Consider the following 144179-nt stretch of genomic DNA (forward strand, 5'->3'; position numbering starts at 1 on the left):
TGCTCTTTGTTAATGTGTAAGCCGGAACACATCATTATATCTCATTTTGTATTTCTTTTTTTTTTTTAATTGTTTGCCCAGCCTAACAGTATTGTTGTTATTGTTTTTATCCTGTAAAGTGCTTTGAGGAGCCACCTTTAAAGGTGCCATATACAATAAAGTTCATTATTATTACTATTGTTAATTTGCTGGACAGAGAGGTGATCTTATTACGCAGAAGACAAAGATAGCGATTTACGTTGCATTGTGCACTGTGCTGCTGTAATACCGTTTTAAATAATTAAAAGTCTAAACAGTATCACGTTTATTTATGGGTTTTAAATAAAGGCGATTTAAACGCGATTTAAATCAATATAAATGTTTATATTGTAACGCATAGGTGACTATTCATTGTTATTAAAATGACTTAAATTCGATCATGTTGTGATATTTAGAAATATACATTTGTTTGGTGCGAGTGAAGTTTTATATAATCTCTGACCCAGGGAAATGTTTTTTTTAAAAAAAAAGTCATGTTTCCAGCTGGATTCAAACACCCAACGTGTGATGTGGGAGTCAGGAACCTAACCCACAACTCCACCGGCAAGGTCGCATGAGGAGTGTTGAAAAAGCCCTACAGAAACATTATCAACAGACATCGTACAGCGTGTACTATTCTTGTGTTGCGGTACATGAATATAATTATATCGTAATTAATTTCTTTAGATTCCTCGATTCCATATTATATTCCCTTTTAATCAAATTCTAAAAGTATGCTTGTTGACTCCGGTATCACGTTAGTTAAAGACTTCGATGCTTAAAATGTTTAGGGAGAAATGGAATACTGGTGTGTATTTTTTCTTTAAAGTACAGAGACCAGCCATATACTGTATGTTTATGTTCCAAAATTAATATTGTTTATGGCCTTCACACGCATTACAGTATGCTCCTATTCTTTTTATGCTCAGGTACTAAGATTTCCCTTCAGTGGTAAAATTCCATATAAATATTCAATACTTAAATGGGCACAGTAAAGACATTAAATATACATATACAATACAGTTTGCATACAGTAATATGTTTATGTTCCTAAATCAATCTCTTTTATGAGCATGTGAAAGGCATGGTGAATCGGAGATTCTCAAAAATTACTGTATTTTGCATGATTGGAAACAAATGCGTGATTGCGAAATGCTGTGGTGTTACTTTTACAAAGACGGTCAATGAAAAAAAGAATGTGGACCAGGGCAGAACTTTGAGATTACAGCTTGTCCAAGGTCATTCATTATTAATACTATTAGTAATATCTTCGTTAAAGACTTTAATGGCGACAGCTCAAACATGAGAGGTTGAGCTTTATTAGCTCCACCTTGCGGAAATTCCAGATACTATTATTTTACTTGCGGTACCACGTGGTATTATGAGGTACTATACAAGAATTTACGGTAACTCGCTTAGGCTGCGTCAAGCGCACCGCAAAATAATGCGGTATCGCCTGCTTGTTTTGAATGGCTGCATCTGTATAACAACAGCTGATGATTCACTGCCTGACCAACTAAACAACATCTATGCGAGGTTTGACACTCACAACACAGACCCTTCACACAAAATGCCCAGTGAGCCTGTGGGAATCTGTGCTGCAGCTGTCTGAACAGGAGGTACGGAGAGCTTTCAGAAAGGTGAAGCCACGCAAGGCTGTTGGCCCTGTGTTTTATAGGCTTCATTGTAATATGTAACATGTCACTATCCCTATCTATTGTCCCACTGTGCTTCAAAAGGACTACTATCTTTTCACTGCCTAAAAAACCAAGGTGTCATGTCTGAGTGCCGGCGGCACTCACATTAGAAGTCATGAAGTGCATGGAGAAACTGATGGTGGGACACGTTGTTATTCCAATAACATGTTGTTTATTGACTTCAGCTCAGCCTTCAGCACAATTGTGCCAGGCAGACTGGTAGCTAAACTCAGGGATCTGGGCCTTAGCAACTCCATCTGCAACTGAGTCCTGGATTTCCTGACAGGCAGACCCCAAGTGGTGAGGACTGGAAACAAAACCTCATGCCCTCTGATCTTCAAAACAGAGGCCCCCCAGGGCTGCTGCCTGACCCCACGGCTGTATTCTCTATTTACACATGACTAGATTTAGATTTATCCCATGGCTGTATTCTCTATTTACACATTACTAGATGTGTGGCTAGATTTAACAGCAACCGCATCATTTCGATGTGGTATGGTGGAGCCACAGTATAGGACAGAAAAGCCATACAGAGGGTTGTGAGGTCTGTACAGAAAATCACTGGGACCGAGCTACCCTCCATCAACCGGATATATCTCGACGGCTGACATAACTGGGCTTGAGCTATACATTGGGACCCAGTTCACCCTGGCCACAATCTCTTTTCAACTCTGGGTTCTGGTAGGAGGTATCGCAGTGTCAGAACACTGACAAATAGATTCAAAAACAGTTTATACTCCCAGGCAGTCCACATCTTAAACAGCTCAAATTAGCACCTGCACACATTAGCATCTCCACTTTAATGTACTGCACTGTTTGCACTATGTCCTGTCTTGGCTGTATTATAATGTCTATTTTTAGTCTATTTTTTAGTATAATTGTCTAAATTTATTGTCCATGTCTGTTTGTCATTTGTGCCTATTTTCTTCTCTAATGTTACTGGGTACAGCTGAACGAGTAAGCATTCCAATGCACTTGTTGTATATGGCTAGAAATCATGAATCTTGAATCTAGAGAAACCTTCAGTTTGGGAATTCAGGTTTTAAACAAAATATTACATTTGACAAAATATTAAGCTAAGTTAAGAACTATAGCTATAAGTGCACAATTTTAAATCAAGGAAATTAATATTAAAATTGTTAAAAAATGTTTAAAAAGTCAATCCAATGGCATTCTTAAGAATCCAGTTAAATGTGAAATAAAATTTAATTAAAGAAAATAGAGATTCTGATCTGTCCTATGCACAGAAAACTCTTACTTTAAAGTTAAATTTCTGTTTTTAAATTTAAGCAAATACAATTTAATTAAATGTGTAGCAAATAGTGAAATATCGATCATAATCAGCTGTTTACTGCATCACAAAATGTGCACATTTATTTAACTAAACCATGGGTGAAAGAAAGAAATTAATTACATCTAGTCTGAAATAAGAGTTGAATTTATTTATGCATTATGCAATAGAGTAGTGTTCAATTGCCATCTCGTGGTTTAATTGGGAATATCTGGATTATTAGGTTACAGTAGTGGTACTCAACCCTAGTCTTATGGGACCACTGTGTCTACAGGTTTTTATTGCAGATCAGCTCAAAATCTCCAGTAGTAACTGACTACAATAATTTATCTGCTTGCTTGTATTTATCAGATGTGGTCTGAAATGAGAGTTGAATTCATGCTTTATGTAATAGAATAGTGTTCAATTGCCACCTTGTGGATTTATTTGGATTATCTAGATGTATTACCTGTAGGTTACAGTTGTGGTACCCAACCCTAATCTTGTGGAACCTCTGTGTCTGCAGCTGAGCTCTAAATCTTCACTACTAACTGATAACAATTGCTTTCTTGTTTAAATTTAAACAAATACCTCACTTAAAAAGGTACTATCTTTAACAGTTTAAAAATACCAATCTCTAAGAAGTATGTCTTAAAACTTACTTTATTTTTCTAAGCAGCTTTTTTCTAAATATATGATAAACAGAAAGTGGGAATGATAATATATCAAACACTCAATAAATATTTGTTTTCCTTCTGCTGACATCCTGCTGCTTACATTTCAGGTGATATCCCTGAATACGTAGAGTGCTGAAGCTCAGGAATTGGTATGGGGTTGATACCTATTCCTTCTCATTTTTTAAAGTAACTTTTATTGCACTGCCATCACGTACAGTATCCAACAATTTTCTAACCACTTCTTCCAATTCAGGGTTGGGGAAGAGTCAGAGCCTATCCCAGTGTGCACAGGGCGCAAGGCAGAGTACACCCCAGATAGGATGCCAGCCCACTGCAGAGCACACATAGACACAAAAAAACATACTCACACCAGGGCCAGTTTTTTTCCCAGTAACCAATTGAAGAAAGATATAAGATGTGAAGAAAGGGTTAACTGAGTCTTTCTGCATGAGGACTGGACTTCTAAGTTACAGGCAAAAGTTATGGCAGGAAAAGGGGATAACTGATAAGGATTCCAGATGCCAGCGAGAAACCCCCCTTTCCAAGGAAGGAAACCTAACACTGACCATTTGGCCAAAGTTTGTGAATTGTCCGAACACCGTGACCTCCCCTCATTACCATGGTAATGAGCTACATCAGAAGTGGCAGAAAAGGGCTATATAAAGTGGAAGTTTTGTACTGGTACTTAGAACAATACTTTTGTTTTATTGTTCCTTACATGCAATAAAACTCATCTGTTTAATTTAATCTCGGGATCCAGAACGTATTTGTCTGTTACAACACAATTAAACTATCAGTATGCACCCAGGTCTGGAATTTAATCCAGGGCTCCAGAGTACAGTTAGGTCATCAGCACAGACCGATGAACATACAAAACATTGATTGTAATTTGGGGTCAATTATTCTCTAAATAGTAAGTGCTTTCATCTACCACATGCTTTGGATTTATAAAAGACAATAAATGTGGAAGATTAAAGCTGTGTATTTTTTGTAAAATCCGCTTTTTATGCATGTAAACATACATTTAAATTGAACATTTATTGTAAATTCTGTACTGTAAATCAATGAATGTTTCTATTTTGGGAAATCCCATATTCACCTCATGTGACTAGCATGAATAAAGTCCTTAATTTGGACAAAAGACACAAATGAACATTGGAACAAATAAGGGTTCAGATGGTGAATTTCAGGAGTTGACTGAGCAGTTTCGTCAAAAAGTACAACATATATCCCCCAACTTGTAACTGATTTCTCCAGAATACACCCGAGTGGTTGGTATAATTAGAAGCATGTGAATTCTTTTTTTCCTCTGGCACAGCTTTGGTGAATTGAGTAATTATCCAGGCACACTTGATTAAACAAACATTTATTAACAATGAAAAGATAAACAGTATAATACACAAAACAAAACATACAGCACTCAAGTTACTATATTTACTGTATGTACTGACAAGGCATTTCAGAGGCCTAATCACACAGAAAACCTTAGACTGCTACTAAGTACTGAACTCTCAAATAATGCCTACAGAGGCCGCAATAAGAGATAAATTGCCTTATTGATAAATTCAATACAACCTCCTGTTAAATCTCTCTCTCTCTGTAAAGCTGGATGTCAGGTCTCTGCATTGCTGCAGCTTCACTACACCCCAGCTTTTCCCCTCTGGACTGCTTCAGCCTGCTAGCTTTTCTGCCTGCCTCTGGGACTCCGGACCCCAGTGGCCCAATGTTTACTGGCCCAGACCGGTACCTGGCACGTTACCTGGTGGACTGCCTCAATGACAGGCACCATGTCCTACCTGGCTCTGGTTGCAGACTGACCTGCCCTGCCCTGTCCCTGGTTTTCTTCCTTGCACTTGTCCATTCTGGAATGTGCCGGCTACCCTGGACTGTGACTCTCTTGCTCTTGAGTCTGGAACATGTCCTGACCCGCCACCACCATCCAGGTGGGCGGTGCCGCACAACAAACTCTTTACAAAGAATACAAGGGGGAAAGCAGGATGATTCTTCCCCCCAAACTACCAATTTAGTCGATATGACAAGAAAGGTTTTCTGTTTCTGACAGTGGTCTTAGGTGCAAACTAAAGCCTGTGATTCTTCACACCCATTCAACCAGAGAGAAATGAAACAGATTGTAGGATGCCAAATGGCATCTTCCTGTCCTATTTCTTTGAGTTCTAACACTGCCCCTTTCCCTGTATGTTCCTTTGATATGTTAAAGTCTTGCCTACTTTTAATGTCCCAAAACACGCTGCATGCTTAACACAGGAGTTCATGGGACAGAAAAAGTGGAGCATTTTAAACTGGCAAAGTCAATCAACAGATCTGAATCCAACTGAGCATGCATTTCATTTGATCAGAAGGAGACTGAAGGCAGGAAGCCCCACCAACAAGTAGCAACTTAAAGAGGCTGCAGTTAAAGCCTGGCAAAACATCTGGCAAAGTGCAGCAAAAAGGAGTCTGTTGATGTTAATGGGAGGAAGGCTTGATTCACTTATTGCAAGAAAGGGATTTGCAATAAAATACTGACCTTTTTACTTCTTTAATTTGCTTTGTCCCAACTTTTGGTCACTTATATTTTGGGGGACAGAACATTTGGTTGAAAAATGATTAAGTGTGTTTGCAAAATAAATCCTAATAATAAAAGGTGACCTTCGACTCTGAATAATTTGTTTTATGATAATTTCAATTTCTAATGTATACAAAAGGGAAATGCCAATTTTAGGTTTTTGTCCCACTACTTTGAAGGGCACTGTACATTGATATTGAATTATTGACATTGAATTAGTCTTATAGGATGGCAAACACCCTTTTTTATTAGTACACACGCTGGGTAACTTAGCAATGAGGTGTTTTTCTGCTTTAAGCCTTTTGCTCCTGATAGATATATACCGATGAAAAAAAGAAATGCAACACCTCCTCCTTCACACTCTGGCCCTCCTGTCTGCATGGAACAGGCTGAACAGTGTCTCGTTTATGAAGGGGACCTGATGCCACTGCTGACTAGTCCATCGCAGCCTCTGTCTGGCCCAAGATCTGAAAAGATCTCTTAGATGGACCAGTCTGATGTGTCGGTCCTGCTTTGAATTAAGGCCTTTTTAAAGGTGACCTTGTTCCACCTGGACCTTGTTGGGTAAAAGTGCACTTAACGAGCTTTCGTGTGATTGGCAAGTTGCAATGCATCACTGCACAAGCTGTGTTCCTGGTCAGGGGGCTTAAAACATATTGACAACTTTTAGTCAAAGTACATAAGCTATAACTGTAGTATTCTCATTCCAGAAAATGTTGTGTTTCTTTTTTCCAACACTATATAAATCCACTGTTCAGATGTCACAAGTTAAAATAATTTTAAAAGGCCATTTTCTTGTAAATGCCTTTTTACTAGCATCTAGAAGAATGCCTAGTGCAGATCTGTCTTTTGGTTTATTGTGATCAATAGGAAAATATTCCAAATATATAATTCAGAATTCAATATGTATAACTTGAGTTTATTATTGTAGTAAGGTCTCAGTGTATGAATTGCCAATTGTGCTGTATCTGTGGGCAGGAATAGATTAAGTGTGCGAGAGTCTCTACCTGCTCTCATAACATAACCATTTGAAGGAATTCTTTTTTATTTTACTTGTATTTTGGGTCTAAAAAACTAAATTTATAATTTTTATTCCAACAGAAATGTCTCCATGTACAATATTTGAATTTGTGAAACTTTGTTGAAATTTGTACATATTGTGGTGTCTCCGGGGGAATAGATAAATGTAATAAGTACGAAAGTACTCACACCACACACTATTCTTTTATTTTCATGAGGTTTCCTCCTTTTCTTTCATTCGTCCGTCTTCCAAACCAGTCCGCAATCTGTTTTCTCTGTCCTTGTTCAGTCCGTGTTCCAAAAGTTCATAAAAACCAACAAATCCGCGCTGAGTCCAAATCACAAGCCGTATACCGTTATCCTTTACTTATTCTGTAAATCCGTTGTTCTTAAATCTTTATCCACTCCAACCAAACTCCACTATCTTCTCCAAAACGCGTTCACCTACTGGCTTCCGCACCGGTTCACTGTTTCCGGGACATATATATTTTGTTTCCTGATGATGCGTCTCGTTGTCTTTCAGACTGAGCCCTTTCCATCTGCGGGTCAGCTGGTTTCTCTTAGCGGCCATCTTGGTCAGGTCTAAGTCAAGTATAGTGAGCAGATCGTTCCTAAAATACCTGTCCTGGATGACCCTTCCTCTGGTCCTCTTACAATATCCATCCAATTATCGCATTTTCATTTTCTTTTTTTTATTTCATATTGCATTTCAATTATTTTAATTTGATATTATTTTCACCTGATAACTTTGTTGTTAAGGTAAGTCCTACCTGTGTCCCTGACTCATATGTGTCTCTATCCATGGCATCCAATTTGGCCCCGGGTTAATTCCTTTCATTCTGCCTTGGATACCAAGAGGCTACATGTCTACAGGTTTATGTGCCTCAGCATTACACACTTGCTCCATTTGCCCAGGAGACTCTTATCAAACTCAATGGTTATAGAAGGCCAAGATGTTGCCGTTTACTTCTATCCCTCATTCTATTCACAGTACAAGTCTCTAATTTCCATTGCTGTTTTTCGGAGTACAATTAAAAACTCGGGCCCTTATCCATTCAGATAACACCGCCATTTTTAGCCAATTTAATAATACCAGTGACCTCTTTTCCCGTTTACAAAGTTCTCGCAAATCCGGAGCTATTGCGAATGTTTCTTCCAACTCAAGACTGCCTCCTTGCTGCTCATGCCTATTTATTTTAATAAGCATATCGCCTAGGTCTTTGGAAGCCTTCCTTCTTTACATACAGTAACCCTAAACAAACACTCCTCCAGTTGCTATCCAACTTCTGCGATGACTCACACTTCACAACACAAATTCTTCTCACCTCCTCCATGCTTCATAGTTCTGCATTGGTGGTGTGGAGTCCCGCTTGATTCTTTTGGTGGTCCTGGTCTCCTTGTCCTATGGCCGGGAGATCAGTCCTCAGCCAAGCGGGTTAAGCGTGGGTGTTGTCATTCCTAGTGAACTGTAGTTGTTCGTGGTAGTAAATGCATATTTACGTGTCTTTGAGAGCTGAGATATCATTAACATATGAGACTTATATAACCTACCAGGTAGACAATAACACAATAAAGTTTATATATTTTGACTTTGATGACATTTGTATCTTTCCTGAATCAATTACCAATCATTTGCATTACTCAAATTACAAATAGATCAACAAATATATTACTCTTGTTTGTTTGCTATGCATTTTTTTATTTTATTTTTGTTTTGGGGCAATTATTTTTTATTTACCTACTTTGATCATATTTTCTAGTATTTTTATTATTATCCTTATTATTATGTATTTAATTATTTATTGTATGAATTGTTATTGTATTATTATTGTTATTGTATAATATTATTTTTGTATGAATTTAATTTGTTTAGTACTGTATATGGTCATGTTTATTGGGTTTGTAGACTGTTTTACATTTTTTCAATTATTTTGTCTTTTTTTTTACATTTTAATATTTTGTTTGGACAGACAATATGTTGTGTTTGTACTTGCAAGAATAGCGATTACAAACATTAAAATTATACTTGCTTTATTTTGTCCAACTGAGCAATTTTGCTTTTATAAAATATACCAACTTTTTCATGTTTAATGTGTACGATGCTGTAATACAGTTTAAAATAATAAAAAGTCTAAACAGTATCAACTTGAATTCTTATCTCTATTAATATAACTATCAAGTGGTATTAAATAAATACTGTGTTTTAGTATAGACTACACTTCAAAAAATAAAAATCTAATCTTTCCACATTTGATCCCAAGAGGAAGTACAATACGCTCCTGCTTTGTTTAGCGATGGTATGAAAAATAAATCTAAATGGTGAGAAAGCAATGCTGGAAGTTTATTAAGATACTTAGAAGACAACAATATACATTGCATTGTCAGATTTTTAATCAATAAAGACATTTAATTAAACATGTGTTTGCGATTTAAATCAAAATGGGGGTAATGGGGACTTATTATTTCTCTCTTCTCTCTCTTATTATCAAAACTAGTTCAATTGCGTTTTTTTTTGGTTTCATGGAGGGCTTCTCATATAGTTGGGCATTCAGGTAGATTGCCAGGCGAAAGGATTAGTAATAATATATTGCTAAAGCAAGTCAGTTTTTTGCGACACATAAAAGACATATTGTGGCATTATTAAATAGGACGGACACAGTGACTCAGACACTCGTTGAATGAAAAACACAGCACAACACAGCACATGTATATTTTATTCATTGGGAAATTGCTGACTGAATCGATAATAATACAACACACCAACAACACTTGTGTATGACTTGCAACATTAGATGATAAACAGTAGAATCACAGTTATATTCACCACTGTATTAATAGTTAAAATAGATACAAATTTCAAATTTGAAAGATTTAAAAAAATAGTTTATTATTATTTTACATCTGCATGTGAGATCACAGGGTGCCCAGCGGGTGCTTTGTTTCTGTGGGACAGTGATTAGCTGCCGCCCCCCTTCAGCCAGTCAGTTGTGACAGAAATACTTTGTTCACATTTGCAGACCCAAGTGGAAAGGGAAAAAAAAATAAAAATGGCAAACACTGAATCGATGTTCTTCGAAACAATATTAACCGACAAAAGCAAAACTCAGGTCAAGTTGCCAAACTTAAATTTAGCAAAATTGAAAAGTTTTATTTTAAGTGCATCCATTTCTGTGAACATCAACTCAACAGAGTTGGAATGTGCCTTTTTATTGGTAGTTTTATTTTTAATCAAGGTATGCTGCAGTTCCTTTCCTTTCTCTGCCATCTGGTTCTCTGTCTTCACCCGTAAAACACCCTTTTTAACATTTTACTTAAATAAAGTTTATAGTAACTTTATTCTTCCTTGTTATCCATTTAATTGAAGTTGAGCTTTGTTACTACACTTTACAGTCTGCACACAATTCCCAGTACAATAGGAGTAATTAGACAAAACAGCAGTGATTGTCAACACCTGAAAGCTGGAGGTGGGATCGCTAAACCCTCTTTTATCATAAAAACAGGAAAGACAAGTCTGGAAACTGGTTCATTTCAATCTAGTATGATATATTTCAAACTTTTTACATGTTTTTATGAGTGTCTTCCTTGTTAATATACTGTATATACAACTCAGCTCTTTACTTTACTTTGATGGATTACAAACTAGTGAAATTAGATGAGATGCAACATCTTACATCATTAAATTATTGTTATCCACTGTATAATTCATCCTGTTCTAAGGAAGTCCGATCTCCAGCTGTGTATGTGGTGATGTATATTTCTGCAGTGGCAGTGGTGATGCTGACAGTGTGTGGAAACCTGATGGTGCTTCTTTCTATCTCTCACTTCAAGCAGCTCCACACACCAACCAACCTTCTCCTGCTCTCCCTGACTGTGGCAGACTTTCTGGTTGGAGTCATGGTGATGCCTTTCTCTTTAATTGAACTAATAGAAACATGTTGGTATTTTGGGGAAACTTTCTGTATACTTTATAACATTTTTGTGTGTGTCCTAACTTCAGTATCGATTAGTAATTTAGTATTTATAGCAATAGATCGATATTTTGCAGTATGTGATCCATTGCTTTATTCCACCAAAATAACTATTAAAATAACATGCTTATTCATACTGTTGAGCTGGTTAATGTCACTCCTGTACAATATAGCACTTATTTATTTTAATGGAAATATGGGCAAATCTGCAGAACTGAGTGCTTGCCTTGGAGACTGCTTACTTTCAATTAGTGAACATTGGGGCACAGCTGACTTACTGATTACTTTTGTTTCGCCTTGTTCTATTATGCTAACACTTTACTTAAAAATCTTTATAGTTGCTAGAAAACATGCACAAGCCATTAGCTGTGCTGCAGATCAAATATATTCAACCACTGGGGTCCAAAGAACAATCCCCAAGAAATCTGAAAGAAAAGCTGCAAAAACATTAGGGATTGTAGTTGGATTTTTTCTGCTCTGCTGGGTCCCATGTTACATCTGTACACTTGCAGAAGCAAACATGAATTTGTCATCTTCTTCTGTGCTAATGAATTTCCTCTCTTGGCTAGTGTATTTTAATTCTTTTGTTAACCCTGTTATTTACAGTTTACTTTACCCCTGGTTTCAAAAGTCTATGAAACTCATTGTAACTTTTGAGATATGTAGTCCGGCATCTTCTTTGATGAACCTTTTCCCTGAAAATCATTAAAACATTTGGTCATTTTTCTCTAGTCACAATCTATACTATTAAATTAAAATACTATTTTTTTCCTTTTCCGTTTTTTGTGACTCTCATATTTCAGAAAACAATACTGTAAAGACAGTTGTTGTAAATCTGTAATTTAGAAAGTAGAATGCAAGTAGGATGAAAGAATGTATTACAAGATATGAAACTATACAGTATATCAAATCTCTATGACTGTTGACTACAAAACTTTAAAATCTACTATACAACAAGGAAATGTGAAATATGAAGTACTTTACAAAATCTGAAGTTTGACATTGACATCTAATTTAATTGCTGGATGTGAAAGGTTTTGATTAGAAGGTTACATCTAAGTTAAGGTTTGTGTAAAAAGTGGCCCAGCCATGTTAATGAAGCTGTTATCATGGCTTATTTCAAGAAACTGTTTCAAGAGTTCCTTGAATGAATCATAATACCACATTCATGTGAGTATTATTCCATATAGAATACATTGGTGATATAATTCTTATGTAAGACCATTTATAGTAATACAGTATATACTGTATCATTATTTAAACTTAGGTTCTTCAGGAAACCAAAAGGTACTGTATGCTGTGTTTCTATATACTGTACAGTATATACAGTAGTTATGTATATTGTATGTCAAAGGGAAAACTGTTAAATAACAGGAAATAGCTTTTAAAAAAATGGGATATTACTACAACCAAATTTTATAATGTTTCCCCATTGTTTTTTCAAAGTAAATTGTAGGACAGCAGTGATTCACAGCACAGTACAGTGAAGTTTTTTAAAGCAGGTTTATTCTTATGAAAAGTGACTGCGCGGGAAAGGTTTTCTGTTCCCACCTAGGACCACTGTATTAAGTGCAAACTGAAGCCTGTGATTTCTCACACCCATTCAACCAGAGAGAAATGAAACAGATTGTAGGATGCCAAATGGCATCTTCCTGTCCTGTTTTTTTTACTTCTGACACTGCCCCTTTCCCTGTATGTCCCTTTGATATGTTAAAGTCTTGCCTACTTTTAATGTATAAAAAGGAAAGTGTAACTTCAGTCCAGTGAGTGTGTCTTGAGTGCTAGGGGAAACCCTTTCTCTGTGATATGCTCCCCTTCAGCTGATTGAATTAAAGATCTCTGTTGACAATCTCCCAACCTGAGTGAAGACTGAGTTTTCTTTGACAGTACAAAATAACTATTGCACGTGACATCTAAGGCTTACCAGGAATAAGGAATAGCCACTCTGCCACAAGTGAAAGTATTTTCTATGATTCCAATACAATGGTAATGGTCACACATAAACCTCCGTTCATGGTGACCTTAACTGAACTGTGCTGTCACTTCTTGCACTCTTAGTCTGTAATTCACAACTTCAAGGAGGAATCTCCAAGAGATCGGTCCTTATTAGACAGGACAGGAAAATTACACTGAGATACTGGGATTCTCTCCTTGCACTGGTGTCCAGTATCCAATCCTTAAAAACTGCCTGTAGATTTAAGGTATGTCAAAACAGTATCTTGAGAGCTTAATTAATTAAACTGGCCTGTTAAAAGCTGAGCTGGAATGGAACCCTGTACACACACACACATTTCTTGACCTGCTGAAATGTGATTTATAGATACATATTTATCACGATCAACAAAAATACTTTTCCCTTTTCTCTTTCTCCTATTAAATGTACTGTAACTTTCTCTAATCTTTGTTATTTATTTCTAAAGCTGTCTTACCCAGATGCCCTTGTGTTTAAATTATCTTGAACACTGACAACTACAGTATATTAAGATTTTAGGGTGTTCCTTTTCATGTCTCTTTCTTTTAAATCTGTAATAAACTTTGTAACAAAGTAAAATTCTGAGTTATACTTGGTGCCAAAAGAACAAATAAAGTTAAAACGTGTTAAATATACATACCACATACATTTCTTAAAGGAAAAGGAAATAAAAATGACAATCAAATAGGATCCAGAGTAGTTCATCTACAATCCATGCCCCACTGCATGTGTCTTGTTGTCTTTCTGATTCTCCAGATGGTGATGGTCACATGACCAAATAACAAAAGGACAGAGTGGGCTTGTAATAAGTGTGCAGGTAAATCCTTTCATAACAACTATCAATGTGTTTCTTTTTATTTGTAAAATATATGAATACAATAGAAAATTGATACATTTTGGACAAATGTGTGCAGATAGCAAAAGGTCATGTCACAAGGGTGATAGGATAGAAAAGGGAATATAAAATGAAAGCTGGAAAAACATGGAAAAACATCAACATGGCTGAGGTGGCTGGCATCCCTTGTGTAACTAAAGAAGGGAAAACATGTAATTAGTCTTTGAAGTCTCGGTTCAGATTTTTTTAGCTGAAGCAGTTCTATAACCTCTGCTCTAAATCCCATAACAATAGGACCCATTTAAATCAATTAACATTCATGAGCAGCTCCTAACAACAGGAGGAGCCACTAACAGACCTTAAAATAAGATAAAAAACAAACACTTTATTCAGCAATGTGAGGAAGACAACATACAGTAGCAATGTTATAGTCTTTCTGTCATCTATGGTAGATGGATTTGTTCTGGGGAGCACATACCTTTGTTTACGGGTTAGGTGATTAGAAAACATTTCTTTCATCTCAGTTAGTCTGAATTTCTTCCTACAAATTTGTGTGAATTTAGCTTTAAACATAATATTGTACAATGGAAGTCACTCGTTCAGAAGAAACACAATTGGTGCATTTTTGTTTTCCATCTAACAATGCATCTTGTCATAAAGAAATTCGATCTACAGCAGCGTATGTTTCTCTGTACACAGTGATGGCTGTGGCTGTTGGACTAACAGTGTGTGGGAATCTGTTGGTGATCATCTCCATCTCTCACTTCAAGCAGCTCCACACACCAACAAACCTGCTACTCCTTTCGCTGGCTGTGGCTGACTTTCTAGTAGGAGCGACTGTGATGCCATTAAGTATTACAACCTTAATAGAAACCTGCTGGTACTTTGGGGACATTCTTTGCTCTTTTTACAAATCACTTGACTGTGTTCTGATTTCAGTTTCTCTTTGTAATCTGGTGTTAATCGCCATAGATCGTTACTTTGCTGTGTGTGACCCATTCTTTTATTCTACAAAAATAACAGTGAATGTGATGTACTTATTAATATTACTCAGCTGGTTCATATCTCCATTGTATGTGATAATTTTGCTTTATGTAAATGGCAATTTTAGTGATTCTAAAGCACTAAATCTCTGTCTTGGAGAGTGTGTGTTTATAATGAATGAAACATGGGCAACAATTGATATGGTTACTTCTTTTATATTGCCTTGCTCTGTTATGACAACTCTATATATAAAGATTTTTATAGTTGCAAAAAGGCATGCAAAAGTAATTAATTCTTTAAAAAATAATAATTCTAAGAAAGAAAAGATATTATCAAAAACCAACAAAAGAAAAGCTGAAAAGACATTAGGAATTGTAGTGTTTGCCTTTCTTCTTTGTTGGGTGCCATATTACATTTGGTCACTAATTATAGAAAAGATTACAATATCCAGATTTATTTCACTTTATTTCCCTTGTGTGTTAGTTTATCTTAACTCTTCTATTAATCCAATTATTTATGCTCTGTTTTATCCTTGGTTTCAGAAGTCGGCAAAACTAATATTAACTTTTAAAATATGTTATATAGCATCTTCTTTCAATAGCCTGTTTCCAGACAACAAATAAAATATGTTTTTAGTGTGTAACAAGTTAGTAATGTATAGTTTATAAATTGTTAGTGTATCACTATTTGTCATAGTTTTTCTAACAGCAGTAATCTGAAAGAAAAAATCTTCATTTATCAAAACAGAGAATGCTTAGTCCATTGCAATTGGTCTTGGTACTGGTTACATTGATATCCAGACTGAATATCTTACAAAGGGCATTGTTGTGTGAAACACCTTGAACAATATAACCAATGTTAACCATGTTCCGCAACATGTTCAGTGCAAAACAATGTTTGTATTCAATGCAAGGGATCTGCATGTGAATAAGATATTTTAGGTGGTTATGAAGTCAGTTAATATGCTTTTAATAGCTGGGTAAATCTGTATGAAGACAATCATTTTAAGTTGTCTAACAAAATGCTTTCATTCAAAAGGAAGCACTTGATGCCTGAGAACGTGACTGCAAAAGGTTTTGCAAACAGCTGGGGCAGCACAGTGGTGCAGTGCTTTGCATTGCTGCCTTGCAGTGCTGGGATCCTGAGTTCAATATTCTCCCCATGTTCATGTGGGTTTCATCTCACTTCCTTCCAGTTAACATACCAGCATGTTTTTGGACTATGAAAGGAAACCGGAGCACCTGGAGGAAACCCACACCGACATGGGGAAAACATACAAAAGTTTTGTTTGCAGGTTTCTCTCTCTCCACTGCTGTTTGCCTTTTCTTTACTGCCCCTTGCACAAACAATCAACTGAGCTCACACTGTAGAATCTATCAGGAACACGAACACACAGAGCAATAGGTCTCGGTACTGGTTATATTGATATGCACAGTATTGTAAAGTAATACAAAAAGTAATACAAATTGTATTGTTATGTGAAACACCTTGAACAACATAACCAAGGCTTGAGCTTTCAGGCTGCACAATATGTTCAGAAAAATAATGTTTGTATTAAATGTCAGAATTCCACATGAGACTTGTGTTTTTGAAGTCAGTTAATATTGCATTAATATCTGTGTTTCCCACATACTGTATGTTGTGAAAATATGTTGTGAGACATCTGTAAATTATTGTTTTCATACAATAGTTTTTACACAGCTTTTATGTTGCATATATCCCTATGAAACATTTAACAGACAGAAAAGGCTAAAATAATAATTCATATTACTGATGATATTTTCATCTATTTATTTGCTTTTAACAGTAAATAGTCAGTTTACACCATACCCATCATTCCAAATAAAATGATATCACCACACATTGATACAAAAGAAAAAAAAACTACATAATGATGTGTTATGACATATAGAGACAGAACTGCACAGCTTTCCAATACCAGAATAATACTAGAAAGAAAGAGGAAAAAATAATTAAGAAAGGAGATCCCAAATGGGTGACCAGATCTTCAAAAGTGCTCAGATACTACAAGTGGAGATCGTATGTCAGTTTTTTCAAAGGTAGAAATACAGCTTCTTGAGAGAGCCACATTTCAACAGTCAGTACCTTGGAGACAGACCATAGCAGCAAAATACTGTACATTTCTTAGCAAAATGAACAAGCACAGAAAATTGGCACTCTGAATCTGTCATGTTTGACTGTATAATCACTGTATAGAAGATACAACTATGCAGACGTAGTAAAATGTAAACCTATTTTTTTTTCAATGACAGAATATACAGTACATTACTTAAGCATTGATTAATTTTACTGCATTTTTACTGCCAATTTTACTGCATAATAAATGAAACAAAGTATCTTCTGTAGCTGAATATGGCACATAAAATACTGATTTGATCTGCCTGGGTGTATCGTTTGTAGACTGGCTGGGGTTAGACAGAATTTATTAAGAAATTTTAAATTAATTAATAATAATAATAATTATTATAATTGCTTACACTTATATAGCGCTTTTCTGGACACTCCACTCAAAGCACTTTACAGGTAATGGGGATCACCTCCACCACCACCAATGTGCAGGCCCACCTGGATGATGCGACCTGGAAATTAAGCTCTTGTATGGTAACAGAAGTGCTTTTTTGGACATAGCTTTTCACAAATTGCTAACCAGTCCTCCTCTATAAATGAGTGCCCCAAGTCTGGCTCCAGTCTGGCTTTTTTTCTACCAGGAGGAAATATTTTTAAGTCTTAGTGAACACAAATCTCAAACTGTTTTGTTTCCTAACGGATAAAAGACAGACAAGTGGGTATATTCAAGTATGATCTATCAGCCCTGTAGGCCATTAGAGTACTGAGTATTACAAAGTTATCTGACAAGTTATCTGCCAGATTAAGATTGTACATAAAGGGTAGAGATTGTATGGGTCACGCATGATATACTCCTAATTGTATATTAACCCAAAGAGAATCACGCCTGTTAATACACTACCTAACCATATGCTTTATTTGGACAGACCAGTAACATAAATAAGTCTGGAACCTCTCTTCACTCTTTGGTTTTAATAATTGTATAAATTTAGCCATAGGTTTTTAATTATTTCAAATAAATGTAGATATATTTCTATTTAATTCTTTGAAGAAGGAAGTAGGTAGGTGGGAATGAAGAGAATGAAAAAGATAAATCAAACAGGGGAAAATTTCATTCTAACTGCATTTATTCTCTCAGAAATGAGAATGGGTTACGACACCATGTGGTTTTACTCCTTACCAGAAGTTCTGGATGCTGGCATTTGTCCGGGGTTTAAGTACAGTTGCAACACCCTCAAGTTAAGCTTGGATGTGATAAACAACATACAGATGCAGCCATTCAAAACGGCGATACCGCATTATTTTGCAGTGCACTTTATGCAGTCTACCGCGAGTTACCGTAAATTCTCCTATAGTACCGCAAGTAAAATAATAGTATCCAGAATTTCCGCAAGGTGGAGCTAATAAAGCTCAACCTCTCATGTTTGAGCTGTCGCCATCAAAGTCTTTAACGCAGATATTACTTATAGTATTAATAATGAATGACCTTGGACAAGCTGTAAACTCAAAGTATTGCCCTGGTCCACATCCTTTTTTTTTTTTATTGACCGTCTTTGTAAAAGTAACACCACAGCATTTCACAATCACGCATTTGTTTCCAATCATGCAAAGTACAGTAATTTTGGGGAATTGATTCACCATGCCTTTCATATGCTCATAAAAGAGATTGATTTAGGAACATAAACATATTACCGTATGCAAACTGTATTGTTTACAGTATGTATATGTATATTTAATGTCTTAACTGTGCCTGTTTAAGTATTGAATATTCATATCTAATTTTACCACTGAAGGGAAATCTTAGTAGCTGAGCATAAAAAGAATAGGAGCATACTGTAACGCGTGTGAAGGCCATAAACGATATTAATTTTGGAACTAAGGAAATAGCAGTATAGCCTTGTTCATGCACAAACAGTGGCATGTTACATTATTAATTTGGGTGTCTCCTCTTGCCAGAAAGCTCCAAATTGCATTTTGAGTGCGTTTTTTTACTTTTTTTAAATTGCAACCCGTAAATAAAGCTGATACTAAGTCAGCTAATAACTGACTTATATTAGAATTCAGACTTATATTAGGATTATATACTTTGTGAAAAGTGATAGTCTTTTAATCTTTTCTGTGAATTCGCTTGTTATCTAACAAATGCATACTTTTAGAATTTGATTAACAGGGAATATAATATGGAATTGTGTATCTAAACAAATTAATAACGATATAATGACATTCATGTACTGTCTGGCAGAATAAACTGAAGAGGTTAGTTAATGCGACACGGAATTATTAAGAATTATCACCTCTTTTTACAATTTAGAACAAGTGAGAACATTCCACTCAGTGGGCGGTGCATTGTTATCTCAATCACCTGCTAATTCGTTTTACACCACTGGACGACAGGAGAATGTGACTGTCCTGTATCTGTACAGAATGTGTGTTTCAATCAATACAGTAATTGATTAAAATCGCAATCGCATGTTTAATTAAATGCCTTTTTGATTCACAATCTGAAAATGAAAACCGCGGTAAAGTCACCTTGAATTAAAAAAAATGATTTTGGCATGCCTGTAACATTTTCACGAAACCTCCTAGAGTTGTGAGAACACTTGCTTTGTGTATAAAGTACATTGTGAATGTTTTCACAGACTTCACTTTGTCATTTTTATGGCATTTTTCTTACCAAGCACGAATATTCCTATGTCCGTATCTTCGCAAGGGAATCAGTGCGAATTTTAATACTAATTAAATGACCGCGGGCACTTTCCACCCCCTCTACATTCTCAGAGTAGAACAGACTAACCTTCTAATGAAAGACGGTCCACCCTCCATGGACAGGAAAAGTGCCCACAGGCACTTAAACTTAATATGGTCAGAACAGTAAACAGTAACATGGTCAGAAGGAGCACGTACAAATGTTTCCGAAATAACCACATGTAAGACTCTGATGCATAAAATGTTTAGGGAGAAAGTGGAATACTGGTGTGTATTTTTTCTTTAAACTACCAATACCAGCCATATACAGTCTGTAACGTAGGGATTTCTATATGTCTTTATTTAGTGGTTATATTAGTGACAAAGGCTAAACTTTAAGCTTCAGTAACGTGTATACATCTCCCCTTTTTATCAAACAACATGGTTGAAAACTGTTCCAGAGCCACTGTTGTTTCATCAGTGAAAAGTACATCATGAAATGCCTCTCCCTGTTCAATCCACTGGAAAAAAGAAAAGGAGCATAAAGCTCATGATGGTCATAAACGATATTCATTTAGGAACAGCATCAGAGATATGTTTTTAACTGCACTGCATCAGAGAGAATACCATAGTGTGTGTTTTTTTTTTTTTACTCCCTGGCGGAAACTGGCTTCCATAAGAATCAGTATGGCTCAGAGATTAAATAAAACTTCACTCGCACCAAACAAATGTATATTTCTAAATATCACAACATGATCGAATTTAAGTCATTTCAATAACAATGAATAGTCACCTAGGCGTTACAATATAAACATTTATATTGATTTAAATCACATTTAAATCGCCTTTATTTAAAACCCATAAATAAAGCTGATACTGTTTAGACTTTTAATTATTTAAAACTGTATTACAGCAGCACAATACACAATGCAACGTAAATCGCTATCTTTGTCTTCTGTGTAATAATGTTCACCTCTCTGTCCAGCAAATTAACAATAGTAATAATAATTAACTTTATTGTATATGGTGCCTTTAAAGGTGGCTCCTCAAAGCGCTTTACAGGTTAAAAACAATAACAACAATACTGTTAGGCTGGGCAAACTATTTTTTTTAAGAAATACAAAATGAGATATAATGATGTGTTCCAGCTTAGACATTAATGAAGAGCATAACACGTGTACTGTATACACTGCAAGTACAACCCCCCTCTCTGCGGGAGTGCTGGCTGTGACGAATTGAACCGGTTTCACAGGTATTTTCAAAGTAGAAGGGGGCGAGATTTCCAGTGAAAGACACCTCCCCCCCTCAAAAACCCAGCAAGTACAGTACTTACTAGTTAAGAACACTAGGCTCCTCAATGAAATCGCTTTAACATGCTAATGCATTGGTGTAACAGTCTGGGCGTGGCAAGCTTCTAATGTCAACTCGACTACGGCGAAAGGAACCCTTCTTTCATTGGAAGACAATGAACATATTCTAGCCCTAAATGAATTAAAAGCAAACATGGTTTACATAAAATACATTTTTCCAAGAAGGTTTAGCCTAAATAAAAAGAAAAAGCATTTTTAAGAGAGCAATTACGCTGTGTTTATGTAGAATAAGTCATTAGGTTTATGAGCAATCTAATTACTTATTCGTTTAAAACGCTATATAAAATAAAGTTTATTATTAATTTGCTGGACAGAGTGGTGAACATTATAATGCATAAGAGAAAGATAACGATCCTGATCAGTTTAGAAATCTGTGTACGCTGCAAGGTTTTTACTTCTTAAACTTTTAAAATACACGTTTCGAATAGAAAGAAATCCTCTTCCTGGTACAGTATGTATAGCAAACCAGCACGTCTTTTTTCTCCAATCAGAGGCGTGTCAGGTGGTGTCAGCCAATCACCATTCTGAAGCCCTACCATAATCTCTGGTATGGGGAGACCCCAGAATTCTGTCCCATAGTTTGGACAGATGATAGATACTTTTATTGATCCCGTGAGGGAAATAAAGTAAATCATTTTCATTTTAGGAAATTATTAAACGCTCGGTTAAAAGCAAAGGAAATTGTCTGTTACAGTGGACATAAAAACAAGAGTTCACTGGCATTATATCCTTGAAGACGCAGACCGGCACCAGACCGGGAGAATGCCTGCAGCGTGAAAGAAAATGCCTGATGAACTAGGGATTGGACAGTTTCCAAGTGCTTGTACAATCGATGGAAATGTTCAAATAAATGTGCAAAAGAAATAAACAAAATTTATTTCTTTATCATATTGGCTAGCTAATGTCCTCTCTTTGCTAGTTAGTGGCTGTGTTTCTGCGTTGGGTAGCAACGGGTGACTGTTCTCGGAAGATGTAAACAGCTTAATTTTCGTGTTAAATAATTTTTTTAAATTAAAATTAATTCTATACAGCAATCGCATATTTGGGTACCGTTTCATAAAACTTTCATGCTTAAAATGTTTAGTGAGAAATGGAAGACTGGAGTGTATTTTTTCTTTAAACTACCAAGACCAGCCATACACAGTACAGTTTACGTACATACAGTAATGTTTATGTTCCTAAATTAATATTGTTTATGACCTTCAGATGCGTTATGCTCCTCTTCTTTTTATGCTCAGCTACTCAAATTTCCCTTTAGTAGTAAAATTCCATATAAATATTAAAAACTAAGCGGATTAAAACGTGCACAGTAAAGACATTCAATGATTCAATCTTTTCACTACCAACCAATGCACCACGAGTGCCCCTGTCGGTCATTTTGGCCAGCCAATCACTTACCGCGGTGCCCTGCGGTGGCTTGTGGGTAGTTTACCGTACCGCGGGTTTGTACCATGCATTTTGAATGGCTGCATCTGTATGTTCATATGCTTCATGAAGTATTGTACATGCGAGTGATCTCTAATATCCTCTAAATACAAACATTAAAACAAACATTAAATCTGTTTTCACAGCAATTAAACTATTGTTTCAAAAAAACTAACAAATTAATAAAAATAATACAATAATAGGACTGACTGTAATAATGCAAAATTTGCAAAAGACCACAGTTGAAATTTCAGTTTTCAAGAACTTTATGCAGCAAAATCATAACACACCACAACAACCTACTTTTTTTCAGAAACTAGACAACCTCTCTTTTAAAACAGTGTACAGTGGTTCCAAAAACCAATTCAACAACACATTTATGTTATCTAAGACCATTTTCATGATGACGTACATGTAGAATAGAAAAGTGCTGTATACTGATAATTTGATGTTTTTACAGAAACAAAAATAATTTCAAAGGCTGAAATATAAGAAAGCCATCATACTTTGATGATAAGAGAGAAACAGAGTTTCTCATACCGACTTTAGACTATGTGCATTTAGATTTTATCTTCTCTGATTGATAAAACTAGCTTCTACCCAAATGTCTGGTCGCTTTTGATTATGTGCTGGCCAGTAGCTTGGACAGGATCTTGATGTCCACACAGAGTATTGTTATCTGCCTCCAGTTCTTCAGGTCGGTGGCACCCCCCCTCCTTGAAGAAAAGGGAGATGACACCTTACCTCATTGTGTGCCCTTGTTTTCCTTGGCGAAGGTTTGTTATGCCACCTCTACCAAGTCTGCCACCAGTGTGCCCCAGAAATAAGTGTAGAATTCTATGGGGAGTCTGTCCGGTTCTGGCACTTTGCCATTCTCCAAGGGCAGGCCACAAGTACTTACTCCCAGCCTAGAGGCCAAGGAGGCAGAGAGAGGGAAAGGAGGGTGAAGGAAGAGGAAAGCGCTATTTCCCACCCAGCTCAGCTGCTGCTTGGCCTTAACCCAATGGGCTCAAACCAAAATGATACCAGCTCAAGCATTCTTCTTTATCCCGGAGGCTAGAGAAAGAAAAGAGGAGGGACAAGAAGAGGAGGGATAGAAGCAATGATGTGGGTTCTCACCCAGCTCAGCTGCTGCTTGGTCTTAATGAATGTTATGTCTGTGAGAAAAACCACACTCCCTCCCGATGATCAGGTGCTTTGCCTGTCTGCAGCTGATGTAATGAGGACACTAGCCAAAGTTAATAAACGTAAGGCTGCTGGACCTGATAATATACCTGGTCACATGCTCAAGGAATGTGCAGAACAGTTAGCTGATGTCCTCACAGATATTTTTAATATCTCCTTGTGCCAGGCGGTCATCCCCATATACTTCAAATCCACCACTTTTATACCAATGCCGAAGAACTCAGCCGTGTCCTGCCTCAATGACTATCACCCTGTGGCACTCACACCAATTATCACGAAGTGCTTCGAGAGACACGAGCCACATCAAGTCCAGTCATGAGCCACATCAAGTCCAGACTCCCTACCCCTCTGGACCCCCTCCAGTTTGCATAGTGCCCCAACCGGTCTACTGATGATGCCATATCTCTTGCCCTTCACCTTGCCCTGTCCCACCTTGACAAAAAAGACTCTTATGTAAGAATGCTTTTCATTGACCAGTTCAGCATTTAATACAATCGTCCCCCAGAAGCTGATAGAAAAATTGAGCTTGCTGAACCTTAACACCTCCCTCTGCAACTGGATTCTGGACTTTCTGACCGAGAGACTTTAGACAGTCCTGATCGGTAATAATATCTCCAGCACCATCACAATGAGCACTGGAACCCCCCAGGGCTGTGTGCTTAGTCCACTGCTGTTCACACTGATGACTTCTACTGCTAAGCATAGTTCAAACTGTGTCATCAAGTTTGCTGTTGACACGACAGTGGTGGGCTTCATTAGCAACAACGATGAGTCACCATTTAGAGAGGAAGTGGAGCAGCTGATGGACTGGTGCACAAACAACAATCTATCTCTTAATGTAAATAAAACAAAAGAGATAATCTTTGACTTCAGGAGGGCCGGCGCTGATCACTCCTGACTGTACATCATCAGCTTCCCTGTGGAGACAGTTAGATCATCAAGTTTCTTGGTGTACACATTACAGATGACCTCACTTGGTCCCTCAATACCACCTCCCTAGCCAAGAAAGCACAGCAACGTCTCTATTTCCTGTGGTGACTGAGGAAGGCAAACCTTCCTCCGCCCATTCTTACCACTTTCTACAGAGGCACCATTGAGAGCCCCTTGACCAGCTGGATCACTTTTTGGTTTGGGAATTGAAACGCTTCAGACCACAAGACCCTGCAACGAATTGTGGAAACAGCTGAAAACATCATTCGAGCCTCCCTCCCTTCCATTTCTGTCACCTATCACAAACACTTCATAAACAGGGCCTTCAGTATAGTAAAATAACTCTTCCACCCCTCCCATAAACTCTGCCCTCCTACAATCTAGAAAAAGATATCGCAGTGTACGAGCTTGTTCCACCAGACTCTGTAACAGCTTTTTCCCGCAGGCTGTCAGGCTCCTCAACACCCTGGAATCTACTTGTACCCACTGCAATTCCAGAAACAATTCCGTGAACTTGAACTTAACCCAATCGGCTCAACTCAAACAATACCGGCTCAAGCACTCTTAAGCTTCGATCACTGAAAATCAATGCTGTGGACAACAACACACACTTCATCTTAGCCAAAAGGTCGAGAAGCGAATGAAGTATTTTTACCCCGGTTGCTCCAGTTCACCCAGTGAACTAAGTGTACAATTAGAGATCAGCAGTGTTGGGATCAAGCCCTGATAACCTGTCCAGGAGGATATCACATGAGACCTTGTAACATGTGATAACATCCTGGTTACCACAGTGTCAAGCAGGCTGATCTCTGGGCACCATGTGTAAAAGTATGATCTTTACAGGCTATCAGATTCAATATACTCAGAATGCATTGTTTTGTTTTATTCAGTAATGCATGCTGATGTCCATTCATCCACCCATATTGTAACCTTTTTATTGAATACAGAGTCGACGGGAAGCCAGAGCATATCCCGGCATGCAAAAGGTGTAAGATGGGACACATCCTGGATGGGACACCATTCCATCACAGGGCATAAACAGACGCAAGCACACTCACATCACAGCCAGTTTTATACCACCAGAGCATGGAAAGGAAGACCACGTGTACACGGGGAGAACATACAAACTCTGCATAGACAGTACCCCAGGAACTGTATGTAGGGCCCCAGTGTTGCAAGGCAGCAGCACTGACCATTGAGCCGCAATGCAGCCCAAATCTTCTTCTGTTAATTATTTAATTCTAATTAAATACAGAAGCTTCTATTGTAACACATAAAGTGTCAAACATAAGGAGCAGAACAAAGACACTGGTCTTTCAATTTTATACTCACCTACAGAGGTAATTTACACCACTCGTGATCAGTGCCGTCTGGAAGAGGGATATATAACTTTGGTATGTGATGAAATTTCTTTAGATATTAGCTCCCAGAATAATTTAAATTTGGCCTCTTAAAAGTTTGATCATCCCTTGAACGCTTCTAAATTTTAGCTATGTAGCTTATTTGAAAGGGTCCTTAACTTTGAAAGTTAAAGGGTCCTTAAATTAATCTAATATTCTGGGGTGCAAATATAGATATGTTGTATATATAAGACACTAAATTAATTATTACATTACAAATTATGCTTAAGTGCACAAATAAAATGTAGCTTTAAAAACAAAAGAAAAGCATAATCAGTTTGCAGCCCTCATTTGGCACATTTATTAATTCTATTGGTTTCTTATGAGTAACAAAAAACAAGCGACAAAAACTCAATGCACAAAGGCTGTTTAAATGTTTGCTTCAAAAGGAAATTACATCTTTAAAATGACTACTTTGAATGACAGAGTAATAACACTTCAGTTCACAGAGTGCCAAGAGACATATTGTGTGTCTGAACATCCCTAGCAACACTGTATTGTTCTCTTACACTATAATGTAAAGCTGTGAGCTGCATTCATGCAGCTGGTGTTGTAAGAACATTTATGGTGATGATTAGGGGGTTAAGTTCTCAATGCAGTTCTCCCAATACAATTAACTCATTAAAATGGATAAGGCTTAATCAACACCTTCTATGAGCAGGTGTGCCCAACAGGTGCACAAAGTATATAAATCACACAGGAGCTTCAGCATTGTTACACTGTACATACTGAGAAATAAACCAAGTTGTTTTAGTGATTCAAAGACATACTGTATGACTTACATGCGTTTCACAAGACAACTTATTTATAAGCATGTGTGAGTATAAAATCATTTTGTGAATTTTGTAAAAATATTTTAATGCAGTCAATGTAGACTGACTGTAGAGTGTTTTGTAAACACATTTTTTAATTGGAATTACCTTGATGGAATTAACTGAACTTGAACCTCAAACAGTGCAATATTGTTTTCCATCTAAAAATGGATCTTGTACCAAAGAACTTCGGTCCACGGCTGTTTCTGTCATTCTTTATGTGTCTATGTTTGCTGTGGTAATTCTGACACTGTGTGGAAACCTGATTGTGATCATTTCCATCTCACACTTAAAGCAGCTACACACACCAACTAACCTGCTGGTGTTGTCCTTGGCTGTGGCTGATCTTCTAGTAGGGGTGTTTGTGATGCCTTTTGATATGGTGAAATTAATAGAATCATGTTGGGTTTTTGGTAATTTATTTTGCTCTTTTCGTAATGTATTTGGATTTCTTCTAACTTCAGTCTCAATCAGTAGCTTAATATTTATAGCCATTGATCGCTATTTTGCTGTATTTTACCCATTTCTTTATTCTTCTAAAATAACACTTAATATAGCATTGTTCTGCATAGTACTTAGCTGGCTTTCATCCCTGTGTTATAATTTGTCACTCTTTTATTTTAATGGAAATAGTAATGATGAAAACCTGAATACCTGTCTTGGAGACTGTTTCATGTTAATCAATTCAACCTGGGGAATAATTGATCTGCTTGTTACGTTTATTTTGCCTTGTTCTGTTATGATAATATTGTATGCAAAGATCTTTGTAGCTGCTAAAAAGCAAGCACATGCAATCAATTCTATAACAAATCAAATTACATTTTCAAATGAAACCAACAGAAAAACATCCCAAAAGTCTGAGTGGAAAGCCGCAAAAACTTTAGGAATTGTAGTATCTGTCTTCCTGTTTTGTTGGATACCTTACTATATTTTCATTGTCATTGATGGCTACACAACCTTCTCTGTTCCTCTTATAGTTTCCAATTCTTTGACTTGGCTGGTTTATTGTAACTCTTGCATAAATCCCATAATTTATGCTTTTTTTTATCCCTGGTTTCAGAAGTCCACTAAGCTCATTTTAACTTTCCGGATATGTAATTCAGGTTCATCATTCAATAGGTTGTTTCCAGACTGTCTCTGAAATATTTTATTTTTCAGTTTTTGCTGGTTTTGATACATCTGAAATGCACATTTAATTGAGATTGAAAGTTTCACTTAAATTAAGTAAGAATATGGGTAATATGAATATCATATGATATTCATATTACCCATTGAAGAAAGATATAAGATGTGAAGAAAGGGTTACCTGATTCCTTTCTGCACAAGGACTGGACCTCTTGTGACACAAGACATTCCAGGCTTTAAGTTATGGCAGGAAAGGGGGGTAACTGATAAGGATTCCAGATGCCAGCTAGAAACCCCCCAACAAAGGAAACCTTAAACCGACCATTACGAATGGTCAGAACACCGTGACCTCTCCCCAGTACCATCGAAACAAACTACATCAGAAGCCTGTATTTTGAACAATACTTTGGTCTTATTGTTCCTTGCATGTGATAAAACTAATCTGTTTAAACATCATCTTGGGATCCAGAACGTATTTGTCTGTTACAACACCATATACTGTATATGAATATTCCTTGCTCCTATTTTCCTTACAAAAAGAACTCAAACCTAATTTATAAATTAGGTTTTATAATATACAACCTAATTTATATTAAAAACATGTTTAAAATAAATAATACTGAACTACTTTAAGCAACTTTTAACGAAATATCTTGGGCTGTTTTACATAAATTTAATAACTAAATATTAAATTCACTGTTCTCTGTTACTTAAAACAGCATGGTGTTTTTTTAATATTGATCATGTTTTAAAAATATTTGAATAAAATACACATAATTGCACAGTTTTTTTTATATTTCTGAAAATTCTGAGGAATATCTCCTTGTAAAAGTATGCTTACAAGTTTGATTCACTTTAATTTTACATTTATAATCAAAATCGTTTTTTGATTAAAGTACTGGTGAAAAAATGTTTAAGAGTTTCATGTTTAAGAATGTCTAAACTTCACTGTAATATTCTTTTTATGCATAAAACATTTTGATAATGCCTCATAAGACTTTTCTGTACATGTTATTAATAGTGGATATGTATTCAAGTTTATTGTCATTATACTCATATACATGGTATAACGAAATGCTATTTAGCTAGCTCTCGAACATAAGTAGTACAAAGAAAAAAACAACAACAACAATACAATTGTGTAACAAAAGAAAGACAGAGACAACAGGCAGTGTGCAAAAAAACAACAACAGACGATGTGCAAAAAAAACCAACAACAGGCAATGTGCAAAAAACAACAACAGGCAATGTGCAAAACAACAAAAGGTAACAGGTTATGTGCAAAAACATGCATCAACAGAATGAAATAAAGGGACAGAAATTATGGGAAGTGAGCCTTTGACATGTATGGTGAGGTAGATTTACAATGTGTGTTTGGGTTTTTGGTAAGAAAGAAAGAAGGCACTGTGAGGTTCAGATCATAGGTGAGAGGTGAGGTGAGAGTGAGAGAGGCTGGGAGTTTAACAGTTTGATAGTGCGGGGGTCTGTGAGTCTGGTAGTCCGGGCCCGAATGCTCCGGTAATGTTTTCCAGATGGTAGCAGATCATAAAGTCTGTAGCTGGGGTGTGTGGGGTCTTTGATGATGCTTAGAGCTTTCCTCAAGCACCATCTGTCATAAAAGTCCTGGATAGATGGGAGGGTAACCCCAGTGATGGACTGGGCAGTTTTCACCACCCGCTGTAGGGCTTTGCAGTCAGCAGCACTGCAGTTGCCACACCACACTGTGATGCAGCCTGTCAGTGTGCTTTCTGTAGTGCATCTGTAAAAGTTAGTGAGGAAGAATTAGAATTAGTACATTCATTAGAAGAATTTACTTTGATTAAATTATAGTTCTGTGTTTACTTTTATTTTTATGTTTGCAATACTAATTCTATAGGACGTCCTGATACTTATTTGAATTATTTCTTCTATTAATCCATTGACAGTGCAGTTTTCTGATTTGGGATTTATTCTGATTTATTAAAAGATAAATTATGGAATGTTTAAGAAAATCAACACAGATATGTATTTGGATAATGTGTTCCAAGAGACTGGTGGGTTTGAACAAGATGCTGAATTGTGACTGAACTACATTCTCTAGAAAGAAATGAGGATCAACCTATTGTTAAGATAGGGTGAATCATGAACTCTAGCGCGTACCAGGACATTCTGGCTGAACAAGTTATCAAAAGCATATATTAAAAACGACATAGAAATTGTTAACTAAGATATTCTCAGCTGACCCATCTTAGTCTCAAAACCTCAGAACAATCAAAGATTTATGGTTTGAACTTGGGGTGACAGCACACACATACAGTACAGTACCTGAGAGTCTGAGGACCTACCACATCTCTGCCTGGATGAACAGTTCATTTTTTTATACGATGGTACAGGAACTCATACCACAGTAAGGTACAGTAGTTTGTCAAAGTAATCCATTTCAGAGGACTAATTATAAAAAAAAAACTTAAGAAGAAAAGTAACACTTGAGTTTTGGGAACACTAATTATTTATGACATACAGTATATGACTTTGTGCAGTACAATTAAGATTACACTTTTATTAATTATTTTGCACAACACTTTATCCAAGTCATAAATCTTTTTATTACAGTGCTTTGCAAAATATTCACCTCCTTCCAAGGATTGCCTATCTTGTTGAATTACAAATCATTTAAACACATTTTTTTTAAGTGACTTTTTTTCAATCAAAACCACCATCCTGTCACTGTTGGAGCCACAGGCTTGTTGAGAGGGTCTCTATGAACTTAACACTTTTCCTGCTGAAGCTGCAAGGTTTTATAAGGTGGACATTTAGAACTGGATTGAACTGGATTGAACTGGATTGCAAGAATGCTGGACACAAGGGCTACTATGTCATTGTTATATACTGTTATATAGGAGTGTGTGCTATGAACTTTAACAAATAGGGAATTAGGAAGATGTGTGTGATTTTGGAACACTGCCAATATGAGTAGCAGAGGGAAGCATGATAGATAACAGAAAAATATTTAAGAACTGTTCTAGTTTAATTACTTTGAGAAAGATGCACCAAGCATCTCTGTGTGTTTCGCTCTCATGTACATGAAATAAAAACTTTTTTTAACTTCTGACTGTCTTTTAATTGTTCCAATTGTTTAAAGAAATTCATGTTTCTTGCAATGAAATTAAGCAAAACAAAGCAATTTAAAGTAGCTTTGGGTGGCATAATGTATGACTGCTCTCAGACCAATTGGTAAAACTGTGACCACACTGTAAAGCTTTGTATTTGCTCCTGCACATTTCATTGCAATAGCTGTGTGTTTATAGCATGCGGGAGATGTCACTCACACTTGATAAAGCTGCATCACTGGTGCTGTAAATTGAGCACTCTTAAGTTAAGATCTGTGTATTTGCATAATCTTGTGGGCATGCAGCAAGCATACCACCACTATATTTGTGTCTGAAAACATTAAACTCATTAAACTCACCCATCAATTTAAGAGGTAGAAAGAAAATATGGTGTAAGCCAGAAATGTTTATGACAAAGAAGCAGAAGTATGAAAAGCTGTAGATGGATTTCAAGTTCTCTTACACTTGTCCTACCCGGTTCAACAGGGCAATGCTACCTCCTCTATGCCATAGCAGGATGGGTCACAGTTGCAGTGGCTGTCAGTCAGGCCTCAATACTGTCCTGATTACCACAGAGACAGCTGATGCAGAGCACTTGGCTTAGTGGTAGCAGAAGCTCTGAAGGTATTTTAACCCTACTCAGTTTCTCCTTGGAGATCCGGCATTGACTCTCCATCATTTCACAGCGGATCCACCTTCCACAGTCCCAGTGGGCCCCTTCCTCTTCCCTGTTTCCAGTTCCCTTGGGCTCGACCTGGGAAGTTTGCTTGTGGCTGTGATGCTCAGGCCTCCACCAGAGTCCACCAGCAGGCTGATTGTGGACAAGAGGTTGAGATCCGGCTTCAAATTTGTACCTCAGCAGACGACTTCCTTGGCCTAGTCTACGGCACATCACCTTATTCTGCCCTGACGGCGCACACCAGCCTGGTCTCCAGAGAGGACACCCGCGATGAGCACGCACCCTGTTCAGCCTGGAGACAGATACGCCTAATGGATGATTACCCAGTCTGGGAGTATCCTGCATAACTTCAGTCCCAGAACCCTTAGCTCTGGATTGAGCTTTGGAAGCGCAGCTCTGGAATTTGGAGGCTCTCCCCCATCCTGCACCAGCCTTCCCTCTACCAGCCTGCCCTACACTTCCCTTTTCTGTGTTTCCGTCCACCTGCCTGCATCCCGGGTGACCCCCGCAGGCATTTCATCATGTGGCCCTTGTGGCCCTTTCTCCAGGACCCCAGCCGCAGGAGTCCAGAATAACCCCGATGGGTCCAGCTCTTGATTTTGAACCCTAGTCGCAGACTTGAGTGGACAATATCACCTCAGCCTGGTATTGCACCAGCCTGGCTTGTGTCTGAGGTGCAGTGAGCCCTAGCTCTTGGGTCCATAATACCAAGAGCATCCAACTCCATTCCCTAGGAAGCAATGCTGGTTGTAACACCATCATATCACGTGGTATGATATGCTTCCTTCAGGAATTCTCTGAGGCAATGTGAGAGTCGTACACCTCTTTGTTTCAATTGTGGGATTCCAAAACTCCTTATTGGCAAAAGTATGCATAATCTCACTGGATGGGAAGTGCTTGTAGTCCTCAATCATATTCAAGGATGCAGACCCTTCTTTTTTTCACTGCGTAGTGTATCTTTTTTTCAAAGTTGTTACTGGCACTCTTATAGATGTTTTGATCCTGTACAGAGGACGATACACAGTGCCACCTAGTGGCACACCAGAGTTAGTCCCCCCACCCTACAGTACTGTCATATTGTCCATAAAAAAGTGAACTTTTGATTTTTTCAGACTGTTAACATCTGTGAATCCACTTTGAGTCATATTTGATTTTTTTATGTATGCTCTTACTCTTTGTCAGGTGATTTTAATAAGGGGAGTACGTTTTCATGTGGAAGGAGATGATGTCCAGCTTTAAAACCTTATCCAACCTAGGCTATCTGGATCCATATGTTCTGTCATAATGCTTTTGTGATATTCAAACGTGTATGTGTTGCAACTTTTTTGCATTTAAAATAATTGCAAGACCAAATGCATCAGGGCCATTTGTGGGCTCTGAGAAAATCTTCTGTCTTTCCACCCTATAATATTAGAATGTGTAACTGTTTTAAGAATACACATATATGCTCATGACACATCACTTATCAGTAGGGAGGAGAACTAATGTTCTCTAAGTCAGTTAGTTCACAGATGGGGATTGTTATGAGTCCACGATTGGTAAAGGTCTGTGGGAATTTGTTCAGGACACCAGGGTAAGACCCCCACTCTTTATCAGAAATGCCCTGGGATTTTTAAATGACCATGGATAATCAGGACCTTGGTTTTACATCTCATCTGAAGGATGGTACCATTTTTGCAGTATAGTGTCCCCATCATTTTTATTTCTGCACTGTGTTTTAGTGCCCATAAAGTACTCACTCAGACTGTGCATCTTACTTTTTCATATTAGAAATATTGTTTTCTTACTTTCTTAACTAGATAAACCTTCTACAGAAACTTCAATAATGTTTGCTTCACCTCTAGTTGGGACTATTTTAGCTGAACACACCAAATCCACAATTTCCAGGTTTCTGTTATTCTCAGGAGCACTGTGTTTTTTCTATCAAATAACTATAATATTAACTATAGTAAATATTAATCATAGTAAAGGAAAGAAAGAATAACTTGTTTTGATTAAATAAAGATAAATCTGCTCTGCATTTTTAAAGTCAATTTGTTCATAATTGCTCATTCATAAAAAAAAGCTTTTGAACAGTACAGTACTATTATCCTAATAGCATGGCTCTAGTCTAATGATTGTGTAAAAATATCTTTGGAAATCATAAGCTATCTGTAAGGAGCTTAGGTTGTCAGGGAGTATTCTCATTGAGCAGCTGCTCTTTGTGTCATGGATAGATCTTCACAGAGAGCAGATAAGTAATAGCAGCTTTCTGTAATTTAAGACTCAGACTGTTTTTTAAGATATTGGATGGATTTCACATTAATGGACCTCCAGGAACATGAGACACTACAGTACTGTCTTCCTTCTGGTAATGGATCTTGTCCAAAAGAAGTACGACAAAAAACAACCTATGTAACGCTATACTTCTTGTTGGTGACTGTGGTGCTAATTACAGTTTGTGGGAACTTAGCAGTGATCATTTCCATTTCACATTTCAAGAAGCTTCACACACCAACTAACCTCCTCGTGCTTTCACTTGCTTTTACAGATCTTAGTGTTGGTGTTTTTACAATGCCTTTAACCTTAATTAAAATAATTGAATCTTGCTGGTATTTTGGGGATATCATCTGCTTTGCTTATGTATTAGTCAGTTATTTGTTAATAACATTGTCTGTTACTCATTTAATTTTCATTGCTATTGATCGTTATTTTGCCATATGTGATCCATTACTTTATTCGGTTAAAATTACAGTTCCTGTCACATTCTTTTTCATTGTCATAGTGTGGATACTTTCAATACTGTATATTTTCATACTAGTCTCCTGCAATGGATATATCAGTGGTGTAAAAATGTCTGTATCTTGCACAGAGGACTGCAATTACACACTGGGTGTAACCTGGTGGGCTATAGATGCTGCAGTTATATTTTTCCTTCCATGTTCAGTAATGGTAGGTCTTTATGGAAAAATATTTGTAGTTGCTAGAAGACATGCACTAGTAATACGCTCAGTGATCAACACATGCACTACCGAAGAAAGCAAAAAAACCATACCTAAAAAATCTGAAAGAAAAGCTGCAAAAACGTTAGGCATTGTAATCACTTTTTTCACGCTGTGCTACTTACCAACCTATTTAAGCAGTATACTTCAGGCAAGCAATTCTTTTTTGACACCTTCCAGTGTAATGCAGGTTATTACATGGATAACAGTTTTTAACTCTGGCATTAATCCGATTATTTATGCTCTGTTTTTCCCTTGGTTTAAAAAGTCATTAAAACTTATTATTACATTAAAGATATGTGATAGGTCATCTTCTCTGATTAACATATATTCTTAGCACAAAAATATTTAAGAACAACTAATTAAGTTATATTTCTTCACTTTAACAACTTTAATATTAATGTTGTATATAAGTAAGTTTATTGTTTTATAAAGACAGCATTTCGATAGCATCTGTATCACTTCCAATATTCCTCTAAAAATAGAAACAGATGAGTAAATTATTTTAAAATGTGTTTTTACAGTATTTGTGAGGTATATTGTGCTATTCTTTGCTAGACAGGCAAAAACTCTAATGTTTAGCAAATATTATCTTATTAGATTAAATAAAACATATCGCTGATTAATGTTAAACAGCAATATTCCAAAACTTTTGAAATGTTAATTATACTGTATCTAATGTAAAAATAGTTTTAACTGGCAAAACTAATAACATGGCTAAAAAACTGTTTTAGAATGTATGATAGAATCCTTAAAAACGAACTCTGCTTTCACCAGAATACAGATATTGTGACATTGTTTTGTAAAACTGCTCTTCTAAAAATGGGCTGAATGCTTATTCATTTTTGCAAATAGTTTTTTTTTAATACTGTTAAGTAAATCGAGTATTTAAGTATACCTGTTTTTGCTGGTATGTTGTCTGCTTTCAGTGTTAGATAATAAAAAACCTTGGATATTTTTATGAATAAATTCACACTATGGAATATCCATCATATCACTGGAATTCATTTCTTGTATCAGAGTTTTACTTTGTATTGGAAAAATTAGGATATTTGTCATGAACAATTCCAACAGGTAGCATCTGTGCAACTGTAAAACTGGACTTTTTGTCAACTTTTGCTCCTTGTTTGTTATTGTTATTTTGTAATGAATGAAAGGATGAAAAGGGACTGTATATTTATTAAACACTTTCAAGTTCAAGTTCACATTTATTTGTCATTTCAGTCATATAGAAGTATGCAGTGAAACCAAATATCATTCCTCCTAGTCCACGGTGCAAATACAGGCAGGACAGACAGGACACTGACATAGACATTGTAGACAGGATACACATAGTGCAAAGAGCAGTTAGTGCAAATTACAAGGTAAATACATAATACAATATACACAATACACTGGGGGGATTTAAGCCCTGTTTCTGGAATTGGGGTGGGTGCAATAGATTCCAGGGTGTTGAGGAGCCTGACAGCCTGCAGGAAGAAGCTATTACAGTGTCTGGTGGAGCTAGCCAGTACACTGCGATATCTTTTCCCAGATGGTAGGAGGGCCAAGAGTTTATGGGAGGGGTGGGAGGTGTCATCTACAATACTGGAGGCCCTGCGTATGCAGTGTTAGTGATAATGACAGAAATGGAAGGGAGGAAGGCTCCAATGATCTTTTCAGCTGTTTCCACAATTCGTTGCAGGGTCTTGCGGTCTGAAGCGTTGCAATTCCCAAACCAAACAGTGATGCAGCTGGTCAAGGTGCTCTCAATGGTGCTTCTGTAGAAAGTGGTAAGAATGGGCGGGGGAAGGTTTGCCCTCCTCAGTTACCGCAGGAAATAGAGCAATAGAGAAATTTTGATATTTATAGGGAGAAAAAATAACAATGTTCTGTAAATTTCCGCAACCGGCAATCAATTGATCACCCAAGCAGTGCAAATTCTTTGCATATTTGCAAATTGTGCTCTGTCCTCCTTATCTTGTTTCTCTTCCTCTGACCCTCTAGAGGACAAAATACAGTTACTTGACAGTGCTCTTTTATCTACCCTTGACACCTTTGCTCCTTTAAAAACTTGAACCATCTCCTTCTCTCGCCCTGCCCCCTGGTACAATGACCATCTGCAATCCAAGCAGGCAGCCTCTCGCAAACTTGAGCGTAGGTGGCGTCTTTCTGGCCTAAAAGTACATTATCAGTCTTGGAGAGATTACTTATCTGAATATAAGGTTACTATAGAGTCTGCTAGATCCACCTACTTCTCTCACATCATTGAAAATCACCAAAACAACCCCAGACATCTTTTCTCCACCATCAACAGACTGCTCAAACTAAACTTTACCTCCACCACATTACCTGCCTCATCACAACTTTGCAACACATTCTTAGATTTCTTTAGTTTTAAGATTGACAACATCCAGCATCACATTCTTTCCACTACACATATCCTTTCCACACCCCCTCCCTCCCTCCTATTGGCACCCCCCATCAACTTTGTAAAGCCAGTCCTGTAACCCTATCTGTAGATGGTTCTGTACTTGAGCTTCAATCAAAATTGAAAAACCTTGGGGTTATATTCGTTTCTGGCTTAACATTCGACCCCCATGTGCAGCATACTGTCAAAACATATTTTTTTCACCTTAGAAATATAGCTAGACTACACCCTAAGCTATCTTTAACTGTCATTGAAAAGCTGATCAACACATTTGGATTCTCTCAAATTGACTACTGTAATGCTCTACTCGCTGGGATATCTAAATCTACTCTGAACTAACTGCAGTATGTCCAAAATTCAGCAGCCAGACTCCTGACCAGGTCTAGTGCAAGTGATCACATCACTCCTATCCTGGAGTCCTTGCACTGGCTATTGGTCAAATTCCATGTAGACTTTAAAATCCTCATGCTCACCTATAAGGCTCTGCATGGCTTAGCACCTCAGTACCTGTCTGAACTATTATCGGCTTACTCCCCACCTCGCAATCTTTGCTCTTCTAATTCTGCTCTCCTTACTGTACCCCAAGCCCGTCTACACTCTGTGGGTGACAGGGCCTACTCCTGTTATGCCCCCAAGCTCTGGAACTCTCTTCCCAAGGATATCAGAGAGTCAACTTCTCTAAACTCCTTCAATCCAGACTCAAAACCCTCTTCTTCAGAAAAGCCTTTACTTAACTGGTTCCATTCTTCACCCCTCTGCTCTTCCTAGTACCACTATCCACGGTCTCCTATATATATATTAATTGTGTTTTATCTTGTGTATTCTTCTTATTTATTGTTGTTGTCATCCTGTAGAGCGCTTTGAGAAGCCACCTTTAAAGACGCCATATAAAATAAAGTTTATTTTTATTTTAACTTTATAAATCTGTTGCATTTTATATAGGCAGTAAAACTAATCAATGTCTTCCTTTGTTTTCTGTAGGAATCGTAATGAATAATTTATCCTAACCCATATATTTTGACTTCTCTGTGACTCAGTATGATACAGTATGTGGTGTCTACATGACTCAGACTCAATGGGCATAGCACACTTCATACTGTTCATCTGAGCCCAGCATTAGTGAAAAGTTCTTTTATACACATGCATAACATGGCTTACTATTATCCTGGAAGGTTCTCTATTATAAGTGTTAACACCTTACTGTCACGCCCTCTGCAGCCAGAGGGCGCTCCTTCTCTGTCCTGTCCCTAGTTTCCGGTCTGCTGTCCTTCCTGTCCCTCTCTTTCCCTTGGGCTATATATTTCCGGGTCTTGCACTCTGTCCTCGCTCAGCATTGACGTTCAGATGTTCTGAGACCCGCCTAGCACCAGGGCGCCCCACGTCCGCTCCCTGAGGGCATAGGTTTCTATACGGCATTCCTGAACTCTTTGCACTAATGAGCCCGGGCCTTTTTCCCGTCTCGCCGCTACGCATATGGGTCTTTTTCCGCTCTTCGGCTCCCCACGGTTAGTCCCTTTGGACGTCCGTGACACTTACACAATACAAAGGTAGGAAATGTTTTTTTTTAATTTACTCTAACATTCAGAAATTGCGACTTGAAATTGCAAGAGTACTTGACTTTTAGTAACCAATCAAACATAACTATTTACGGTCTCACACATGGATTCTAACTATACAATACACAATCTATTGATATAACCAAAAAATGCTTTAAGATCATCCGATGTTGGGTCATTGACAATAGGTATTTTTCAGATAAATCCTTAAGATCTTCGACATTAACACCTGGGTAAGATGGCAGCTAGGGGATGTCAGGTGACCCGAGACAGGAAATGCCCTATCCCCGATCTCCTAATAGGAAACAGGTGAATCATGTCAGAAACCAGATAAGTATTCCCAGGAAGGAGTCATCGGGGTGGAAGCCGACAAGGCGGAAGCATGGTGTATGGAAGAACAACAAGTGATGTAGAAACAAAAATTTAGAAATAAAGAATCGGATCTAGAATTAGAAAGACGGAAGATCTTATAGTCTACGCATATGGGATACGGTTTGGTGGATTATAGATTTTGGCTGGGGAAACCGATTAATTTAACAAACATATAGGAATAACACAGAGAACTAAAAATAACACTGAAGCTTGTATACACTACAGTGAGAGAGCAAGAATGCCGGGAAACGGAACCACAGAATTAGAAAAGAGGCTTCACTGTGTGAGTATTTTTGGACACTTTTATACTACTAGACTTTTGTGAAGCTACGATGCATAACAAATAGCAAGTATAATAGAACATACTGTACAGTATCTGTGAAATGATCTGCTGTGACACAAATGGCTTGCCCAGGGATTACAAAAATTGGAATTAATAATCTCACATTTAAAATACACTCAGACTATAATGTGTTATAATCTAGTTTGTAGATACTATCTGTCTTAATTAAATTACATTTATATTCTCAGACACAAGTAATTATAAACATTTTCTATCATAAACTAAACATCAAACATGCCATTGGAACTCTTGAGAACTATAATGTCAGAAATAAAGTTTTATATTCGAAAGATCCGTTGGCCAAACGTCCTTGATAAGTTAAAACTTTGAGCTGTTAAGGCGGCGTCACACCCTCTACAGCTAAAGGACGCTCCTACTCTGTCCTGTCCCTAATTTCCTGTGCTTTGCTTGTCCTTCCGGTGTGTCTCTGTCTGGGGCTTTTTATTTCCAGGTCACGCTTTCCTCCTCGATCAGCATGGAGGGATCGGATGTCTTGAGACCCGCCTACAAATACCTGGCTTTCCTCAGGTTTTCACTCCTGGCATCCATGATTGAAAGTTGAGCTGGCTCTCCTATCCTCATTGCTGGATATCACTCCGGACATCCGTGCCTGTGAGCGGGCCTTGTGAGCAGATCTCCTCGGGTTGTCTACTCCGATATCACTGATAGTTTTTTTTTAACTTGAACTTGAACTTTATTGCCATATGTAACCGGTACTGGTACAATGGAATTCTTACTTACAGAAAGTCTCTCGATTGTAAAACAAGTGTAAAAAACAAAACAAAGTGCAAACAGTGCATCAAGACAATATACAAACAAACAGTAGACAATGTGCAAGTAAACATGTAGACAGTTTGAATGTAAACAATACAGACGTGTAAACAATGACTGGAGATGTGCAATAGATAAGAAATCATAAAGAGGTAGATGGTGATGGTGTAGGTGTGGTCCGAGGGGGATGGCTAAATGTGTTCGCCAGTCTCACTGCTTGTGGATAGAAGCTATTGAAGAATCTAGTGGTAAGTGTCCGTATGCTCTTATATCTCTTGCCTGAGGGCAGTGGGGTGAAGAGCTCATACCCGGGGTGGTGACTGTCCTCTGTGATGGCCAGAATTCTACCACGGCAGTGGTCCTCATAGAGCTGTTTAATCTCAGTGAGACCGCAGCCGATGGTCTTCTGGGCCATATTGACCATTCTCTGCAGTGCCTTTCTTTCTCGCGAAGAGGTGTTGCCATACCACACGATGATCCACACGATTGCTTGATATTACTCCTGACATCCGTGCCTGTGAGAGGGTCTAGTGCCTGGTTTTCCTTTGGTTGTCTACTCAGGTATCAGTGATAGAATGGTCTATGAATATTTTTCAGACTCAATGTTTCCACATTTATATCTATAGTTTATTACTTTGCTACTACTAATGTTCAGTTCATACACTGGTTGCCACATCTGCCCTGCATGACAGACAGAAGCTTACCAAGACAGAAGATACAAATCCCAGGGTAGATTGACATTTGCTTTCTACTGATTCAGAGCTGTTTATCTGTTGTGCCTTGCATCTCAACCCAATTCACAGACATCTTGGTCCAGAAGTTTGTACTTTCGTCTATAGTTGCCGCATCTGATAATGTATTTCCTTCAGACTTTCATGCCAACATAACCAAAGCCACTGCTCCTTGTGAAATAGCAGCTAGTTGAGCCATCTTCATCCATGAATTTCTTCTTCTAGATATAAGAGCCAAAATAATGGACAAACCTAATCATAATGGAATCTTAATTGTTTAATTAACTCAGGAACCACATCTGTATGGAAGCACCTGTTTTCGATATACTTTTTACCCATTTTTTACCCATCATTTACTTAAGTTTTTTTCCTTTATTTTAGCAGTTACCTCTAGCTACCAAATACAAAATAAGCTAGATGGGCTTAACAATCTCCTCTCATTTGTAATCTTTCTTAGATTCTTAAATCAGCAGGGCAATGCTTTGAGTGTTTGTGCAGGGCTGACTCTTAATTTACAGGTTTGAGAAAAATACCAGCTAATAGTTATAAACTTAATGTTGCCTGATCCTGCATTTATTTCAGATTTATTGAGGAGTTACAGTAATCCTACAGTCCAAACAAGTAGCTCATATTGTTACAGGTTTAAGGTGACTAAGAAGTGTCTCTTGGATTTTAGATATAGTTTATGACACTAGGCAGAGTAAACACTTCTAGCACCAAAGCAGAGAAAATATTTGCTAAGATCTGGGGGTTCCCTTCAGCAAAAAAAACAATTGTAAAGTTTACCTTAGTATACCTAGGTATGTTGTGAGTTAATGATTACCAATGAGCAGTACAGAAACAAAACACACAATATAAGATCACATAAAGAGCACAGAGAGAGGGGGGAAGAGAGGAAGAAACAGGAAACAGGCAGCAGTAATTATACTTATGCTTGGCTATATTATAGAGAAATCACTCACAAGTTGGGGGTTATGAAAAATTTTTTTACATATTATTTTACATATTGACTAAACCGTTCAGTCAGTTCTTTATTTTCACCATTTTTGTAACCTCCCATTTATAACAATATGTTTAAAAATGTCTCACATATGAAGGGCTGCAATGAGATTATAAAACATTGCCAATCTTAAAAAAATCATCTACAGATATTCTTTCTTTTGAAAGGCTTTTGGGGGTATACAATTCACAAATGAACAATTCAAAATTGTTTATTGTTTTCTGAGATCATAGTTGAAAATACTTCTTTCTCTGAGTCATTAGTTTCCCTGTTTTTGTTCACTTTTTTTTTCTATGTCGATATGGAATTTCAATATTGGAGGGTATTCCCTGGGCACTTCACACAGCCAGCAGAACAACATGAGTCATTATCAGCTAACAGGGAGGGACAACTAATACTTCCAGGCTTATAAACAGAGAGGAGCACATTTAAAGTCAGTGGACCAAAAAGCATGACCATCGACAGTGATTTTATTATAAATACAGCTACTGACATCTCTTCAACAACTTGAAATGTGGAGCATTTTCTGAATAACCACTTTTAATGATTTTTCAATTCAATGAAATGGACTTCAATGAACATCAAGAAAATCGGACAATACAGTACTGTTTCCATTCTGGCAATACATCATGCTTAAAAAAGGTCCGACCTACAGCAGTTAATGTCATCCTGTACTTTTTTCTGCTCGCAGTTGTATTTCTGACAGTGTGTGGAAATTTGTTGGTGATCATTTCTATCTCTCACTTCAAACAGCTCCACACACCAACCAACCTCCTTGTGCTCTCCTTGGCTGTTGCAGACTTTCTAATAGGAGTGACTGTGATGCCTTTTACAATGATTCAATCAGTAGAATCTTGCTGGTATTTTGGAGATACGTTCTGTACTCTGTATTCCGTATTAATTCTCTTGCTTACCTCTGTTTCTGTTAGTAGCTTAGTATTCATTGCTATTGACCGTTTCTTTGCTGTGTGTGACCCTCTGCTTTACTCTACTAAAATAACTGTAAATGTTATATATTTAGTCATATCACTTAGCTGGTTCTTATCACTATTGTATGCACTCTCAATTATTTATTCCAAAGGAAATATTGATGGTGATGAAGCCTTAGATACCTGCCAGGGAGATTGCCTGTTTACATTTAATGCAACCTGGGGACTAATTGATCTTGTGATGACATTTCTTTTGCCTAGTACTTTCATGATAACTCTTTATGCTAAAATTTTCATTGTTGCAAAAAGGCACGCAAGAGTAATCAGTTCTGCTTCAGCGCAAGTTACTTCTGGAGATAGAAGCAAAAGTAAAACATCAAATATATCAGAAAGAAAAGCTGCAAAAACCTTAGGACTTGTACTATTAGTTTTTCTTCTTTGCTGGATACCATACCATTTATGCACGATCATTGACTCATACATTAATTTTTCTGTGCCTTCAGATGTTATTAATACTCTTGCGTGGCTTGTATACATTAACTCTTCCATAAATCCTCTCATTTATGCTTTGTTTTATCCCTGGTTTCAGAAGTCAGTGAAACTAATAATAACATTTAGAATATGTTATACTGCATCTTCATTGATTAATTTGTATCCAGAAAATGTTTAAAATTAATTTGACATCTTAATAAACATTAAGATGCTTTAAAATATAACAAATATGAATGGGAAACAAAAGTTTGTTTCTGCTTTAATGACTATGTATACTGATTAAATAAACGGAACAGTTAACTTTTAGATGCAAGTTTCTGTTTTCCATGTTGTTTCATGGGTTAGATTTGTATAGGATTTGTGGGTAATCTTATCAATCTGGGCTACTAAATTAAAAGTTTTAAAGTTATATTTTTAATATGATTTGTAATTTGTTCATGTGTAAAACTTAATTTGACTGACAGTAAATGGAATGACAGAAATTCCTTTCAGTTGGGTTCCAAACAATCAAATTATAATTAATTGTGATCGTATTTAAAAAAGTAAATGCATCTGGATAAAGTGAACACCTCTCAGTGAGTCACTATTAACTATCATACTCCACTTTTGGAAATTGTACATCCTTAGAGACATACTTACATTACAATGTATTTTGTTTTATCTCAATTTCACATTTTTTGGGCAAAAGATTGATGGTCAAGGAGTCAAGATAAACAAAGGCTGAGTAATTGAGAATCATTAGCCATTAATGGAAAAAATACTTTTGTTTGTGTTCTTGTAAGTTTTTAATATTTTATGATAACTTAAAAAGACTTTTTAAATACTAAGGCTAAATAAAATCACCCATAATCCCAAACCTCTTTTGATAAGTCAATATATTTTATATATATATATATTGAAAGCTGTAAGTAATTAAAGTGAGGCAATGTTAGACATTTTTCATCATAAATTTGATTTAGTTCTGTGACTTTTTAAAATCCAGGTAATTAAATGTACTTGTTATTTCATTTGGTCACTCTAATAAACGTTCCCTTTAATATTTTTATATTAAAAAACACATTTACATGAATAACAACTGCCTTCAATTTTATTTGCTTTTATTTACACTGACTTTAACATTTGTGAAGGTTTAACCATGCATTGGTACATTTGTATAAAAGCATATTGAAAACAAAAAAGGTGCAGAAAATTTAAAGTATGTCATTTTGTTTCTGGTGGGGGTGGTGCTGGTACGAATTATTAGTTATTAGTGTTTGGTTCAAAAGTGAAAATATAGTTTGCGTCATGAACCACTCGGTTACTTACTGTGGTTTTTTTGGGAAAGTTTTGACATGCTGGTTCTGATTATATTAAGTTTATATACTTATATACTTATAATGTTTTATAAACATTTATAAAAAGTTTTAATGTTTTAACCTTTTCTGTGAATACTTGCACTCGTTATCACTGTAAAAGCCGTGTATTTTTTATAATCCTGTTAATAGGGAATATAATATGGAACCGCCTATCTAAAGAAAATAATTACAATGTTAATTTAAGGATCTAAATATTTTTATATGGCTTAGAGTACTTCCATTGTAGACTTTCTTTGTAAGCATCTGCATCACTTTTACTCATTCACTCATGATTACTTGGACACATTTTGCCTGCCCTTTTCAGCTATAGCTTAAGTTAACGTAAGTTGATGAGCGGCATGTTGCCATAATGGCTTTGGTATGTGACTTGCATGCTGGAAAAGAGTTTTCCTTTATTACAACATATTACAATATGTTCAAAGTTAGATGATTTGTCTTCCTTGCATAACAATCCTGACATTCTCATCCAAAGGTTTGTTTTTTATTTCAAAACCTTGGCTGGTATGCCTCACAGACTCATTCATAGAGTAATCCAAACAAAAGATCTTCAGGGCGCACTGTGATCTTGACATGCAGGTGTGAAGCAGAGTTAACGGCTTCAGTTTTAAAAGGTTATTAATAATATCTTCCATATTGCATTAACATTGGAACATTCTTACAAGTGTAAAAAGAGGTGATACACAATGTGTCCCCTCTATAACTCTTCAGTTTATGGCCAGCAGCCATATCACCCTGCAACTCACAACTGGCAACCCACTGAAGCTAAGCAGGTGTGAGCCTGGTCAGTACCTGGATGGGAGACCACCTGGGAAAAACTTTGAGATTGCTGCTGGAAGAGGTGAAAGTGGGGCCAGCAGGGGGCACTCACCCTACGGTCCATGTGGGTCATAATGCCCCAGTATAGTGATGGGGACACTATACTGTAAACAGGCGCTGTCTCATCTTCGGATGAGACGTAAAACATTGGAACATTCTTACAAGTGTCACAGAGGATCCTGACCCTCTGTGGTCATTAAAAATCCCAGGGCATTTCTCGAAAAGAGTAACCCCGGTGTAACCCCGGTGTCCTGGCCAAATTTCCCATTGGCCCTTACCAATCATGGCCTCCTAATAATCCCCATCTATGAATTGGCTTCATTACTCTGCTCACACTACACTTTGTGTGGTTAGCGTTCTGACACACTATGGCTGCTGTTGCATCATCCACGTGGATGCTGCACATTGGTGGTGGTGGAGGGGAGTCCCCATTACCTGTAAGGCGCTTTGAGTGGAGTGTCCACAAAAGCGCTATATAAGTGTAAGTAATTATTAATTATTATTATTAGTTTACAGAAAAATTCCCCCAGAGCCACACAACATTGTCCAACATTGCCCTTCTGTCTGATTTCCAGGGAGTACCCCTCTTACAAATGGGAACAGCGCATCAGTCCTTGACTATGGTAAAACAGTACATACGATGTCTGTTGCAGTGTCACCGTTCACTTTTCTGTAACCTGTACAGAACCATGACATCTCATCAATGTTTGGTACCAATAAACAGGGGGGCTTCATAGACTTCCTTCTTTGAACTCAACTGCGCTCTAGTAAATAATGTGCAGGTGTCATGTCTGAATGACTATCTCCCGGTAGTACTGGTACCTGCCTCAGTAGTCATGAAGTGATGGGACACTTCAAATTGGACCCCCTGCAGTTTGCTTATAGGAATAATAAGTCAGTGTACGATGCTGTCTCACTGGCCCTTCACACCACTCTTGAGCACCTGGACAAGAGGAACACCTATGCCAGGATGTTATCTATTGACTTCAGCTCAGCCTTCAACACAATTGTGAAAGGCAGGCTGGTGGTCAAAGTCAGTGGTGGAAACAAAACCTCATCCCCTATGATCCTAAACACAGGGTCCACCCAGGGCTGCTGCCTGGGCCCACGGCTGTATTCTCTGTTTACATGTGACTGTGTGGCTAAATTAACAGAAACCGCATCATCAAGTTCGCCGATGACACCACAGTAATCGGTCTTATCAGCAACATGATGAAACCACCTACAGGAGCGAGGTAGCAGAGCTGGTGGAGTGGTGCTACAACGACAACCTCACACTTAACATCCGCGAAATAAAAGAGATTATTGTGGAGGAGGCACGGAGGATGTCACACACCCATCATCATTCACGGGGCTCCAGTCAAAACTGCCAGCACCTCCAGATCACTGAGAGGCTGAGCTGGTCAGAGAACACTGCTGCCATCCTCACCGAAGCCCACCAGCGTCTTCACTTGCTGAGACAGTTAAGGAAGTGGGGGATAAGCAAGACTCACCAATTTTTACAGTAATACCACTGAGAGTGTCCTGGCCGGTGGTATTACAGTGTGCTATGGTGGAGCCACAGTACAGGACAGAAAAGCCATACATAGGGTTAAGAGGTCTGCGCAGAAAATAACTGGGCTACCCTCCATCGACTGGATATATCTCGACCGCTGCCACATCCGGGCTCGAGCTATATTTTGGTACCCAATTCACCTTGGCCATGATCTATTTTCACCCCTGGGTTATGGTAAGAGGTATCGCAGTATCAGAAAAATGACCAATAGATTCAAAAACAGTTTCTTCCCCCAAGCAGTCCGTATCATAAACAGCTCAAATTAGCACCTGGATTTTAATGCACTGCACTGTTTGCACTTTGTCCTGTCTTGGCTCTATTATAACATCTTTTGTCTAAATTTATTGTCCATGTCTGTTTGTCATTTGTGCCTAGTTTTCTCTATTGTTACTGGGTACAGCTGAATGAGTAAGCATTCCAATACACTTGTTGTATATGGCAAATAAAAAATCTTGAATCTTGAATCTATTAATAAAACAGAGGGTCCTCCAGAAAATTTAACTAATGCATGATTTCTTCTTCTGTTTCATCTAAAAGAGTGGAATACAAAGTCAAATCAGGATTTCAGATATTAATAAGTGAGTGCTTTTGATAATGTACACTAGACAGTGTACATTAATAAACAATAGAGTCGCTGTCTCAGTTAAAGGTGTTACACGTCTGTCTTCACTGTTATGGTACAGTTTCAACATATTAATAAGGTCTTCTGTGGTTTCTGGCAATTATAAAAATAACCCTTCTTCCCTCTTTTGCCTTTGTTTAACTGAAAGAAATCAGTGAAAAATCCTTAATTACAAAACTATCACATATAATAATTCATCCAGATACACAGACTCATGCCGGAGACAATTTTTCCAGAAACAACCTTACAGAGTAACTCTTTGGACTGCGCAGTAGTGTACAGTACAATAAGAAATATATTTTATTTATTTATTTCTAGAGTAATTACATTTGTAGTGGCAAGGCTTATTAATAATACAGGAATTAAGTTGCTGATCCCTTGCCAGTTCCTCTCTCCCTCATCTCAGTGGTGCTGAACACAGAGAGGCCATTCCATTAGGTTCAGATTTAAGGTGCTTTTCTATCTGATAGAGTTTCCTGATAAGGAACAACTCCCAAGGCTGAGATTCTCCAGCCACCCTAATGAATGGTCATCTCTGGTGCCTTACTGTCTGGGAGATTCCGTAGGAGAGACTCATCCCAGGTTGTTTATATCCCTAATGTCGGAGAACATTGTTACTTATCCTCCACCTTGATCAGCCAATCAAGAACTGGTAGGGCAGGGTAACCCCATGTGGGTCTCAAATGCCCGCAGGACTTTCAACAAATGAATGACCGTAGTTCCTCCAGATAAAACAGGCAGCACAGGGCCCAGAAGGTGCCCCTCCAGGACATTCTCAGACTCATCTCGGACAATCACGTGACGGCCCAGTGTGTCCGAGTGCCAGGATTTTAATTTGTTCTAAGAGTCGAGACCGAAGGTCACCCACTCGAACCAAAGGATCTGCCTGAGGTTAGCCCAGCAGCAAGCCTCGTGAACCGCCGGTACTCCACTGCGAACACTCGCCTGATCACCGAGTGAACTATGGTCGGAATTGTAGACAGCTGAATCTCAGGATTCAGGACTAGCGCTACATCGGGAACGAACCAGTCTTCTTCCCATCTAAAGAGTGTGACTTGCTTGGACCTGCAGTCACTTTTCATGTGCACAATCTCTGCTAGTGCAGCCAGGACTAACTAGCCAGTCTTCAGAGAGTCACTGCTAGTGCGCTGCAGCAGGAGTATCTCCTTCCTTCTCCCACACCTCACGCCGAACCAGGACTGCCTGGCACCAGGCCAGAGGCCGCAGATTGGACGCAGCAACAGCCTGTTTCTGTTTCTTTGTGTCTGCGGGAGATATGAATCCACAGAGATTGGATGAATATTCAACATTCTGCATTACAGCTCGAGAATTCAATTGTTATCTCAACCCCAGTTGATATCAATTTAATTCCTATGAGTGATGTACTTGCTTTGGAGTATCTAGTGTAGAAGTTGTAATCAAAGCTCATTAACGAAACGGTATAAATGAATGTTATACTGAATCTATGTCTCTCTTGGTTTGTAACTCTTCATGATTGAAAATATACCTTTTGTATTCTGCTAACCCTCACTGTGTTTATCTAAATCTATCCTTATGTTTATATGCACATTGAATATATTAATAAATGTATTGTCGTGTATTAATATCCATGTGTGTGCGTTGCTGAATTATTCCACAAGGTCAGTTTTCTAATAGCCATCAAAGAATCAATTTGTGACTTACTGCTACAATTAATAATTGTCCAAGTAAATACACAAAACACCTACTCATTAATAGTCTACCCAGCAAGATAATAACTTTGAGACCTTGTATTATTTAATGTTTTGCAGATATTCTAGTCATTAGACCAGAACTGTTAAATATGTTAGGCAGAAGATATTTAAATTTACCCCACAGATTGTATAAAAGCAAGTTTACATGGTATTTTAGGAGGATATTTTCTAGATGGATGTTTACATTCAGTCTGGGCAGTGTTACAACACACAGGCTGCAGGTAACAACAGAAGAATAGGAGGCTTCAACCCAAGTGGAAAGGCTGTGATGCAGTCATGTCCTGTAGGCAGCTGTTGGGGTTTACAGGCTGAAACCCAAGTATATGAGCCCAAGGATCTTTGTATGTTTTCGGTGTGGATCATAACTTGCTGAGGGCAGCCAAAGGCACTATGATGGGAGTGAGTACTGACTTAGTATCTAGTGGAGAAGGCTGCTAGACGCTGTCTTAAAGTATTGTCAGGACGCCACTGGAATACTGAATTTACTATGGTGTTCAGGTGACTTTTGGAAGCAGATTCCCTGTCAGGAACTAGAATGTGAGTAGAGACTTAGAAGTAAGAGTCAGGTCTGTTTACTTACACAGTGGAACTGTGCAGCAGGCTGAACTTCCACAGGAACACAGTAACGGAGCGGTTTCTCAGTGGCATCTGGGGAATAAAAAATAAATCTGGGGTCAACTGAGTATTGAGACTTACAGAGGACTGTCATCATTCAAGGGCTATGAGCTGCCGCCGGCCCAGGTTTAACAGTGCCTCCTCCTTAACAAGTGTCCTCTGGGTGCCAGATGAGGACTTTAGGGAAACGGGGGTACATCAGAATGCTGGATCAATCAATAGACCCAACAGGTATTGCCCATCCAGGACTGCAACCATCCCCTTCCATTGTCACCTATTTGAATTTGAACAACACTAATATGTCCCAAAAAACAACCATATTAAATAGATTAAATAGCAGGAAGAGTAAATCATTAAATCATAGTTAGAAAAACATATTTAATTAACACCAGAACATACAGTTGCTGACAATGAATTATTTACTCAAAATGTTACTTCTAATGGGTTCTGACTATTACCGTTTATTGAGTATTTTCCTAATTCATAAGCCTTAATATGGAGAGAAGCTCAGGTACTCTGGAAAAATAGTCCTTTTAACAGCGAAAAAGATCTGTCACACTTTTGTTGGTTTGACAGTGTCTTCTGCTTGGAGTTTGGGTTACTCTGCAATGCACAGAAAGCCCGTAAATTGTGATCAGTAGGTTCATTGATGACCTGGTCATTTTTGTCACAATAATCCTCATATTTTCTTGTATGAAATACAATCATTTCAGGCATTAGTACTAGAGTATATGTTTTGAGATTTTCCTAAATGCCATGAACTTTTCTTCAATTCTTGGATGAAACTTGAGAGTTTTGTTTCCCAGTGTATTCTTCACAGCATTTATCTTTTGGTTGGATCCTTCAGTACTTCATTGCCATGGACATTGCCTCGTATAAATGAAACAGAAGCCAGTTTAATAAGTATAATTGAATAGAGCTATATGCAGAACTCTTGGAAAATTGGTTTTCTGCTAATTTCAGACAAAATCAAGAGAAATTCATTAATAAAAATGTAACTCATGAAGGTGGTTGCGAATTTCATTCTTGATGGAGAGTCCATCATCAAGAACCCAGAACAGAATTTTCCTTTCTAATTTCATTCAGTGCCCTTCATTATCTTGAGGCGTCATTCCGGGCGACAGTTACCATATATCCAGTTTTTCAGTTTTCAGGCCATAGATGCAGTGTGGTATTCTGGACAGTGAATGTATGCACAATCTTGTTGTTCTGGGTTCTAAATTGTGATATTTTGTTTTGTATTTTTCGATTGCAGAAAGGTGATTAAACTGGATGGGGCTGTTTAGTCAGGAGTGGTGAGGCAGACCGTGTTTATGATGCATTTTACAGCCCTTTCCACAAAAACGCAGATTCTTGAAAGGCCTTCTCAATGGCATTTAAGGCTGCCCTTCTACCTCAGCCCACGTGCTTTTGTCACAGTGGCCTCTGTGCGAAATCATTGGTAGGAGCTTCCAGACATCACTCTCCTGCTCCAGCTGTCATTAGTAACAACATTGTTTGATGAAGGACTTGGAGAAACTCCTGTAGATGGAAGATGCTTTAACTGTGGAGAAACAGCTTCCAGGTATATCCTGACAAAATGAAATCTTAGCATGGCATGGAATCTAAAAAACTGGAGATCTCATTCTGCTGCAGCCTTCTCCTTCAAAATAGTCAGTGTGATATTCTTCACAGGACTGAAGTGATCTTTACGTGCTTTACTGTGATGATACTGCTCTTCAGGTTCTTGGGAATTCCATGATAAGGATAAGGGGATAGAAATTCAAACTTTTTAGCAGGAGCTTTTAAACACTGTGCAAGTGTTAAAATGCTCCTGTTGATGTTGACACCTAAAACAAGCACAGTTGAATCAAGTGTAGCTGAAGGTTAGAAAGGTTAACAAAATTCAGCTTCTTAGTATATCCAGGTAATTTTCAACATTAACAACAATATTTTTGTCTATTTAGTTCTATTGATTCCATTTAAATCTTATAAGCTACAATATAATGTCCATGTGGAAACGCATCTACAGAGAAAGGATTCAGACAATTAAAAGTTTGTTTAAGATGAAAAGTGTATTGATCTAACAAAAGTGATTATGAATTGCAAAGATGTGGATTTAAAACACATTTTAGCCAGAGCCTTTTTGGATTTATATTATGATCACATTTTTTTGTTACATATAATAATAATTATTACTAATATTTAAATTATTTTTTTATTTAATGCATAATTGTTATTAATTCAACAGATAACTGATTGTACTTATAATAAATGAGTTCTTTCTATTTAAGATCCCTTTAGTCAGAAGATGCTATTGCAGCCTTCGGCTGCAAGGTGTTTGCTCTTTCAGATTTTGCCCTAGATCTGTTTTTCTTTTAGATTAATTTTAAAGCTTCTGCAAGACAACCCAGTTATAGTGACAACACACATGTGTTGACTGTAATGACAGTGACTCAGATAACCTAATTTATGAAACTTGGCATTTCTGAAAAATAGACAATTCTGTGTCAGGATTTAGACATTTCTTTCATCCACTTTTTAACTACTATTTCCAATAGAGGGTCGCAGAGGAACTGAAGCCTATCCTGTTCAGAAATGGGCAGAAGACAGGATACACCCAGTACAAGATACCAGTCCATTGCATTAAAAACACTTAATCATCATCCAGTCCTTGTACTTTACATTTTAAAGAACATACTTCAAAGTGTGAGAAGCTTATTTTCTTGAGTATATAGTATTTAACACTATTGTAACTTAACACAAATGCAACCAATGTTATCAATCGTATGTTAATTACAAGATAAGATCTGGAATTGTGTAAGCTAATTTTAATTCTTTAACATTTTTCATCAATAATTAGCTTGATGTCTTTATCATTTTTATTGTATTGTGTTTTTATTGTATTCTGTTTGAATAGATCTTTTTTTTTAATCAACTCTCATTTCAATTTGATTTGGTTTGCAAAAAGGTTAAAAGGATCTTTGCCACCTGTAGAAAACAGTTTCTTATGCCTCTTTACATTCCCTAGTCTTTTTTACAATCCAGTAGGGAGCTGCAATCATCCTGCTGTTATTGTCAGGTGCTTGTTGTTGTTGGTGCTGGCAGTGGTTGGGGGGGTCGAGTTCTCAACACATAGTGAATAACTCCCGGTACAATAGACTCACAATAGACCCAATGAGGTGTAATCAACACCTGCTTCTAGCAGGAGAGCCCAGTAGGTGTACAACATATATAAATTGAAGACCTTCAGCATTTTTACTTTAAGAAATAAAGCACTCTGTAGTGACTGATTTGATTATCTAAAAGTATATGAATTTATTTATTTGCATATGTGAGTATTCTTTTTCGAATCTCAATTTTGAACTATCTGTAGACTTTTCTGTCACCAAGTTATTTTAATGGAATCCAACTTGATGGAATTAACTGAATCTCAAACCGTCCAATATTGTTTTCCAACTATAAATGGATCTTGCACCAAAGAACTTCGGTCCACAGCTGTTTCTGTCATTTTTTATGTGTCTATGTTTGCTGTGGTAATTCTGACACTGTGTGGAAACCTGATTGTGATCATTTCCATCACTCACTTCAAGCAACTACACACACCGACTAACATGCTGGTGTTGTCCTTGGCTGTGGCTGATCTTCTAGTAGGGGTGTTTGTGATGCCTTTTGATATGGTGAAATTAATAGAATCTTGTTGGTATTTTGGAAGTTTTATTTGCTCTTTTCGTACTGCATTCAGTTTCTGCCTAACATCAGTTTCAATCAGTAGCTTAATATTTATAGCCATTGATCGCTATTTTGCTGTATTCAACCCATTTCTTTACTCCACTAAAATTACACTTAATATAGCATTGTTCTGCATAGTACTTAGCTGGCTTTCATCACTGTGTTATAATTTGTCACTCTTTTTCTTCAATGGCAATAACGATAGTGAAAAACTAAATGCCTGCTTTGGAGATTGTTTCATTTTAATCAATGCAACCTGGGGAATAATTGATCTGCTTGTTACATTTATTATCCCTTGTTGTGTTATGATAATATTGTATGCAAGGATATTTTTAGTTGCTAAAAAGCAAGCACAAGCAATAAATTCTATAACAAATCAAATAACATTTACAAATGGAATCAACAGAATTTCCAAAAAATCTGAATGGAAAGCTGCAAAAACTTTAGGAATTGTAGTATTTGTCTTCCTGTTTTGTTGGATACCTTACTATGTTTTCATTGTCATTGATGGATTCGCAACCTTTACTGTTCCTCTTATAGTCTCTAATTCTCTGACTTGGCTGGTTTATTGTAACTCTTGCATAAACCCCATAATCTATGCTTTTTTTTATCCTTGGTTTCAGAAGTCCACAAGACTCATTTTAACATTTCAAATATGTAGTTCAGGTTCATCTTTGAATAGCTTGATCACTGAGAAACTCTGAATTGTTTTCTTTCAGTTTCAGAAAGAGTACAGGAAAGAGAAATTTAAAGAGTCCACAAATAATCTGTGAAATATATATGTTGATTATGTCTACAGTATGTTCGTATTTTCCTTTTCTAAATTAAGTAAAACCTTATTTTTATTAACTGTATCATTCCCTTACACTGAAGTGTCTGTTGCACCTGCTACTAAACAGCTTATATACAGTACTGTACAGTGTAAATTACAAATAGTACCTGCAAGCTTTAATAATTTAATAATTTAACTTTTTGCAGTAAATTCAATCACTGGTTCAAATATAAGGTGAGTATTATTTAGAGAAACAATCTTTCTACAGAAATGGTATTGACAGTTTGCTAGTAAGATCACATTTAGAGGATACTCACCATGGTAGAAGAAAAATATTACTGCTCTGAGATTCATTTCCAGGCCCATAGGAATGAATAAATTATGAGGGGACATTATTTACATATTCATAAATTCTGAAAGACATTAAAAAATGCGACCAACATATTTAATTCGGAATATACTATATAGCTATTATTCTGAATAGTTCTTATTCATGTCTTATATGACAATGCAAAACAAACCTGGATGTGCAAATGCAAACTGTATGAAATAGCTTTTTCACAGATTTTTGCTGAAAATTGTGGGTTGTGTCTAGAACAAGCTAACTAACCATGTATTCAAAGTTGATAGCATTGCTACACTTGTTGCAGCTGGATGAAATCTTCAGATCAAGAAGAAACAACCACACAGTAGAAGACCTGAATGGTCTTAACTCATTTTTACATTTTCTTATGCTTTTCCAAAAGTATAAATGTCAATGTTATTTTTTTTTTATATAGAGTTAGTTAAAATGTAATATATAATATTTGCTTTGCTTTTTATTTATTTCTATTTTGTATATTTTACCCATGTTATTATACCACGTTATGAGCTTATTGAAGATAAGAAATTTGGATTAGTAATTTAAAAATATATTAATGTGCTATGTGTACTGTTTTTTAAGTCTGTGTTACTAATCTAATGAAATACTTTAATAGATAGATATTTAAGACTTTATTGATCCCGTAAGAAAATGTATGTGTTGCAGCAGTCCAGCTCAAGACAAGCAAAAACAGACAGCAGAATAGACGAAAAGTTATACAAAATAAATATAAAATAAATAAATACATAGATGTGTGCAAAATATGATGATCATATTCACTGTAAAAACAATAAAATATGTGCATAATGTGCATAGGTTTATGCAGATTGATTGTCCAAAAAGTACAATGGAGCAACATGCTGTCCATAGACGAGCAGATGAAGGGCTAACAGTCCTAGCCTAGGGCAGCGTTATACACCCTGACAGCTGCCGGGAGGAAAGACCTGCGGAAACGTTCCCTTGAACACCATAGCTGGAGCAGTCTGTTGCTAAAAGTGCTTCACTGCCCAGTAACAGTCCCATGAAGCGAATGAGAGGCGTTGTTTATGATGGCTGTACTAATGTACTAGCAAATGAAAAAAAAAAAGTACATTATAATCTCCAGAATGGCCCTATGAATACCAATTACACTAAAAGTAGGATTTCAACTTTTCCTATTTACTGTATATGGATAATTATAATATAATTAATAAATGCTAAGTGCTGAAACTTGTGAGGATTGCTTCTATTCATCAATCAACAGTGCAACATTCTCATAAATGAGGTTAACATAATAATGAACACATGACCCATGCTGGTATCTTTTTTTATTTTTAAATAAAAACCTATGTATAAGTGATGCATCTGTACCCCTACCATGATTATGGTCACTCATGAGCCAAAAGTATGCACAACACTACTCCCTAGATAGAGGCAAACTATGCCAAAGTAGTAGGTTACTTGCCCCAGGAGAATTCTACTATATGGGTTCATGGGGGTAAAATCACCTTTAACTGAGTCTTGCATGCTGAACCTTGTTACATTCTACTCCTGTAAACTTATTTTTCAAGTCAAATTCAGAGACTGATTGACATCTGTCTGTTAACACTAATGTGACAAGGGCAGCATTACCTCAGTTAGGATGTGGTTGTCCGTGGGCTCAGAGCATACACAGGGCCAGTCCCTAGAACAGAGGTGAGCACAGCTATTGCAAACGTCCAGGTCTACTGTCACTGGAAATTTCAACACTGCTTCAAGGGGGTGAAGTCAGCTTCTGTAATTTGACAGAATTTGACTGTGTTTTCCTTTACAGTGTGTAAACTATTGGATGTGAGCCCATGAAAGTATATTTTAAAATCAAAGCACTAAAAATTCATTCAGTCCAAATCTCAAAGTTTTATCCACCTTCCTTCACTTGTTGCAGTTTAAGAGGTTTGGAAGAGAGATCCATCGACCCCAGCGGCTAATCATCTCTCCGTTCCCAAAATTGTAAATATTTATCATTTAAAATATGGTAAAAAATTTAAATATTTATTTTAAGCGACTCTCAGTTTCAACACATCTTCTCAATCCATCTTGGGATCCAGGAATGGATATTCAAAGCAAATATCAGAAGTGAAAGTCCTCATACCTACCTGACAAATGTCCTTGGGAATAACGCTTGTTGCCAGTTGACATCACTGATGGAGGGTTGGCTAATAAAATGTTTTCCATGTTAATGAAACCTGATCACTATTCATAATCCAGAACAAGCATAGATATTCCCTTTGATGCTTTGATGCTTGTGTCACCCTATACAATTATTCATTATCTAATGAATAATTGTATAGGGTGATACCACCTCTCCAGATATATAATGTGCATCTTTTTATGTGGAGGAGGTGGATGCAGAATGCACCCTAACAAAATTTAGTCATGCAGACTGCTCTATCAAGGTTGGTATCATCGCAGAATACAAACTGGTGTCCAGACAAATCAGTGGGAAATACTGTAGCTCCCACAAAGTGCTGCATTTTAATCTTTTTGGGGGAAAACTATAAAATGAGAGTTGTGTTCCTGAGAAACACTGTATTATCAAAAAAATACTAACCGTGATTCAATAGCATTTAAGGGGTTAGGTGTAGGAATGCTGTCCAGGGTTTAAGAGGCGAAGCCTCATTGAGAAGGGACGTGTTACCTAGGTAAATACAGCTAAACCCAGGGCTCTGCAAAGAGAGCAATCTCAGTGAACAATCTTGTAGGATGTTGAGAATGTCAGTGGTGCTAGTGAGATGGAGACTCTGGGCCTGGAGTCCACAAGCAGAGGGCCCAGAGTTCTCAGACTGTGGCTCCACCTGTCCTGGTTGCCCCGATGTGTTAGCCAATGTCAACACTACTCTTGGAAAAGAGTGCATGGAATAAGGAGCAAATAATTCACCAGCAGGCTTTTAGAGGCATGTCAAGGCATGAATGAAGACACCTGTTCGTGCTCACTGGCAGCTACTATCCCTTTAGTGTCATTGGTATCTGGAACGGTCAGTTTGTAAGATTGGAAATTTGTTATTTAATCAGAAACACAGCTTTCCTTAATTTTTACAGTATTTGCAAAGTGTCAATTCTGTACACCCAGATGCACAAATCTCACATTCTTTAGGTTTTTTTGTCATAGAGATTTAACACATCAAGCTTCTGTTTAAAATGAATGGCTATTCTTTTCTTCAATTCCCTTACAATAAAATCACTAACACTATGCTTCATAACCTCGCCACATATTGTTATAATAGTGTTATAATACTGTGTTTTCAATTAAAAATCTGAATAAAATTAAAAACTGTACCATGACAGCAAAGACAGACATGTTATACCTTTAAGGAGTCAGTGACTCACTCTGTTGTTTACTAATGTACACTGTCTAGCTGTGGATAGTCTTGTTATGCGAAATATTTTAGACCTAAGTGCTCGCTTACTAAACTCAGAGATCCTGACTGATTTGACTTTCTATTCAGCTCCTTTACCTGAAGCCAGAAACAGAAGAGGTAGTTAAATTTATTGGAAAGCGCTTTGTTTTATTAACAGACACTCCGACTCAAACCTGTATCGTACAGCAATATAGACGTGGGCAATGCCACCACAAGTAAATAATGTGCTTATCATGTAAATCCTGCTAAACTAGAAGCATTGCAGAAGGTGATATACTGTACATTATTAGTATTTGCAGAATCATGGTTTAGTTCAAACAAGCAAGTCTGTGGAGTTCTCCTTGTTTATTGGTACCAAACCTTGATGGGACGTCATGGTTCTGTACGGATCAGAGAAAAGTGAATGCTGAAACTCCACCAGACATTGTATGTACTGTTTAATCATAATCAAGGACCGATGTGCTGTTCCCTTTTTTAATAGGGTTACTCCCTGGAAATTAGACACAAGAAGGGCATGAATAATGCTGTTTGGCTCTTGGGGAATTTTTCTGTTAACTGTAGAGTTATAGAGAAGACACGTTGTGTATTGCCTCTTTTCATACTTGTAAAACTGTTCCAATTGAAATGCAATATGGAATATATTATTATTAGTATTAATAATGAATGACCATGGATGAGCTGTAAGCTGAAGAGTTATAGAGAAGACATGTTGAGGCTTGTCTTTTCAGCTTGGAATTAACCTTTAGAGTGATCCTTTTGGCTATATTTTTACATACCCGGATGTATAAAAATAGTTTATTATTATAGCTTGTTTTGAATGCGATGTACCTCTTTCAGGTTTACATCCGCATTAAGAAAATCTATATTTTGGCTCAATACAAATTTCAGCAACAAGAAATTTAACTTTAAATTTAGATTAAGAAAAACATTTCACACATACTGTACTGTAGTGGCTTTGAAAACATCTGGTATCATACTGTATATGCAGCATATTTATACAGTATACGATCTCACTGCCATTCATAGCCAAGTGCGCTACTGTTTCAGTATATCTGTGGATCTCACTTCATGGGATTCATGTGTGTAGAACAGCGGGAGACAAGATGCAGGGGAGGTGGTGGAGGTTGCTTTGATTATACCATGCATACTGTAAGTCCCTGAAGCATACCGTCCAGGTTTCGAAATTATAAAAAAATCAACCTTTGATGAGTTTGCATGAGAGAAAAAGTTACCTTTTCAGAAGACGTGTACTGTGCAAAGAAGGTTCCGCAGCCGAAATGTTGTGTTCCTTTCTCCTCTAAACTTAGTATTGTCAGAACAAGCACCTCAAAACTTTCCCAAAATAATCAAGAGAGAATTCCTGTGACCAGGCTTCCAGGATAAAGTGGCTGCACAGAGGAGGTGGACTGGAGAGTTGTAGTGCAGCACCTGGGTAGCTACTGGGTAGTGCAGAGAAGGCTGTTGAGGGAAGGAATGAGCCACCAAGGTCCAGAGCTGTGCTATGTCTTGGAGGCTTCACAGGGCATAAGGGCTCCAGGTAACAGACTAATTCAAGGGGGTTCTTTCCAAAGAAATTTAAAAGTAAATGTGCTGCCAGCCACTGAACTACAACATGCTCTGCTAGAGAACAGCAAATATTTGTAACATAGTGTAACACTACAGGGTTCACTTGGGTGCCCTCGCCTGCTGCCTGCACAGGTCGGCTCCCCACCATCTGGGACTCGAACCCAGGCCTCCGGCGTCACTCAACAGGGACCCAGCCTGTTGAGCTAAAGAGAGATCTCCCCCCAGCCCAGCAGCTGTGGTCCTGCTAATACAGGGAAGGGTGGTGACCGCTCTGGTAAGCCGGCTCTTACACACTCACCGGTGGCCGTATGCATTACACTCTCCCCCACTTAACTCGCCGTCCTCGGCAAAGGGCTATCCCATCCCACTCTGGCACCAATGTAGCGTATACAGGTTCTTTCAGGACAAAGGACTAGTGGAGACGCGATTAGTGAACCAAACAACAGCTTTTATTCTTCTGACCAAGATCACACAAGACCAAACACAGGATATATACTCTACCACATGAGGAGACTGAAGGAACACATATACATCGTTAGGGTGGTCCTTCTTAACAACAGGCTATACACTTATATGACTACACCGGACACTAAAACGGCTATGACACTATTTACATATGCAGGGTCAGCTGCTGGTCATCGTGCTGACCCTCAGACTCTCCTTTGCTACAACTCCCAGCCTGTTCCTCGGTACTATGAGTGCCGAGGTGCGCTTCCTCCTCACCACCGGTCGAGGGCTTGCAATACTTTGCTTCTTTTTCTCACTGGCAAAATAGTTTCTTCCACAACCTGTAGGACCCAAACCATGGCAACAGGGTTGGCTTAGTAGTGCCTGTTCCAGGTCCATGTACATAGAGGGATTAATGGCATTTTATATTAATGATATGTCTGATAAATTGTGTATTTATTGGAGAAAGGTGCATATCGGTATTCTGATACCTTTTTGTTTTGTAGTGCAATCTTCTAAGAGGATAATTACCCAGAAAATGAGAAAGGAGGAAGCTTGTAGTAGTGTTGAGTAGGACCTGCCTACAGCAATCTATTATGGTAAAGCAATTCATATGTTTATTCTTGTAACTATAGTTTTGTGTTTTTTTTTCCCTTTGGTTACTTTTTATTTTTCACAGTGTTTTTTTTTTAGTGTGGACTTTGGGAACATAGTCCCTCACAATCAATACCTTTGCACTTCTATTCAATTGTGGCTGTGTGTGCCATCATTATTGCTGCATCCCATCTGCGGTTCTAAACTATTGAAGGATGAGACTGTGACATATATTTATTACAAATAAAAATAGTACAAATAAAAGATTTCATGAAAAGAATTGAGCAAATGGCTGGAAAGTAGAAAATTAGAAAAGAGAAAGTTGCTAACGTACAGAACAATGAAACTCAATTCGATTTTGAGACAAAAAGAAAAAGGTCAATTTTATGCTACCTCTATCAAGCATTGATCTGAAGTACAAGATAAATGTGAACTATTCCTTTAGAAGGCATGGAGGTTAGGTGTGTTCTTATCATTTATCTTCTGAAAAAAGATAACGAGCGTATTCGCAGAAAAGGTTAAAATGATCAATTTTCACAACGTATATAAAGGTATAGTAATACAGTATATGGTCAGAAGGAGCACGTAAAAACTGGAGAAATTGAATACTGGTGTGTATTTTTTCTTTAAAATACCAAGACCAGCCATATACAATTTATGCAATTTCAGGTTTACTTTTCAAAACAGCTAGAATATCAAGGAAACAATAAAAAGCATAATGATGTTCATTGTTAGTAGTGCTTGGTATTTTTAGGACTATAGCAGAGAGGTTCCAATTCATTTTTGTTTGGTTTTAATAGAAAAGTATGTGAAATACAGATTGTGTTACAAAATCTTGGTACAAAAATTTACACAAGAAAGAAGTGCATTACGTTTGTATAGGAATTTTGGTAACAAGGGTCACCTATGAGACATTACTTTATCAACTATAATGTATATACTGTGCTTTTGTTCTTTATAGAGGAAGAATTAGAGTCTAGATCTAAATGTTTTCTTCCAATGCAATTTTTTAAAAAGTAATCACAGGCCTACCATTTGTCTTTTTGTTGTTACTATAAGGACTTGACATAAAAGCAGTAATACATTTAAGGGTTTGTCGTATGATATGAATATTTGTTATCTGTTCTTTTTAATTTTTTTATTTATTTTATTTATTATTTTTTTTTAATTTCTGATCTTACTTTCTGTTAAAGGCTATTTTTAGTGTAAAAAGATCTAGCGACCTTTGTTTAATCCATTAAGATTTAATATGTTAAACATTATTTTTCCTTCAAAAATATTTAATTCGTATTTTCAAAGCTTACTCAATCAGATTTAACTGTTCTCTAGGCTCTGTTCAGACATGTAGCACATTGGGTGTCATTCACAGATTTCTCACCAATGAAGAGTCATCATCTCCTCCTTACAGCAGGAGTAGGAGGGGGCAGAGACCTATTAATGTACACAAGATTAGGAGTAAAAATCAAACTCCTTGAACACTTTGAGATATTCCTAAATACCTTGATTGTTTTGTACTCCTTCCTATGCCTTTTTGCTCTGTGTATTGAATACGTTTATGGATAAAATTAACAAAAAGGCAAAACGTTTTCTTTCTACAATTTGTTGTGGATTTAACTTTCAACAGATTTTTCCAGTCCAATGGAAATCGCTAATTCAGAAGAACCTCAGGCTGTGCAGTATTGTTTTCCTTCGAGCAATGCATCTTGTCTAAAAGAAATGCGACCTAAAGCAGCTTATGCTGCTTTATACACGGTGCTGGTAATGACGGTTACCCTAACTGTGTGTGGAAACCTTGTTGTGATTATCTCCGTCTCTCATTTCAAGCAGCTCCACACACCAACTAACCTCATTCTGCTCTCTCTGGCTGTGGCAGACTTTCTAGTAGGACTGATTGTGTTGCCTTTAAGTATGACAGCTTTAATAGAAACTTGTTGGTACTTTGGAGATATGCTGTGTTCTGTTTATAAGTTTTTTGACTCTGTTCTTATATCAGTTTCTCTCAGTAATCTGGTTTTAATAGCCATTGACCGCTATTTTGCTGTTTGTGACCCATTACTTTATTCTACTAAGATAACAGTTAATGTCATGCATTTATTAATACTATTTAGCTGGCTGTTATCACCATCTTACATGTTGGCTTTTCTTTATCTAAATGGAAATTTTGATGGTGCAGATAAGCTAAATTCCTGTCTTGGAGAATGTTTGTTTGTAGTTAGTGAAATATGGGGAATAATTAATCTGATAATTACTTTCATTTTGCCTTGTTTAATAATGATAGCTCTATATGTGAAAATTTTTTTAGTAGCCAGAAGACATGCAAAAGTAATCAGCTCTTCAGCCGAAAAAAAGCATGTGCGAGAAAACACAGGTAAAATTTCCAAAATATCGGAAAGAAAAGCTGCCAAAAAATTAGGAATTGTAGTGCTTGCCTTTCTTCTTTGTTGGATTCCATGTTACATCTGGATACTCACTGAAGGAAATGTTAATGTATCTACGACAGCGGCTCTCTTCACTCCTACTGTAATAGTTTATCTTAACTCCTGTGTCAATCCAATTCTCTATGCCTTACTATATCCTTGGTTTCAGAAGTCATTGAAACTTATATTCACGTTTAAAATATGTTGTACAGCCTCCTCGTTTATAAATCTTTTTCAAGACAAGCATGAAAATGTCATGTATGTTGGATAGTGCTGTAACTGTGTTAACTTGAGATCTTTATGTAATTGCCAGTATTTTTTTATGGTCCACTCCCCTTTTCTTTTTGGTCTTCCTGACCAATACAGCAGATAACTAACAATACAGTAGACTGTAGTTTTCACTGAGTTGAATAAAATTACACACTGTTTGTCTAGTGAACTGTCAATTACGTCACAGTCAGAGGTGATAAGTTTGGTGTGTGAAGGTGCTTAGTCAGTAAGGATTTAAAATATAAGGACAGAGAGGCAACAAATGAGAGATGAAAAAAATGTAACACCATGACAATGGACAATCTGCATACTGACAAGGCTTGCAAGAAGCCTCTCGGTTATTTATGTCAGCTTTTCCCCCCTGAACATCCAGACTCTCTCACATCACATTCAAATCTTGATTTGGTCGGTTCCAGATAGCGGAGGTGGAGAGTTCATGTTGTAGTAGTGTGGGAATGTTAAGCCTAACCCGAGCTGGGGTTTCAACAGAGCAATTCTGCAATCTGTCCCTGTAGCCCCCCAACCATCAGATTTGAAAATGCTCCTCAAATCAAATAGTGTGAGTGTAAAACAATCAAGACCATTGAAAAAAAGCTCTTGGAAATTGCTGGTGTTAAATAATGTGTCTTCTCTGGGAAAATTTTCAATGAGCTGAAAAACGCTGTAAAACTGGTATTGAAATGAATGGGTATTTTCATGCCAGTGTAGAGTTTGAGTTATAAGAACCATTAAAGGTTGACTCCAGTTATACATCTAGTTGCCCACAATTAAGAGAGTTCACCCAGTAGAACAGGGTTTCTTACAACTTTTGATCTTACCCTGTTTGTTGTTGAAGACGGCCAGGGTAAAGGAGGTCAAATGGAACGTCTGGTTTGGAAATGAAGGGATTACCAACAAGTTCCAGAGTACTGTGCACAGTGTGTTTTTCTATCTTTGGTACAGCAAACGTATGGAAGACTGAAGCTGTTTATGGAAAGTTCGGTTGTGGAAGATCTTTTTTGTGGTCTGTAGCAACCTGGTAGAGAGAAAAGGAACTGTGCGGTCATTAAGGAATGCTCTTCTTGATGGATTTTTCTCCTCATTACTTGGGACTAAGTTTTGAATGTGTTTGTTTTTGAGTCATGCCTTGTTGTACCAAGTACCATAGAATAAAATCTTCAATTTTGCAATCTACCTGTCTGTTGTTGATCTGTTTGTGAACTGGTAACTCCTGGGAGCCTGTCTGAGGTGAGGTGAATGATCCCTTTTAAAATTGCTGAGATAGTCAAATACAAATTATCCACCTGTATTATATTATAGTTCTGTTTCTTATCAGCAAGGACTGGGAAATGTACATAAACTGATGGGAACACAGTTTGAGAAAAGTACTGGTAAAATCTTTGAAGAAAACCCAATTCAGAGCTAGAATTTTGGAAAAATTCCCCAAACAACTTGAGAAAACGTGAGCAAATCTTCAAAAAACAATAGGCAAAAATGTACCAAACTGGTAAGTGAAGTTGGTAGAAATTGACCCAAAAATACTTGCAGCTCTAATTGCTGCCAAAGATGCAGTGTTAATTTATTCATCAGTTTTTGTTTTAGTCACAGTCTTTGTCAGCTAAAATGCCCATAAGACAGTCACATTTTAGTCGTACACTTTCAATTCACACACGGCTCCACAGCCGAAACGTTTTGTGTCTTCTCAGCATGGAATAAACCTTTACTTGTTCCTAAAACTGAATTAGTTTTCTCATATTTTTGCATGCAGTTTAATTTGATTAAAATTTAACTAAATAACTTTTAACTAAAATAACTTGTAGCTAAACTTTTTAATATTAAAGAACTTAAGTTTAGTGCTTTTTAATTTAAAATAAAGAGTGTTCTAAATGGATAGCTTAATAATTGTGTGACAACTTCTTACTTATCACATAAGGCAAGCAACAAGTGCACAGGTAACCTTAGCCATTTTCTAACAAAATATAAGAAACATGAACTAATTTACTTTTGGACACTGACACGCACAATTAAACAAATTGAAATTGAAGGATTAATTTTACTCTTCAATGGCTTTTACTGAGTAGACAGCTTTTTTGTTCTTCCAAAGTACATGAGAAACACACTGATCTATGAAAGACCAGAGAAAACTATTCTACAAAACTGACAATGAGCATGGAGGAATAAATTTATGAGACTACAACAGTTATTCTATTCTAATATTCTCATTTGAACCCTTTACCATGTCATTATATGATTTCATAGATGCAATAACATTCTATCAAAAAGCATGTGTCTTTGTTGCACAATGTGAAGTACATTGATTCCCAGAGAGATCAAAGATCAATTACAAGAAATAATTATGCAATAAGGGTAAATAATAAATAATAAATTATCTTATACACATTGCATGCACCGTGCCTATAGAACATATATTTTGGCACTCAATATTATTATTCATTTATCCAGAAGAGGGCCCTATCAATACTTTTACTCAGGTTGCTGCTGGAAGAGGTGTTAGTGGGACCAGCAGGAGGCGCTCACCCTGCGGTCCATGTGGGTCTTAATGCCCCAGTAATGGGGCATTAAGTGATGGGGACACTATACTGTAAACAGGTGTCGTCCTTCAGATGAGACGTAAAACCGAGGTCCTGACTCTCTGTGGTCATTAAAAATCCCAGGGTGTTTCTTGAAAAGAGTAGGGGTGTAACCTGGCCAAATTTCCCATTAGCCCTTACCAATCATAGCCTCCTAATAATCCTCATCTCTGAACTGGCTTCATTACTCTGCTTTCCTCCCCACTAATAGCTGGTGTGTGGGGAGCATTCTGGCGCACTATGGCTGCCGTCGCATCATCCAGGTGGGGCTGCACTTTGGTGGTGGTGGAGGGGATCCCCATTACCTGTAAAGCACTTTGAGTGGAGTGTCCAGAAAAGTGCTATTTAAGTGTTAGCAATTATTATTATTATGTAATATTAATATCGATAACCACCTTTTTCAACAGCATATTCTTTGAGTAGAAAAACTACCATAGTTAAAAAGCATTTTAACTATCCTAATGTCACCCACGCTCGTGGTCAGCATATGATATACTAATGATGTCATGCTAGCATCATGATAACAAAGTAATGTGTGTGCTATGCTTCCAGTCTGTCATAGTGCTTTCATTCGATACATTCTTCTAAAAAAACACAGGAATGCCTGTATGCGCTACAGAATGTTGGGGCCACAATAATATTTTTTTGGTAAGGTAAACACCCTGCGACAATTCAAGCTAAATGCACTTTAAGAACATTTTTTCTGATGTTTAATATATGTTGTGAATTTTTCATATATACAAAAAACTACTTTTCACACACATTTTAATATTTTCAAAATAAAATATGAACAAAAGAAACCTAATTTTATCTTCCCTGTGTCAGTGTATGTAGCTGTTGCGCAGCACACATGATGTGTACAGTACATCCAATTTTTACATTTTAAGAGTAACTTAGTTTTTACACATAGATCTCTAGCCTTTACATAAAACTAGCACTTTCATATACAAATGGTAAAATACAGATTATTCTTACTAAGTTTTCTGTTTAATTTGTTGACTAGCTACAATGTAAAACAACTGTGTGTCTTATCAGTGCAGAGGTGCCTGTTCAGATTGTGCTTGGTCTGTTGATTTTTTTATATTACGATGTTGCATTCTGTTTCTTTAATTTCATCTGTGAAAACATTGGCAAATCACCCCAAACAAAATACAATTTCAAAATGCAAGCCGTTTGAAATTATTAGTTGTTATTAATAAATTAATATTGTTAATAATTACCAGATATATTATTATAGTTCAGTTTCAACAGTCTTTTTAATACCGTTTTGTTATTCTTGATTATAATTATAATATATACGATTTTGTTTAAAGGTTTGTCTTTAAATGCCCCACTTGAATGAATAAGGTATTTTGAATTGACTTGAATTAAACCGGTTTGATCTATTTTGTTCTCCCAATGGTGACAATATACACATTTGTCCATTTATGTTGTTGATCTTATTTAATTTTAAACACATTGTGATATTTAGAAATACCAGAAAATTCAATACTTTGTCCATAATATTTACTATTTTAGTAAGTTGTAATAAATGCTTATTTGTTAAAGGAGAGCTCATGTCGTGAGCAGGATTGGAACCCCAGCTTTCAGAATGTGAGTTATGCTTAGCTATAGCCGAAAAGGGCAGGCAAAATGTTTCCAAAGTAATCACAAGTGAATGAGTCAAATTGATGCAGATGTTTACAAAGAAAGTGGACTATGGTAGTATTTTGAGCTATATAAATATATTGTATTTAGATCCGTAAATTAATGTTGTTATTAATTTATTTAGATACACGATTCCATGTTATATTCCCTACTAAGCGGATTCTAAAAAGTACATAGTGTTTTACTGCGATAACAAGCACAAGTATTCATAGAAAATTTTTAAAATTTAAAAATGTATAGCTTTTTGACAATATAAACTTAATATTGTCAGAACAAACACCTGAAAGCTTTCCCAAAATAACCACAGTACCATAGGAAACTGAGTGAAAGACTTTGAAGCATAAAATATTTATGAAGTGGGATACTGTTGTGTATTTTTTTATTGAAACTACCACTACCAGTCATATACAGTTTGTATAATATATTTATATTCCCAAGTTAATATCATTAATGACCCCCAAACACCCCCTGTTGCAACAAGTCCAGCCCTCAGGATGCAGTCCTCTTTTTTGGAGGCGAGATAACAGGTGTGGGGCACTGTTGCAGTTCCCAGACGGATGGAAAGTGTCTTTTGTCTGGACGGCAGCGAGCTGACTAGTGACCATCCGTAAGCACAGATCGGTGCCCTCCCATCCTCGGGAGCTGGCTCCCTCGGCACCCAGAAGGACACCAGATGAACCGGTGTCGATCAAGGCCAGGCATGGTTGTTCCTCAATCCGACACGGAGGGTACAGGCTCTGGCTATGGCCGATCCTCCGCACAGTGGATTGTGGGGCACAAATCTCCACAGTGCCTCCTGACACCTTCGTCGGTGTGTGGGGATCCGGAGGCTGGCAGTCCCGAGTGCGGTGTGCTCTCGTCCCACAGCGGCGGCAGATGCGCTTGCGACAGCGCAAGCCATCTCCTCCTCCTCACTCGACTCATCCGTCGCAGTCTTGGCAACCTGGCACGGAGCACTCCTCCTGCTGGAGCTGCCAGCCTCCCCAAACGTGACCTCAGCACGTGTGGCGAGAGCCAAGGCCTGCTCAAGGGAGCCTTACAGTCGTGGGTGTAGAGGGAGTGGAGTAATGGACTAAGCACCCCTGGGGGACCCCAGTGTCCAGAGTTAGTGTGCAGAAGGTGTGGTTTCCAAGCCTAACAGCCTGAGGTCTGCCTGTCAGAAAGTCTTGAATCCAGTTGCAGAGGGTGGTGTTGAGACCCAGTGCACTGAGTTTCTTGATTAGTTTCTCTGGAATGATAGGGTTAAAAGCTGAGCTGAAGTCGATGAATAGTAGCCTTGCGTATGTTTTCTTTTTATCCAGATGAGATAGGGCAGTGTGTATGGCAAAAGAGAATGCATCATCTGTGGATCTGTGGTGCTGGTAGGCAAATTGGTATGGGTCCAGTGTGTTTGGAATGGTGTCCTTAATGTGCTTCATGACCAGCCTCTTGAAGCACTTCACAATGACAGGTGTTAGTGCCACCAGTTGGTAGTCATTAAGACATGTCAGTGTGGTTTTCTTTGGGATGATGGTGGTTGTCTTGAAGCAGGTGGGGACTACGGCTTGGGCCAGAGACATGTTGAAAATGTCTGTGAATACACCCGCCAGTTGATAAGCGCAGGCTCTGAGGACGCGACTGGGTATGCCGTCAGGTCCTGCAGCCTTGCATGTGTTCACTTTTAGCAGAGATCTCACCTCATCTGCAGACAGTGAGATTTAACATATTGTCATACAAAAATAATATAGCTCACGTAGGTAGCTGTGTTAGCATGCGTAAGATGCAAAGAAACAAGTAAAAGATTTATTCCATGCTGAAAAGAGAAGAAAAGAAACAAAGTTTCAACTCCATGATTACGATTCTATATTAATATTCCATATTAAGTTGATTTAAAGAAGTACTACAACAGATTCAATGATGCTGATGTTTTCAATAAGATCTAACGCACCTAAAGTACCACCTATCGATCTTCTTTGGCCAGTGAAGATTCTTTAGGCAGTGTGGTGAAGTCATTTTGATGCCGTAATGAGTTTTGTGGCACAATCTGGGTGACTGCATCTGTGCATAATGACTTGTAGTGTAAAATAATTTGAGCACTCTAAATTCGATGCAATCAAAAAACAACTTTCATGTTAATGTTTTAAAGGTTCTAAAATATCAAGGATAGAAAAAATAATTTCCCTTTTTAGCATTTTTAAGAGCCAAAGTAGAGAGATTCTGATTCATTTTCTAATAGAAATTTATGTGAAATGCAGATTAAGTCAGGTAATTTAAAAATTACACAAGAATGAAGTACTTTACATTCATACCAAAATACATTTACTAGTGAAATTTCAGTCACAAGGGCCACCTATGAGTATATACTGTATTTGATGTGCTTCTATTCTTTCCACAGGAGGAAAAGGAATCTAGATATACAATCTGAAAAAGAAAGTAACAGCTTCTGTAAGAGGCTGTTTTTCAAACTTTTAAATTTAATTAAATGCTTAATGTTATTTTTCTTCAGAAAGACTTAATTAGCATTTTCAAAGTTTAGTAAACAAGATATATCTGTTCTCCAAGCTCCATTAAGACAGATTTCTCACCAATGAAGAGTCATCAGCTCCTCCTTACAGCAGGAGTAGGAGGAGGCAGAGACCTATTAATGTACACAAGATTAGGAGTAAAAATCAAACTCCTTGAACACTTTGAGATATTCCTAAATACCCTGATTATTTTGTAATCCTTCCTATGCCTTTTTGCTTTGTGTATTGAATACATTTATGGACAAAGTTAACAAAAAGGCAAAACGTTTTCTGTCTACAATTTGTTGTGTGGATTTAACTTTCAACAGATTTTTCCAGTCCAATGGAAATCGCTAATTCAGAAGAACCTCAGGCTGTGCAGTATTGTTTTCCTTCAAGCAATGCATCTTGTCTAAAAGAAATGCGATCTAAAGCAGCTTATGCTGCTTTATACACGGTGCTGGTAATTATGGTTACCCTAACGGTGTGTGGAAACCTTGTTGTGATTATCTCCGTCTCTCATTTCAAGCAGCTCCACACACCAACTAACCTCATTCTGCTCTCTCTGGCTGTGGCAGACTTTCTAATAGGACTGATTGTGTTGCCTTTAAGTATGACAGCTTTAATAGAAACTTGTTGGTACTTTGGAGATATGCTGTGTTCTGTTTATAAGTTTTTTGACTCTGTTCTTGTATCAGTTTCTTCTTGTAATCTGGTTTTAATAGCCATTGACCGCTATTTTGCTGTTTGTGACCCATTACTTTATTCTACTAAGATAACAGTTAATGTCATGCATTTATTAATACTATTTAGCTGGCTTTTATCACCATCTTACATGTTGGCTTTCCTCTACCTAAATGGAAATTTTGATGATGGAGAAAAGCTAAATTCCTGTCTTGGAGAGTGTTCATTTGTAGTTACTGACCTTTGGGGAATAAGTAATCTGATATTTACTGTTATTTTTCCTTGTTTTATAATGATAGCCCTGTATGTTAAAATTTTTTTAGTAGCCAAAAGACATGCAAAAATAATCAATTCATCAGTAGGAAGAGAGCACATGAAAGGAAACTCAAGTGAAATTTCCAAAAGTTCAGAAAGAAAAGCTGCCAAAAAGTTAGGAATTGTAGTGCTTGCCTTTCTTCTTTGTTGGATTCCATGTTACATTTGGATACTCATTGCAGGAAGTGTTAATGTATCTACGACAGCGGCTCTCTTCACTCCTTCTGTAATAGTTTATCTTAACTCCTGTGTCAATCCAATTCTCTATGCCTTACTTTATCCTTGGTTTCAGAAGTCATTGAAACTCATATTCACATTTAAAATATGTTATGTAGCATCTTCTTTTATAAATTTGTTTAAAGACAAGCATTAATTTTTGTGCATGTTGGATAGCTTTATATTATTTCTAATATATTAAGTTGATAATAATTTAGCCAAATCAAAATGGAAATTGGTTTCACTGCTTATATCTGGTGACATGTGATGGACTGGCATCCAATCCAGAGTGTATCTTGGATGCTAGAATTGCCTGCTGCTTACTGGGATAGGCTCCGGTTCCCCTGCAACCCTGTATTACTCTCCAGTGTAATTATCAAATCCACCCGAACAGGTAACTAATTGATGTAGACATGAAACAGTATTTCTGTGGCAGTAGAATGTAGGTCTCTTAGATGCCTTGTTTTGTAAATAGCTTTACATTTTTATGTATGTGTGTTATTTAGACTGTATTATTGTTAACACTTTTCTAGTTTGCCTTTGATTTAATACTCTTTTTAATTATGCTAACTACTTAGGTATATCTTTGAAAAATTGGGTATTATATGTGGAGGGGTTAATTACATATTTTAATTATTTTTTATCAGACTGGCATGGTGGCACAGTAGTAGTGCTGGGCCCTGGGTTTGGTTAGAGATTAAAGTCTGGGTTCAATTCCTGTAGTGCAATCTGTTTGGAGTTTGCATGTTTTCCTTGGATTTTCTCCAGCAGCTCCAGTTTCCTCCTCAGTCCAAAAACATGCTGGTACAGATGCAGCCATTCAAAATGGGTGGGGTATTTCGCGGTACACCGCAGTGGGCGTGTCACATCAAAACGCAGTTTCACACAGTATCACGCGGTGTATCGCGTCATTTGACGTCATACCAGAAACTATCCGGAATCACCTTGTAAAACCGCCAGGAGGACTTAACCTCTCATGTACAGCATTTGAGCTTTTAAATTTAAACTGTGTATTACAGCATGTTAATCATCAGTCATAAAAAAGTTGGTATATTTTATGAAAGCAAGATTGCTCAGTTGGGAAAAAGTACACAACCTAGCTTTATCATAATATTTTAATTATGCAGAAATATTTTATACATCAAAGCCTTTACTGGAGATATTACTAATATTATTAATAATGAATGACCTTGGACAAGCTGTAAATTCAAAGTATTACGCTGGTCCACATTATTTGTAACCGTCATTTTAAAATAAAATACTTTATGTTTTCATCGACAAAAAGTAACACCACAGCATTTTGTTGATCTAACTAACAAGGAAGGGACATTAGCTAGCCAATAGAATAAAGGAATACATTCCTTTTATTTGTTTATTTCTTTAGCACATTTATTTGAACATTTTCATCGATTATACAAGCCCTGAAAAACTGTCCAATCCCTAGTTCATAAGGCATTTTCTTTTAGCATAACAGACATAAAAACTCCCTTGCTTTTGACAGAGCGTTTCATAATTTCTAACAACGAAAATTATTTAAACTGTGACACTTATCATTCAACCAGAGCTCAAAATATCACAAGGATCCTCAAGAGCACAACAAAGACTGTTTTAAAAGATACTTGTAGCAGATACATGAGAATCCAAACTTTTTTATCTACGCTTTCTTATCTATGCTAAGAAGTAGTCTTTCAAATTTATCACACAGTAAAAAGTCAAATTTCAGGGGTGTCCGCATACCAGGGATTATGGTACTGCTTCAGAAGGGTGTCAGCCAGTCAAATTCCAGGACTGGAATTTTCTGTTTTATAATCGAGAATATGTAAGCACGTATCTAAATAAATTAATAATTATATTAATTTAAGGATCTAAATATATAAATATATGTATCTATATAGCTGGTAGTATTACTGTATTTCACTTTCTTTGTAAACACATTTTGTTAACACCTGAATCACAGGTGGATTCTGTTTTTTATGTTATGTTATGGTCTGTAGCTCAAATCCTGCTTCACTAAAAATTAGACACGAGAAGAGTATTATTGGACAATGTTGTGAGGCTCTGGTGGAATTTCTCTTTAAACTGAAGAGTTATAGAGCAGACAGGTTGTGTATTGACACTTGTAAAAAAAACATTCCAATGTTAATATGACACGGAAGATAATGTGGTGTATTGGTCGTTAGTGAAAAGATTTAATCATTTAATCTCTTTACTGTGCACATTTTAATCCGCTTAGTATTGAATATTTAGATGGAATTTTACCACTAAAGGGAAATTTTAGTAGCTAAGCATAAAACACAGAGGAGCATAACAAAGGTCATAAAGGTCATAAACGATATTAATTTAGGAACAGTCTTCCAGCGAAAGACACCCCCCCCCCCTCCAAAACCAAAACCCCTTACTCCTTAACTTGCTTACAGTAGTAGTACTTAAGTACAGTACAGTAAGTACTTACATTGCTTACTTACGGTAGAACTTCTCACGTTAAGAAAGCTAGGTGTTAGCATAAACTATTAGTAATCAATAATATTAAATTTAGCACTGTAATAAATTGTGCTAATAATAAATTCTATTCTATTCTGAGAATGTAGGGGGGAGGAAGAAAGCCTGTGGTCTTTTCACTGATAAACTTGTGTCAAGTTGTCAACAAAAACCAGCTGTCAATTGTGTGTCCATAATATTGCTATTTTGATATTGCTAATTGCTATTGGCTTCTCAAAAGCACTTTACAGGATAACAACTGATGAAACAACAGTGGCTGGGGGTTGAAAATACCTCTTGAAAATACCCTTGTTTACAATGTATTGTAGGCACAGAGACTCAGTAGCAATAGCAATTAGCAAAAGAGTAGCAAAATATCAATATTATGGACACATTGACTTTAAAAAAAAAAAACTTTTTTTTGACAGCTGGTTCAGCACCCCACCGCGCCAGCGCACCAGCATTATATTCTCATGTACGGGTAGAATATGTTCATTGTCTTCCAATGAAAGACGGGTTCCTTTCACGAAGTCAGGAGACATAAGAAGCTTGCCACACCCGGACTGTTACACCAACGCATTAGCAAGTTAAAGCTATTCCATTGAGGAGCCGGGCGTGATAATTGTTTTTGTTCCTTGATTTTCTGATCTGCATGGCCATTTGGCTGCAGCGAATGTGAATTCTGTCTGGCATTGCCAGATTGTGAAAAAATAAAAGTATTTTAATCAAGATGGGGGGTAAGGGAGTCGTCTCTATGACATTCTCCCTTATAAAATTAACGTGAAACAAAACAAAAACTAAAAATAAGATACAATCTACAGACATTCACAACATAAACATATCTTAAAACATTTACATACATTGTTAAATTATTACTTTAAATATATACTTTAAGTTACTGAAACAGCCAGTTAATAAAATCGTTGCAATTTTGTTCTTGTTTGGAGGTGGGGATATTCTGACAACAATTGATTTTAAGACAATCTGTCAAAGAGCAATGAAATACAATAATTACACTGGGTGAACGTTCCGAGGTCAAATTCTTCCACGACAGGGGTACCTTTAAAGCGGAGACGACAGCACAGAAAAATCTTGGCGCTCCCTCTCTTTAAAGCCCTGCCCAAATACGAAGACAGTACGTTCAGTTATAATTCAAACTGAATTAAAAACTACTCCTATTTGGCATTTTAGTTATGGAGGTGGAAAGACGCCCCCCCATCTCTGGGTGCCTGAGTTGTCGCCATATTTAACCATTCTGTGTCCGAGTCGCAGTAGGTAGAGTCACGTTCGAAAAAAAGTTAATCCCAGCTACAATACATTATTTTTAATATTTTTGTGGTAAGAGGGAGCAAAACATCAGTATTTACTGCTAGTAATTAGTGTACGATCTATAGTTGAAATCTGAGCCTAAATATAAAGTTAAAATCTCGACAGACAAAGCAACGCAGGAAATGCACACACAGAAATATACAGAAAATAAATCCGTTCTGACATCTCAAATCAGTTTCGATCAAGGTCTCGAAAACGAACAAGAAAAAGAGAATTTTCAGAGAGCAATTACGCTGTGTTTATGTAGAATAAGTGATTAGGTATATGAGCAATCTAATTACTTATTCGTTTAAAACGCTAGATAAAATAAAGTTTATTATTAATTTGCCGAAGAGTGGTGAACATTATTATGCAGAAGACAAAGATAATGATTTACGTTAAAAGACATTTAATTAAACATGGGTTTGCGGGTTTGGATGACAGGAATCTAAATAAAATAAAATACATAAAACAGGTTTCGATAGTTAATAACCACTTTTTATTCGTGAAACACGGGTGATTTATCTTCCTCCTGATCAGTTTCGAAATCTGTGTATGCTGTAAGGTTTTTAATTCTTAATTAAACTTTTAAAATACGCGTTTCGAATAGAAACAACATATGTTCTTGTTTACCTGGTGTGTAGAGCAGATCAGCATGTCTTTTTTCCCCAATCAGAGGGGTGTCAGATGGTGTCAGCCAATCACCATTCCAAAGCCCTACCGTAATCTCTGGTATAGGGAGACCCCAGAATTCTGTCCCATAGTTTAGATAGATGATATATACTTTTATTGATTCCGTGAGGGAAATAAAGTAAATCATTTTCATTTTAGGAAATGATGAAATGCTCGGTTAAAAGCAAGAGAGATTGTCTGTTATAGTGGACATAAAAACAAGAGTTTGCTGTGGCGTTATTGGAACCCAAATTTAATAAAAAATCACTGGCATTATATCCTAGAAGACACAGACTGGCGCCAGACAGGGAGAATGCCCACAGCGTAAAAGAAAATGCCTGATGAACTAGAGATTGGACAGTTTCTAAGTGCTTGTACAATCGATGGAAATGTTCAAATAAATGTGCAAAAGAAATAAACAAAAAAATCATTTATTTCTTTATCATATTGGCTAGCTAATGTCCTCTCTTTGCTAGTTAGTGGCTGTGTTTCTGCTTTGGGTAGCAACGGGTGACTTTATTCTCAGGCGGAAGATGTTAACAGCTTAATTTTCATGTTAAATATTTTTTTTAATTAAAATTCATTCTATACAGCAGTCACATATTTGCGTACCGTTTCATAAAACTTTCATGCTTAAAATGTTTAGGGAAAAATGGAAGACTGGTGTGTATTTTGTCTTTAAACTACCAAGACCAGCCATACACAGTACAGTTTACATACAGTAATATTTTTATGTTCCTAAATTAATATCATTTATGACCTTCAGATGCGTTATGCTCCTCTTCTCTTTATGCTCAGCTACTAAAATTTCCCTTTAGTGGTAAAATTTCATATAAATATTCAAATCCTAAGCGGATTAAAATGTGCACAGTAAAGTGATTAAATGATTAAATCTTTTCACTACCGACCAATGCACCATGAGTGCCCCTGTCGGCCATTTTGGCCAGCCAATCACTTACCGCGGTGCACTGCGGTGGCTTGCGGGTAGTTGCGTGTGGTCAGGTTTTGAATGTCTGCATCTGTAGGTTAATTCCTCTCTAAATGTGGTCCTGGTGTGTGTTTGTGACTGTGTGGGCTCTGAGATGGACTGGCATTCTGTCAAGGATATATGCTACTTTCTGGGATAAGCTCTGGGCCACCATGACCCTGAACATAATTTAATTACTACTTTTCAGTTTTTTGGGTGCAAGGTCCTGACTAATAGAAGCCAGGCCATGCAGTTCATGGTGCGAACCCAAGATCACAAATCAGGATGGAGAAACATGGAACAGGCACACACGCACAACATGTATATAAACCCGTTTTTCCTCTGAAGTCCCAGAAGTTAATGTCCCTAATATCTCCCCACTATCCCAGACGAGTTCCCATCTATCCCATCATGCACTCACCAAGTTCCCCTTCACTGCCTGATGAGGGCACTATAACACCAAAACTCTCCAGTGTAATTATAAAACCCACCCAAACAGGTAACTAATACAAAGTGGACATGAAATAGTATTTATAAAGCATGAATCAGAATTTGGTGAAACTTCATAAGCAAATAACCTTATAACCAGGTTATAAAGTTACTCCAGCCAGGCTCTGAATAGAATAGGCTCTGGATAGAAGCAATCCATTGCTTTTCCAAATTTATATAAATGATCTAGAGTCTGCTATAGCTGGTAAACATCAAATTAGCAGATGATAAAAATAGGAGTATTATATCATCACAAACTGTAGAAGCAGGGCATAATATGAGTAAAGATTTAGATTTCAGAATTCAAGATAAGGCAAACATCTGGCAAATGAAGTTGACTATGACTTTATGCATTTTAAACTTAAAATATACTGCACATCAAAAGACATCACTCAACTGTTGGACATAGGAAACCAATGTACCTCATATATTATTATTTTTTTCTGTCAAAATAAACTTTATTTCAAAGAAAACACTTCACAATCAGTACACATCCTAACAAATTTTCAAACTATCATCAAATAAAAAAAACTTTCCAAATGAGAAGATTGTCTATTATCAATCAGTGCCAGTGGATGATGGGGCTGTATGTGCAATGAAAGAGTCTCTACAAGCCCCACCACTTGCTTTTGTCCATGTCATTTTCCTGTCCCGGCTCTGAAACTTAGAAGCAGGAGCTCTGGGATCAGGGATTTTCACTTTAGTACTGTACGGGGCCCAAAGTCCCTTGCTGTGGAGAATCCCAATGTGACAACGTCGTGCTTCATCCTCCCTCTGAGGTCCACAAGGGTCCTCTCCTCTAGGTCCCTCGCTCCCCACTCTGTGTTGTGCCAGATGAGAGTGTTCCTCGCGTTCCACAGTCCTGCAAGTACTGTGTCCCTTTGTCTGATCTGGTAGGTGCTAGCCCCAGTAGGATGCCCTGATAGCTTGGCACTATTCTCGCTCCCAGGAGTTGCATGGTGTTGTCCATTTTGCCTCACACCACTGTGGCGAAAGGGCAGCTCCAGAACAAGTGCTCCTGGGTCTCCTCGGTGAAGCATGTATCCCGGGTGCAATGCGGATTCTTGGTGATCAAGTGTCTGTAAAGGACCACTCTGATCGCCAGCCTCTTGTGTACAACCGTCCAATAAAGGTCATTTAGTTTGTTGTCTAGTGCTTTTTGCCTTTCCCAGGCTTCTCTGGGAACCTGTAGCCTTTCTCAGGTGACCGGTTACACCCTCACCAAATTGTACAGGGCTCTGCGGTCTGGCTGTCTCATGGGCATAGCTCTGTCTCCACTAGACAGTGTGGGTGTAGGTCTCATGTCTCTTTTCAGCTTTTGGTCTGGTGTTTGTCCACTGGGCCAGGTGCCTCATCAGGATAGAGAACCACAGCCTGAAAAAAGTACTGGTACTTGTGGCTGATGGGCTCCCGCAGTGCCTGACAGAGGTTACAGAATAGGATGTAGTTGAGTTTCAGGGGGAAATGCAGCAGGTCATCCCCTCTTCCTCGATCGGCTGGCACATCCGGTTCCTCATGATGTACTTGTACCTTCCACCCCATACAAACTTGAAGACCATCCCTTGCACTTGTTTGAGTCTGGCCGGCAACAGGTACACCAGGTAGCTAGGTAAACCAAAGCCGGCAGGATGTCTGCTTTCAACACCATCACTTTCCCCATGAGGGACAGCGACCGTGTCTTCCACAGACCCAGCTTCACATTCTTCCTGGTGATTCTCTCAGTCCAGTTGATGGTCTCAGTGTCCTGGCTCTGGAACAAAACCCCCAATATTTTGAGGGTCTCTGTATCTCACCACGTCTGTTAATGGCTCTGCGAAAAGAACATAGAGAAGATGTGACAGAGAATACCCTTGTCGTACTCCAGACTTCTGGGGAATCAAATCCCCCAGGTGTCTATTTATGTTGACTCTACTGCCCATTTCAGAGTACGGTATCTTTATCCAGCAGCTGAAACTCTCTCCGAAAATGAGGAGTTAGCTGTGGTTTACTCCGTCGAAGACTTTCTCCTGGTCAAGGCTTACCATCATCATGGGCACGTTCTGGTGATAATGTGGGGCTAGGCGGTCCTCAGTCTGCTGGCCAGTACCTTGGACAGGATCTTGACAGTCACGCAGAACATCGTTATTGACCTCCAGTTCTTGAGGTCTGTGGTGTCAGATCACAGAAGATGAGATGGTGAGTCAGGTGTAGTTTCCTTGCACAGACTGGTACTTTAATTAGATCCCCAGCACTAACTTGCAGTGACTCCTGCTTTATCAAAAAGATCCAATGTGTATTCCATCTGCACACAGACCAGTGACAACAATCCATGGATGCTGAATTTGCCAGCTCTGAGAGGGACCTGCAGGACGTCACCAATGCCAGGCAACATAGGGACTTGTGACTTAGGCATCCAGTGTGATTTATGGGAATTGGAGTCCCTAAGACAGTGCAGCGCCTGTGAGATTGCTGAAGACGTCTCAGATACTAAACTGAAAAGAACACTTATATTAATAAAATTCATCTGTCAAGCCGGCCTAGCAGTCATTTGTTGAAAATTAATTTTATGTTCCATTACTAATCAAAGTGGCATCATAAAGAAAATAAACATGGTTGCAGTATTGCTTTACAGCATAAAGAGCTTTTGGTTTGTGCTTCCTCAGGCATTAGGGATAATGAAAGCATATATTAATGGGGATACTCCCATTATTCCCCACTGTGAGGAGGAACAATGCAACCTCAAAACACATCCATCCAACGATTTGGTGAAGTCAAATAATGATAAAAATTATAACTATAGAAACTACTAAGAAGACCAAAGGGCTGCAAAACACATATACATTTTACAAAAATAATATAGTAGCTTCAAAAATTAATATTTAAAATAAAATACACATAAAATCTACAATTGTGGTTCCTGTGTAAGGATATCTTTAAATACCCTTATGCTCTCCAAGCATCCTAGAGATTTTTGGTCTGGAGGGTCATTCATGTTATTGTTTGATTTGTTATTAATATTATTGTAATATTTAACATACTGTGATATATAGAATCAACAAAATGTCAATATGGTGTATTTATTATTTATTATATTTTATTATTATAGAAAGAGTCTTTACTATTCCATTATGCCCAAGGAACAATGTGTCAAAAGTACAACTTTGAACACACCCAGACCTCTGAATCACCAATGCGTCACTCTTATTTGTATTTCATTTTGAACAACAACAACAATAATCACAGCAAGAGTTCAAGGGAAATGTTGTTCAAATGAGCACATTAAAATGTTTCCAAAATAAGCACAGCAAGTGACTGAGTTAAAGAATTTCATGCAGAAAATGTTAAAGAGCTGAATCCAGGCATGGAAAAGGCTGGTTCTGGCAGGAAAATGAGTCACGGGGAAGTGTCAGGCAGAACAAGGTCAGAGCTAATTCAGGAATCAGATGTTTGGGCTTAGAAGTCACGAACAGGGTTTCTTTTAAATTTCATTTGAAGAGATTTGATGACAGAAAAGAACGTATCACTCTCTGGGATCTCAAATGACAGAGTGTCTTCCCCGTGGCAGGTGTTTTATAGACGGTCAGGCTTAATTAGATGAGGAGCCATCTTAATAGAATGAGGGGCAAATCGGAACACGACCCGTGGGTGTAACAATTTGAGCACTATCAGGAACGTGTTCATGTGTGGAAGAACTTCGGTCCCCCGTAGTGGGGGATGTGAGCTGCTGCCTACCTGAGAATGACAAATATTAATTATTTTACTTTGTTACTTACATAAAAGTAGTTTAATGGATTGTATAGTGAAATTAAATATTTATTACAAATTGCTTCATGATTCCAGTATTCAATTAAATTTAATTTTAATTTTAATTGTAATTGTAAAGAAGTAAAAAATGGTTAAATGGTCCAGGGTCTGGCATGAATAAAGTTCACTATTTGTACAGCTGTTGACAGGACATCTTTGAGGTTCTGGAAGAAATTAAGAAGTCACAATATCACAATGTAGGAAACAGTGCGTCACAATGACTTGTGGATCTTCTCTCTTCGTCAGGAAGGAAAATCCAGAGTTCATTCAGCAAAGATGCTTCATTGGAACATACTGTGCCTTGGTAAATAAACCCTTTTACTTTTTCAAGAATGTCTTAAGCCTTCGTGGTTGTTGGAGAAGGCTAGCTAAAGTGAAAGTTTTCTTTCATGGTACCAGTGTCCACATACTCTACCAAATAGAAACAAGCAACTGACTGCACTGTGACACACTGGTAGTGTGACTGAGAAGTGTCGTTTAAATTACAGATACAATTTTTGAACCTTGGAAGAGCAAACACTTCTAGCTTCAAAGCAGAGAGAATGTTTGCTGAGGTCTGGGGGATCTCTACAGCAAAAATAATTTTAAAGTTTACCTTGGTATAACTAGCTAAGGTGTGGGTTATTGTCAAGGAGCAGTACAGAAACACACAATATAAGATCACATTTAGAGCACAGAGAAACAACAAGAAGATGACGGGAATAGAGAGACGAGAGAGCAGAGGAGGTAAGAGGAGTGGGAACTTGAAGCTTGCACCAGGCAAGACCCCCTACTTCATGATCATCCAAACAAAACCTAACTTGGAGCTACTGTAAGTATTTGAAACCTGTTAGAGAGAGCGTTCTATCCTGTATTTTTCAGGAACTTGGACTTCCAGGGTAAAAGATACCTAGGTGGAAACATCCTTTCTGCTTGTGGGTGCATTTCTAGAGTAGGGAGATAAACTCCCATTTATTTTTGTGGCATCTGGGGTGCAAAGAGAGAGCAGGCTGTATTGCATTTAGTTAGAAGGGTGCTTATCTCTCATGTGGCCTCTGTAGGCATTAGAAGTTATGTTAAAAAATAATGCTTAGTAGCAGTCTGTGTGAGTACAATGTTATGCTTCTCAAACACCTTGTTTGTAAATACTGTATATAGAATAACGTGTGTATTGTATGTTTTGTTGTGTGTAGTGTAGTTTGGGTCAAGTCAAGTGTAATAAATATTTGTTTTAGTAAGTGTGCATTAATTATTATTCCTCTCACCAAAGTTGTGCCAGAGGACAAAGAATTCACATGCTTCTGATTATACCAGCTGCTCAAGTATGTTCTGGAGAAATCACTTACAAGTTGGAGAATTATGAATAATTATTTTACTCACTGACTAAACCACTCGGTTAATTTCTGCTTTTCACCATTTTCATAACCCCCCATTTGTAACAGTAGTTTCTTTTGTGAGCTGTTTCAGAATATTCAAAGTCATGTTGGAAATTCAAAAATGACATGCAGGCGCCCCAGGTTAAGAACTCATTCCTTTATCGGTTTTCAGAGGTTCTACTGGAAGTGCTGTGTAGGAGAGCTGGCATCAGTTGGCCCAGAGATGCATTCCTCACTGAATTACTTACCACCTTAAAGGATCCACTAGTTTACAAATGTCACTGTTGTGTGGCAGGTAGATGCTACTCCAACTGATTTCAATTGTTCTACATTTCTTAGACATTGTCCATCTGTATCAGATAATGAAAGAGACTAAGTTTAAATTAGCAATTTGTGTTGCTAATTTAAAAGCATAATTTAAAACAACATAGAAACAGCATTTTTTGATATATGAAATACCATGCTCTATTAATACTGTAACGAAGGTAAGAGGATCCTATGTAGACAAAGGAGAGGGAAGATAGTGAAACAGGCGTACAATCCAAAACCATTTCATTTTACAGGTGTTTTTACAATTAGTTATCTTCCTAGCCTGTAAGGCATTATATAGGATTTCTGAGTACTGGGCTAGCAGTCTGGCTTTTTCTATGTGGTTCAAAACACAGGCCTATGAGTCACCCTGTTGTGAAAATAGGGTAACTTCTGTTGTATGCTGTGTTGTGTAATAATTACTTTGTGTTATTTTTAATAAATATTGATTTATCCTAGTTTTCCTTTCATATATTACTTTTTCAGCAGAGCTGTGCCAGAGAAGAAAGAACTCAGGTGCCACTAACTGTACCAGCCACCCATTATATTCGTTGACAACTGAGGGTTTTAATTATTTACTATATTTTATTGATTAGCCTGCTCTGTGTTTATATAGTATGTTCATAATTAACGTCTTAATGACTGCATCTAAGAATGGACTGTTTCACAATATGCAAATACTGAAACAATCCAGAATATCATGAATTGGCTCCATGTTCGACAACTTCAATAAAACTGAAACTCCCAACATCTGTGTTTTATAGTCTCCAGAAAAGACCCATCTGGACTGGGACCATAGCTGGGACTCACTTGTCAATCATTAAAAGATTGACCAGAAGCTGTGAGCTCCGGGTCACCTGAATGTTACATTATATGACTGATTTAAATTATGAGACTCACAATAATAATAATAATAATAATAATAATAATAATAATAATGTACAAACCTGCTTTTGCTGTCCCTGGCTGTGGAAGACATTTTAGTAGGAGTGACTGTGCTGCCTTTAACTTTAAATGGAATGAGCGATAACAATGTGCACTGCTAAAGTCATTGAATCGTATGGTCTTCAAAAAAGTCAAATATTTGATTCATTTTCTGAGGTGCAGTGATTCTCTAGGCTCCTCACAAAACTCTAGTGCATTAACATGTCCTACAAACCAATGAAAAATGATCAAGATGTTCTTGAGAGAGTGGGGGGGCATTAACTCCCAGATATAAAATAATGAGCAATAACAAATATATTCCCTTTAATATATTCAAATTTGATGCTCCTCAAGATTTTTGCATTGAATAATTCAAATAATAAAAATAACCCTTTACCTTCTGATGAAGGAAGGATAGATGCCATTTTTTAAACACAAATCTTTTAATCATTTTTATGCATTAATAAGGAAAGGTATTGTAGTTACATCATATTGTTGTTATATTATGATGTATTTTTTTATTTTGAACATCCTAAGAAGCCTAGTTGCACATTCATTTAAACTGTCATTACTAAGTGACATTTCATATCCACTGCTAATTAATATTTTCTTCTGAAATATTGTATTGTACTGGTTTCTTAAGTTGTGGTTAATGTAAAACTTACATAAACTGCTGATGACATAAAATATATCATCAGCAGACTTAAAATCAATGTAATGAGTAATAACAATGTGAACTGCTACAGTCATTAAATCTTATGCTTTTCAAAAAAGTCAAATATCATTTTCAGAAAATATTTGACTGTTGTTTTCAAACTCAAATCATTTTCTGAGGTGCAGTGATTCTCTAGGCTCCTCACAAAACTCCAGTGCATCAACATGTCCTACAAACCAATGAAAAATGATCAAGATGTACTAAGAGTGGGGGGGCACTAACCCCCAGATATAAAATAAAGAGCAATAACAAACATCTCATTCTGTTTCACATCAAGTCAAACAGATAGAAATGATATGATACTTATTACTTTAGTTATATTACTTTATTTTATGCAGTGCACACATCTGCTTATGGAAAATCATTTATTTCATTTCACCACATTTGAATTGTAGAAATCTCTTCCTTAATTTGCATGTGTACTTAAATTTCAGCAATGGAAAACCCTGATTCAGAAGAACCTCAGTCTGCATATTATTGTTTTCCATCTAACAACGCATCTTGTCATAAAGAAATTCGATATACAGCAATCTATGCTGCTCTGTACACAGCGATGGCTGTGGCTGTTGGACTAACAGTGTGTGGGAATCTGTTGGTGATCATCTCCATCTCTCACTTCAGGCAGCTCCACACACCAACAAACCTGATCCTGCTGTCCCTGGCTGTTGCAGACTTTCTAGTAGGAGCGTTTATGTTACCTTTAACTGTGACAGCACTGATAGAAAGCTGTTGGTACTTTGGGGACTTGCTATGTTTTGTTTACTTGTTATTTGCCTCTATTCTTATTTCAGTTTCTCTCAGTAATCTGGTTTTAATAGCCATTGACCGTTATTTTGCTGTATGTGAACCTTTGCTTTACTCTACTAAAATAACAGTAAATTTGATTCAAATATTGATTCTACTCACCTGGTTCTTATCACCATCTTATACATTGGCTTTGGGTTATTTTAATGGAAATTTTGATAATGCTGATGCATTAAATGCTTGTCTTGGAGAGTGTTTAGTTATAGTAAGTGAATCTTGGGGAATCATTGATATAATAATTAATTTTGTTTTTCCTTGCTCTACTATAATTACACTGTACATAAAAATATTTACAGTTGCAAGAAGGCATGCAAGATTGATCAATGTTTTTACAGAGAAAAATGTAGAAAAATATAAAATGTCAAAACAATCAGAAAGGAAAGCTGCAAAAACATTAGGAATTGTAGTTTTTTCCTTTCTTTTTTGCTGGGTGCCATATTACATCTGGACACTCGTTGAAGGAAATGTTAACGTATCCATAACAGCATTTCAGTTTTCACCTATTGTAATAGTTTATCTTAACTCTTGTATCAATCCAATTATTTATGCCTTGTTTTATCCTTGGTTTCAAAAGTCTGTCAAGCTCATTTTAACATTCAAAGTATGTTACACAGATTCATCTTTCATAAATCTCTTTCCGAACAATATTTAACCATTTAATTTACATAATCTAAAACAATAGAAATATATTTAAACTTTTTTTTATCAGTTTTTCAATATATTTCGATGACCAGATAAAAAAATCAGTAAACTTTTCTGAAATGATCAAATCACAGCATAATATAGGGTGTCAAAGTATCACATCTGAACTTTTTGTAAAGTTGAATTTTGAATATGTAAAGTATAAATTTCAGAGTGAATGTAACATAAATGTGTGTGTGGAATTTTCTTGCATTATTTTAAAAAAATGTCCTATTATAAATCTAATTCTGTACAAAACTGTATTAGATGTAAAAAAAAGATCTTGTGATTGATTTCAGATTATTTCATCATATGTATATTGTCAGGTTTTACTCCTAATCTGGTAATTGAATTTTTAACATATTGATAAGATGAGGCTGTCTATTGCAGTTATTGCAGTCTAAATAAATGCTTAATACTTTCAATTGCAAAGCTTTTCTGTTATCTATTACTTTGGAATATAAATATATCTAATTTCTGATGACAATTTATTTTTCTGATATATTCTTAATTTATATACTGTATATAGTAAAAATATTAAAATAAAAATGAGAAGCCCCTTGTTTTGGGGGGAAATATTTAATGGCATACAAACACAGTAATATTGTAAAGGGTAAATATTTAAAGGAAAAGTCACCAACTATGTTCCCAGAAAGCCCCAATTCAGTTATTCATACAGGTCACCCTAAACTATCTGCTGCTTTAAATTAGGAGTGCTTGTTTTAGCAACCAACCCATTCAGAAAATAATGTTTCAATACAGGAAACACTATTTTTGGAGGGCTGAAAAGCCATGTGTTTAACAACTCATTGTTGTTAAATTGTTCCTGCATTTAGAAATTTCTGATTTAAGGGATATGATTAACAACCTCCTGGATTAGGGCTTTACATGACACCAGATTAAGAAATTTTGCCTGTTTTTTAAAATTTTACGTGTTTTCGCATCAGCACAGTTTTTATACAGAACTGCCTGGGAGGAGCAAATAAAAATACTTGACATCACATTCGTGTTTCAAAACCTGCATTAAGCTTGTAAGAATCTTTATTAAATTACAATAAATTATGTACACATAAAAAATCAATTTGGGAAGTAAAAAATGTGTAGAACAATTGCAAGTCTTTTGGGCCTAAATTTACATTTAGTACAGAAAAAATGAATTTACACATTCTACTCCTTCAGTCAAAAACAACAAAAAAGTTCATATAAATAAATAAAATATATAAAAAGGTAATATACCAAAATCAAGAGTAGCTCCTCTTAGAGTGCTGGTTGTAATTGGAATTGAGACCCCTTTGGTCTTTCATTAGATCCACATGGAAACTCTTTGTCACGGTCATCATCCCTCCTCTAGAGGGCACTCCCACCTTTCTTGTATTATTTACTTTCATTACACACACTTGTCCCTTGTCTCCGTGGTTTCGGGCTCAGCTTTGGAAGACGGACGTCCGGAAGCCCACCTACCAGGAGTGGCCTGAGGGCACAGGTTTCAGCACGGCGTCCTGACTTCTGGATCCAGGGCTTGGAGCGCCTATCACCATTATCCTTTTAATCCTCCATGTTCCTGGTTCCCATTCCCTCTCCCCTGGTTTTTAATTGTTCGTCTCGGATAGATCTCCTGGCTTTTAAGTCTATGAACTGTGACCCGGCAACAGTATTGGACCTCCTTTGGACTCATTCGCTTGTGCTCCCTTCATGCAATGGATTAGTTCAGTTACCATCTGTCATCCCAACCTACCTTGCTGTGCCTTCTCTAACGTCATTCCCTAGACGGCTCCGGATGATACCATCTCACATAGGTACCAACGCATGGACACCCTCCATGTTTGTATTGGCTTTTGTCACTTGATTCCGTGTCTTCCATCCTTCCAAAAGGACCTCTTTGGTAAATCATTGTCCCTGTGCTTGTTTGTGTGTTTTGTGAGGGACTGATATTCTGTCCAGGACACATACCCGAGAAGTACCTGGTATAGGCTCTTAACAGTTTTAAAAACCCATATGAATACCAGAGAAACAACTTATATTCTGTAAAAACATAGAAGTACTTTTCCATCATATCCTCTCTCAGCAAGCAAGGGGTGCAAGACAGGATACACTGTCCTGAAATAACAAATTTGAGTGCAAAGCCCTCTTTTCTACTTTGTAGTATGAGGCCAGGTGTAAACATACAGTATCTCAAAGGTGTTGCTGGAATCTTCAAACTCTTCACATTTTAGTTCTTTTTCAGGAACATGATGGTTACTAAATCTTCAGGAAATGAGAAAGCAAATGATTTTCAGGTCACTTCTGGAAACCTGTGTATCTTAACACAGAACTTGATGAGTGACATCAATTGACAAGCAGTTTTCCCATGCTTCATGTAGGACATATCAAGAAAAGGAGTTACTGTACACACCGTGCTTATGATGTTCTTTGATTTTTTTTTTAAATTACAGACTATGTGCAAAAATTAGAGTGAAATGTTCTAATGTAAATAGCATAAACATATAACAATACCATCACATTGATGGCAAATTGTATTTAAAATCATTTTAGAACACTTAATCCTGTCTGTGGTGGTAGTGGAGACCAGGATGTTTCCTCCACCAAGCTGGACCAGAATCAAAAGATTCAAAAACCAAGGTTCAAGGACATACAAAGATTTATTATGATTGTGTGGCCACATAGTCAAAACAGTCAAAACCGCGAGTTACCGGTAAATACCGCGAGTTACCATAAAATATCCTATAATACCGCAAGCAAAATAATAGTATCCGGAATTTCCGCAAGGTGGAGCTAATAAAGCTCAACCTCTCATGTTTGAGCTGTCGCCATCAAAGTCTTTAACGAAGATATTACTAATAGTATTAATAATGAATGACCTTGGACAAGCTGTAACTCAAAGTATTGCCCTGGTCCACATTCTTTTTTTCATTGACAGTCTTTGTAAAAGTAACACCACAGCATTTCACAATCACGCATTTGTTTCCAATCATGCAAAGTACAGTAATTTTTAAGAATCGATTCACCATGCCTTTCACATGCTCATAAAAGATATTGATTTAGGAACATAAACATATTACTGTATGCAAACTGTACTGTATACAGTATGTATATGTATATTTAATGTCTTAACTGTGCCCATTTAAGTATTGAATATTTATATGGAATTTTACCACTGAAGGGAAATCTTAGTACCTGAGCATAAAAAGAATAGGAACAAGTAATAGGTTTATTCCATGCTGAAAAAAAGAAGAAAGAGAACACAACGTTTCGGCCGTGGAGCCTTCTTCAGGTGTGAGAGAGACAGGGCAGTAGGCAAAGGTAAAGTAGCGGGAGAACAAAGGTTGAGAGGGAGGAGGAGTGAGAGGCGGGAGCAGGGGACAGAAAGAGAGGCCAATCAAGAGGTGTGAAGTCAGAATGGGTGCAGAGACCTCTTGATTGGCCTCTCTTTCTGTCCCCTGCTCCCGCCTCTCACTCCTCCTCCTCTCAACCTTTGTTCTCCCGCTACTTTACCTTTGCCTACTGCCCTGTCTCTCTCACACCTGAAGAAGGCTCCACGGCCGAAACGTTGTGTTCTCTTTCTTCTTTTTTTCAGCATGGAATAAACCTATTACTTGTTCCTTTGCAGCCTACGCATGCTGACGCAGCTACCCACCTGAACTACATAAAAAGAATAGGAGTGTTACGTCCCAGTGCGTGTTCTGTGTGTGTTTTTTCTATGTTCCACACTGCTGACCCTTGATTGTTCTCCCTTCCCCATTGGCTAACCATCACACCACTGTTTCAATATGATGTCATCATCAATCAGCCCTCAGCCAATTTTATTCACTATATAACATGGAGGCTTTCAGCAAGGAGAGGCCTTTTGTTTGACTTCGGTCCTGTTTGATTTTGGTTATTGCTTCGGCTTCGTTTGTTGGTTTGTTTTGCTTTGTGTGTGTGTGTGTATTTTCATATTGCTTCGGCTTTGTTGTTGTTTGTTGTTTTTTTTTGTTAGTTTGTTTGTACTTTCATTTGTTTGTGTGTTCATCCTTGTTTTGCCATTACCTTGCTTCAGTGTTACATGTTCAACTTTTGTGTTCTTTTGTACCCTGCTCCTGTTGATTACTCTTGTTTTCCCTTATTTGTATTCCTGGTTCACTTGTATTTTTGTTTGAACTTTTGTATATAAGGTTAGCTTAGGTTCTTGGGTACACTTACACACTTAGTTGATTTTGTATTAGTACATTAGTTTAGTACGGGTGAGTGCCATTTGTCTTGTATGGTTTTGGGTAGTCAGTGCAGGTTAGCTAGGGTGTTGAAGACGCCGAAAACCGTGTGTTTCGGGTTTTCTTTTGTAGTCAGTTTAGCTTTCCCTCACTGTCCTAGCCAGCTCCATTTTGTTTGTTATTTTCTTTTCTTTGGCACCACTCTAGTTCCTTACCCTTATCACGCTTCCTAGTCCCTCACCAAACCCCCCCCCTGCTTCCAAAAGAATTATCCTAAATGTTACACCCCTTTTCCCCTAGACACTTGGGGTCGTAACAAGGAGCATACTGTAACGCGTGTGAAGGTTATAAAATATATTAATTTTGGAACTTAAACATACAGTATATGGCTGGTCTCGGTACTTTAAAGAAAACATACACACCAGTATTCCATTTCTCCCTAAACATTTTAAGCATTGAAGTCTTTAACTAACGTGATACCGGAGTCAACAAGCATACTTTTAGAATTTGATTAAAAGGGAATATAATATGGAATCGCGTTTCTAAAGAAATTAATAACAATATAATTATATTCATGTTGCAAAAAAACTGCAACGGACATAAAAACTACCTTCCTTTTAACAGAGCATTCCATAATTTCTAACTACAAAAATTATTTAAACTGCGACACTTATCATTCAACCAGAGTTCAAAATATCACAAGGATCCCCAAGAGCACAGCAAAGACTGTATTAAAAGAATCGCGTATCTAAAGAAATTAATAAGATATAATTATATTCATGTACTGCGACAGGGCTGTGTAGGGCTGTTTCACCTCTCTCTCATGTGACTATTCAAAAGCCATTTAGCAAAGAGGGGATGAGAAGAGTGACAAACTAGTATACAGTACAGTACTTCAGATCTTTTTTTCTGAACCGGGGAAAATCTGATCATGTTTCTCTATAACAATAATAAAAAACATTGCCACACCCGGACTGTTAAACCAACGCATTAGCACGTCAAAGCCCATTGAGGAGCCGGGCGCAATAATTGTTTTGTCCCTTGATTTACTGATCTGCATTAATTACAGAAATCGAGTTCCTGCTCTTTGCAGACGACCTGGTCCTGCTGTCGCCCACAGAACAGAGGCTGCAGCAGAACCTGGCACTGATGGAGCAGCACTGTCAGACTTGGGCACTGACAGTCAATCTGAACAAGACCAGAGTTATGGTTTTCAAGAAAAAAAAGCCAGACCTCCCTTAGTCTTCCTGAAATTGTCGGATTATGAGTGAATAAAAGCATCTTATTAAAAACACGTTTGTGTTTGTTTGGGAGCTATATTATGTATTTTTCATATGTAAGATATAATGATGTGTTCCCGCTTACACATCGCACGACTTTAAAAGCTAGAAAAAGAGGTTTCGATTCACATTATCTGGCGAGCCTTGTTTTGTCAAAGGACAGCACAAAAAACAGACAATACACAGGGGGGGAGGGCAAGCGAGAGAGAGAGTTTTTTACCCTCTGTCAAAAAAAACCAAATCACCCGGGGTAGAGACTCTGGGGGGATCATTGTGTGGTACAGAACAGAGCTCAGTCAATCCAAACAAGTTCATTAGTAAAGAGAGAAAAGTCAACAATTGATTTAAGGACGATCTGTCAAAGTGCAATGAAATAAAATACTGTTGTTGTTGCTGTTATTGTTGTTTTTATCCTGTAAGCATTTTGAGAAGCCACCTTTAAAGGTGATATATAAAAGTGCTGATTCTTATGGAATGTGTTCCGGCGGGGATTCAGAAAAACTGCAACGGACAGAAAAAGTCCCTTGCTTTTAACAGAGCGTTTCATAATTTCCAACTACGAAATTTATTTAAACTGTGACACTTATCATTCAACCAGAGCTCAAAATATCACAAGGATACTCTAGAGCACAGCAAAGACTGTATTAAAAGTATACTAGTGACAAACTAGTATACTTTTGATTTTTTTTTCTGAACCGGGGAAAATCTGATCATGTTTTTCTATAACAATAATAAAAAAACATTATTTTACATATCACCTTTATGTGATATCACCTTAAGGACAGCACATACAAGGGTTAATTGCACAATGGACCACGCAAAGAAATTTAAAATAGTCTTCTTTAGGTGTGAGGGCAGGAGTGGATCGCAGAAGGCATAATCAGCAAATTAGGAAAACAAAGAACAGGACAGGTGAGACGTTTATCCAGAGAGCGAGTGATCAGAAATAGGAACAGCTGTTACGCCCAGGTTTTACGCTCTCTCTCTGCTGAATGAATAAAAGCATTTTATTAAAAACGCGTTTGTCTGGGTATTTACTTTGTAATCTGTGGTTTACATCTACTGTATTGCTTTGAGATGCCACTTTTAAAGGTGATATGTAAAAGAACGTTTTTTATTATTGTTATAGAGAAAAATGATCAGATTTTCCCTGGTTCAGAAAAAAGACGATTAAAATCTGTAATCTTTCCACTTGTATGTCATTGTAAAATACAAGAAGTTTCCGCTTTGTGTAAGGATGGTATCAAAAAGTAATCCAAGTGGTGAGAAAGCTGTGCTCCTCGAAGCGCTTTACAGGATAAAAACAATAACAACAATAGTGTTAGGCTGGGCAAATGATTTTTTTATAGAAATACAAAATGAGATATAATGATGTGTTCCGGCTAAGACATTAACGAGTACAACCCTCCTCTCTGCGGGAGTGCTGGCTGTGACAAATTAAACCAGTTTCACAGGTATTTTCAAAGTAGAAGGGGGCGAGATTTCCAGCGAAAGACTCCCCCCTCCAAAACCAAGGAAGTACAGTACTTACTAGTTAAGAAAGCTAGGCTCCTCAATAAAATCGCTTTAACATGCTAATGCGTTGGTGTAACAGTCCGGGCGTGGCAAGCTTCTAATGTCAACTCAACTCGATTGGAAGACAATGAACATATTCTAGCCCTAAATGAATTAATAGCAAACATGGTTTACATAAAAATACATTTTTCCAAGAAAGTTTATACTAATACGATCTATAGTTGAAATCTGAGCCTAAATATAAAAAAAAAGCATTTTCAGAGAGCAATTACGCTGTGTTTATGTAGAAAAAGTGATTAGGTTTATGAGCAATCTAATTACTTATTCGTTTAAAACGCTATATAAAATAAAGTTTATTATTAATTTGCTAGACAGAGCAGTGAACATTATTATGATTATGATTATTATGAACATTATTATTATAAGATAAAGATAACGATCCTGATCAGTTTAGAAATCTGTGTACGCTGTAAGGTTTTTACTTCTTAAACTTTTAAAATACACGTTTCGAATAGAAAGAAATCATCATCCTGGTACAGTATGTATAGCAAACCAGCACGTCTTTTTTCTCCAATCAGAGGGGTTAGACGCTCGGTTAAAAGCAAAGAAGATTGTCTGTTATAGTGGACATAAAAACAAGAGTTCGCTGGCATTATATCCTAGAAGACACATACCGGCACCAGACTAGGAGAATGCCTGCAGCGTGAAAGAAAATGCCTGATGAACTAGGGATTGGACAGTTTCCAAATGCTTGTACAATCGATGGAAATGTTCAAATAAATTTGCAAAAGAAATAAACAAAATAATCATTTCTTTCTTTATCATATTGGCTAGTTAATGTCCTCTTTGCTAGTTAGTGGCTGTGTTTCTGCTTTGGGTAGCAACGGGTGACTGTTCTCAGGCGGAAGATGTAAACAGCTTAATTTTCGTGTTAAATAATTTTTTTTAATTAAAATTCATTCTATACAGCAATCGCATATTTGGATACCATTTCATAAAACTTTCATGCTTAAAATGTTCAGGGAGAAATGGAAGACTGGTGTGCATTTTTTCTTTAAACTGCCAAGACCAGCCATACACAGTACAGTTTACGTACATACAGTAATGTTTATGTTCCTAAATTAACATCGTTTATGACCTTCAGATACGTTATGCTCCTCTTCTTTTTATGCTCAGCTACTAAAATTTTCCTTTTTTATAAGTGGGTACACATCTACTTATGGGTAAATTTAAAAAAATCTTGTATTTATTGGTACATTATTGTAGAAATTCTTCCTCCACTACTTTGGTGTGGATTTAACTTATGGCAATGGAACTCACTGATTCAGAAGAACCTCAGTCTGCATATTATTGTTTTCCATCTAACAACGCATCTTGTCATAAAGAAATTCGATCTACAGCAGCCTATGCTGCTTAAAATGTTTAGGGAGAAATGGAATACTGGTGTGTATTTTTTATTTAAAGTACCGAGACCAGCCATATACTGTATGTTTATGTTCCAAAATTAATATCGTTTATGGCCTTCACACGCATAACAGTATGCTCCTATTCTTTTTATGCTCAGGTACTAAGATTTCCCTTCAGTGGTAAAATTCCATATGAATATTCAATGCTAAAACAGCCACAGTAAAGACATTTACTGTAAATCTTTCTATGACCGACCAACGGACCACGAGTGCCCCTGTCGGTCAACCAATCACATACCGCGGTATTTTGCGTCATCGCGTGTCACAGTGCATGACGCCGTAGCCAATTACCTCCGGTACGTGTCTGTACCACGCACTTTTAATGGCTGCATCTGTACATATGTACACGTTACTGAAGCTAAAAGTTTAGCCTTTGTAACTAATGTAACCACGTTACAGACTGTATATGCCTGGTATTGGTAGTTTAAAGAAAAAATACACACCAGTATTCCACTTTCTCCCTAAACATTTTAAGCATCAGAGTCTTACATGTGGTTATTTCGGAAACATTTGTACGTGCTCCTTCTGACCATGTTACTGTTTACTGTTACTGACCATATTAAGTTTAAGTGCCTATGGGCACTTTTCCTGTCCGTGGTCGGGGGGGGTGGACCGTCTTTCATTAGAAGGTTAGTCTGTTCTACTCTGAGAATGTAGAGGGGGTGGAAAGTGCCCACGGTCATTTAATTAGTATTAAAATTCCCACTAATTCCCTTGCGAAGTTACGGACATGGGAATATTCGTGCGTGGTCAAAAAAATGGCATAAAAACGACAAAGTGAAGGCTGTGAAAACATTCACAATGTACTTTATACACAAAGCAAGTGTTCTCACAACTCTAGGAGGTTTCGTGAAAATGCTACAGCCGTGCCAAAATCGTTTTTTTTTAATTCAAGGTGACTTTACCGCGGTTTTCATTTTCAGATTGTGAATCAAAAAAGGCATTTAATTAAACATGTGATTGTGATTTTAATCAATTACTGTATTGATTGAAACACATTCTGTACAGATACAGTACAGTCACATTCTCCTGTCGTCCAGTGGTGTAAAACGAATTAGCAGGTGATTGAGATAACAATGCACCGCCCACTGAGTGGAATGTTCTCATTTGTTCTCAAGTGTAAAAAGAGGTGATAATTCTTAATAATTCCGTGTCGCATTAACTAACCTCTTCAGTTTATTCCGCCAGACATTACATGAATATAATTATATTGCTATTAATTTGTTTAGATACGCAATTCCATATTATATTCCCTGTTAATCAAATTCTAAAAGTATGCATTTGTTAGATACAAGCAAATTCACAGAAATGGTTAAAAGACTATCACTTTTCACAAAGTATATAATCCTAATATGGTCAGAAGGACCACGTAAAAATGTTTCCCAAATAACAACATGTAAGACTTTGATGCTTATAATGTTAAGGGAGAAATGGAATACTGGTGTGTATTTTTTCTTTAAACTACTAAGACCAGCAATATACAGTACAGTTTACATACAGTAATATGTTTATGTTCCTAAATTAATATGTGAAAGGCACACCAGTATATCGGAGATTCTCAAGAATTACTTTGTATGATTGGAAAGGAATGTGTGATCGGATCAACTAAATGCTGTGGTGTTACTTTTTGTCAAGGAAAAAATAAACTCTTTTCGTTTACAAAAACGGTTACAAAGAATGTGGACCAGGGTAATACTTTGAGGTTACAGCTTGTCCAAGGTCATTCATTATTAATACTATTAGTAATATCTTCGGTAAAGACTTTGATGCATAAAATATTCCTGCATAATTAAAATATTCATGATAAATGTGGTAGGTTGTGTACTTTTGTCCAACAGAACAATCTTGCTTTTATAAAATATACCGCCTTTTTAATGTTTAATGATTAACATGCTGTAATACACTGTTTAAATTTAAAAGTCTAAAGAGTATATAACTTAAATTCTTAATTGAATAAAGATTGTCCCTCAGCAGTGATCGGGATTCGAAACCGACGTTTTCTGGTGACAGCTCAAATGCTGTACAGGAGAGGTTAACCTTTATTAGCTCCACCTGGCGGTTTTACAAGGTGATTCTGGATACTATTAACATAATCTAATTTGCATGATGCGGTATACTGCGACATGCCCACTGTGTTATACCGCAGCCTACCCCGCTTGTTTTGAATGGCTGCATCTGTACATTGTATTGTAGAAGGGACACCCAAGAAAATTTACTTTATTTTCATACTTTATTTACTACAGATTTTGTAGAAACAATTTAAGTTGCCTTCACTCTGCAAGCAAAGATTGCTGACCAGCAAATTATCTCCATACCAATCAATTTTACAACACATTGGTTACTGCAGCATGATGGGTTACTGTGGTTTAAACAGTTCTAGTAGGTACCCGCGTCAGCATGCGTAGGCTGCAAAGGAACAAGTAAAGGTTTATTCCATGCTGAAAAGAAAAGAAAGGAAACACAACATTTTGGGTGTGGAGCCTACTTCAGGTGTGAGACTAAACCTACTTTGACTCTAAATTGAGATTGCATGCTAAAAAGTGAAAGAAAGAAGAATAGTGAAATAATGAACCATTACTCCACAAATGAACAATTTGGAATGTATTTTAATCATGAATAATTGGCATTAATAAGTTTAAAGTAATATAACAAGTGTTAAATTTTATTCTGAATGTAAAATTTAATGATTTCCTGGAAACAAAGTAATAAGTGTGGTTGCTGGATCACATATCCTAAATGTTAATATTTCTTTTGCAGATTGCTGAAACCAGGGGTAAAAGAAGGCATACAAAATGGGATTCAGAGCAGAGTTAAAATTAACTAGAAAAAACAGAGAATTCATTACTATAGATGACGAAGAAAAATTTATGTTTCCGACAACCAGGCTGAAAAGATAATATGGTATCCAACACAGAAGGTATACACCCATTATAATTCCTAAAGTTTTGGCTGCTTTTCTTTCCGATCTTTTAGAAATTTTACTATTGCTTCCATCTCTACAATAATGTTGTCCAGTAACTGAACTGATCACTTGTGCGTGCCTTTTGGCAACAATAAATATTTTTATATACAAAACTATCATAACAGAGCAAGGTAAAATAAAACTGATCAACATGTCAATTATGACCCAAGGTACACTCATTTCAAATAAACAATCTCCAAGACAGGTATTTAGGTTTTCAGACCTTTTAAAATTCATACCAAACACTATAGCCACATAAAATATAGAGAAGGACCAACTGAATATTATAGATATGCACACGATACTAACTGTTATTTTACTAGAATACCGTAATGGGTGACACACGGCAAAATATCGATCAATACTTATAAATACAACATTGCTAAGAGAAACAACTGTAAGAATGCAAAGAACTGAGTAAAAAATAATACAAAACGTTCTCCCAAAATACCAACAAGTTTCTATATATCTAACCATTACGAATGGCATCACAAAAAGCCCGATTAGAAAGTCTGCCACAGCCAGAGAGAGCAGGAGGAGGTTAGTTGGTGTGTGGAGCTGCTTGAAGTGAGAGATAGAAATAATCACCATCAGGTTTCCAAACACTGTCAGCATCACCACTGATATAAAGAAAACATACAGGATTACATAAACAACTGTTGATCGGGTTTCTTTTGGGCAAGATGTATTGTCAGATGAAAAACAATACTGTACTATTTGACGTTCTCCTATTTCATTTAATTCCATTACCAGAGAATAAATGAAAATGTCCATTCAAAAAATGCCAGCAAGGAATTCAGCATCCTTCCTTCTCTTCTGCCACAAAATAGTCTTACTGGTCTTTGCTGCTGCTCAGTTTATAAACAATTTCTAGTAGCTCCTCCTGCTTATGCTGTGTGAGTCTGTTTATGTGTGGGGAGGAGTTGCTGATGCTTGGAAGAGCCTAGAGATCTAAATAGAGCAACACTGTCCTGCTATTAGATATTATGTTGAGGTTAGTGACTACTGTATATACCCATTACTAAAACTTCAATGTTAAAATTACCTGAATTTGAAAAAAATAATAATTTGAAAGTGCATAAATTGGTTACTGTTACTTTACCTTCAAAACTCTATTACAATAAAAAACTAAAAACCAATGAATGTGTACTATAAATGTTACATAGAAAATACCACTTGTACACAGTACAATGCATTTGCTTTTAATTAGGGATTCACAAAGTTGATACTTCACAATTTTTGTTTATTACTCAGCTAACAGGGTAAAAAGTTGTTTTAAATTAAATTAATCAATACATTAAATTAATAATACTAAATTAATACATTTAGTTTTGATATAGTTGACTTAAGGGAAGAGAGTCATACTATGCAATTGAAATTTTCAGCACCCCTCAATAAAATAAGGCAGAAGGTTTGGCAGAGGTGTGTTGGAATGATGCTGGAAGAAATGTCTGATAATCTGTATTTGTATGCGTCTAAGTAATGATTGCTTGCTCATTATTTAAGCAATGAGTCAGTATATTGCCCTTTTCCAAATCATTGTGTCAAATACCAGTAGGGCTTATTTGGACCTTGTGTGGGGCTTTAGTGAAAGGTCGAGAGAGAGAGAGAGTTACCGAAGTCCGAATCGTAAGGCAGTATTGTGGTCAAGAAGGAGGACAGAGGTCCGTAATCCAAAGAGCAGAGTTCGAAAGCCAAATTTGATCCGTGAGGCAGGTCCATAGTTGGCGGGGGGGCATAATCCGTTAACCAAGAGTCGGGAGGGATTTCTAAGTCCAATTCATAAGGCAGGTCCGTAGTCGGTGAGAAGGCAGAATCCGTCATCCAAGAGGTAGCGAGACAAACAGGCGGTGAAAGGTGAACTCAGAACTCAATAGTGAGCATGGAGAGGTGAGGTAAAAAGGTTTAAGTAAAACAAAAGGGGAAAAGTGGTTGGATAATAGGTTAATTGCAGTGAAGAGAGCGTGTTGGAATGTGGGGTGAGAGCCAGAAGTCAGAGGTCAGAGGTCAGAAGCCAGGAGAGAGGACAGATGACATTGGTAGTGGACACCTACAGATGCAGCCATTCAAAATGCATAGTAAAACCCGCTATCATGCAAAATTATCTGCATTTTAGTGTGTTATACCACAGTACGTGACTGGTTGGCCACAATTAGCAACAGGAGGCACTCGTGGTGCATTGGTTGTTAGTGAAACAATTGCTTCTTTTAATCTCTTTACTGTGCATGTTTATATCTGCTTAATATTGAATATTTATACAGTATGGACGTTTACAACTAAAGGGAAATTTTAGTAGCTGAACATAAAAAAAGAGAAGGATAACGCGTCTGAACATCATAAACGATATTAATTTAGGAACATAAACATTTTATGTAAGCTGTATATGGCTGGTATTGGTAGTTTAAATAAAAAATACACAACAGTATTCCACTTTCTTCCTTAACATTTTTAAGCATCAAAGTCTTTCTTTCAGTTACAGACTGTAGTTATTTTGGAAAAGTTTTTATCTGCTCCTTCTGACTATATTAAGTTTATATACTTCATATAAAGTTATAATGTTTTAAACTTTTCTATGAATACTTGTGCTTGTTATCACAGTAAAAAATGCATAGTTTTTTTAATTTGATTAATATTAATAGGGAATATAAGATGGAATCACGTGTCTAAAGAAATTAATAACAATATAATGATATTCATATACAGTAGCTCAAATTATTACAGTAGTACACATTACAGCAGTACACTTTCTTTGTAAACATCAGCATCAATCAATTGCACCTGCGATTACTTGGAAACGTTTTGCCTGCCCTTTTAAGCTACAGCTTAAGCTTTTAAGTGGTATGTTATTCATGGTATGTTATTCATCCTGTAAAGCGCTTTGATAAGCCACCTTTAAAGGCGCTATATAAAATAAAGTTTATTTAAATTATTATTATTATTATGTTGGTGTAATGGGTTAGATGTGTGACTTGCATGCTGAAGGTCAGGGGTTTGAACCCAGCTCTCACCATGAATTCTCCTTTAACAAATAAACATTTTATATTTGTTTATTTGTTAAAGGAGAACTCATGGCGAGTTCATTTTTATTTTGTAAAACTAAAATAGTAAATATTATCGACACTATATTGAAGTTTTTGGTATTTCTAAATTTCACAATATGTTCAAAGTTAAGTGATGTATTAATAACAATTAACAATTTCAAACTGCTTGTATTTTAAAATGGGATTTTGTTTGGGGTAATTTGTCACAAACTTCAATTTACTAAACACAGATTTTTTAGACAGGGTGTTCCAGACCTCTGTTTAATTACTGTGGTAAAGTTAGTTTCAAGTTCCAAAATGATTTTAGCACACAAGTAGCATTTTCACAAAACGAGTTACGAAAACACTTGCTTTGTGTATACAGTATATTGTTCATTGCGAATGTTGTCACACCCTTCACTTTGTTGTTTTTACACAATTTTTTGACCACACACAAATATTCTTATGTCCATATCTTTACAAGGGAAAACACATAAAGCTTTTAAACCAAAACGTATTTTAAAGACTGCGACTTGTGAAACTTTTCACAACCTCTACATAAAACTATCAGTGAGCTAATTCTCTTTTTGTAAACCTCAGGTTTTTCATCGATGCATAATTAGGTACTAACTGGAAAACTGCGGGACCGCTGTGTACATACGTTCACAATGCGAGAAATACTGCTCAATACAGGTTCGTGCGAACAACCTGTATATGACCATAGCAACGCAGAACAGCACCAAAACAAACTCAAAGTAGTCTCCAGTTATCTAGCCTGTAAGCAGGAGATAAAGCTTTGCTCTATTTCTGAAACCCTTTCTTTATGTCCTGTTTTAATTCAGGTAAGGGTCAACTATATACACAATACTGCTGACAGCAGGAAAATTTATTTTCTTTTCTCAACAGCTTTTTAAAAAACAGCACCCATGATGTTCAAACCGATTTTATTACACAGAAGACTGACACAGCTTTGTGAATCTCTTTTTCTCATGCTTTTATTTAATGTGGCACTATGCACTGGGATAGGGGGATGCTGTTCACGAGCCAATAGCATTTAAACCACAGTACCCACAATGCTGCAACTACGTGTTTTACACTATAGGCAGGTCCTTTGACCTTTTCCAGCTTTGCTTTGGGATATGAAACTTTTCTTTATTTATTTTTTTTAGATAGCACTTCAGGTAATGCACTGGAATAGGGGGGTACAGTTCACAAGTCAATAGCTTTTCAAGCACAACATTTACAATGCTGTAACCAAGTGTTTTGCACACCTGGCAGGCCCCCTCACCTTTTACAACCTTGCTTTGGGTTATGAACCTTTTCTTTATTTTGGGGGGATTTTTTCAATACGGCACCATTAGACAGACAGTACATGGGGATGGGGGGTGCTGTTCATGAATCAATAGCTTTTTAAGTACAATATTCACAATGCTGAAACTAAGTGCTTTACACACTAAGCAGGCCCTCTTTCAGAGTTATGCTTTTGAATGTGAATCTCCTTCGTAAGGTTTTATTATTTCTGGAAGATAGCACCATTGGACAGGCAATACAGTAGGATAAGGGGTAGCTGTTCATGACTAAATAGCTTTTAAACCACAACACTCACAAAGCTGCAACCAACTGTTTTACATTTAAGACAGGCCCCCTGATCTTTCACAACCTTGTGTTGGTTTGTGAATCTTTTCTGCAATGTTTTATAATTTTTGGAATATAGCACCATTAGACAGGCAATACACTGGGAAGTGGGGTGCTCTTCACGAGTCAATAGATTTCTAACCACAACACACATGATGCTGTAGCCAAGTGTTTTACACACTAGCAATATTAAACTAGCATTTTTTGTGTATAGAACTGTTTTGTTCGCAAAAAAAGGGAAAATTGTCATGTTGTGGAAGTTTGTGTGTTTTCTTTTATTTGTAGGAGAGAGAGGTTAAAGAGAAAAAAGTTTTGGTGCAATAAAATGCAATATTTCATTAATTTCATTTGTTGTTTTTTTATTTATACATAATAAAAATGTTATCACAGATAACCTTTTAACAGAGTCACAGGGAAAGTGTATTGTCACAGAGAAAGGAGACTCAGGGACTTCTTCTAAATTCTCTCTATTCATTGAAGGTTTCATTTCACACCTCCCTACACCTATTCTGACTTCAAACCTCTTGATTGGCCTCTCTGTCCCCTGCACCCGCCTCTCGCTCCTCCTCCCTCTCTCTCTCTCTCTCTCCATTTCCCGCTTTACTTACTACCCTGTCTTTCTCACAACTAAAGAAGGCTCCACGGTAGAAACTTTTTTCGGCATACTTGTTAACGTTATGATTACTTTGACTATAGGATCTGAACCCCCTACATCTGAGCAAACACCCCCATTTGCTTTGAAGCTAGAAATGTAGAATCTGCAAGTATTACACACATTATATAAAGAAAAACTTTCTTGTCTCCTATAGCTGTAATATACACATACACTATTTGATATTTTTATTATTACAGCAGAATAAATATTCAAACATTATTAATAATAAAAGAATATCATGAATGTACATTGTGACAGTGGAACACACCTCCCACTGCACTCCCTACTCCGCGGCGCATGGGAATGCGCAGCTACCACACCTGAGGCTAATCAAGGCTGCGCTTTAAGATCCCCAAGGCCCCGCAGATGGCATTCAGTTTAGGACCAAATGTGTTCCCCTCATCGGCAACACAAACAATTACTCCTAGCTAAGAGTTCGTGGAAGGTGTTCAAAGCTTGGAACTGGAGAATTTCTTCTCTTTCATATTTGATCCTCTCTTATACCAGAAAACGATCGCCTTTCCAGATGAATACACACTGACACACCGCTCACTCCCTGACCCAGCATAAGAAGCACTCTGCCAGTGTTCAGGAAGTACCTTTTTGAACCTGACACTATTACAACATTATGGCATGAACAATCTCAGTGGTTGAAGTAAAAACAGTTCTATCAGTCAGAATAACAATCTTCAGGTTTTTTACAGAGAGAGTAAGGGAATTTAAAGATGCCCTTAAACAGAAATCACATTTGAGGTTTCTTAATCCATATTTGCTTTTAAATACTAACCATTAAAGCCACTAGCTATACTGTTTTTTCTAATTATAATCTAAAATAAGAAAGTTGCATTAAAAAGACAATGATTCAGGTGTGTAGCTGTGTCAGCATGCGTAGTCTGCAAAGGAACAATTAATAGGTTTATTCCATGCTGAAAAGAGAAGAGGGAAAACACAACGTTTCGGCTGTGAAACCTTCTTCAGGTGTGTCTTTATTAAAAAGATAATAAGCTACAAACCTTTGGGATTCGTGACACAGTGTCTTCACATCTCCCTCCTCCCCTTCTCCACCATTTGAGAATCCCCTTGTAGTTTGAGAAATGCAAAAGTGGAGGAGGGTGCAATCTTTGAAGGAATTCACAGGGACCCCATTTTTTTAAAAAATATTTTATTTTTTCTTCATGTTGTATTTCACTTTCATAGGCTATTGGCTTTTGTAGGCTATGTGCTGTGTGCTTTATTGTGCATATGGGTGTGTTCGTTCATTCACCCGGAGTGCCCTACGGTGCATCGGTTCGTCTTTGATTGGATTCGATTTTTGAAGTGTACCAAGTTGTGTGCTGATTCCTCATGCCCCTAATTTAAGAGGAACAAGCCTCAGAAATGGGATGTTCAGAGACTGCTATCAGAACACCACAAAACCATTTAAGCAATACCTGTAGTAGCCTATTAATAACACTTAAACTGACTTTGGTGCTGTTGCGCTTCGACAGCAACATGTGAAAACTCTTTCTGCACGCTCAAAACTGTTTTCCGACCACCACTCTTAAAAGTTCAGCTCAGACAACATGCATTGCTTTCAGCTTTACTGATGGTAACTAAGATGTTTTTTTTCTCACTGAACATGAGCCTCTACTGTTACTTGTATTCATCACTGGTCAAAATGACCATGTTGTCTTGACTAGTTTTATCAGCTAGGCTTCCAGCCATGGTCCTGATGGTCACTCCTGCCGTGGAGGTGTAAAACACCTCTTTGCATTTTAGAAGATTTTGTGCGATTTGCGTTATTTAACTGCATTCTTTGTAATGGTGCTTGTGTTTTCGAGGGGACAGTGGTTGAGTCTGTTGTTTTGGGAATAACGTAGAAATGCGCTTAGTGTTTGTTGAGAATACCATCTGCGGTGGTGTTAAAAGGATTTTTGAAGCAGACGAAATTCGTATGTTGGCCAGAATGCAGGAAGACTTCACTTATAGTACCCTATATATTGTGCTATTTAGAAATATTTGGTGGATACTATATTTCATCCATTTAAAAAAATGTAAACATATAAATATTAGTTCTCCCCCTGTGAAAACTGGATGCCGCCCTTGTTGGTCACTGTCTGGCGATGGGTCTGACCTAATAACCACAGTTTTATAAAGGAATACAGTCGCAATAATTTGTTATGTTCTCAGGTAAAGCCTCATTACTAAACTAATATGTCAGTGTTGCAAGGTGGGCCATCATGGTAACCAGCCACACCTGCATTCTCAACGGTTCCCTTTCACCAGAGTGGCAGATGTAACAATATGACTTTCTGCCTTCTGAGACAATAGAAGGGTTGTGAGCTTGTGATTATGTGAGATGATTATGACCTGATTATGAACTGTGAAAGTTTCATTTATAAAATTTAATATATCGTACCAATACCAATGCTTACTAATGCACATGAACTGCAATACAAGTTTAAAAATATTTTCCAGAGAATATGTGATTGCTGTTTCTGATGTGCAGGGTTTCTCTAGGCTCCTCACAGAACCCTAGAGCATATCCTGCAAACCAATGAAAAATCATTTAGACAGCAGGAGGGGCTACTTACCCACAAATATAAAAAAGGAGCATAAACAAACATCTCATTTACTTTTTGACTGCAAGACAAACATACAGAAATGTGATACTTATAATTTTATTACACTGTTTTATTAGTGGGTACACATCTACTTATGGGTAAAGTTAAAAAATCTTTTCTTTATTGGTACATTATTGTAGAAATTCTTCCTCTACTAATTTGGTGTGGATTTAACTTATGCCAATGGAACTCACTGATTCAGAAGAACCTCAGTCTGCATATTATTGTTTTCCATCTAACAACGCATCTTGTCATTAAGAAATTCGATCTACAGCAGCCTATGCTGCTCTTTACACATTGATGGCTGTGGCTGTTGGACTAACAGTGTGTGGGAACCTGTTGGTGATCAACTCCATCTCTCACTTCAAGCAGCTCCACACACCTTCAAACCTGATCCTGCTGTCCCTGGCTGTGGCTGGCTTTCTAGTAGGAGTGACTGTGCTGCCTGTAACTGCGACAACCTTCATAGAAACCTATTACCTAGAAACCTTAATAGAAACCAAGGATTAATTGTCCTCAGTTGGTTTTTAGCAGTTTCATACATGTTGGCTTTTAATTACATAAATAAAATTTCTTTTAGTACTGGTTTCTTCAATTCCTGTCTTGGAGAGTGTTTAATTGTATTCAGTGAATCCTGGGGAATAATTGACATAATCATTTCTTTAGATTTTCCTTGCTGTACTATGACAACACTATACATAAAAATATTAATAGTTGCAAAAAGGCATTACAAAGGAAAATATAGAAAACAATTATAATATGTCAAAAGCATCAGAGAGGAAAGCCGGAAAAACATTAGGAATTGTGATTTTTGCTTTTTTTCTTTGCTGGCTACCATATTATATCTGGACACTCATTGAAGGAAATATGTCTATGACGACATTTACTTTTTTTCCTGTTGTGATAGTTTATCTTAACTTCTGCATCAATCCAATCATTTATGCCTTGTTTTATCCTTGGTTTCAAAAGTCTTATATTAACATTAAAATTATGTTATAGGGAATCCTCTTTTATAAATCTCTTTTAAGGGGACCATTTTATGTGATATTACCCACAATTACCTACAGGTCACTGTGTTGTACCGCCGTAGTTGATTGGCTGGCCAAAATGACTGACAGGGGCACTTGTGGTGCATTGGTTGTTAGTGAAAAGATTTAATCATTTAATCTCTTTTCTGTGCATGTTTTAATCCGCTGAGTATTGAATATTTATATGGAATTTTACAACTTAAGGGAAATTTTAGTAGCTGAGCATAAAAACAAGAGGAGCATAACGTGTCTGAAGATCATAAACGATATTAATTTAGGAACATTAACATATTTTGTAAACTGTATATGGCTGGTATTAGTAGTCTAAAGAAAAAATACACACCAATACTCAGTTTTCCACTTTCTTCCTAAATATTTTAAGCATCAAAGTCATACATATGGTTATTTTGGAAACGTTTTTCCGTGCTCCTTCTGACTATATTAAGTTTATATACTTTGTAAAAAGCTATAACGTTTTATCATTTTCTGCGAATACACTTGTTATCGCAGTAAACAAAAGCATACTTTTAGAATTTGATTAATAGGGAAAATAATATGGAATTGCATATCTAAAGGAATTAATAATAATATAATTGTATTTATATACTGTAGCTCAAATTATCATAGTAGTACACTCTCTTTGGAAATGTCTGCTTCAGTTTCAGTCCTTCCCATGTTATTACATCTGTGGTATAATGGGTAAAGTTTGTGCTTTCTGTGCTGTAAGTTGGATGTTCAGTCCCCCCTGTCGCCACGATTTTTCTTTTAACAAATAAAACTTTCTTTGAAAAACAAAAATAGCAATTATTATGGACACTATATTGATATTTTTCGAATTTGATTAATCCGGAAAGAAATTAATAACAAGATAATTATATTCATATACTGTAGCCCAAATCCTGCTAAACTAAAAATTAGACACAAGAAGAGTATTATTGGACAATGTTGTGAGGCTCTGGTGAAATTTCCCTGTAAACTGAAGAGTTATAAAGGAGACACGTAGTGTATTGAATCTTTTTACACTTGTAAAAAAGAATATTCCAATGTTAATGTGACACAGAAGATATTATTAATAATAGGCTGTTCAACCGGTTTAATTCAAAACACTTTATTTTGCACAAAGCCGTATTGAACAGTATTTCTCTTGTTGTGAACGTGTGTACACAGCAGTCCCACAGTGTTCCAGTTACTGCGTAATTACACATCGATGAAAAACCTGAGGTTTACAAAAAGAGAATTATCTCACTGGTTTTTTGCAGAGGCTGTCAAAATTGTCACAAGTCAAGGTCTTTAAAATGTGTTGAAGGCTTTATGTGTTTCCCTTGGAAAAATATGGACATACGATTATTTGTGTGTGGTCAAAAAAATGGCATAAAAACAACATAGTGAAATCTATAAAAACATTCACAATGAACTTTGTACACAAAGCAAGTGTTCTTGTAACTCTAGGAGGTTTCATGAAAACGCTACAGGCATGCCAAAATTGCTTTCAAACTTCAAGTTATCTTTACCGCGGTTGAAAGGTTCGCCAATCTACTCGTACATGAGAATATAATATAAGGCAAAAGGCAAAACCTCTAATTTTCCAGGGAAATACATTTCCCTGAAAAATATCCAAATAAGGTTATATTGCAAAGGGGCAATATTTAAGGTAGTCTCAATCCAGTTAAACATACTTTGTAGGTCATCCTACTGTAAATCACCTGTTATTTAAGAAACAGGAACAGTTGATAAGTTGTTTAAACAACTTATCAATAAAGCGGATAATGTTTTAATGAACAGGTTGGTGTTCACAGCTAACAATAACATGACACAAGTGAACCAATTGCACCATTATGGGAAAACAGGTAATACCAAAGAAAAAAAACACACAAGGAAGGAATAGAGTAACAAATGAGCACAAGTACATAAATATGCAATTCAGTGACATTTAAAGTTATAACACATTATTTTGAGGTACTTGTAAATGTTCTAGCTGCATTAAAAGACCAATGTTGTACCATATTTATGCAGTGCCAATAAGTTAGGTGACCATCTCCTGACCCTCTTCCTCAATTAAATCTGGCACATTCCCTGTACTAATGGTGATGCAAAAATTTGAAAGTTTTCTGTGTGCTGGGATAAACTGTGATAGATATATATAATTAATAAAAATGCCAAAATATTATAAGAGAGAGTTTATTTAAGATATTATATATATAACTAATCGAAGATCCAAATTTCTGCAACTAATAGCACTGGACTGCACATTTCTCACTGTTCCACTCCTCTTCACCCTTATTACTGCAGGAAAAACAAATTACCTATATATTGTACCAATGTAAACTGATGCAAATTGTTTCGTGAAAATGAAAATCAAGACTTTTGTAAATTTATTTACCCCCCTTAGAGGGTCCCATTCAAGGCCGGAATACAGAGAGTAGTGGATTGCAGGGAACCAGTGCGATGCCCAAGTCCTGGGCTGTCTGCAGATCCAAGACATTCCCTGCTGCACTGGAGTCAATGAAGGCTTTGAAGGATTGGTTCATAGTTTCCCACCTCAGTGTAGCCAAGAGCATTAGTCGTAATTTGGTCATAAGACATATCTCACCTTTGTTTCTTTATGGTTTAAAAGGTCCATTCTTGTGTTTTGTACTACCTTAGTTATACTAGTTCTCTTAAAACAGTTATGCATCTAACACATTAGAAATATTAAAAAGCCAATTTACTGAATGAGACAAGTCATTAAATTGGAATTATAAGAAACAAATACCAAGTTACAAGAAAATAAAGGGGCAATCCTGGCACTCTTGCAATTACTCAGAATTGTATAAAAAAAGTTACAGGAGCCATATGTCTGCCTTTTGCTATTGAAATGTAGGTAGATTTGACAGAGTCAACTTCAGATGGAAGCTAATTAAAAAATGAACAGGTTACACATAGTTATACTGAACAATGTAAACTGTGAGCAGTAGATTTCTTCATAATTCTGTCATCAGTCTTCTTACACAAAATGATAAAGAAGTAAATGGACATACATGTAACTACATGTAAGCATTTTAAAAATCAAGGTGTAGAAAGAAACATTATTGCAATAAAGCAGATATACTCTACAGACATACAATAGACTGTTTACAATTCTTGCCATTTTTCTTATATATTCCATTTGTGAATAGTGATTAAAAATGAAAAATCTATCAATGTAAAACTTGCTGCAGTTTGAATTGGATGTAAAATTTATCGGGTTTCAGAAAGCAAGTCACTCAGACAGGACACTGAATCACATGTCCTTAATGATAATATTTATTTCACTGACTTCTGAACCTAGGTGTAAAACAAGGCATGAATAACTGTATTCAAGGCAGTGTCAAATTATGATAGAATAATCAAAGAATAAATTACTTTAAGAAACTAATGCTTATTACAACAATATTAGCAATATTCTGTAATATGGCATCCAACAGAGAAAGTATAGGGACATTACAATTCTTAAAGTTCTGTCTGCTGTTTGGATCTGTTTCTGTTGCTTCCATCCCTATAAGACAGTTGTTCAGTAACAATAGATCACATGGACATGCTTGGTGGGAAAGAAAATCCATGTTGAGAACTATCATATCAGAACAAAACACTGTAAAATAAATTAACTTCAAGAATCACCCAGAATACACTCATTTCATTTACAAATGTATTGTTTTTAAAAATGTTATTACAAATATAATGAACCATTACTCCACAAATGAACAATTTGGAATGTATTTTAATCATGAATAATTGGCATTAATAAGTATAAAGTAATATAACAAGTGTTGAATTTTATGCTGAATGTAATATTTAATGATTTCCTGGAAACAAAGTAATAAGTGTGGTTGCTGGATCACATATCCTAAATGTTAATATTTCTTTTGCAGATTGCTGAAACCAGGGGTAAAAGAAGGCATACAAAATGGGATTCAGAGCAGAGTTAAAATTTACTAGGAAAAGTAGAGAATCCATTACTATAGATGATGAAAATAAATTTATGTTTCCGACAACCAGGCTGAAAAGATAATATGGTATCCAACACAGAAGGTATACACCCATTATAATTCCTAAAGTTTTGGCTGCTTTTCTTTCCGATCTTTTAGAAATTTTGCTATTGCTTCCATCTCTACAGTAATGTTGTCCAGTAACTGAACTGATCACTTGTGCGTGCCTTTTGGCAACAATAAATATTTTTATATACAAAACTATCATAACAGAGCAAGGTAAAATAAAACTGATCAACATGTCAATTATGACCCAAGGTACACTCATTTCAATTAAACAATCTCCAAGACAGGTATTTAGGTTTTCAGACCTTTTAAAATTTATACTAAACACTATAGCCACATAAAATATAGAGAAGGACCAACTGAATATTATAGATATGCACACGATACTAACTGTTATTTTACTAGAATATCGTAATGGGTGACACACGGCAAGATATCGATCAATACTTATAAATACAACATTGCTAAGAGAAACAACTGTAAGAATGCAAAGAACTGAGTAAAAAATAATACAAAACGTTCTCCCAAAATACCAACAAGTTTCTATATATCTAACCATTACGATTGGCATCACAAAAAGCCCGATTAGAAAGTCTGCCACAGCCAGAGAGAGCAGGAGGAAGTTAGTTGGTGTGTGGAGCTGCTTGAAGTGAGAGATAGAAATGATCACCATCAGGTTTCCAAACACTGTTAGCATCACCACTGATATAAAGAAAACATACAGGATTACATAAACAACTGTTGATCGGGTTTCTTTTGGGCAAGATGCATTGTCAGATGAAAAACAATACTCCACTATTTCATGTGCTCCTATTTCATTGAATTCCATTATCAGAGAATAAATTAAAATGTCCGTTCAAAAAATGCCAGCAAGGAATTCAGCATCCTTTCATCTCTCCTGCCACAAAATAGTCCTACTGGTCTTTGCTGCTGCTCAGTTTATAAATAATTTCTAGTAGCTCCTCCTGCTTATGCTGTGTGAGTCTGTTTATGTGTGGGGAGGAGTTGCTGATGCTGGGAAGAGCCTAGAGATCTAAATAGAGCAACACTGTCCTGCTATTAGATATTATGTTGAGGTTAGTGACTAGTGTATATACCCGTTACTAAAACTTCAATGTTAAAATTACCTGAATTTGAAAAAAATAATAATTTGAAAGTGCATGAATTGTTTACTGTTACTTTACCTTCAGCAATCTATCACAAATAAAATTAAAAACCATTCAATGTGTACTATAAATGTTACATAGGAAATACCACTTGTAAACAGTACAATGCATTTGTGTTTAATTAGGGATTCACAAAGTTCACACTTTACAATTTTTTATTTACTATTCAGCTAACAGGGTAAAAAGTTGTTTTAAATTAAATGAATCAATACATTAAATTAATAATACTAAATTAATACATTTAGTTTTGATATAGTTGACTTAAGGGAAGAGAGTCATACTATGCAATTGAAATTTTCAGCACCCTTCAATAAAATAAGGCAGAACGTTACTGCACAGGTAATGCCACTGGGTTTGGCAGAGGTGTGTTGGAATGATGCTGGAAGAAATGTCTGATAATCTGTATTTGTATGTGTCTTAAGCAATGAGTCAGTATATTGCCCTTTTCCAAATCATTGTGTCAAATAACAGTAGGGTTGATTTGGACTTTGTGTGGGGCTTTAGTGAAAGGTCGAGAGAGAGAGAGTTACCCAAGTCCGAATCGTAAGGCAGTATTGTGGTCAAGAAGGAGGACAGATGTCCGTAATCCAAAGAGCAGAGTTCGAAAGCCAAATCCGATCCGTGAGGCAGGTCCATAGTTGGCGGGAGGGCATAATCTGTTAACCAAGAGTCGGGAGGGATTTCTAAGTCCAATTCATAAGGCAGGTCCGTAGGAGGTGAGAAGCAGAATCCATCATCCAAAAGGTAGCGAGACAAACAGGCGGTGAAAAGTGAACTCAGAACTCAATAGTGAGCATAGAGAGGTGAGGTAAAAAGGCTTAAGTAAAACAAAAGGGGAAAAGTGGTTGGATAATAGTTTAATTGCAGTGAAGCGAGCGTGTTGGAATGTGGGGTGAGAGCCAGAAGTCAGAGGTCAGAGGTCAGAAGCCAGGAGCCAGAGGACAGATGACATTGGTAGTGGACACCTACAGATGCAGCCATTCAAAATGCATAGTAAAACCCCCTATCATGCAAAATTATCTGCATTTTAGTCTGTTATACCACAGTACGTGACTGGTTGGCCAAAATTAGCAACAGGAGGCACTCGTGGTGCATTGGTTGTTAGTGAAACAATTGCTTCTTTTAATCTCTTTATTGTCCATGTTTAAAGCTGCTTAATATTGAAAATTTATACAGTATGGAATTTTACAACTAAAGGGAAATTTTAGTAGCTGAGCATAAAAAGAAGAGGAGGATAATCTGTCTGAAAATCATAAACGATATTAATTTAGGAACATAAATATATTATGTAAGCTGTATATGGCTGGTATTGGTAGTTTAAATAAAAAAATACCCACCAGTATTCCACTTTCTTCCTTAACATTTTAAGCATCAAAGTCTTTCTTTTGGTTAAATACTGTAGTTATTTTGGAAAAGTTTTTATGTGCTCCTTCTAACTATATTAAGTTTATATACTTCATATGAAGTTATAATGTTTTAAACTTTTCTAGGAAAACTTGTGCTTGTTATCACAGTAAAAAATGCATACTTTTTAGAATTTGATTAATATTAATAGGGAATATAATATGGAATCCTGTGTCTAAAGAAATTAATAACTAATTAAAAACATCAGCATCAATCAATCGCACCTGCGATTACTTGGAAACGTTTTGCCTGCCCTTTTAAGCTACAGCTTAAGCTTTGAAGTGGTATGTTATTCATGGTATATTATTCATACTGTAAAGCGCTTTGATAAGCCACCTTTAAAGGCGCTATATAAAATAAAGTTTATTTATATCATTATTATTATTATTATTATTATTACTATTATTATTATTATTATTATTATTATTATTATTATGTTGGTGTAAAGGGTTAGATGTGTGATTTGCATGCTGGAGGTCAGGGGTTTGAACCCAGCTCTCGCCATGAGTTCTCCTTTAACAAATAAACATTTTTTTGTAAAACTAAAATAGTAAATATTATCGACACTATATTGAAGTTTTTGATATTTCTAAATATCACAATATGTTCAAAGTTAAGTGATGTATTAATAACAATTAATAATTTCAAACTGCTTTTATTTTAAAATGGTATTTTGTTTGGGGTGATTTGTCACAAATTTCAATTTATTAAACACAGATTGTTTAGACAGGGTGTTCCAGACCTCTGTTTAATTACTGTGGTAAAGTTAGTTTCAAGTTCCAAAATGATTTTAGCACACGAGTAGCATTTTCACAAAACGAGTTACGAAAACACTTGCTTTGTGTATACAGTATATTGTTCATTGCGAATGTTGTCACAGCCTTCACTTTGTTGTTTTTACACCATTTTTTGACCACACACAAATATTCTCATGTCCATATCTTTACAAGGGAAAACACATAAAGCTTTCAAACCAAAACGCATTTTAAAGACTGCGACTTGTGAAACTTTTCACAACCTCTACATAAAACTATCAGTGAGCTAATTCTCTTTTTGTAAACCTCAGGTTTTTCATCGATGCATAATTAGGCACTAACTGGAACACTGCGGGACCACTGTGTACATACGTTCACAATGCGAGAGATACTGCTCAATACAGGTTAGTGCGAACAACCTGTATATGACCATAGAAACGCAGAACAGCACCAAAACAAACTCAAAGTAGTCTCCAGTTATCTAGCCTGTAAGCAGGAGATAAAGCTTTGCTTGATTTCTGAAACACTTTCTTTATGTCCTGTTTTAATTCAGGTAAGGGTCAACTATATACACAATACTGCTGACAGCAGGAAAATTTATATTCTTTTCTCAACAGGTTTTTAAAAAACAGCACCCATGATGTTCAAACAGATTTTATTACACAGAAGATTGACAGAGCTTTGCATTGTGAATCTCTTTTTCTCATGCTTTTATTTAATGTGGCACTATGCACTGGGATAGGAGGATGCTGTTCACGAGCCAATAGCATTTAAACCACAGCACCCACAATGCTGCAACTACGTGTTTTACACAAAAGGCAGGTCCTTTGACCTTTCCCAGCTTTGGGATATAAACTTTATTTTTGCTTTGGGATATGAAACTTTATTTTATTTTATTTTATTTTTTAAGATAGCACTTCAGGTAATGCACTGGAATAGGGCGGTGTGGTTCACAAGTCAATAGCTTTTCAAGCACAACATTTACAATGCTGTAAGTGTTTTGCACACCTGGCAGGCCCCCTCACCTTTTACAACCTTTGGGTTGTAGCGGCGAGGCTTATTAATAAGAAAGAATTAAGTGTTCTGAGCCTTCCCAAATGAGGCCCCATTTCTCTGTTCATCTCTGTGGTGCAGCCACAGAGAAACTATTCATGCAGGCTGATTTAAGGTTTCTTTTGATAAGGTTTCCTAGGACAGCTCCCAAAGGGGGATGCAATTAGCTAAGCCTGGCTATCATGATCAATGGTCATCCATTGGCCCCTATCAGTCTAGGGAGTGCCGAATGGACATCTGGACTTCATTCCTAAGTGTCATGAGTAAGTGACTTATATCTCACCTTGACCAACCAATCAGGGACTGGCAGGGCGTGGTAATACCACGTGGGTCTCCAATGCCCGCCAAACTCTCAACCAATCAGCACACATCTGGGTCTTGATCAAAAAGGGAGCGCAAGCTCAGATCGGGGCTCTCCTTGGCCATTTTCGCGCATCCTCAGAGACAATCACGTGACAACTGCTGTTGTCTACAAAGGGACTTGGACTTTGTTCTAAGCGCGAGGCTGAGGATCCCGTACGTACTCAGAATTCTACCAACGTGAATGCTCCGCTTGATCAACAGCAGCCTACAGTTGGACCCTCGTCGACAACCTGAATAGCTTATTCAGAAGCAGCGCTGGACCGGGAACGAACCAGCTTCTTCCCAGGCAAAAGAGTGACTTGTGAGGACTCGCGGTCACACTCTGTGCATAGAGACTTTCTACTAGCCAGCCGGACTGCTGGTAGATCCTCTCGGAGCAACGACTGCCCTGCGCGCCGCAGTCAGATTCCTCCGCCCCTCCTACTCCGAGCTGCACCTCGACTGGTTGGCCGGTAGCCAGAGGACGCCGACACAACGCCCATTGGACAGCCGCTGGAACAGAGGCTGCAACAGAGCCTGTCAGCTGGTTTGGTGTTCGTGCCGGGAAATTCCAAATCCATACACAGTGGATAAGTAAACCCCATGTTCTACATTGCGTCTCGAGAATTCAATTGTACCTCAACACAAGTTGTTATCAATTTAATTCATGAGTAATGTATTTACTTCTGAGATTAGAGTAACAGTGGGTAATAACACTGATTAGCGATTTGGTAACAGAACGATATATATTGACATATATTCTCTGTTGTGTATCTCTTTGTGTTTGCATCTCTTCGAGATTATATACCTTGTATATTGATAACCCTCACAGTAAGGTCTGCCGCTCGTATCCAGGCAGACTGGTATATGTTTGGTGCACAGTTTATATTAATAAATGTATCTCGTGTATTGAACCCGTGTGTGTGCGTTGTTAGTTGTTCTGACGATTGATTTTCTAAAAGCCCCAACGAACAACCTCGTGATTACTGCTACAATTAATAATTGTCTCAGTAAACCCATCAAACCACTACAGGGTTATGAATCTTTTCTTTATTTTGGGGGGATTTTTTCAATACGGCACCATTAGACAGACAGTACATGGGGATGGGGGGTGCTGTTCATGAATCAGTAGCTTTTTAAGTACAATATTCACGGTGCTGAAACTAAGTGATTTACACACTAAGCAGAATCTCTTTCAGAGTTATGCTTTTGAATGTGAATCTCCTTTGTAAGGTTTTATTATTTCTGGAAGATAGCACCATTGGACAGGCAATAAAATGGGATAAGGGGTAGCTGTTCATGACTAAATAGCTTTCAAACCACAACACTCACAAAGCTGCAACCAACTGTTTTACATTTAAGATAGGCCCCCTGATCTTAAAAGGCCCTCTGAAAAGGAGACTCTTCTAAATTCTCTCTATTCATTGAAGGTTTCATTTCACACCTCCCTACACCTGACTTCAAACCTCTTGATTGGCCTCTCTTTCTGTCCCCTGCACCCGCCTCTTGCTCCTCCTCTCACCCAGCTTTTGTTCACTCTCCATTTCCCGCTTTACTTACTACCCTGTCTTTCTCACAACTAAAGAAGGCTCCACGGCAGAAACTTTTTTCGGCATACTTGTTAACGTTATGATTACTTTGACTATAGGATCTGAACCCCCTACAACTGAGCAAACACCCCTATTTGCTTTGAAGCTAGAAATGTAGAATCTGCAAGCATTACACACATTATATAAAGAAAAACTTTCTTGTCCCCTATAGCTGTAATATATATACACTATTTGATATTTTTATTATCAAAGCAGAATAAATATTCAAACATTTTTAATAATAAAAGAATATCATGAATGTACATTGTGACAGTGGAGCACACCTCCCACTGCACTCCCTACTCCGCGGTGCATGGGAATGTGCAGATACCACACCTGAGGCTAATCAAGGCTGCGCTTTAAGATCCCCAAGCCCCCGCAGATGGCATTCAGTTTAGGACCAAATGTATTCCCCTCATCTGCATCACAAACAATTACTCTGAACTAAGAGTTCGTGGACGGTGTTCAAAGCTTGAAACCGGAGAATTTTTTCTCTTTCATATTCGATCCTCTCTTATACCAGAAAACGATCGCCTTTCCAGATAAATACACACTGACACACCGCTCACTCCCTGACCCAGCATAAGAAGCACTCTGCCAGTGTTCAGGAAGTACCTTTTTTAACCTGACACTATTACAACATTATGGCATGAACACTCTCAGTGGTTGAAGTAAAAACAGTTCTATCAGTCAGAATAACAATCTTCAGGTTTTTCACAGAGAGAGTACGGGAATTTAAGATGCCCTTAAACAGAAATCGCATTTGAGGTTTTTTAATCCATATTTGCTTTTAAATACTAGCCATTAAACCCACAAGCTATACTGTTTTTTCTAATTATAATCTAAAATAAGAAAGTTGCATTAAAAAGACAATGATTCAGGTGTGTAGCTGTGTCAGCATGCGTAGTCTGCAAAGGAACAAGTAATAGGTTTATTCCATGCTGAAAAGAGAAGAAGGAAAACACAACGTTTCGGCTGTGAAACCTTCTTCAGGTGTGTCTTTATTAAAAACATAATAAACTACAAACCTTTGGGATTCGTGACACAATGTCTTCACATCTCCCTCCTCCCCTTCTCCACCATTTGAGAATCCCCTTGTAGTTTGAGAAATGCAAAAGTGGAGGAGGGTGCAATCTTTGAAGGAATTCACAGGGACCCCATTTTTTTAAAAAATATTTTATTTTTTCTTCATGTTGCATTTCACTTTCATAGGCTATTGGCTTTTGTAGGCTATGTGCTGTGTGCTTTATTGTGCATATGAGTGTGTTCGTTCATTCACCCAGAGTGCCCTACGGTGCACCGGTTCGTCTTTGACTGGATTTGATTTTTGAAGTGTGCCGATTCCTCATGTCCCTTATTTAAGAGGAACAAGCCTCAGAAATGGGTTTTTCAGAGACTGCTGTCAGAACACCACAAAACCATTTAAGCAATACCTGCAGTAGCCTATTAATAACACTTAAACTGACTTTAGTGCTGCTGAGCTTCGACAGCAACACACGAAAACTCTTTCTCCACACTCAAAACTGTTTTCCGACCACCATCCTTAAATGTTCAGCTCAGACCACATGCATTGCTTTCAGCTTTACTGATGGTAACTAAGATGTTTTTTTTCTCACTGAACATGAGCCTCTACTGTTACTTGTATTCATCACTGGTCAAAATGACCATGTTGTCTTGACTAGTTTTATCAGCTAGGCTTCCAGCCATGGTCCTGATGGTCACTCCTGCCATGGAGGTGTAAAACACCTATTTGCATTTTAGAAGATTTTGTGCGATTTGCGTTATTTAACTGCATTCTTTGTAATGGTGCTTGTGTTTTCGAGTGGGAAGTGGTTGAGTCTGTTGTTTTGGGAATAACATAGAAATGCGCTTAGTGTTTGTTGAGAATACCGTCTGCGGTGGTGTTAAAAGGATTTTTGAAGCAGACGAAATTCGTATGTTGGCCAGAATGCAGGAAGACTTCACTTATAGTAGCCTATATATTGTGCTATTTAGAAATATTGGGTAGATCCTATATTTCATCCATTTAAAAAATGTAAACATTCAAATATTAGTTCCTCCCGTGTGAAAACTGGATGCCACCCTTGTTGGTCACTGTCTGGCGATGGGTCTGACCTAATAACCACAGTTTTATAAAGGAATACAGTCGCTATAATTTGTTATGTTCTCAGGTGAAGCCTCATTACTAAACTAATATGTCAGTGTAGGTAGGTGGGCCATCGTGGTAACCAGCCACACCTGCATTCTCAACATCGGTTCCCTTTCACCAGAGTGGCAGATGTAACAATATGACTTTCTGCCTTCTGAGACAATAGAAGGGCTGTGAGCTTGTGATTATGTGAGATGATTATGACCTGATTATGAACTGTGAAAGTTTCATTTATAAAATTTAATATATCGTACCAATATGCAGACTTAATCACATGAACTGCAATACAAGTTTAAAAATAATTTTCAGAGAATATGTGATTGCTGTTTCTGATGTGTAGGGTATCTATAGGCTCCTCACAGAACCCTAGAGCATATCCTGCAAACCAATGAAAAATCATTAAGACAGCAGGAGGGGCCACTTACCCACAGATATAAAATAAGGAGCATAAAGAAACATCTCATTTACTTTTTTACTTCAAGACCAACATACAGAAATATGATACTTATAATTTTATTACACTGTTTTATTAGTGGGTACACATCTACTTATGGGTAAAGTTTAAAAAAATCTTTTATTTTTTGGTACATCATTCTAGAATTTTTTCCTCCTCTAATTTGGTGTGGATTTAATTTATGGCAATGGAACTTACTGATTCAGAAGAACCTCAGTCTGCATATTATTGTTTTCCATCTAACAACGCATCTTGTCATAAAGAAATTCGATCTACAGCAGCCTATGCTGCTCTGTACACAGCGATGGCTGTGGCTGTTGGACTTACAGTGTGTGGGAATCTGTTGGTGATCATTTCCATCTCTCACTTCAAGCAGCTCCACACACCATCAAACCTGATCCTGCTGTCCCTGGCTGTGGCTGACTTTCTAGTAGGGGTGACTGTGCTGCCTGTAACTGCGACAACCTTAATAGAAACCTGTTGGTACTTTGGAGACTTGTTCTGTTCTGTTTACATGTTAATTGACTGTGTTCTTGTCTCCATTTCTCTCAGTAATCTAGTTGTAATAGCAATGGACCGCTATTTTGCTGTATGTGATCCACTACTTTATTTTTCTAAAATAACAGTTGATTTTATTCAAGGATTTATTGTCCTCAGTTGGTTTTTAGCATTTTCATACATGTTGGCTTTTAATTACATTAATAGAATTTCTTTTAGTACTGGTACATTAAATTCCTGTCTTGGAGAGTGTTTAATTGTATTCAGTGAATCCTGGGGAATAATTGACATCATCATTTCTTTAGTTTTTCCTTGCTGTACTATCACAACACTATACATAAAAATATTCATAGTTGCAAAAAAGCATGCAAGATTAATCAATTTATTTACAAAGGAACATAGAGAAAACAAATATAACATGTCAAAAGCATCAGAGAGGAAAGCTGCAAAAACATTAGGAATTGTTATTTTTGCTTTTCTTCTTTGCTGGCTACCATATTATATCTGGACACTCATTGAAGGAAATATGTCTATGACGACATTTAATTTTTTTCCTGTTGTGATAGTTTATCTTAACTCCTGCATCAATCCAATCATTTATGCCTTGTTTTATCCTTGGTTTCAAAAGTCTTTAAGACTTATATTAACATTCAAATTATGTTATAGGGAATCCTCTTTTATAAATCTTTTTTGAGAGGACCATTTTATGTGATATTATACATTAAAAATGTATGTCAGTCTGAGCAGATGTAGAAATTTCTTAAATTATCAAAACATAAAACATATTACACTTGATGTCAAAGTATCACACATTCACTTTTCAGAGTGTATGTCATAAAATGAAATTCTTATATCATGTGTATGTAAATTAATAGCACTATTTTAAAATGTTCTCTAGTAAAACATCAAGTACTGTAATTGTTTGAGTTAGAGGTAAGGAATGATCTTGACATTGGTCTTGAGATCTGGAGGATATTTGAGTTCTGTTCAAAATTATCTTTTAATTACTTAATTGAACACTGGCTGTTAAATGGTTCAAATTTAAATTCTTCCCATTAATTCTGAAGGACTGGTGCTCTTCTAGATCATGATTAAAGACACCAGATTTAAGATACTTTTTCAGTTTTCAAATACTTTATTATCTTACACATTTATCTTAAATGGTAGTGAGAAGTGTATAAGTATACTTACATTCACTACAAGTAACCTGCTGCAAATGTAGAAACCCTGTATTTAAGTATTTCAAAACATGATTAAAACATTAAAGCATGTGTCTATATTAAGTTAAAAAAGCAAAATTACTCAGCCATATACAGTATATGAAATTTACTCTACTGTTATAGCCTGTTTTGAATGTGATGTGGTGTTTTCAGGTTTGCATGGCCATTAACATAATCCATATTTTGTCTTAATGCTAATTTAAGTAACAAGTAATTAGGAATCCCTAAAGTCAGATCCACAGATATACAGAAACAGTAGTGCACACGGCAATGAACGGCAGTGTGATCGTATACTGTATAAATAGTTCAGGTGGGTAGCTGAACACTCACGCTCACACCTGAAGAAGGCTCCATGGGCGAAACGTTGTGTTTTTTCTCTCTTCTTATTTTCAGCATGGAATAAACCTATTACTTGTTCCTTTACTGTATAAATATACTGCATATACAGTATGATACCATAGTGCTTTAAAGCCACTACAGTAAGGTACAGTATGTGTGAAATATTTTTCATAATCAAAATGTAAAGGTAATTGGTGCTTTCTCATTACTGAAATTTATATTAAGACAAAATATAGATTTTCTTAATGCAGATGTAAACCTGAAAGAGGCAAATCTGGTTTACATCAAGTTATAATAATAAATTATTTTTATACATCCAGCTATGTACAAAACATAGCCAAAAAAGATTGCTTTTAATGTTAATTCCAAGCTGAAAAGACAAGACTCAGTGTGTCTTCTCCACTTCATCTTACAGCTTACAGTTTACAGTGTAAGCTTACAGCTTACACCTCTTCATCTTACAGCTCATTCATGGTCATTCATTATTAATATTATTAACAATATATTCCGTATTACATTTAAATAAGAACATTTTTACAAGTATAAAAAGAGGTGATACACAACGTGTCTCCTTTACAACTCTTCAGCTTACAGAAAAATTCCTCCAGTGCCACACAACATTATCCATGCACTTCTTATGTCTAATTTGCAGGGAGTAACCCTATAATAAAAGGGAACAACATGTAGGTCCTTGATTATGGTAGTACATATAGATGTAGCGATTCAAAATGTGAGGTAAAACCCATACTGTGGGAAATTATCTGCAGAATACTGCAGAACATGATTGGCCAAAATGACCAATGGGTAGCACTTGTGGTGTATTAGTTGTTAGTGAAACAATTGCTTCATTTAATCTCTTTACTGTGGATGTTTAAATCCACTTAATATGGAATTTTACAACTAAAGGGAAATTTTCATTTTCGGCATTATTTTCAGTAGGCACTATTTTTTTCACATGAAAGCAAAGTTAGATGTTCACTTATTTCAGTCAGTTACAGATGGGGAATATCTAAAAGAGGATTTTTTTAATTGTTCAGATGTATTTCTTAATTCGTTTGCCCAACAAAAACATGATCATCGCTGAAATCAAAGACCTACAGATGCAGCCATTCAAAGTGCGTGGTACAAACACGTACCACAGGCATTTTTCTGCGTCATAACGCGTCATACCGCTGTACGGGATTGGCTGGCCAAAATGACCGACAGGGGCACTCGTGGTGCGTTGGTCGGTTGTAAAAAGATTTAATCATTTAATCTCTGGAACTGTGCACGCTTTAATCCGCTTATTATTATTGAATATTTACATGGAACTAAAGGGAAATTTTAGTAGCTGAGCATAAAAAGAATAGGAGCATAACGCATCTAAAGGTCATAAATGCTATCAATTTAGGAACACAAACATATTATGTAAACTGTAGAAAAAATACACACCAGTATTCCATTTCTCCCTAAACATTTTAAGCATCAAAGTCTTGTGGTTATTTCGGAAACGTTTTTACGTGCTCCTTGCTACTTCTGACCATGTCACTGTACATTTAAAAGCATAATTTTAGAATTTGATTAATAGGGAATGTAATATGGAATCGTGTATCTAAAGAAATTAATAATGGTATAAGTACATTCATGTACTGTTGCACAAACAGTAGTATAAGACTTTCCATTGAGATGCACTTGTCATGTGACTGCCTCGGTGGTGTGATCGCTCAAGTGATGGACTTGTAGTCCTGAGGTTGTGTGTTCAAACGCAGGTGTTGCCATCAGTTTTCTTTTAATAAATACATTTCTTTGAAAAACTAAAATAGCTAATATTATTGGCATTATATTGACATTTTTTATATTTCTAAATATCACAACATGTTCGTACTGTATGTACACAGCGGTAGGATCCCTTTAGATCTCCCTTCAGATTTAAAAGGTTATTAATAATATCTTCTGTGTTGCATCTTCCCAGTTTAGCTGATCTTTTGCTGCCTACGCATGCTTACACAGCTCCCTGGGTAAACTATCATACTTGACTGAGAAAGCTTTAGAGAACTTAACATTTTCATTATCAACATATTGTAAATATGACATTTACATTGGTGTTATTAATTTTTCACTTGAGTGTATGGAGGAGTGTCAGCTGTCAATGAGAGCAGACCCCACCTCTTAGGCTGGGCAAATGATTTTTTTTAATTTTTAAAAAATAAATAAAAAATAGATATAATGATATAAACATTTACTGCAATGCAATACTGCTACGTTTCAGCTGTGAATCCTTCTTCACTTGTGAGGGTGAAATGCTTGGAGTTTGTAATGTAGGGCGCTCTGGACAGGTTAAACGTTAATGCAGGAAAAATGTATTTCCCAGAAGCTACAGTATACTGATTCTTTGGAAAGTGTTTTCATTCTTCTTTTTTTTTCAGGATGGAATAAACCTATTACTTGTTTCTTATGGAATCCGTTTCCACCAGGGAGTAAAAAAAACACACACACACACACTTTTTCATTGACAAAAAGTAATGCCACACTCTCTTGTTTAAAGCACCACGGCTCTTCCCGTTAAAAGGAGGAGAAACTTTACACTTTAACTCTTCAGTTCAAAGAGAAGTTTGTGAACTGAAAAAAAAGTAAAACTTAGAGCGTACACATATGAAAATTCTTATTCTTTACTCAACAGCTTTTTAAAAACAGCAGCCAATGATGTTCAAATCATGATGTCCTTGATTTTTTTACACAGAATACTGACACAGCTACTGTATATTCGGCTAGTGTGTATTGTCTGCTTAGGGTTCTGTAGCATTCCAGTTAATGTTGTGTTTGTACTTGCAAGAATAGCGATTACAAACATTAAAAAACATGCTTTATACTGTCCGACTGAGCAATCATGCTTTTATAAAATATACCAATAAATAAACATTTTTCATGTTTGATGTGTAACATGCTGCAATACAGTTTAAAATGATTGAAAACGGCGCTTCAAAAAAATGAAAAATGGCACTTTATTTTTCAGTACAGCTGGCACATCATCCCCCCGCGTCCGCGCGCCAGCAGAGAAACACACACACACACTTTTTCAAAAAGTAACGCCACACTCTCTTGTTTAAAGCACCACGTCTCTTCCCGTTAAAAGGAGGAGACACTTTACACTTTAACTTTTCAATTCACAGAGAAATTTCACCAGAGCCTCTTACTTGCCAGCAGCCTTATCACCCTGCAACACACAACTGGCAGCCCACTGAAGCTAAGCAGGTGTGAACCTGGTCAGTAGCTGGATGCGAGACCTCCTGGGAAAAGGTTGCTGCTGGAAGAGGTGTTAGTGGGGCTAGCAGGGGGTGCTCACTCTGCGGTCTATGTCGGTCCTAATGCCCCAGTACAGTGATGGGGCATTAGGACTATACTGTAAACAGGCGCCGTCCTTCGGATGAGACGTAAAACCGAGGTCCTGACTCTGTGGTCATTAAAAATCCCAGGGTGTTTCTCGTAAAGAGTAGGGGTGTAACCCTGGCGTCCTGGCCAAGATTTCCCATTGGCCCTTATCAATCATGGCTTCCTAATAATTCCTGTCTATGAATTGGCTTCATTACTCTGCTCTCCTCCCCGCTAATAGTTGATGTGTCGTGAGCGTTCTGGCGCACTATGACTTTCGTCGCATCATCCAGGTGGATGCTGCACATTGGTGGTGGTTGAGGGGAGTCCCCATTACCTGTAAAGTGCTTTGAGTGGAGTGTCCGGAAAAGTGCTATATAAGTGTAAGCAATTATTATTATTACTAATAGTTTATGCTAACACTTAACTTTCTTAACGCGAGAAGTACTACTGTAAGCAAAAAAAAGGGGTTTTGGAGGGGGGGGGGGCAGTATTTCATGCGTTGTGAACGTGTGTACACAGCGGTCTCCCCGGGTTCCAGTTAGTGCGTAATTATGCATCAATGAAAAACCGGAGGTTTAAAAAAAGGTAATTAGATCACTGATAGTTTTACGTGGAGGCTGTGAACATTTTCACAAGTCATGGTCTTTAAAATGCATTTCGTTTGAAGGCTTTCTGTGTTTCCCTTCCAAACATATGGACAGAAGAACATTCGAGCGTGGTCAAAAAGCATGGTTTTTATGGTCTGTAGCTCAAATCCTGCTTAATTAAAAATTAGACACAAGAAGAGTATTATTGGACAATGTTGTGATGCTAAAGAAATCAATAACGATATTAATTCAAAGATCTAAATATATTTAACGCTTACGCCTGATATTAGAGGTGCTCACCTGCGCAGTGACCACTCGACAGCCAGTTGGCTGTGCCGAAAAATAAATAAAAACTGGTTTAACAACTCTTAAGCATACTTAAGCATACTGTAATTTTTGTTAACACAAGCTTATCAGTTGAAAAGACCACAGGCATTCTCAGAGTAGAATAGGCGTACCTTCCAATCAAAGACAGTCCCCCTTCCCCCCACGGAAAGACAGACAAATGTTTTCAGCGCCTATTTAGTAGCTATTCAGAGGGAAATGCAGTGACTTCACGTTTCCAGTTTATTCCTGCTGCCATCCACTCCTGCCCTCAGACTTAAAGAAGACTATTTTACATTTCTTTATGCAGTTCATAGTGCAATTAACCTTTGCTAGTATCTTTGCTGTCCTTTGAAAGCAAGATAATTTCTGCTTCTTTGACAAAACAAGGCTCGTCAGAGAATGTGAAAAACACATATTTTTTACTTCACATGCTGTCTTCCAATCACATTACATCAACATCCAAAAACATGATTTCTTCTCTTAACATGTCAGGCACAAAAAAACTTAATTGCACTTTAAAATTAAAAACTTTAATTCTTTAAGCTCGGTGACTTTGAGACCACTTGTTATCCTAAGTTATTTGAATCACTATTTGAATTTGAATCATTTGAATTCAAATAGAGAAAAAAAGAGCTGGCTGACAAGATTTAAGATGTGTCTCCATAAAAAATGAATTAAAGAATGTGCAATTAAGTTTTTTTTTGTGCCTAAAAGATTTTCATCATCACCATTTCACTGATTCCCAGCTTTAGGTGCTCTGGGATATGTTCACACACAATCAAGTTAGTATGTGCCAGAAACCCAAAACTATTCTCTGAAGACACGTTGGCAGTGCACAAAATGTTGTAGCTAAAAATCATTTCTAGCACTCACGAGCCGAGAAGTATAACATGAAATAGGCGAGTATTTAGATCTCCATTTGTTCTGAAAGTAAATGCTAATTGGCATTAAATAAAATGTATTCCTTTGCATTTTTAGAAGCATTTTCAGACACATTTGGTATGGCTTTAGAAAAAAAAAAATTAAACTGTCTGAGTAAGGCCTTGATATAACTCAAGATACAAATGTTGTTACACCTTGCCACATACCCCAGGTTGTAACAATATCTTAGGGCTAACATGGCAGTCTCACGTACAGTCGCAAGCTTCACACGATGTTTGTTTAACCAATAAAGTAATATATATATATCTTACCCACAGAACAATAAGTTTTACACTTTAAAATGCTTAAAACATTTTGAATGCTTCCTCACTGGCATACCGAAATTTGCATTGAATTTAACTGATAAAGTTATAGTTCTCACTTCTCCATCTTTTCTACAGTGCAGAAAGCTTCTGGTATAGGATCTATGCCAGACATCACTCAAGTGAATGTAACTGCAGGATTTCTAGACATCAACTTCTCCATTAACTACCTCCAACTCTCTACTTTGGTCTATTACAAACCCACTGATTCACACAACTATCTCCTGTATAGCTAATTTCTCCACAAACACACTAACAACTCTTTCCGTTTTTCACAGTTCCTTAGGCTACCTCATTGGTCACTCTGTCTGTCCTCTGCTCCACCTCTCTCCCAGCTTTTGTTCTCCTGCTACATTACCTTTGCTTACTGCCCTGTCTTTCTCACACCTGAAGACAGATCCATGGCCCAATTTATTTTTCTTTCTTGTAATTTCAGGATTGAACAGACTTATTACTTGTTCCTTTGCAGCCTATGCATAGCCCACTTGAACTTATTAATTAATTCTATAACTGTTATTGATAATTATTAATAAGCGAACAACTACTACACTCAGTGATTAATTGTTCACTTTAATGAATTAATTATGACGTGATTAATCATACGTAATAACTTAATTACACAGAATTATAGAAATAATGTGAGCTATGTGCCCCCCTTTGCTATATAAATGTAGGTACCATAGGTGTTTTGAATCCATGGCCAGTCTTCCTTTGATTGGACACACTTGCCATGACTGATTTGCTTCCTGTGGAATGGAAAAAGGGATCATGTAATATGGATAACTGAACACTCCTCAGGAGCAGAAGTGAGAGTATATCTTGCACTCAGTGGATAGGTTTGAAGTTGTGTCTAAGCTCCTGTAGTTCAAGGAGGGAGTTTGTAATATTAACTAATATTAACTGGCAATACTAACACCGATTAAAATTTGAAGAGTTTGAAAAATAGTTAATAAAAACATGCAAGGATTTCATTATGCATTGAATTTAGATGGACATTAGACGAATTAAGCAATTTTAATACGTTATCCTGGATTTTTCATTCTCCAGAGTCTCTGTAGAGTGGTAGATTAGTGCCGTTTATAGGTGGAATCTGGGTACCAGTGGTTAAGCTGGGTAAGTGTCATGGATAGGTAACCCCTAAATTCAGGAACTACTTTTGCGTTGTGCTGACTACACCACCTAGCCATTTATGATAGGTATTAAGACCCTGCTTCCCTTGCCACACATTACCTTAACTTTATCTTCCAGAGCCACCAGTACAACCACAGACCCGACAAGACAATAAGTATTGATTAAGAGCCCCTTTATTCTCTGGCAATTACAGCCCATCCATCCAAAGATCATGATACAAAACTCTCTCTGGGGGCACACATTCCAAACCAGCCCCATGGACCCCCAGATACAAGAACAAATGTCCCAAAAGAATGCTGTCCAGCAGTTCCGTCCTCTGTGTGGTTTCTTTGGTAGTTTAGGTATCTTCTTCATTCCTGGGCATCTTGAGCAATGTGTCCCTGATGTTCACCGCTCGATTCTGTTTGTCTCTGAGTCCAGTTAATTGCCTACTGCCCCACTGTCTGCATTGGAAGACTTTGATTATCAGGGATGAAACAAAAAAACAGGAGAAGGACAAACACACCGATACTAACATACCCACTGGCCACTACCTGCAAACTCAGTAAATCACAGCCCATTAGCCTTTTCCCTTCTTCGGTGTTGGCACTCTTTGACATAATGTAAGGTGCTCTGGTAGGTCTCAGAGGAAACAGGGAATGTGTATCCTCAGTGAAGGGAGCCCAGTTCAGTGTGCCAGGTGCTCCAGAGAATGAAAAAGAGTTAGTATTTAATGGAGAGAAAAAAGATTAAGAGAAGTTTACTCATTTAGGCCCTCCTGATGATTTCATTGAAGACTGAAATGTTGTTCTGCTGGAGATGAAGAGTATTTGAATGAACAGTGCTATAAATATCTCTGTGTGATTAGCTGTTTTTTGTGACTGAGCAGAAAGCAGATGACTGATACACCATCGGTGCCTGGCAGAGTTCTTATTATGGTTTTTAATGGTTTTCTGGAAACAGATTAATCAGAGTGGATGCTGGATCACATATCCTAAATGTAAATATTTCTCTCACTGACTTCTGAAACCAGGGATAAAACAAGGCATAGATAATTGGATTCAGGGTACAGTTCAAATATGCTAGAACAATCAGATAATTAATAACTGCTGGTGAAGAAGAAAAACTTAAGTTTCCCACAACAATATTGGCTATATAATATGGCATCCAGCACAGGAGGAATACAGCCATTACAATCCCTAATGTTCTGGCTGCTTTTCTTTCAGACCTTTTGGAAATGTTATTGTTTTTTTCATCTCTATAAGTCAGCTGTTCAGTAACAGAAGTGATCACTTGTGCATGCCTTTTGGCAACGATAAATATTTTTATATAAAGAAATATCATAATAGAGCAAGGTAAAATGAAAGAAATGAAAATATCAAGTATCACCCAGGAAGCACTCATTTCAATCAAACATTCTCCAAGGCAGGTATTTATGCCTTCAGTGCTTTTAAAATTAATATTGCACGCAACGATCATCAATGAATAAAGTATGGCGAATGACCAGCTAAGTATTATACATAAGCTTATAACATTAACTGTTATTTTATTGGAATATTGTAAAGGATCGCACACAGCAAAATAGCGATCGATACTTATGAAGACAACATTAATAAGAGAAGTAACAGAAAGAATAGCAAAAACTGAGGTAAAAATATAACAGAACGTCACTCCAAAATACCAACAAGTTTCTATATACATTATCATCAAGAAAGGCATCACAATCAGCCCGCTCAGAAAGTCTGCCACAGCCAGGGAGAGCAGGAGGAAGTTAGTTGGTGTGTGGAGCTGCTTGAAGTGAGAGATAGAAATGATCACCATCAGGTTTCCACAGACTGTCAGTATTGCCACAGATATAAAGAAAATATATAAGATGACATAAACAGCTGTGGATCGAGTTTCTTTTAGGCAAGATGCATTGTCAGATGAAAAACAATACTCCACTATTTCATGTGCTCCCATTTCATTTACTTCCATTACCTGAGAATAAATGAAAATGTCCATTCAAAAAATGGCAGCAAGGAATTCAGACCCCTTTCTTCTCTTCTGCCACAAAATAGTCCTACTGGTCTTTGCTGCTGCTCAGTTTATAAATAATTTCTAGTAGCTCCTCCTGCTTATGCCGTGTGGGACTGTTTATGTGTAGGGAGGAGTTGCTGATGCTGGGAAGAGCTTAGAGATCTCAATCGAGGATAGTGGCTACTGTATATCCCTGTTACTAAAACTTCAATGTTAAAATGACCTGATATAAAAACAACTCTAAACAAAGATTAAAATACAAGCTCATTAAAAATCTTAGTAGCATAATTTTAATATGGTTGACTTAAGGTAAGAGAGTCATACTATGCAATTGAAATTGTCAGCACCCCTAACATAAAAAAAATAAGTCAATAAGTTACACAGGTAATGGCATTGGGTTTGGCAGAGGTGTGGTAGAATAATGCTGGAAGAAATGTTTGATGATCTGTATTTGTATGTGTCTAAATAATGATTGCTTGTTCATTTATTTAAGCAATGAGTCAGTATATTGCCCTTTTTGCAAATAATTGTAGTTGAGTTGTACTTTTATTGCATTTGATATGGAAACATTTATTAGAACTAAACTAGAGCACTATGTGTATGGCATGATTCTATGGCCATAGTTCCCAGTGACTTCTACTGGTCCGAATAATGGCCTGTGCCTCAGAATTTCAGGTTGGTAAATCATGATGGAATATTTTGAGAGACTAACAAGATACCAAATGTCACATATTAACATTGCACCTCTTCCGACAGCCAATAAAAAATTGCACTAAAAATAAGTTTCTAATTGGAGAGTTTGGTCATTCTCCAACAAATCTAGTCTGGGAGTTCTACTTAATCCAAATTGAACAATATTAGATCTCAATGAGCACAGATTAGGAGCAACCTCTTTAGAAAGGGGGCTGGTTTTTGTGGAGGGGTGAAAACCAGAAGTCAGAGGTCAAAGGGCAGAAGCCAGAGGACAGAGGTAGTTGACACCTGCCACCAAAGAGGAACTAAAATAAAACAGGGTTACAGTTCAGTTAGAAAGGTGGGAAATATCTACAATAACCCTTACTCTGTGAAAAGACTTTTTACTTTTTTTGTAAAGTAGCTTCCTTATTATGGATATGCAGTTTAATGGACACCCTCTGAAAGATGATCAAAAAAGAAGGATAGTGTTTTTTCACAACAAAATCCGTGGGAAGATGTCTTACCAAGTTCCTGAGACAAGTGACAACGCTCTGGGTGGAATGTGCATCGGTTGTGTTGCCTTTTTTATTCTCTTTTTTTGTTGTTTGAACCCAAAAAAGGAGAAAGTTAAAGAAACTGCTGTAACTTGTATTTGCTTCATGAAACACGTGTTTTATTATTTTAATGAGTGAAATTGTTATATAGTTTATATATTTTGGTTGTGGAGCAAATACATCATTTGATTTAAAAATAGAACTTGAACAAATACAGATCCAGCCATTCAAAATGCTTGAAGTACATTGCGCTAAAACGCAGTAGTTTTAGTGCATCATACCACATGTAAATTAGATTATGATAATAGTATCCGGAAGCACCTTGTAAAACCTTGTAAAAATGCCAGAAGGAGCTAATAAAGCTTAAAGTCTCATGTACAGCATTTGAGCTGTCACCAGAAAACACTGCTGAGGGACAATCGTTTTCCAATTAAGAATTTAAGTTTTATACTCTTTAGAGTTTTAATAATTTTAAACTGTGTGTTACAGCATGCCAATCATTAAACATTAAAAAGTCGGTATATTTTATGTAACCAGGTGGTTATGGAAGGGGTATTTGAAATCTGACACTGAAATTGATAGCTGTCGCTTTAAGACATACACATACAGATGCAGCCATTCAAAATGCACGGTACAAACCCGCCGTACGGGCAACTACCCACAAGCCACCGCAGGGCACCGCGGTAAGTGATTGGCTGGCCAAAATGACCGACAAGAGCATTCGTGGTGCATTGTTCGGTAGTGAAAAGATTTAATCATTTAATCTTTTTACTGTGCACATTTTAATCTGCTTAGTATTCAATATTTATATGAAATTTTACCACTAAAGGGAAATTTTAGTAGCTGAGCATAAAAAGAAGAGGAGCATAACGCATCTGAAGGTCATAAACGATATTAATTAAGGAACATAAACATTACTGTATGTAAACTGTACTGTGTATGGCTGGTCTTGGTAGTTTAAAGAAAAAATACACACCAGTCTTCCATTTCTCCTTAAACATTTTAAGCATGAAAGTTTTATGAAACGGTACCCAAATATTTGATTGCTGTATAGAATGAATTTTAATTTTAAAAATTATTGAACACAAAAATTAAGCTGTTTACGTTCCTCCGCCTGAGAATATAGTCACTCGTTGCTACGCAACGCAGAAACACAGCCACAGGTAACTAACAAAGAGAGGACATTAGCTATCCAATATGATAAAGAAATAAATGATTATTTTGTTTATTTCTTTTGCACATTTATTTGAACATTTCCATCGATTGTACAAGCACGTGGAAACTGTCCAATCCCTAGTTCGTCAGGCATTTTCTTTTACGCCGCGGGCATTCTCCTTTGCTTTTAACCGAGCGTTTAATAATTTCCTAAAACGAAAATTATTTATTTTATTTCCCTCAAGGGATCAATAAAAGTATCTATCATCTTTCTAAACTATGGGACAGTTACGCTCACCGGGGTATACCGCGAAATAGCCCACCCATTTTGAATGGCTGCATCTGTATGAGTGACGTCGGCACGCCAGTAATTGTTTGAGTGTACGTCGTAAAGTTGAGCGTGGTGTGTGGCTACGTGTGATGTGAATGCAGAGGTAAATGTTCAGAATTCAGTTGATTGTGTAGCTATCGAAAATGAAGTTTTGTAATCCTTGAAAGAGACGTATATTGCTGATATATGAGTGGAGGGTGACATATTAGTTAGACATAATTGGTGGATGTTTAGGGATGAAGTGATCCCAACTGCCATGGGGTTCCAGTGCTGTGTGGGTGAGTTTGCGGGAATAATGTCCACAATGTTGAATGGTCATACATTTTTGTTAGATGTTTGCATTTCTTTAACCATTGTTTGTAGAGGAAATTATTTGTTTTGTTCTTTGAGAATGATCTTATTCTGTTTAACTTGTTCAGAGCATGTTAAAAGAAGACTGTGATATTCTGTGATGTAATGGGACCAATGAAAAATGTGGCATCAGACTAATGTGGAGTATTTCTTTCCTTAGGGAAATTGCCACTACCATATTTTTTTCTTTGTCTATGTTATTTTAGTAGTGCTTTGTGCATCCTGGTGTATGTATATCTCCATGTGTATCTATGTGAAGCTTTTGGGTTAAAGGTTATATTGCATCCAAGTTCTGTAACAGAAAATAATATAACCACTCATTTTTATGATTTCATGCAGATCCAGAATAAAAAATCCCCATTTAAATTAATTGTAGTAACGTATGTTCTTTGCCAGGCTACATTTATAAAAGCAAGATTGCTCAGTTGGACAAAAGTACACAACCTTCCACCTTCATCATTAATCATTACTTGGTAACTTGGTGGGTTCTGGCTTTAAGATGCTTGTTCTAACATTTTTAAGCTTGTATTTTCTGTACTTCATCAAAAGTTATAACATTTTATCCTTTTCTAAGAATACGTAGTAAAAACACCACTTGCTGTTATTGTAAAAAGATAAATGCAGTGATTTAACATCACTTGATAGTTATATTAATATGGAATCATGTAACTAAGCAGCTAGAGTGTAACAAGTGGACATTTCAGAAACCTTTTGACATTTGTTTCTTTTTAAAAAACTTTTATTGTCCTTGTAGTGGTAATGGACAAAGCGCTGCACCCAATGGTTCAAAGCACGATCACAGTATTACTTTTGGCTTGTTTCTTATGTAGTGAATACATAAGAATAGTCCACTATTATAGCTTATTGTTGGCTCTGGCCTGAATTTGTGTATCTGGATGAATTAAGTGATGGTATTGTGATTAAGGATTTCTTCGTGAAATTCTGTAAGTTAAACAAAGGAGGTAAGAAGGGTTATTTCTACAATTGGCATTCCGAGATTATGACTGATTTTATGAGAATGCATTCAGTGTGATTAATTCTGCAAGGCGTACCAGGGTGTGAGTGGGTGGATCAAGGGTGGAGCGGTGGCTCTGTGGCTAAGGATCTGCGCCTGTGACTGAAAGGTTGCCGGTTCAAATCCCGCGGCCGGCAGAGAAATCCTACTCCGTTGGGCCCCTGAGCAAGGCCCTTAACCCCAACTGCTCCAGGGGTGCTGTACAATGGCAGACCCTGTGCTCTGACCCCAAGCTTCTCTCCCTGTCTGTCTCCTTGGAGAAGAAGCTGGGGTATGCGAAAAGATGAATTCCTAATGCAAGAAATTGCATAGGGCTAATAAAGAAATATTATTATTATTATCAAGCACCGTCTAGAGTTTGCTTGAGGGCTGTAAGACCGTCATTATGGGGAATGACGGTGTAAAGAGATGTGATATCCATGGTAAAAATGTGGCATTTGGGGTCCTGAATTTGTAAATCATTAAAAAGTTGGAGCACGTGGTTGGTGTCCTTGATGTACGAGAGAAGACCTTCAACCAGCGGTCTCATGAGGCTGTCGAGAAAGGATGAGATGTATGTAGTCAGACAGTTGCATGCAGTGTGAGTGGGTCTCACACTGAATGCATTCTCATTCAATAACCTCTTTTATCAACAGGTGAGTGGAGTTGCCATGGTCACCAGAATGGGACCCAGCTATGCCAATATTTTTGTCGGCTGGGTAGAAGAACGCTTCTTCGCTTCCGACACTGGCTATGTCCCCAACCTGTACAAGCAATACATTGACTACTGTGTCGTTGCAGCCACATGCTCTAACAACCAGCTTGAGCGCTTTCTGCATCACTTCACCAACTTCCACCCTTCCCTCAAATATACAGTTAACATATCTTCCACTACTCTTCTGTTTCTAGACATCAACTTCTCCATTAACTACCCCCGACTCTCTCTTCTTCAGTCTATTACAAACCTACGGATTCACACAGCTATCTCCTGTATAACTCATTTCACCCCAAACACTCTCTTCCTTTTTCACAGTTCCTTCGGCTACAATGATTATGCAGCGCCGACATCGGTTTCCAGAACCAAGCCCTCAAAATGTACTTCTTTCTCATCAACAGGGGATACCCCCAGCAGTGTTATTGACAAGGCCCTTGCCCGAATGAAAAATACCCCTCGGACCATCAACTCAACCAGGAACTCCTGCCATAACAACTGCATTCCTTTGGTGCTTCCCTACCACCCCAACACACTTCCTATCGCCAGGACTATTAACTTTTCCATTCCTAAAGGATGATCCCTCCATTGGTGCCCTCTTTTCTGACCACCCCGTCATCTCATATCGCCGACCACCTAATCTGGGTAATCTTCTTGTTCACAGCTCCCTTGACCGCCCTCAGCAACCATCCACACCAGGCACTTTCCCTTGCTGTATCACCTGCAAGTATACATCTAACACCACACTCATTCAAGGCCCCTCAGGACAATTCAGGATCACCCAGATGGCATCTTGTACCTCCAGCAACCTTATTTACTATTTCTCATGCAGTAAATGCACAGCCATCTGCATTGGAGAAACAGGAAGGAGATTCGGAGACTGCTTCAGAGAGCATGGTAGGGCTGTGAAGATTAAAGATCTCTCCAAGCCCAATGTTTCTCATTTCACCTCTGATGGCCACTACCACTCTAATCTCTCCGTCTGTGTTCTCAAAGACGGTTTTCCTTACTCATACACCAGAAAGACTACAGAAATTAAAATTATCCCGCAGCTAGGATCACACCTTCCCTCTTCTGTTAACGACAGACTTCTTTTCTTCTAAATTCTCTTTTCATTGTAGGTTTCATTTCACACTTCATTTCACACCTCTTGATTGGCCCCCAGACAAAATAAAGAAAAGAGAGGCTGGTGAGTCAGCACCAAAGAAGGGAAAAATTAAAATGGAGAAAGTGTTTCAGGAATGAAGAATAATGAGAAAGATAAGAGAATAACTAAGTAATGAACTTCACTATACAAGGAATGAGATCACTAGGTTTGCAAGATAAACCTCTAATGACGGAGCGAATATCCAATGTTCTGAACAGACTTAAATAGGTAGACAATTAGTGTGATTGGGAACGAGGTCAGGAGCCTGACTGAAAGATTGAAGGTTTAATTAAAAGACGTCCCAACCTAGTTTGAATGACAGGTTGAGTGCTCATGGGAATATTGCTGTTGGCAGGAGCAGCAGGATGCAAGTCGGTCCCAGCCCAATGTTACTTATTTAATTATATTAATTTATTAATAATAATAAGTTGGTAGTGGAAGTGTATTCCAATGACTGAAGAAGAGAGATCCCCAGCTGGGACACCAAGTCAGATGTGAGAACAGTGGGGAGGCATAGAGGGTGATGGTTCTGGGACACCAGAACCACTGCTGTGCCTTCTGCAGAGGTTGTGGAGGTCATCAGTGATATACTGATGATGGAACGTGCCCACTTGAAAACTACAAATGTCATGGAGCCTCCAAGCCCCCACCTCAAAACTCAACATTCTGACAATTAAAGTGCTCACTAGCTCTGAGGGATTGTATTATCATGTGACATTTGCAGTGTTTATTGGAAATACATTTTGGGATTTACATTTTACCTTTTATTTCTTCAAACAGTGTTTATTGTCTTATAAAATAGCAACAAAGAAATAAAACTTACAAATTAAAGTTTTAGGAAAAATAGCCGAGTGTTTTCTTACAGAGAACTGGTTAATGAAACATTGATTTCAGATGCTGTAAGACCCCAGGTGTGGTATGATCATGGCAGAGTGTCTCATTTAGAGACTGCACCTTTAAAGGCCTACAGCTGCCAGCAGTTCATGATTTGAGAAGCGTTAGCTGTTGATGGTCCTACAAGCAGCATTACAAGTAGGATTCACATGCCAGTATCCAGAGAGTGAGATAGACATGATTATGACAGAAAGATTGAGTGCTCATCCACAGTGGTATGCTGCAAGCCGTGATTTAGTTTTAGACAGCCAGTTATTCAGCAAGGCTTGCTGTTGCATGTGTTTAAGAGGTTGGTAGTAATCAACAAGGCTGGCTGCTGTGTGCAAGTGTTTTAAGTAGCCAGGTAATCAGCTAGGCTAGGTTTGTGTATGACAAGGGAAGCCAGCAGATGAAAGAGATTTTAATTACTCTTTAGGTTTCCCACAAGGGACCGGAGTTAAAGCCACAATTCCATGGGGAACTGGGAGTTTAAAGGCCCAGCCTGTTCCAGTGGCGTGCCAAAGGAACAGTGCAGGAAAGACTGCTGTTAAGATGTGTACCTGCCTGTGGGATTACTAGATCTTGTTGATTGGAATGCAGCCTTGTGATGAAGAAGAAAGACACTAGCAGCTGTGTGCTGCCTCAGGTCAAAGGGCAGACTAACCAAGCACAGAGCACATTATAGAGTATGGTTCTTAGTGCTAAATGTGTAAAGACATAGAGACATCATGGAGCCAATACTCCAAGGTATTTGTTATGTGTTTGTGTGATGCTGGGTTGGAGCACCAGTGGTTGCAACACTGCTAAGACGGCAGAATATATTAAAGAGCTGAGGCTCCAAACAAAGGCACTGCTAAGACAGAAGCTCACATCCAGTGCCATAGCTCTAAAATCTCAGGCAGCTGAGAGCTTCCTATTCTTGTAGTACACTCAGCCATTGCCTTGTCAGGCCACTGGTAAGTTAAGGAAGGAAGTAGAGATAAGATAGGATCACTTTATTAGCCAAAACCCTGAGTCTGTGAGTGAAGGACCAGATATACGACATCAAAAAGAGTTAGTGTACCTCTGTGCCAACCTCAAACATAATCCCAGAGATGGTAAAAAATAATGCAGAGGCCTTAAAACATGTACGGCCTGCCACTGAGGGCTATGTAGCTGACAAGTGTCTGGGCCTGGATAAAAACAAGTGAAGGACTGGGAGAACTTCAATCCAGCTATCACAAAAAATCAGAGGCAGTTTGCAGTGATGCAGTGGTTAGCATTACTGTCCTGGGCTCCCTGGGTTTAGTTTCAGTAATTAAGATAGAGATGATATAGACAATGAATTTACAATGCATTGACAGTTTTTATTTTCAAATATTTCAAAGATTTTGAACATGTTTATTTTTCCTTTAGAGCCTTACTAAAATAATGTAATAATGTGAAAACCTACAATGAATTAAGTAATGTACATACTATATTTATTTTTCTCTATCTTTGTCAAAAGAAATTCTCCCACTCATGACTTTTCTCATTGAAACACCACATGTAAATGACCTGTTGTGGTTGATACAGTACAAATAATTTAGTTTTTATTTCCTTCAAATGCAGGCGTGACTATTTCATTAGAATAAAGACAAATGCACAGCATGTTTCCACCATGACCTGTACACTTAAACGAAATACATAGAATTTACATAGACTAATCAAAGAGGAATCTGGGTTACATTTTCTTAAAGTAATGATCAATTTAACCGATTTTTGAAACCAAGGATAAAATAAAGCATAAATGATTGGATTCATGGCAGAGTTCAAATATACTATAAACCATAGAAAGTAAAGTACCACAGAAGATGTACAGTATGAATTTCTTCTTCTATGAGGACACATAGGTAATATGGTATCCAACAAAATAGAAAAACAAATACTACAATTCCTAATGTTTTTGCAGCCTTTTGTTCTGATTTTTCAGAGATTTTGTTTCTCCTTTTATCCATTGGTAATATTTGTTGTGTAATAGAACTGATTACTCTTGCTTGTCTTGTGGCAACTATAAAGATGTTTACATACAGACCTATCATAATAGAGCAAGGCAAAATTAATGTAACTATCACATCAGTAATTCTCCAGTTTGCAGACATTACAAAAAAACACTGTCCAAGACAAATACTCAGAGTATCAGGGCCATCAACGTTTTCATTAAAGTACAGCAGAGCCAGTCTGTAGAGAGGAAACAGTAGCCAGCTGCACAGAATAAATAAGCACATCATTTTAAAATTGATTTTAGTGGAGTAAAGCAATGGGTCACACACAGCAAAATAGCGGTCAATAGCTATAAATGCCAGATTACTCAGAGATACAGAAATTAAAACAGAATCAAGTAACTTCAGGATAGAACATAGTATGTCACCAAAATACCAACATGTTTCTATAAAAAGAATAAAAACAAAAGGCAACACCATCGTACCTACTAAAAAGTCTGCAACAGCCAGAGAGAGTAAGAGGAGATTTGTTGGTGTGTGAAGCTGCTTGAAGTGAGAGATAGAGATGATTACCACCAGGTTTCCACACACTGTTACACTAATTGCTAAAACCAGCACTGTGTAGAGAATAGCATAGACTGCTGTAGATCGAATTTCTTTAAGACAAGATGCATTGTTCGATGGAAAGCAATACTCTATAGCATGACAACAATGCAAATCACTTAATTCCATTTCAAAGGAATAGAAAACTGAAATGAGGTCACAATTAAAATAATAGTATAGCAATCAGATATCTTAAAGAAAACCTACTTCATCACTTTTGCCATAAACCAGTACGTAGATCACACCAAATATCAAAGTGCTCTCAGTCGCCAGTTGTTTCTCCATTTGAGATATACACTGTAATTTGTCACTCTTTATTATAGGTTAGTTGTGCTTTGATGTCACTTATTATGTTTCAGATGAGATCATGTGAACTGCCTAGTGAGCAGCTCCCAGCATCAGATTCGTAGTAGATAGTCTTTTGTGTCGACATACTGTAGTAGCCTCAGGGAAAGTCCTGGATCTCCAAAGAGCCCAGAATCTCAGCATCCCCCTGGTTCTGTGTGAGCCATGTTTGACAGTCCAGGCACTGGACGAAAGCCCTTTGGCCAGGAACGGATCACTCAGAAGACTCAACCAGTGACCCTGATAATTGTTCCACAGCAAATGTTTTCCCAACAGACTGACGGGCATGCCAGTCACTATGGACCTACCTGGATCACCCTCTTAAAGAGATGGCCACCCGGAGTAGTGTCACAGTATGAAAAAGACAAGGTACTATTTCTCTAAGTATCAACCAGATTTCTTTTTCTCAAAAGACTATCAGGAATGATAGCCAGGTAATATATTAAAGCAGTAATTTCTGGGCTTCCGGTGATGCCATGGGGGGGGGGATAAGCTGTTCTATGAAAACGAAAGGGTATAGTTCAATCACGATTATGCATCAGATGTTCTTCAAAAACATCTGGAGTACAAAGAAAGAAAAAAGAACATAACAGGTCTGATGTGACCGGAGCAGTGACTGGCAGCAAGCGCACAGCCGCAGGGGGAGACGCAAGGAGGAGACACTGACAGAGGAGTAGCACGAGACACTCCACCAGAATTTCACCAGATGACTGAGACTGTATTACTTGCCTGAGGACTAAAGTATCTGTTTATCTATTGGGTTAATGTCATAATTTACCAAAAGGTTTCAACCCCTTTATTCTGTTCAAAAAGTACTAGTTTCAATTTAGTTGTGTAGTAAAATCAAGAAACATATGGAGCTATTTGAGTTTTGTAATATAAGTTTGGTTGATGTGGATAAATTACTTGATTTTGCAAATTAACATTAATTATAAAGTCAGTTTTTTATGATAAAAACAATGTTGCTAAATAAGGTAGAATAGGTTAGAGACGAAGAGTAGCAATTAGAAACTGTAGTATCATATTTTATTTTATTTATTTAGGGCCCTCTTGGAAAAGAAGAGGTTTAATTCCCTGAGCCTTTTACTGTAGCACAAAGGGTGGGCTTATAGTTTGGACCCCCCCACGTAAAGCCCTGATCTTTTAAACTTTTTTATACTATTTTGTTTTTGTAGTTTACTGTAGTCCAAAATGCCAGCATTTTTAAGAGATTGGGAGGTTTCAATATCAGTAAGCAGAATTACTCAATTAAACGATGTTTTCACAGGTTATTAATCTTACATGCCTTTTTGCAACAATAAATATTTTCATGTACAGAGTTGTCATAGAACAGCAAGGTAAAACAAAAAAGAATATTACATCTGTTATTTTCCTAGATTCACTGATTACAAATGAACACTAGCCAAAACATGAATTTAATGTTTCAGCATCATGTGAATTTCCATTTAGGTAAAGGAAGGCCAACATGTAACATGGCGATAAAAAACAGCTAAATAGTATTAATAAATGCATTAAATTCACTGATATTTTAGTAGAGTAAAATAATGGGTCACAAATAGCAAAATAACGATCAATTGCTATTAAGACCAGATTACTGAGAGAAACTGAAATGAGAACGGAGTCAAGTAACAAGTAAAGAGAGCAGAGCATGTCCCCGAAGTACCATCATGGTTAAAAGCAGCACAGTCACTCCTACTAGAAAGTCAGCCACAGCCAGGGACAGCAGGATCAGGTTTGTAGGTGTGTGGAGCTGCTTGAAGTGAGAGATGGAAATGATCACCAACAGGTTCCCACACACTGTGAGCACAACAGCCGCTCCCATTCCTGTGTACAGAGCAGCATAGGTTGACGCAGATCTCTGTTCTTTATGACAAGATGCATTGTTAGCTGGAAAACAATATTGAACAGACTGAAGTATTTCTGAATCACTGGGTTCCATTTCCTTAAATTAAATCCACGACAGACTGGAGGAAGAGATTCCTACAACTCAGATGTGCTGAAAAGAAATAAATGCTTTGCTTCAGGAATCTATGACAACTAGAGAGAGTCTGTAAGCATTAGATAATTATTTTAGTAGACAGTGGATTAGTAAATGTATTATCATACATATTGGAATGGTCTGAAGTCAATGAGAAGTATTATTATGTCTGTTTACAGCAGATATATGATGGTACTTTATAACTTGAAATTAGTTTAAAGTAATTATAACTTACAACTGCAAGTACTTTCTTTAGGAAATTTTAAAATTATCATTCATATCACATTTACATTGAAAAGTAAACCTGTGTAATAAAATAAACGCAGAATTGTCACAACTGTTCTAAAAATATTTTGAAAACTGAATGAAAAAGCACTATATGAATGAATGATTCTACAGTATGTGACTTATAAACTTGAAAAACATGTTCTTAATTCATAACATAAACGATTCAGTTATGGTCTGGAAATAGATTAACGAAAGAGGATTCTCTGTAACATATCTTGAATGTTAATATGAGTTTCACAGACTTTTGAAACCAAGGGTAAAACAAGGCATAAATAATCGGATTGATGCAAGAATTAAGATAAACTATTACAACTGGGGAAAAATAGAATGTTATCAGAGACATGTTAACATTTGTTGAAGTAAATGTCCAGATATAATAAGGTAACCAACAAAAGAAAAAAACAAACACTACAATTCCTAATGTTTTTGCAGCTTTCCTTTCTGATATTTTTGATATTTTATATGTGGTTTCTTTATTTTTGTCTTTAAATGAACTGATTAATCTTACATGCCTTTTTGCAACAATAAATATTTTCATGTATAGAGTTATCATAGAACAGCAAGGTAAAACTAAAAAGAATATTACATCTGTTATTTTCCTAGATTCACTGATTACAAATGAACACTGTCCAAAACATGAATGTAATGTTTCAGCATCATGTGAATTTCCATTTAGGTAAAGGAAGGCCAACATGTAACATGGCGATAACAACCAGCTAAATAGTATTAATAAATGCATTAAATTCACTGATATTTTAGTAGAGTAAAATAATGGGTCACAAATAGCAAAATAACGATCAATTGCTATTAAGACCAGATTACTGAGAGAAACTGAAATTAGAACGGAGTCAAGTAACAAGTAAAGAGAGCAGAGCATGCCCCCGAAGTACCAACAGGTTTCTATCAGTGCTGTCATGGTTAAAGGTAGCACAGTCATTCCTACTAGAAAATCTGCTACAGCCAGGGACAGCAGGATCAGGTTTGTAGGTGTGTGGAGCTGCTTGAAGTGAGAGATGGAAATGATCACCAAAAGGTTCCCACACACTGTGAGCACAACAGTCGCTCCCATTCCTGTGTACAGAGCAGAATAGGCTGACGCAGATCTCTGTTCTTTACGACAAGATGCATTGTTAGATGGAAAACAATATTGAACAGACTGAAGTATTTCTGAATCACTGGGTTCCATTGCCAATTAAAATTTAATTAATCCAATTAATTAATCCAATTAAATTAAATCCACGACAGACTGGAGGAAGAGATTCCTACAACTCGTATGTGCTGAAAGGAAATAAATGCTTTCCTCCTTTTTGATCCATAACACATGTACTGTATGCAATGCATATGATGAAACCATGCTTCAACAATCATAGCATTTCTGGATGTTTCTCTTCATATGAAACTGTGTATAGGGAGTTTGCTCTTTATATTATGTGCATATGGGTAAGTGACTACTGGATTGGCTTATATGACATGTTCACTGGGATTTGGTGAGGAGCCTAGAGAATTGAAAAAGCTCACAGGATGATGTGAGTTTAAAAATACTAATCAAATGTTTTCTGAAATAATATTTAGCTTTGCATTGCATTGATTTTAAAACTGAATATTTCAAAATTATTTCAATATTCTTTATTGATAAAGCACCTAACTGTTGATAGTGTTTTATGAGCATGTAAAAGGCATGGTGAATTGGAGATTCTCAAGACTTATTTTGTATGATTGAAAACGAATGTGATCGGATCAACGAAAAGCTGTGATGTTATTTTTTGTCAATTAAAAAATAAAGTATTTTCGTTTACAAAGACGATTACAAAGAATGTGGACCAGGGTAATACTTTGAGTTTGCAGCTTGTCCAAGGTCATTCATTATTAATTCTATTAGTAATATCTTCGATAAAGACTTTTATGCATAAACTATTTCTGCATAAATAAAATATTTCCGATAAAGGTGGTAGGTTGTGTACTTTTGTCCAACTGATCAATCTTGCTTTTATAAAATATACCAACTTTTTAATGTATAATGATTAACATGCTGTAATACACAGTTTAAAATTATTAAAAGTCTAAAGAGTATACAACTTCAATTCTTAATTGAATCACAGCAGTAATTGGGATTCGAAACTGGGTGTTTTCCGGCAACAGCTCAAATGCTGTACATGAGAGGTTAAGCTTTATTAGCTCTACCTGGTGGTTTTACAAGGCGATTCTGGATACTTTTATCATAATTGCTGTATGACACGGTATGACACGTTTTAA

General features: G+C 37.1%; 10 protein-coding genes and 1 pseudogene across 10 annotated transcripts; 8 read left to right on the plus strand and 3 right to left on the minus strand.

Annotated features, from left to right (window-relative positions):
* Positions 1 to 5248: 5248 nt before the first annotated feature.
* LOC138225464 (trace amine-associated receptor 13c-like) lies at positions 5249 to 11925 on the plus strand (the record flags this gene model as incomplete). Its single annotated transcript, XM_069185645.1, has 2 exons — positions 5249 to 5261; positions 10982 to 11925. Coding segments are annotated over 2 exons (957 nt in total), but the record flags the coding sequence as incomplete, so codon positions are not given.
* A 2633-nt stretch (positions 11926 to 14558) lies between these two features.
* Positions 14559 to 15630, plus strand: LOC102692057 (trace amine-associated receptor 13c-like). Its single transcript, XM_015358817.2, has one exon. It carries the CDS (start codon positions 14608 to 14610, stop codon positions 15628 to 15630), a length of 1023 nt encoding a protein of 340 aa, XP_015214303.2. The 5' UTR covers positions 14559 to 14607.
* An 11384-nt stretch (positions 15631 to 27014) lies between these two features.
* Positions 27015 to 31996, plus strand: LOC102692259 (trace amine-associated receptor 13c-like). The gene is made up of 2 exons (XM_069185653.1): positions 27015 to 27996; positions 31803 to 31996. Exons 1-2 carry the CDS (start codon positions 27015 to 27017, stop codon positions 31994 to 31996), a joined length of 1176 nt encoding a protein of 391 aa, XP_069041754.1.
* A 10527-nt stretch (positions 31997 to 42523) lies between these two features.
* Positions 42524 to 43558, plus strand: LOC107078781 (trace amine-associated receptor 13c-like). Its single transcript, XM_015358854.1, has one exon. It carries the CDS (start codon positions 42524 to 42526, stop codon positions 43556 to 43558), a length of 1035 nt encoding a protein of 344 aa, XP_015214340.1.
* A 10021-nt stretch (positions 43559 to 53579) lies between these two features.
* LOC102692461 (trace amine-associated receptor 13c-like) lies at positions 53580 to 54491 on the plus strand. Its single transcript, XM_015358863.2, has one exon. The coding sequence runs from the start codon at positions 53580 to 53582 to the stop codon at positions 54489 to 54491; it is 912 nt and encodes a 303-aa protein (XP_015214349.2).
* An 8129-nt stretch (positions 54492 to 62620) lies between these two features.
* LOC138225466 (trace amine-associated receptor 13c-like) lies at positions 62621 to 63838 on the plus strand. The gene has a single exon (XM_069185664.1). It carries the CDS (start codon positions 62621 to 62623, stop codon positions 63590 to 63592), a length of 972 nt encoding a protein of 323 aa, XP_069041765.1. The 3' UTR covers positions 63593 to 63838.
* A 6796-nt stretch (positions 63839 to 70634) lies between these two features.
* On the plus strand, positions 70635 to 71663 carry LOC102692867 (trace amine-associated receptor 13c-like). The gene has a single exon (XM_015358868.2). It carries the CDS (start codon positions 70635 to 70637, stop codon positions 71661 to 71663), a length of 1029 nt encoding a protein of 342 aa, XP_015214354.2.
* Positions 71664 to 85059: 13396 nt separating this feature from the next.
* On the plus strand, positions 85060 to 85962 carry LOC102693065 (trace amine-associated receptor 13c-like). Its single transcript, XM_015358874.2, has one exon. It carries the CDS (start codon positions 85060 to 85062, stop codon positions 85960 to 85962), a length of 903 nt encoding a protein of 300 aa, XP_015214360.1.
* Positions 85963 to 97119: 11157 nt separating this feature from the next.
* Positions 97120 to 98191, minus strand: LOC138225469 (trace amine-associated receptor 13c-like). The gene has a single exon (XM_069185677.1). The coding sequence runs from the start codon at positions 98173 to 98175 to the stop codon at positions 97120 to 97122; it is 1056 nt and encodes a 351-aa protein (XP_069041778.1). The 5' UTR covers positions 98176 to 98191.
* Positions 98192 to 138250: 40059 nt separating this feature from the next.
* On the minus strand, positions 138251 to 139600 carry LOC138225471 (trace amine-associated receptor 1-like; annotated as a pseudogene).
* Positions 139601 to 142089: 2489 nt separating this feature from the next.
* On the minus strand, positions 142090 to 143112 carry LOC107078792 (trace amine-associated receptor 13c-like). The gene is made up of 2 exons (XM_069185694.1): positions 142640 to 143112; positions 142090 to 142438 (listed from the first exon to the last, which is right to left on the minus strand). The coding sequence occupies exons 1-2, from the start codon at positions 143110 to 143112 to the stop codon at positions 142090 to 142092; spliced, it is 822 nt and encodes a 273-aa protein (XP_069041795.1).
* Positions 143113 to 144179: the final 1067 nt, after the last annotated feature.

This window comes from Lepisosteus oculatus, chromosome 2 (genome assembly GCF_040954835.1).
Source record: "Lepisosteus oculatus isolate fLepOcu1 chromosome 2, fLepOcu1.hap2, whole genome shotgun sequence".
NCBI lineage: Eukaryota > Metazoa > Chordata > Actinopteri > Semionotiformes > Lepisosteidae > Lepisosteus > Lepisosteus oculatus.

What these genes read in the sequence shown, in the direction of transcription:
- LOC102692259 (XM_069185653.1), top strand. Translation starts at nt 27,015, where the DNA reads ATGGAATTAACTGAACTTGAACCTCAAACAGTGCAATATTGTTTTCCA. An exon ending in CATTTTAACTTTCCGGATAT is followed by an intron (nt 27,997 to 31,802) that starts GTAATTCAGGTT and finishes ATCATTTCACAG; the next exon opens with CGGATCCACCTTCCACAGTC.
- LOC102692461 (XM_015358863.2), top strand. Translation starts at nt 53,580, where the DNA reads ATGTTTGCTGTGGTAATTCTGACACTGTGTGGAAACCTGATTGTGATC.
- LOC102693065 (XM_015358874.2), top strand. Translation starts at nt 85,060, where the DNA reads ATGGCTGTGGCTGTTGGACTAACAGTGTGTGGGAATCTGTTGGTGATC.
- LOC138225466 (XM_069185664.1), top strand. Translation starts at nt 62,621, where the DNA reads ATGCGACCTAAAGCAGCTTATGCTGCTTTATACACGGTGCTGGTAATG.
- LOC102692867 (XM_015358868.2), top strand. Translation starts at nt 70,635, where the DNA reads ATGGAAATCGCTAATTCAGAAGAACCTCAGGCTGTGCAGTATTGTTTT.
- LOC107078792 (XM_069185694.1), bottom strand. Translation starts at nt 143,112, where the DNA reads ATGGAACCCAGTGATTCAGAAATACTTCAGTCTGTTCAATATTGTTTT. An exon ending in TTATTAATACTATTTAGCTG is followed by an intron (nt 142,439 to 142,639) that starts GTTGTTATCGCC and finishes TGTTGCAAAAAG; the next exon opens with GCATGTAAGATTAATCAGTT.
- LOC107078781 (XM_015358854.1), top strand. Translation starts at nt 42,524, where the DNA reads ATGGACTTCAATGAACATCAAGAAAATCGGACAATACAGTACTGTTTC.
- LOC102692057 (XM_015358817.2), top strand. Translation starts at nt 14,608, where the DNA reads ATGGAAGTCACTCGTTCAGAAGAAACACAATTGGTGCATTTTTGTTTT.
- LOC138225469 (XM_069185677.1), bottom strand. Translation starts at nt 98,175, where the DNA reads ATGGACATTTTCATTTATTCTCTGGTAATGGAATTAAATGAAATAGGA.